Source organism: Netta rufina (genome assembly GCF_964035555.1).
Source record: "Netta rufina genome assembly, chromosome: 3".
In the NCBI taxonomy this organism is placed as follows: domain Eukaryota; kingdom Metazoa; phylum Chordata; class Aves; order Anseriformes; family Anatidae; genus Netta; species Netta rufina.
The window spans coordinates 99553786-99697964 of NC_140125.1; the positions used below are offsets into that span (position 1 = coordinate 99553786).

The 144179-nt window shown below is 38.6% G+C and overlaps 2 protein-coding genes across 4 annotated transcripts; both read right to left on the reverse strand.

The window, feature by feature from the left end:
• Positions 1 to 18839: 18839 nt before the first annotated feature.
• Positions 18840 to 103095, reverse strand: MYOM2 (myomesin 2). Of its 3 annotated transcripts, none has more exons than XM_084284280.1 (37): positions 103077 to 103095; positions 89371 to 89504; positions 88188 to 88307; positions 86422 to 86560; positions 86068 to 86225; positions 85104 to 85196; positions 75565 to 75653; positions 75438 to 75488; positions 74993 to 75157; positions 70632 to 70793; positions 68295 to 68436; positions 66497 to 66696; positions 65290 to 65343; positions 62839 to 62966; positions 59266 to 59449; positions 56259 to 56433; positions 55015 to 55136; positions 52786 to 52973; positions 50150 to 50276; positions 45557 to 45735; positions 45272 to 45386; positions 44530 to 44686; positions 44317 to 44423; positions 42410 to 42454; positions 41790 to 41926; positions 37485 to 37629; positions 37310 to 37369; positions 36011 to 36078; positions 31478 to 31591; positions 30035 to 30122; positions 28456 to 28494; positions 27662 to 27767; positions 24839 to 25002; positions 24474 to 24510; positions 24329 to 24351; positions 23440 to 23495; positions 18840 to 19984 (listed from the first exon to the last, which is right to left on the reverse strand). In XM_084284280.1, the coding sequence occupies exons 2-37, from the start codon at positions 89475 to 89477 to the stop codon at positions 19673 to 19675; spliced, it is 4356 nt and encodes a 1451-aa protein (XP_084140406.1). In that variant the 5' UTR covers positions 89478 to 89504; positions 103077 to 103095; the 3' UTR covers positions 18840 to 19672. The 3 variants fall into 3 exon arrangements, with proteins under 3 accessions (XP_084140406.1, XP_084140404.1, XP_084140405.1); XM_084284278.1 differs by lacking the exon at positions 103077 to 103095 and adding an exon at positions 97285 to 97365; XM_084284279.1 differs by lacking the exon at positions 103077 to 103095 and adding an exon at positions 92016 to 92095.
• Positions 103096 to 133652: 30557 nt separating this feature from the next.
• Positions 133653 to 135440, reverse strand: KBTBD11 (kelch repeat and BTB domain containing 11; the record flags this gene model as incomplete). Its single annotated transcript, XM_084283780.1, has 1 exon — positions 133653 to 135440. One exon carries the CDS (start codon positions 135438 to 135440, stop codon positions 133653 to 133655), a length of 1788 nt encoding a protein of 595 aa, XP_084139906.1.
• Between the last annotated feature and the right edge of the window lie 8739 nt (positions 135441 to 144179).

Below are 144179 nucleotides of genomic sequence, written 5' to 3' on the forward strand. Positions count from 1 at the left end.
TTTGCATGGTAGTTTTGTCCATAATTTCCATTTTGTAATTTCTGAAATACTCCACTTTGTGTGTATTATTACTAAGGGAAATATTGCAATGCTGAACTTGGTCAAGAAGTGTGATTTCGATGGAAATGTATTGGTCTGTGTTAGCTCTGGATCTGGCTCTAGATTTTTTCAAAGCAGCATCAGAATTAATTCACAATCAACTGCCTAGCTACTACTGTGCCATCTGAAAATATCTGTGAAGGTTTTGTAGTACACTAAGCTAGTGAAGGTCTGATTAGTGTCTTAAGTTATTTCACAAATGAGATTAATTTTTAAAGTCTGTATGTAGCCTCATGACAAAATGTAAACAGAGGTAAAACTGGACAAGCTTTAATTCTGCTGCTGTTCCTAGCTTTGGTTGTCTTTATTCCCACCAGTAAATCACTTAATTTTTGGTGCCCTATTTCCCCATCTCCAAATTAAAGATGATAAAACATATCTTGTACACTTGGAAGGAAACATGCAATTGACTCCTTATTTATTCTATAGCCAGGCCAATATTTCACCATATGGAGGTTACGTGGCAGAGAGAATCTGTAAATCTCCTGTCTACTCCACTGAAAGCCTGGAGTCTCAGGTAAGCATTATTTTGCCCTTGTATTATTTCACAGCTAGAACATAGCACCATGCTAAGATGCTGCAAGAAAAAACTCTCCTGCTGACCACCCTGATCATCTCCTGTCTTAAACTCCATCCTCCCCTCTTTGTCCCAAGAGCCAAATTACCTGCCTCCATGCTCCGTTAAATGCCCTTCCTAGTGGGGAAAAAGCAGGCATTGAGGGGAGGGAAGACACTCAAACAAAACAGGTCCTGGTTCACCTGTTAGTGCTTCTTGCTTCTTTGTCTTCATTGGCTTTCTTCCTGATAGCTATTAATTAAGAGGCACATCTGAGTTCAAACATTTGTTTCTAAAAAAAAAAAAAAAAAAAAAAAAAAAGCTTAGATGTTGAAAGAATAGATGGAGAGAGAAAAAAAAACAAAAAAAAAAAAAACGGTGTGGATGGAAAACCAAATGGAAAAAGCTAGTTCATGAACTGCTGAGAAGAAAGCTCTGCATGATTAGTTATTTGCTTAGAAAGAAAGAAAAAAAAAAAAAAAGTGTTTTGATATATCCCTACAAACTGAGACTAACATGAGGCACAATATTCAACAAATCAAAGATATTTAAAATGCAATTTACACTAAGGTCAAAAACAAAAACAAAAAAGGAGATAATTAATGATGAGATAATTACACTTAACAGAGTTCTGTTTATGGCTTTGAGACAGAAGAGATCCACAAATGTCAAGCATTTGCCATCTTTCTGAAATCAAAAGAGTAAGTAAAGCCCCTCACATGCTTCTCCTAAAACCTAAAGCAGTGCTTGTTACATCTGTGTATTTTTACCACAGAGAATGTATTCTCAGGGAAATTTCCAACTTCACCCTCTCTTATATAAATTCTATTAATTACAACACAAGTGCATGCAAGCTTATGCTTAGCTCTTCATAACCCATTGTGTACTGACAACAACAACAACAACAACAACAAAACTTTTTTCTTGCCAATAAAAAAACACATACAGTTCTGTGTGGTGATCCAGTAACATAATTTGCTTCAGTACTGTTGAAATACTAGGCCTTTAAATGTGTACAGAAAGGCAAAGGGATGGATTTTGATCCTCATATTCATGCTGACTCCTGCCCCAGACTGTTGGGAGTTGCGCTGAAGCTGACTGCTGGTATCTAAGGTACAACTTATTGAAAGGTGAGTCAGAGCCAGATTTACAGTTTAATTTCCATGCAACCATTTTAAGAAAGGATAAACAAGTTCACATAAGTATCAGAAGGTCTCAGAGCTCATCAGGCACTTTTAAATGTTAGCCGGGAGACTGAAGCAAACCAGAGGGCTGTGGTCAAGCAGACAGATTCAGAGAAAATGTTACACCTGAGTGGGCCTGCTAATACTGCAGGAGCTTAAAGCATTAGAGATGAAAAGAAATGCAGTTTGAAATAGCTGTGATTGGTAACAGAAATCAGGCAACTTCAATTAGACTTGCCCCAAGGAGATGTCTGAAGCTGCAATATGAGTACAAATTGCATTGCATTCAGAAAATACAGAAACTGTCTCTTTCAGAACCACAGAATCTACTTTGAACAGACAATAGGCCTTCTAGAATATAAGACGGAACAAATTAAAACTGTCAACATCACAGCAACTGTTTTAAATCGCTAATTTAGCATAACCCTAAAGCAGAATAGAAATTAGATGTTCTGATAATGGTCAGAAGAGTAAAGGCAGTGATCAGCAGTCTGCCCCAGCAAACAGCAGTTCTAATATGTGGAGCCCTTCTAAAAAGTGTTGGCTTCTCCCTCCCACACAACCCCCCCAAAAAAAAGAGCTTTAGAAAATTTTAGTTTGTGAAATAATCTCCAACAGAATAATTATCCAAGGAAAGGAAGTCATTGCCAATGATTACTCATCATATGAGTGATTTTTCTCTAGTTGTCTAAATAATCAGTCATGGTTATTGTGAAAACTTCAGATAATATTTAAAAAAAATGTCATGGAATCAATATCTTTGTTCTATTGCAATATGTAATCGGTAAAAGCATGAAAAGTCTATTAGCATCTGCCACTGCTGCCTTCCTTGTGTTGTTGTTTGGTTTAAATAAAAAATAAAGTTTGTGTATATAAGTAAATTCAAGAAAATTAAGCTCTTGCTCTTAGCATGCTTTTTCAAATTTAACAAACTGACAATTTGACAAATTCATTAAATAGATTTTTTTAAATGTAGCTCCCCAAACATGCCCCATTCACACAGCAACATCAACAAATTATAAGGACCCATGTGAATTCAGGTATCAAAGTGCTAGGCAGTGCCGTGCCTAACCTTTGGGCACCTTGATACAGGACAGCTAGATCCACAAAAAGTAAATAAATAAATAAATAAATAAGTAAATCTTCACCATTTACATTTGCTAAATACCTAGTGCAGAGCATTAAAATTACAGCTGTGATGTGGCTGAGATGCCCCTGGAACTAGTTTTATCTGTCTGGATCTGCCTCTTCCTCCTGCATCCTGAGCTAGTGTTTGCAGGGAGGTGAACCTTGGTCTTTGACCTACAAAGCATGTACAGGCCTCTCCTCCTACAAAAATCGGTACTCTGAAAGAAAGCAGTTATTTCTTCTTTCTTTTTTGGGGAGTGAGTTGGCGAAGAAACAGTCTAGGAAGTTTCCAGGCTGCAAATCACAAATGGAAGTCCAGTGCTGCCTGGTCATGATGAGGTGCTAATTCAACACAAACCTACTGTTCTGGACATCCCTCTAGGCTGCTTTCTGCATGGTATGTTTGTTTGTTTGTTTGTTTGTTTTGTTTTGTTTGTTTGTTTGCTTTGTAGGCTGAACATTATCTCTAGGGAGTGGCAGTTCACCAAACCCAACTAATTTTACAGCTGTGACTAAAACTGGATGGATGTTCTTGCACAGATGAACAGTGGCTGTTCCCTGCTAGGTCTGTCCTACTTTCACATGATTCAGCTGTTACCTCCAAACTTCTGTTTGTTGGCATCCCTGGCTGCAGATGTTGCTCCCTGTTCTTCAACTAGATTAATTTCTGTTAGTTTGTCTGTAACAATTATCAGCAGGTGATAAAACCTGAAATTAAGATCTTGAAATAAATTCAGAAAACTGAAAAATATACTAGGCTCTGACCAAAAGCCCCTGCAATATAATAGATAACACTTATCACCAAAAAGCAGGCAGCAGAGCAGGCAGGCAGGCAGCTTTAACATGCATTAATGTGATCACACTGTGAAAACTATAGAGAAGATGCTGTTACATTTTGTCAATAACATCACTTTTCAGTTACTGTCTCTTACACAGATTAATAGCCTTTTGATACTACTAAAAGCATTTCCTTGGATCTAGGCTTTACAATTAAAGCAAAATTAGTGTCCATGCTATTATGATAAAATAGGACGTAAAACAGAAACCTGTGCAAATCAAGGGAAAGTAGATTGCCTTAGCTTTTACCCTGTGCTCAAGATGATTTACAGCATTTTACTGAATTAAATGAGGGCAGCAGCGATGGAAAGATTATTCAGAGTGCAGCAATCCTCTAGTGGGGCAGAAAAAAACATAGCAGCTCCCATGTTGCCTTCAACTCTATGGGAAGGGAAGGGAAGGGAAGGGAAGGGAAAAGCATCCTTGCAGGGATTCAACACTGTGCTGGCATTGCACAGCTGCCATAATGGCCATTCAGGACCACTCACAGCAGCAGTTTGAGTATTGTAACTTATGCCACCAGTCTGGTCTGATACACAGCTGGCCCAGGATCATGGTAATGGTATCCAAAGTAATTTACTGCATCTGTGCATCTCCCCCAAGTTACGTGGTGTGCCTCATGGCTGCAGTGAAGAATCTGGATCATTAACTTTAGAGTCATTTAACTTATGCTTGCATTATGAGTGCTGCCTAATGGCATCCTACACTTCGATCCGCTCCTAGGTTGCCATGACAAACTAAAAGTCTTGATGCAGTGAGAAGTTAGTAAATCAGATGAATTCCATGAGAATTTAGGCGATAGAAGCTCTGCCTCCAACATCTTACCAGATAATCATTTCCATGGCCACTTGACAGTGGCAACAGTTATGACTTCTGTGTACTGCTTCATTAACATTTCCAGGACTCAGCAGTCTGCAGAGATGCTGCCACCCTGATTCATGAACACTGCAGCAGTGCATAGAGACTACACATGGCCAAATATTCATTAACTTGTACTTATGCACTCATGTGCACGGCCTCCTTTTCAGCATAATCAGGAAACTTTATTGTGTCTTTTTGGCATCATGAGAGTGTTTCAACTAGTATTCTAAAATGAAATCAGCTCCTCTTCCTCATCTTTGCCTTCACCCGTAATCTAAAGTGACATTTGTTTCATAAAGTGTAGGTAGTCATTTTAAATATTAGCAAACTGTTTATTTTACCAAAGAATGGGAGGTAAGATGGTTGAATTATGCTCCTTTTAATGAGCCCATCAGGTACTAGGTATCTCCTAGACCTTAATTTTCCCCTCTACACTGTAAATACTAAAGGTCTTTAACTCCTGCTTTAATGTGAATTGGGTTCAGACTAACCTTTTTACAGAAAGAATCATAGAAGTTATTTATTTTAAAAGTGTGAAAAATAAGGGCTTGCATTTTTCTTTTAAGGAGCAGAGACAGTTATGTTAATAAGCATAAACATATAAAATTTGCTTTAGATGAGAACAAGAAAATGTTGCAACATTGAAAAGGGCAGAACATTTCATTGGATAAAGATGCTCATTTATGACTTTATGGCTAAAGATAACAGTCTGTCATTAAAGCTGTACATCATATTATTTTATATTGCAGTGAGTAGGCTGCAACATAAATATGATCAAGAAGACTTTTTGCACATTGTTTTACCTGGAAATCAAATCCATCCATAAGTTAAGCTTTGGGTTTAGGTTTTAAGCAGGTTCTTTTCTGATAAGTCTTGATCCTCACACAACTTTAATTTCAGGTGAAGGTAAAATTAATTTCATTGTGTTTATATATCATTAGCTATCAGCCAAATGCCTTCAAGTTCATGGTGATGTTGTAAACCAGGAATGCTCACAGCCCACAGCCTGTGGGGCTACACATGGCTCGTTAGAACAACTCATTTGGTGTACCACTGTTTCCAGCATCCATCTCTCATCAGGCAGTTCAATTGCCGACAAAGAGTGGTTTAAGTCTAATAAATTGATTAGCTTGTTGTCATGTCATGAAGAAAGGATTACAAGTAAAATGGTGATGAGGAGCAGGTTGCTTTGTAACAAATGCATTTTATGTAGTCTGAGGAGAGCTTTCCCCACCTCATGTGACCTCCGAGGAAAGAGGCTCCATAACAGCCAGTTCTGCAACATGCTCTGGTGGCACCAGTCCTCTCCTGGATCCTTGATGCTTTTGCTTAGGGGAGGACACTCAATGTGGTTAGAACAGACAGAATGAAACAAATTCTCCTGGGAGTTGAAAAATTCATTTTTTTTTTTTTCTGAAGATTACATAGTCTTCTATTTGCTGCCTTCTCATTTTTCTAACATTTTCTAGTTCATGTTCTCAAGCTTTTCTGCACCACAACAAGGTTAAAATTCATACCTATATTTCAAATTAAAACTCAGATTATCATAGCAGCTTGGGACCTGGAGTCTAAATTATGAGGCGGTACAGTAGAAATTGCACCCGTTGACAACACTGCATCTCATTGATTGGTCTGGTTTATATTTGTACAGCTTCTAGCACCATTCAGGTGTGAACTTTCCAAGAAATGTGAATATTATAATAAAAATAATGAACTTATATTTTTAGTATGATTTTTGAACAGTTTTTTAATCTGCCCTGTATCACGAACACCACTTGAAAGGTAAATCATTAGGCTACTGAAATGCAAAATGATTTAATAAGACACACTATTGTAAACTCTCTCTTACTCTCATCAGCCTTTTTCATTATCAGGGGAGCACAATATCAAATTAGTTTAACTTCTTGACTCACAAGAGAACACAAAGAGCTCACAAATTAAGATTCTCCTGCAAGAATGTTTTAGTGCCAGGATTAAATGTGAACAACCAGTTGATTGATTAGCAGAATTAGCACGGGTGAGTGAAGTCCTTGGGGGCCAAACCTTCCCTGTGCCCGAGAACATGTCACTTTGTATGACCCCATTTATTTTAATAATATGGCAAGCCTGTGACTCAGAATTTTAGCCTGAAGATATATGAGGAGTTGCACCCAACTCATGATTGTTAATGATCCCCATCTCTTGATGCAAATACAGCTGTATCTCATTATATATCTTTGACATAGAAAAGCTTCACTTCTCCTCCCCTGTAGGGGAAATCTCTCACAGGAACATCAAGTCAAACTTCCCTTTTCGGTTACTTCTCACTGCTATTGAGTTGTATATCTTTCATGATGACGGTGTCACTGATTCTTTTGTTCAGTACTTGTCCCTAAATCCACGAGCTGAAGAAAAGAATTAGGATTTCACTTAATACCTTAAGATCATCTGGGACTACCGCAATTGCTGTATAGATTTTTAAGGCAGGAAGAAAATAACTGCCTGGAAAAAAAAAAAGGGGGGGGGGAGGGGGACAAACAAACAAACAAAAAACCTTAAATTGACAGGAAATTATTAAATAACTTGTGATTTAACTAACGTGGAGCTATTCAGAGAGACCCTCTGTCTCCATTGCTATTAAAATCTATGCCCCATATGTTGACTGATCCTCACTGTTGAAAGTGAGCAACTTTCTCCAATGTGAATTCTGCTAGCTGCAAGTAGAGTTATTTCCTCCTAATATCTGATTTTGAATGTTTATCAGTCATACTGCAAGCAAAAGAATGAGGACTGGACTTTAGTACTGCTAATTTTCACAAAGCACTTTTTTCACATGCTTCTGTGAATGTGAGAAGCTTTCATGAATACGAATGTGCTTTTTCATCATACAAGACACAGAATCATCTATTTGTTTCCAGAGTTATGTTCAGTGGCTCCTGTGAAGAACATAGAAAATGGAGAGGGAAGAATACCTTTGGAGAAAAGTCCAGCAAGGACTCCTAATGCAGTCTTCTGTGTCAGGGCACTGGAGGAGGAGGAATGAATACAGGACAATTTTTTTTTCTTTTAATTTCTTCTTTATTTTGTAACAGCTGGTACCATCTATGAAATATCTACCAGGTTGTTTACAATTGTGTTGTCAGAATATCCTACATTCCCACTTGTTAATCTTACTCCAGCTCACAACTTCAATTTTTCAAGAAATCTTGCTTGCCCACTTTCATGAGATTTCTTATGCTTGAAGCATACTACCTTTTCTCTGTTATCCTGTCCACTTAATTTTGGTTTTCTCTGACAATTTTAAGCATTTCACTTTAAAATATTCTTTCAGTAAATGATAGCTAGGAAGTTCCCATTTTGGCTTGAATACAAATGTTGCAGCAGTTGTTGTCAAGCCTCTCAAATATGATTCATACTGCAGAAGAGTTAACACACTCAATCAAATCCTTGGGAAAAAGGAAAAAAAAAAAAAAAGTGATACTCATGCCCCACCATCTGGGATTAGCCACCAAAATAAAATAAAAAGGAAAATTAGACTTACTGAAGGAGCTTCCAATTTCTCTTCCAAATTAGGTTTAGGTTCATCATTGTGGCAGTTTATTATTATTCAGGAAAATAAAGAAATCTAACAGGTGCTTAAAAATCAGAAGTTTGCTGATAAAATATATAAAATATATAAAATCCTGCAAATGCAATGCAGCAACTATACCTTGAAAACAAAGTGCTTCTACAGATAAGAAAAATATATGCTAGGTTCTTGGCAGTTGTTTTGTACCATGCCATAAGAGCAAGAGAAACATTACATACAAGAGAGTCATAACATTAATGCTATGGTCACAATGCATCACTGGAGCTGGGTACAGAGAACCTGGAACACACCAGTGAAACTAGCAGCCACTGTATCTCTTATTATGTTTTCTCTTAAAGGTATTGTCTTTATAAAACCAAAGCAGAAAGCTGTATGCAGCTTGACAGATGAAATCACTGCAGAGAAAATAGATGTTCAATTCCTTCTCTGCCCTATCTGAGACCATCCTATTGCCAGTCAACCAGAAAAGAACATTTAATCAGGTTGTGTAGCCCAGACATGAACTTTCTTTTGTTGGTAGTTCTGTTGTTAGTATTTGGACAGCTGATGAGAAGAAGAAACTCCTCAAAATAAACAATTCCCTATCAGCATTTCCTTAGGAAGAAGAGAACATCCCATTGCAAACACCATGATATAGCCACGAGTATATCCATTATCAATCTCCTCAGCTTGTAAGCTTGTTTGTTTCATTTCTTTTTTTCTTCCCTGCATACTCTGGCTGGTTTTATTGCAAGTCTTGCTATAGGACCTCAGAGTTAGTTCCTTTCCTTATCAGTGGCTTGTGGTCTGACATGGTCTTCTCCAGTCACAGCAGCATCTTTCTGCCAGGCTCTCACCATTCTCACATCTCTCTTCTTATAAGACTTTTACTGCTTAGATCTTTCAATTCACCTAAATTTCAGACTTCTTACCCCACTCACCCACTGTACTCTGCACCCCTAGAAGCTGCCACTGGTGATAGTACTGGGGAGTCAACAGCAGTTTTTATCAAATGTACTAATTTCAGATACACAGAGATCTCTATGATCTCAGGCTCTGCAGAGAAATACATGTCACCCAGTCCCTGCTTCTGTGCTGGATAAGCTCCAGTCCTTGCTGCTTTTGCACCTTCCTATCCATCTGCTTTCTGCTCCACAATTGCCTCTTCCACACACATATCTCAGCCTGATTGCCCTTCCCTTCACTGCAGCCTCCCTCCCCTCTAGTTAGCATTCCCCATCATGGTTTCAAAGCTCTCCTCTCTCCCTGAAGCTGCCCCATTCCCTCATTCTATCAGTCATTTGCCTTGCCATGGGCCCTCTTCCCCTCTCCTCCCTGAGCTCAAGCCAGTGCCAGCCTTCCCACAGCCATCTCCCTTCTTCTGCCCCTCACTGGCAGCAGCCAGCTCCCTTTTCCACCCTGCCTGAATCCCACGGGAAAGCAGGAGGAAGAAAGAGCTGCTCCTCACTGTAGCATCCAGTTAGAGTTGCCTCCAGCATCCCAGAGGAGTCATCTCAGGGAAAGGGCAAGCTGCCTGTCAGCTGGAGCCTGACCTGTGCACACAGAGCCATCACATACTTTTACCTCTAGAAAATCTCTACACATGTGCTAATTACAATTTACTAGCATGGCCAAATTTAGCCAGGTTTTCAGGAGGACAGCAAGAGGCACATTTCTCCTGCAAACCCTCTTTCCCACTTCTCTCTATTCAATTACCTCAAGCCAGATTTCAAGATCATGTCCAAATGTCTAGGAGGTAGAAAATAAAGAGTTTTGAGGGCTTTAATTTTCATAACATGGGTAATGAACAATTTGCAGACATAATTTTGTAGATTTTTTATAATATGTAACATATATGCATGTATGTGTATAAGTAATAAACTTAACATAATTCCTCTTGAATTCTGTCACAGAAACAGCTGATAACAGCTACATTTACAAATATATATACATATATATACATACATATATATATATATGCCTAAAATAAAATAATGGTAAAATAAAAACAACTTGAGGCAGAGACTTGTCATAAAGAACTACAAAACAAACAAACAAACAAACAACAACAACAAAAAAACATAATAGTGAGTCACACATAAAAGCAAATGTAAACAGAATTTTTAAAAAAGAATCACTTGAGAGATTTCTTACATGCCATCTTCAGTTCATGGGAATGTTGATTTCAAAGAGAAATAGATATGATTCAGTTTATTCACATAAGTAAACCAGAGAAAAAGAAATGTTCTCTTGCACAGTGTTGCTACTTAAAATCACTTCAAAAAGTGTTAGGATTGTTAAACTTGGCTTTTAGAGTGCATTTTCTTGCACTGCAGATAGGATTGGGCTGGCAGTGTTTAAACGATGAGTAACAATACTATTATCAGTTAGTACAAAGTCTGAACATACTGTATGCTTTTGTGTTTGTGTGCTTCCACATGTTTTCTAGCTGACTGTCCTTAATAAAATCATATCTTTAGTGGGAAATAAAAAATAAAATTTGCATGAAAGTGCTTTAAGAAGGAATGCATTTTAAATTAACAAAGTGAAAGAACTCACAATAAAAATATCAGGGTTTGGGGGATTTTTTAATTTGCCTTTGCATATATTGTCATAACACCATTGATCATTGTGCACGAATACTTTAAAAAACAGATTTGTCTTTTTTTTTTTTTTTTTTTTTTTTTTGCTTTTCTCTCAGTTCAAGCAATGAATATAGACCAAGTAACTGATATCCTGATTGTCTGTGGTTTTACTGAATTCTAGTTTCTTTGGCACAAACCCAGTGTTGCACTACTTCAGTTGCAAACACTGCAGAGATCTGTTTTTCTGTTGATCCAAAATACTTGAGTGGATTGGGAATGTTCAAAGAATAAGAATGCTACTAGTAGTCTTAGCTTTTGCAGATTTTCTAAAAACACTATAAAACTCATATTTCAAGCATATTTCATAGGACAGACTTGGAATTTATTCAATGCTGTTTTAGACTTAGTTTTCATTTCCAGTATTTTTTTGATTAGGACTTTGAAATTAAAATATTCAGCATGTGAATTTTCTGTTTGACAGCTGTTTATACACAATAGCATGCCCTGAATGTTAATAGCACAGAGATGTTTAGGACATGAATGCAGCCACTCCCTCTACTACCCCATATTTCCATCTCCTTAAATAATCAAGGAGAAGGGCAAGAGTTCTGTGCATTAAATATTGTATATATTGTAAATATATATATATATATTGTATATATATTTTGCATATAGCACAATAATTGGGGAATTATTCCAGGGGAAGAAAAAAAAAAAAAAAAAAAAACAGAAAATGAGAAAAGAAGTTAGTTTTCAGTCCACAGCAGACCAGTAATTTTGTTTTCCTGAGTAGCAGTAAATAAATTGAATAGTCAACTGAAGCTTGGCAATGTATTGTAAAAGCTTTCAAAGCTTAGGTGTTGCTAGCATGATGTAGGCAAATTCAAGTTAAACATGTAAGAGGAATCAAATCCCTCCCACAAGTACCCAATTTTTTAATTGTCAGTGAAGCCATGTAGTCTTTCTATTCCTTGTTTTCCCTTTTTTCAGTTATCTGGACACAGCGAGCGTAAAGGGAATAAACACAAAACAACGCCCTTGTGCCAGGGTTTTTTGCTGCCCTTAATCATTTTGATACACTATGCTGAAAAAAAAAAAAAAAAAAAAAAGAAAAAAAAAAAAAGACTCCTAGTATAAAGTAATTCCAAAGAAGGTGTTGAGAGCAAATGTTCTTCCCACTGTCAGCACTTACCGACTCTACTACATCTCTGAATAGATCATGAGGAACTGAGAGCCTTCAGGAAATGTCTAGAAAAGTAAAGGAGAAGCTAACATTTTTTTCTACATTTTGCACATTCGTATCAGGCATTCGTGAAGCTTAGGAATATGTAAGAAGCCATAATGTAAGAAGCAGACCATCAGGATATAAGATCGTCTGAAAGAAGAAAGATGAATATGAATAAACTGCCAATCCTATAATGCCTGTGGAGTATCTGTAATTACAGCCTGAGGCCTCAGGAGTAGACTTGGGAGCACAGTTGCTACAAAGTCATTGGCCCATGGCATTTTCAATTAAAGCCTGTCAGGCCCAAAGGGACTGTGCTCAGATGGAAGAGGAATTGCTAGCTGTGCTCCTCAGAATGGAACTGTCCTATCAGTTCACATTTTGGCACAGGATGGACGTGAGTGCCAACCGCAACCCACCAGGAAACACCATGGAGGAGAGGCAGCTGAGCTCTCAAACTGATTTAAATTATGTTTCTGAGCCTTTAGTCCTGTGAGGTAAGGAGAAGGTACTGACAATAGAAATCTTGGTTAATTAAATGGGCTCCAGTGCAGGTGACTTGATGTTACAGGACACCAAGGTCTGCAAGATACACTCTCTGATGTGCGATGGGACACTTGAGGTAGTCACAACAGGATGGAGCACACACTTCAGACAATTCAGCCTGAAAGGAGTAAGACCCATGGGAATTTACCCACCTGAAACAATTAAAAGGGGAGCTGTGCATGTAAAACAGGATTGTATTTAAAGAGAACACAAAAGCAGGTTTAAAACCTGATGGCAACCTAAAAAGGCTCCACATGTCATGCTTGGAGAATGAAGGCCTGTCTGAGGGAACCTGGGAGACTGTTTACCAGCCATAAATGCCAACCAGACAGGAGCAGCTCAGGTAAGCACCAAGATAAGGAGAAATGTCTCTTGAGAGCCCAGCCTGCTCCTGAAAGGTCAGAACATAACCTTTAGCAACAAAAGCTGCTACCAGTGTTCACTGAATGTAAGTTGGAGGTCTATCCAAATTATACAAAAATTAGGAATCTTTTAGGATCTAGGCCTGCAAAGTGCTGCGTACAGCATTACAGAGGAGTTCAGGTACTAATATGCCAATTTATCATAACCTTTTTTTTCCCTCCGGTTATGCCAAAATTAGTGTACAACAACCAGTAGATGATGATAAAAATACATCATGAACAGGAAAGGTTCAGCATCCAGAAATGCTGGGTTCAGGGCAGTACAGAAACACAAAGGCGACTGAACCAAACATTTCATTAAGGTGGGCTTTCTTGCTGAAAGTGGTTGAGAACATCAGGCCACATTGGCTCAATTACATACTTACTAACAGGACACTAAGACTCGATGCTATCACCCAGAATTTTAATACAGCTGCTGGTACTTGGACACTTCAGTTAGAAACTATGCCAGTAAATTAACCAGTACTAAGACATCAGCACTGAGCTTATTTAACTAGTACTGCTATTTGTTCAGACTGACCTTAGCAAAGTTTTGGACTTAGGGTGGGTAAGGACTATCCCTGTTGGGCAGTTCTGATGAAGTCAGACTTTGAGGAGGATGCTAGAAGAAGTTAATGTGCACAGGAGTTGGCCTAAGAACTAGATAATCAGCTTGGCGCTGTTTTATTTACTGAATCAGATGCTGCCATTAAAGCAGTATCAGAAGACAGCAGACTGAATTAGAGAGGAATGCAGGTCATATACAGTAACCATGAAGTCCAGAGAGTAAGAGTTTAAAAGAAAGATAACGGGAAACTAACTAGAGACAAACACAAGACAAGAGCACACCAGGTCAAAGCCAGGACCAGGAGGATTCAGAGCTTTGGCCAGTTGCTTAGCTGCCTTCGGCACAGGGAAAGAAGTTTGGCACATGAGCCCCATGGAATCATGCTTCTCCAGCCAGAGGATGTGCCTGGCCAGCTTGACAGAGAAACTGTGCGAGGCACATCTTACGGGCTTAGCAGAAGGGCTCTAATTGACCATGAAGGGCTGACAGCCTCTGCTGATTGAGGTGTTGCTACAGAGTGATGGCACTGAGAGGAACAAGGGCAGAAACAAGTCCCACACTAACAGCACAGTCACTCTGAACCTGGGTCAAAGACTCACATATTTAAAAGAATAGAAGGCCTGACACAATGTCTTGATAAAGGCCAAATCATGAGAGCTGACTATGAATTGGGACCGAGTGGCAGCTGGAAGTCTGCAAAGACTTGCCCAGAGATTTCAAAATAACATGAAAATCAGAGAAGGGAGCAAAGACTGCAAGATACAAGAGTCCTCTGGAGGAAGCCAGCCTGTAAACACATGGCAAAAATTCCAGCTATTATGAAGCATCTCTGTAAATAGATTTTTCGACTAAAGAGCCAATTCAATTAGAGAAATATGGTGCAGAATTTATCACACCTAAATTCAAACATCAGCCATGTAGATGTCTCCCATCCAAGCTGGTTATAGTAATCTCCCTTTGCAGCCAGTGGAAATAATAGACATGATTCATCTCAATTATTTGAGACACCTACTTTAGAATGGCATGACTTGTGCCCTACTAGTACTTGTTTCTCTCCATTTTCTAAGAAGGGAGTTTCAGTGATTAGCTCAGATGGAGACATCTGCATGTGGCCTCATAACTCCCAGCCAGGGAGTCGTCTTGTGTTTTACCTCCCATTAAGCACCATGCAGGAGGCTGATTGCCATTTTCATATATGGAAGTCATTTTTTCCCAGACAGCAAAAGTGGCACACGACTATGTGGGGTTCTTTTTCACACATTATCTTGCAATCAGGAGGGCTAGCTTTGGGTTGATTTATGATTGTTGGACTGGCTTTTAAGTGCATTTCATTCAAAATGGTCCATCAGAAGTCACTAAGTCAGCAGACTAAAATTTTGATCATCATTTTTACCATGACTTAACGTGTTAAAGAGCTACATTGGCCCTGTGTTTAACAGAAGCTGTAGCTCTTTCCATCTGCCTCTCTTCTACATGCTGAGTGCACCACCGTCATCGGATAGACAATGGCTTCCCACAGAGGCTCTTGGCTGGGTGGAGAGCAAATTCCCTGTTGGGGGACACTGGTGCTAGGTGAAATCTGCATGGGACAACCCCGCTGGATAGTTTAGGATACCATGGGAAATGTTTCAGTTGCATCTATTAACCATATTACTACTGACTGCAGTGGGCTGTCTAAATGTCTTTTTTCTACCAGGTGTTCAGATGTACGATATTAATGGAAGATAGGAGCAACAATAACAGAAAGTGAAGTTACATTAACTTAAAAAATTAGACAAGTTTATTACAATTTAACAGGCCTTTAATGCACCCACACAAAGTTCAAATGTTCGTAAAGGAAATGAGGTGAGGTCAAGTGCACTATTTTTAAAATGTAACAATCTGATAAACCTTGAGCTAATATCCAAGGACAAAGCCAGTACTGAGTTACTGCACATTCCAATGAGGGATGAAATATTATTATGGAAGGCTACTAGTAGTTTCTTACAGGTCCTAACATCACTGAATCTTGCAGTGGCAGTGCTAGGCGCCAGATCCTGCACTGTCTGCTCCCAGTTCTCCTGTTAATTTCAAACGGAATCATCCCTCTATAAAGACTGAATAAAATTGTAGGGCAAGGGTCTCACAATATTAGAAACAGGGGAGGGTGTTTTGTCCAAGAGGTTTACCTTTAGAGCTTGAATTCATATCTCCCCATGTCAATACAGTTGATATGCTATAGTTTTCACATCTTAAGAAGAAACTTGCTGTAATACTGCAATATCTTGCATTTTACAAAGGTGTGCCTACCCTCTTAATGTGTATCATGTGCAGATTAAGAGGGAGCATTATTGCTTGCAGAATCACCTGCTATTTCCAGGAAACAGTCATTTGCTGGACCTGTCCTTGTCACTGGCATAAGTGTAATGCTTTTAATAATCTCCCATTCCCTAAGTAATGTGTTTGCATCAAAAAAGATGGATATGCTATAGCTGGCAGAATTTTTTAAGACCTGTTCATTTTTATCTTGTTCTTCTGGTGCCATCTAGAGGTTTGATTCTCATTTCTACTAAACTGAAAAAAAAGTGCTTTATTATATTTCAAAAGTTTCCTTTAGAAACTGTGTGTGCGTTAACAGCACTTAGGGTGCTATTATCATTGAACCTCTGTCTCCATACAAGAGCAGATTAATGTAGTATGCATAAGTTTTTGAACTGTGGGATGCAAGTGAACATTATGGGCTGGGGAAAGATTTACACTGGAGGCAAATACTGTCATATTAAAAAAAAAAAACAAAACTTTTTTCTCATAAAAAGTACCTGTAAATTGGCCTTGGGAGGAATTTTCACAGAACTTGTTTTCAAGCAAATAAACAGTAACATATCAAAGCTGATTCAAAGGAAGCAGGTGCTTAGAGAAAAGGCAGCCTTGCCAGCCTTGTAGAAGAATGCCAACATGACAGACACAGCCATGGCTTTGGGCCCATCAAGACAACTGGCTGACATCTTATCTGCCTCCCGTGACAAGCCTGCGATGCTCCACGCTAGCACTGCCTAGAAGAATGCAACATGAAACTCAGACAACACAAAACTCACCAGTGTGACAGAAAATCATTCTAACAGAAGCATTTCTTCTTAAGGGTAACAAATAGCTATTTCACTGTAATGGGCCCCTGAATTTGTAAAAATAACAGGATAGATTCACACTGAGTAAAAATGAGATCTCCACTGGCCTAGGTGAGGGTAGGCTCATTGACATCAGACCCTTCCCAGCAAATTTTACTTGCTTCTCTTCCCATTTCAAAGTTTTTATTAACTAAACTAATGCTGACACCAAGTCTGTGATGGGTGTGCGTAAATGCTAACGCTAAATTACTAGAGCATCCTCTTTGTCCCTCGTATATCCATCTGGTTGTATAGCTCCACTGGGCATCTAGATGCACAGTCACTCTGAAAAGATAGTCCTTTTTTTAACAGAGTTAACCTGATTAATTTCCTAGCACCGATAACAAGGTTTTTAAATGTGTACAAGAAAATCAAAGCTACACTGAACACTGGAAAATGTTGCACAGTTTATAAGTCCTTAGCCTTTTGAATACACTGTTCCTGTGAATGATAATTCCTGTACTTCAGCAGAGGATTAAGTGTCATAATAAATTATTTCTTTTTGCCTGAAGGGAAATAAGTGAGGCTTGCTTAACTAGGAAGGCCAGCTAAAGGTATAACTGAGATGAGGCTAACCTTGTCTCCTGTGTCCAAGGATACCTCTGAAAATCTGCCATAACATGCAATAATTTGATAGTCTCAGCTAAAATTAACCTGTGTACTGTAGAAGGAGATAAAAATAATATTAAATTCTTGCTGATACTCACTTTGTATGCTACGGAGACTGACTCTGATGCTTTGTGAGCCTGCCACAGAAAGATTTTGAAAACCTTAAAGGCCTTAACTACTAAATTAGACTAGAAAAGAAAACGAATTTGAAATTATTTTATTGGAATATTTGCTGAAGTTCTTATGAGAGCAGATTCATACAAAAAATATTTTCTTGTTTTGATAGATATTTGGAAGATAAATCATCATTTTGCTTCGTGTTCTAAGATCTCTTAATTAAAATACCTTTCAGTAATGCCATGCTCTTGAGTGTTTAACCCTGTCAGATACTTGTCCGAATAAATGCTGGTCAAGTGGAAGGTGTCCCTGGCCATGGCAGGGGAGTTGGAATTAGATGATCTTTAAGGTCCTTTCCAACCCAAACCATGATTGTGCAACTGGACATGTTGGTTCCATAAGGACAGTGGTTTTTGTTTTTTTCACCGAAAATAGACATATATCAATGTTTAATGTAATTCCTGTTTACCTAGTTATACAAAGTGAAAAAGGATGAATAAGTGGGAGAAGCAGCACTTCCAAATACAGTGAAGAGTGGGGATTCAAGCACCACCCTTGATGGTCAGAGAGAGAAGTTCAAATCCCCATGGATTGAGACAAGGTGGCAGGAGAATGACTAAATGTTCCTCTTGTGTCTTCCATATGAGTGCTCCAACCTACTAGCTCTGACAGTTTGAAAATTGGCTTCTCATTTCCTCTGCTGTTCAATCTGCTTCAACAATAAAATATATTTGAATCAAGTGAAGTATTTCTTTGCCAGACAAAAAATTGAATTTCTATGTCACTCAGATGAGAAAAAAAGTGGGGGAAAAAAATAATCCCTGAAGTTAAATTTACTATGGAATTGTTTGTGGGTTTTTTGTTTTGTTTTGGTTTGGTTTGGTTTTAGTTTTCAGCTTGTCTGCTGGAGTAAACAAACAAAAATTAAACAAACAAACCCGAGACAATTATTTCCATATTTTCAGACCTAAGCTCTGGCATTCAGGCATGACCCCAAACAAAATTTACAGACCTGATATTTGCACCAAACACTTTCGTCCAGGCTCTCCAGTGCCACTGGGGAATTTGCTGGAAGCTGTTTAGCAAATTACAAAGGTACATCTAAGCAGATAAACACACTTGTACTTAATAGAGAACCTGTTCTAAAAACAAAAAACAGTGTTGTAGTCATCTGCTGTGTATGAAAGATATGCGAGCAATCTCACTGAAGCCCATTCTATTTGAAGATTTCATGAAGAGCACATATTTAAAGCTTTGCCTAGCAGAACATTACTCCACCAATGGAAGAGTTTTGTTCATTTTGTATAGAGGAGAATCAAAGACATGATTATCCTAAGTGACTGAGTTGTATACATGTCTTTTGACAATTTGATCTTGCATCTTGACCTGTATTGTAAAGAGTGAAATTAATATTGTAAGTGCCACCCAGTGACTGTGATTAACCATAATTTGCATTCTTTATTGAAAGTCGATTGTCTGCATGCTATCAGCTGTGAAATTGTGCAATAAGCAATAATTAAACAATGAAAGAGTAAACAAAACTAGTTAGGTATGATTTGGAGCAATGAGTAGCAAAGGTGACTTCTGAAGTTTTATTAGCACAATGCAAGAAAAACAAAATACAAACATGTAACCTATGCTTCAAGGCATAAACAGTGAACATCTGTAAAACTCTATTAAACTCCACTAAAGATAAATTCACACTATAAAATAACAATATCATTACTAAATAGGGACTATCCACTAAACTTACGTAATCAGAGACTTCAAAGCCAAGGGGACTGTGTGTGAGGCAAAGCAGGAATCATTTCTGAACATGTGTCTAACTGCAGTTCACTATATTTATTGATGGGATATTTGTTCTCAATGTTTTCAAGAGAGTGCTGGATTGTTTTTCTCTCTCTTTTTTTTTGGGGGGGGGGTGGTTTGTTTACTTTTCAGACAAGTAGGGGCTGGGGGAGTGGAAATGGAGTTTTACTGCAGGTTTATGCAACTTATATGCACATGGAAGCTTCTGGCAGGCATTTGGCTTTTTGTTACTTGCTAGTCCCACCCTATTATATGTATTTATAATAAGATCATTGCACATTGCACACCCCTGTAGCACAACTACCTCCCTAAAGCAAAACTCCTAAAAGCTGTTTGCCTTTGGAGAATACCAATTAGTTATGTGTGGGAATACCTCAGCTACAGCTCGTGTATACTATTTTGGTTGTCAAATGTAGTTATGCGCATTATTTATTGGATTTTGTCTTGCCCTCAGGTTCTAAGAACTACCTTCTGATGGTGGTATTGGTCTAGGTTTTGCAAGCTGGCCGGGTTTAACTTCAGGCACTTTTTCACCATGTCTGTACACACTTACAGTGACATCCACTGTTTCCCCACCATATTTGTTCTTGACATGAATGCTAAATTTGCCTGAGTCTTCTGAGGTCACTCCCTTGATTGTTAAACTGGCATATTTTCCTTGTTCCAGTGAAACCACATAGTGCTCATTAAGTTCAAGGGCCTTGTCATTCTTGAACCAAACCACTTCTGGGTCAGGGTTTCCAAACACAGTACAGGTCAGATTCAGAGTCTGAGGGAGGAAAAAAAAAATAGAAAGAAAGAAAGGAAAGAAATATTATTAAGGATTTGGCATATTTGATTAACAGTATTCTCAGTATTGCTTTCAGGCACTTCTTATTCCTAGTTAATTAAAGACAGTTATCATGCTCCTGGGGACTGAAAAGTAGAGTTCCTAGTTTGTTTGTTTATTTTTTCTTTCTTTCTTTCAGTCTTTCTACCATCTTACCAGTGATTGTGAAGCAGTAATAGCCCCAGGGTAACAGAGCCTGAAGATGGTAAGTTGGACTGTCAATGCAGTCCTGCCTGCAGGAAACTCCTGGCAACCCATTAGTTTGACATGATGTTCAGGCAATGATAGGTTTAAAAACATCCTTGAGGGTTCCTTGTACACACCAAGGAGAACTGAGCAAATCTTTTTTGACCTAGGCCTCCTGAGGTTATTTCTTGAGATGATAAAAAAAAAATAAATCACTTAAATAGTAGTACATAACATGAATCATTGGTCGTTGATTCCAAATGCTGCTGACTCCTAAAATGGAAATATTTTATGAAGACTAAATAATTCATAAAGGTTGTAAAAGTGTTGCATGCATGTACAGTGTATTAATAGAATAGCTGGAAAGACCTAGTAGGTCATCCTGGCAGTTCACGTATTTTCCAAGGACTGAACAAAGACTGAAGAAGCCTACAAAATTCTGATGATCATTCTTCCGAATTTATACGGAGTTACTGCTAATCTTACTTTTATCACTGTATCTATATGTATATAAATCTTATGTATTTAGGTAAAATGATGATGCAAGAGGTTTAATGATCATTTGAGAACGTGCGTTGATAACTATCTGCTTTGTTCACTTTTGCTTGAATCTCGTTCCGCCCAAAACTCTGGCCTATGTAATTTAAATCAGCATGATAATTTCTCATATGTGTTAAAAAATAAATATAAAAAAATGTACCAGAATGCTTCTTTATATTCCCTCCCTTCAGTATTACCCTTCAGGTTCCACAGAATTCTAATCTAGAGGGAGGAGAGAAAGCCCATCTGTGCTCACATGTGCATGTTTCTGTGCATTATTTTTCTTGAATTCTTATTTATGATATAACTCAGTGGGGAAAAAGAAAAAAAAAAAGGCAGAAATTTTAAGTGATCAAAAGTACTATACATTCCCAAGTAGAAGCAATTCTGCATACTATTTGCCTCCAAACTCAGAGAGGACCATTGAGGGAAGATTTACATGCTCTGGGTGCAACCTGGTGACAACCTAAGTGTGCGAGTACCCCTTATATGAAGGGGTACATGATCCTACCCTTCATGTAGGATCTAAAGCTAACTAATGACTATGGGAACTAGCTCTTCTATAAAATATTTAAAGGAGTAATGATGCAAAGATGAAAATAAAATGTTGGGAAATCAAACTAAATCTGATGGCAAACAGCAAGTTTAAATCTTACTGTCCTTTCTGTAACTCAGGCAGCATTTCACAACTATTGCCTTCAAAAGTGACCTCATTTAAGAACAATTAATAATTAATTCATTAATCAAGTCTTAATATGTTAATATTAAAAGCTTGCCAGAGACCAGATATTTTCCACAGTCCTTTTAAATCATTTGGGCCTGTTCTAATTTACTAAATTATAGATGTGACCTAAAATCATTTATACCCTCTTAAGAAGCACCGGTAAAGCTTTGTCTTGTGTTCATACATTTGCACAGAAAGACCATTCCATTGTATGGGGAAACTTCTCTATTCTGTGTGTGTGCATGCATGCATGCACGTGTGCTACTACTTCTCTCTTGTACTTACATGAATCTTGCATGGTAGCTGTTCATATTTAATTTAGAGATGATTTTAAATTTTCACTTCCTTCTGAACCATTTTGTTTTGCTTGATTTCAGGAATCAGAGGTTTTCCCTTCATTCACTCAGTTATTTAATCCTCACATGGTTAGGCCTCCTTTGAACCCTTCTACTTCTGGAAACTTGCTATGTGGCTTTCCCTTGATTTCAGGTCATGCTTTTTAGGGCATGATTTTGTATGAAGAAACTGCAGCTAGCATGTACATGCAGTTGGGGTGGGATGTCATTGCCAGGTTTTTTCCTGTCTGTTTGAAGATGTTGGTCATGAAGTGGCTTATACCTAACCTCCTAACAGATTAGCTTTCTTACTGTGAAGTGCTTTTGTCTACTACAGTAAGAAGGCACCTCATGTGAATACTCAATAGAGACAAAGAAAGGAATGGGCCAAGAAGGAAATCATGTCAGTTTTGTCCAAAGCTGGGTAGCTTTCAGTATCCAGTGCAAGGCTCACTGGAGCCTCCAACCACTTTCTCTGGCATAAGGACAATTTCCACATAGAACAACACAGCCGTAGCCTCTGAAGATGCACATCACACAAGAGACATAAACACCCTGATCAATATGTTCTCGATAGCCGGCAGATGGTATGAGTCACATTGGCTCACAAGCTAAACTACTACCATCAGTTAGAATAAAACTCCATCTAGCTCTTTTAGAAGTCAAAAGCAACTACTTAAGAAAGCATAGAAAAATGAGAATGAATACTGTGATCCTGCTCCCTTCCTACTTTCCACAATTTGGTGGAAACTAGTTATAAGCGTGAGCTGTATTGAGACAAATGTGTTTAATAGCCCTTGCTAGACTTCTCTTCATGACATTGCCTGTTTTCTTTTTGGACCCAAAGCTATTTTGGCCTAAGGTACTAAGGAAAAAATTAATTATGAAACACTTGAAAAACTACTTCCCTTCGATTGCAGTGACCATTTAATTAGGCACACCCTAGTTCTTGTGCCATGAGAAGTGCTGGATAATCATTTCCAAGTACCTCCTCTGCACCATGCACAATGCTGCAGATTTTTGTCCTTTCCCCCCGTTCTCTTGTAATTATACATTGAAGTGGGACTATCTGCCAACATTTATACAGAGGAAAGAGTTTAATCCATTGGGCCAGGTAGGTTCTTTACCCTGCTTTGCTCTTACCACAAAGACTCTATGACTGGCCTGCTGGAGAATGGGACCTAGGTTTTCTTCGTTTTACATTGGGTCTCAGACAGTGGCTGTCTCCTCCTCCAGGTTCTACTGCAGGGATGGAGTGGGCCCTTGAACTGTTCTGATCAGTACACAGAGCTGAAATCCAGCCCAGACTGGAGTATTCAGTTAACTCAGAGTCTCTACACAATCATCACAAAAGACCAGCACCAGGAGGCTGACCTTGCCTGCCTGAGAACTGAACCAGGCTGTGCCTCCCCTGACGGTATAGACAGTTTATGGTGCACATTCTCACTTATGACTTGCATGTTCCTCAATCAAATAACCACCATTAGGTTGTTTAAATTCTCCTCCTTTTTCTCTCAGTTTCTGCAAAATCATCTGAATCCCTCCCCTTTCCACCATTAAAGCAAATATCTCATCAGTCAACTTGGCTAATTGACGAAAACAGTCCTTACCTTCCCATCCATTATAGTAACAACATCAGGCAAGCCACCAATGACTTTACCACGATCTAGGAGTTAAAGAAAAAATATGTGGATTATGTGACCTTTACAACTCAAAATTACTTATTTCTTCATAATTTTATAACTTGGTGACCTATCAATTACAGCTTTAGTTTGGGCTTATCTTAAGAACCAAAAAAACACCTGTAATGCTTGATTAATGAAATGTAAAATAATACAATTTTTGCAATATTTTGTGTTATTTCCTATTAATGTATTTTATAATCCTCTCAGATTTTTAGCAAAGGTTGTGCTATGGAGTTCTAAACTGATACACTTTACATCCTTGAAGATGCTTCTAAGCTTGACAGCTGGAGCTTTGAGCACCAAAACAAAGAGGATGCTTTTGGCAACTTGGTGGTATCTAAGATTAGAAAAAAGTCTATTTTGCCACTTTGTTTCTGAGTAGAAACATCTTTTCATTATCACGGAACTTGATATCAATGTACAGAATTCATGCAGCCCCTAACAGTAACAAGCTTCCCCACTTTGTCTCTCCATTGTACTCCACATTCATTAGCATGTTATTTTTTGCTCAGTAGGTAGATCCCAATATATTATTTGCTTTCAGAGTCAACACCTCCTTGTGTGACACCCAGAAACTCACACCTCACCTAAACTCTGCAGACAAAAACAGACAGAGGAGCATTGCAAAATGCGTAAAATGCACATCAAGTGCAAACCCATAAATGATTACTATTATTGCACTATTCCTCAGTAACAGGAGGTTTCTGCAACTTCAGAACTCTGAAAGCTATGCCAACTTATAATGATAGATGCCTTAAAGAGAATACCAGACTAGATTGCAGAACATCTTTGATAAAATGTAAAATAAACTTACTCTTCTCAGCAAAAGCAGCTGCCCTGAAATTGTTGAGGAGAGGAAGAGACATACATAACGTTATTAATAACATTATTAATAAATAATTTTTCAGTAAATTAAGATTGTTGCTATAGCATTAAAATGCAAAAATTGTAGCACTTACTTGAGTCTCTGGAATTCTGCATAAGCATCATCAAAAGCTGTAACAAAACAGTTGAGAGAGTTACTGTACATGATCACTTGCATATGGGGCTCAGTATAAACATTTAAACACATACCCATACTAAAGCTGTTTTAAAAACATTGTTATACAGTACCAAAATGGAAAACCAAACCTCTGGAACCCAACGGTGCTAGTGGTAAAAACAGATAAGAGACTAAAATGATTATACCAGTTACGCAACTAAATTGCATCTGGTTTTGACCAAAAGTTTTCAATTTTTACTGCATTCCTCTGTTTACTCCTGATTAATTCTATTTAATCCATGAAGTGGATTTAATCCAAAGATTATGGTCTTATATTTATACCTTGCCCAGACAGATCAAGTGTTCGTTTGAAGGATTCCTTGTCACCGAAGATTTCAAAGGTATAGTTCCCTTTATCCTTTTCAGTGGGTTCAGTTATCTGCAGCCAGGCAATATTCTCTCCACCTCCAATCTTCATCTTTTCACCAGAAGAAATCTTAGATTCCCTTGAATGAATAGAAATGGGTTTGAACATTATTTTCATGTATATTCTCTGTAGGAGACCATCTATGAAAAATTTCAAAGGATAACACACTATTTCTAAATTACAAATAAAATGCAACTAATGAGAGCAATTTCATAGGAGATTCTTTTCTTTCTAGCATGGGTATGAAATAGAACAGGAACAAAAAATCTTTACCTTCCATTAACTTCAAAAACTAATTAAGAAATCCACGGAAGACTTGCATATAATTTATTAGTCTCACATCAAGTCAAAATATACCTTTGTTTGTTTGTTCATTTGTTGTTAAGAACAAGGAAAGCAGCAAATGTTCTAACTGCAGATAATTAATAAATATGTCTTTAAAAAAAAAAACACCACCACTACCAAAAAAAAAAAAAAAAACAAAACAAAAAACACATAGTAACATTCAATTAACTTATCATTACTTCCTAAATTAAGAATATAAGAAATGCTCTGTTGATTCAGATTAGTGGTTCTTCTGGTCTGTCCTGAATAATGGAAATAGATGAAGCTATTTAGGGAGAGCATGCAAACCAAGCTATTTTGAATGGTTTGCAAAGAAGTTTCTTCTTTCCCTCATAAACTAAACAATTTTTTCTCTAGTATCTTCCTCCCAAGCATCTTTAGGTATATATTTATATTATAAATATGTACAAATGAGCATATATATATATATACATATGTTTGAGATGAAAGTAAGCAGTTGCTTCTTTTTGATGAGTTAATTTATTTGCATAGACAGGGCTGATGTGGCTTCATAGCTTGTTTGATGAGGAAAAGGAATTTTTACTATTTCCCTTAATGTAAGAGAACTACATTGAGTTCAATGTACCAGAATAGATAGATAGATAGATAGATAGATAGATAGATAGATAGATAGATAGATAGATGCAAACTGCTATTTATTACAAAATACTACATTCCCCACCATGCCATGAGTGGATAATGCATACTGGCTTTAGGATTTACATTTCCTGCAAAGCAGGATAGTGGACAATTCAAAGTTAGCTGTAAATTTGTATGGTGTGTTTTGGGATATGCAGACAACACTACAAATAAATAAATAAATAAATAAATAAAGGAATGATATAACCTTTCTTTTCTCCAGGAGTAATTCTTTAAAATTCCATTTGAAAAAGCGAGAAGGTTTGGTGAGTCTGGAGGATGCTGGTTGGTTGGTTGGTTTCAGTCTTTGTTTTTGTTTTATTTTTTAATAACAACTCTAGCTTCTAATCATAGCATTTAATGAAATAATTGAAATGTTATTTTATTTGTTCAAAATTTGTGTTTAATGATCTTCATGATGATGACATGTAAGGTTTACCATAAAATCTGGAATATTAGTATGTGGGGGAGGGAGAGAGACAGCAAATACAAATACGTATGCTGATTGTTTCCCTATTTGCCATGGAACATTCTATAGTTTTGCATTGCTAGGAAGTGGAAGGTGGAATCACCTTTAAAACTAAGCAGATACGGTAGAAGGCAAAGGCAAAAAGATATTTTTCTTCACCTTTTCTTCATACAAGTATCACATTTACTGAAAGAAAGAGCAGAACCTGCTGAATACAAAACTTGAATTATGAGTACAGCTGAGTACCCTTGTGGAAGTCTGCTTGAGCTCCCTGAACCTGATGATCACTGACACGTTTCTTACATTCCTAATTGACTAAGACAATGTGCAGCCAAACCAGCCTCTTCCTGTCCTGGTCAGAACACTTCACTGTGTGTCATCTTTGGAGGTCATCAAGGAATGTGAAAGTTGAAAAAACTTGAAGAGTTTTAAAATCATTCAAAGCCCTACCTGCAGTTTCAAAAAAATGAAGGCCTAACATAGCAAAGTATTTGAACATACTTTAAATACTTTAATACTTTAAATACTGAACTGTAAATACACAGATATATAAAGAGTACCTCCAAAGGTAACAGAATGTTACCTTTGTTACCTTAATGTAACAGAAGATATTGGAAAAGTATCTGGAAATTTCTAACTCATTTCTAGTTACAGAAATGATTCTCAGCTCTGAGGGCTATTCTCACAATATTCGGTACTTCTTGCCCCTCCTCCCTGTGTCACTGGATATATTTTCAAAGAAAATGAATAGAATTAAAATATTTGGGGTTATGTAAGACTATATATTGAAAATTGTTGTGTTGTTTGCTGTTTCCTTTTTTTTTTGGGGGGGGGGGGGAGGGGGTTGTTGTTTGGTTTTGGATTTGCTTTCTTGGTACAGGCTGGTGAGAGCAGATGTTTGGTATTCACCTACTCCTGGAGGAGAAATTTCATTCATTTATAGAAAAGGGCAACTCTGAGCAGAAAACTATGCTCCAATATTTTACTATCTTTGAACCAACTAGATACAATGGAAGACAAACAGTCTGGAGTTGAATAAGAAATTGAAATACTGTTTATTCTTCTTTTCTGGACATTAAAACCAGGTATTGGACAAGTCTATTAATATTTCTTTTACCATATGTACTATGTGAAAAGGGAACATAAGATGCTGGAAAGAAATTCACTAAAGCGTTCCACTTCCTAAACGAATGCCACAGCATAGTATATAGTAAATCTTTAAGACTATATTTTTCTCAAATAAATCTGAATGTACACATGAACTTGAAAAAATATTCTCACCTACCTATGAGACCAGCTGATTTTCATTTCTTCATTGTAGTACTTCAAGAAACACTGAAGCCTTATTCCTTCTTCAGTGCAGAGTATCTTCAGTGGAGAAGCTGTCTTACCTACATAAAATAGAATACATGCAAATCAAACAGGATAATGGAATAAACAGAAAACAGTCAAATGGACTGTTTACAACACCAGGACAAAGGGAAATTCAAGATCTGATCCACTGTTCTTGAGTACAACAAAAAGACAGTGATTCATGCTTCTCAAAGATCTGCTGATTTATATCAGGTAAAAGTTTAGCATGAGTTTATGGTTTTGTTATCATATACAAGCATTATGACTGCTTTGTGAAGTAATAAGCTACTTATGTAATTGCCATGAAATAATAGTATTGTGATTTTATTTGCATAAAAATTTTATTCTTGTACATCCCCCGTTCTTTCACTGGAATTATTCCCAGTTTCTTACTGAAAATAGGATCAGAATCTAGTTCTCTCTGTATCATAAGGCTCATTTACTAATGGGAAGTATGAAGAAAATGACTGCTATATCATCGTCACAGTATCTAAACCAAATAAGCCAGGTGGAACAATTCTTTGTTCCCTTTTAATAGTGTCAATTAGCAAGGTTGAATGCCTGTTCAGAACCTTAATAATGTGCCCATAAAGATATAAGCATCATGACTCCCATAGATTTTCCACTTACAATAAAAATTGTCTGCCTCAGGCTCAGCTGACTTTAATATAAAAATAAATAAATAAATAAAAAATGACATGAAAATCCAAGAGAGACTTTACTTACCACTGACTCTGCTCAATGCCAGAATTATATCATCATACACTGAGGAGAAAAAAAAATAAAAAGAAAGCATACAATCAAAATTCAATCAGAATATAGCTTTGTTATGTTTAGTTTAATTAAAATGATATAGGAAATCTTCACATCCTTAGGCAAAGAAAACCATTAAAATTGCAACAGGTGTACAGGACAAATTGGAGACTGTCTGCATACATTAAATGAATTCTGTGCTGTGTTAATGAGTATCTCCACTGTATGCGGAGTCAGATATGCTGTCATTTTTTTCTCTTTGTATCCTTCATGCCAGAAACAACAGAAGGTCATAAAAGCTTGATAGTTCACATATGAAGAAGAGTTCAGGAGAAAGAAAAATTACTGCATTTCTGGAGAAAACAGTTTTCACCTGCTCCCTGTAAGATGGCATTTGGCAAATGTAAACTTCTCGGCAGCAGGAAAAAAACAGGTATCATATCAAGCTTTTGAAAGATGATGGAGCTGTTGGGTTTGTGGAAGGGGAGAACCTCAGTCAAAAGGGCAGAAGACTAGAGCACTTTCTGTAGCACAAGTAACAAGCACACAAGTGACATTCAGTGTCACTGCGTAGAATGAAAAAGGCAGAGAACATCTGGTAACACATAAAACCTTGTGTAGATGCCTATCATCAGTGCATTTTCAACCAAATCCTCTTACCTTTGTTTGCATTTATTTTCATTTGAATTACAATGAACACTGAGCTCAAACTAACTTGCCTCATAGAATATGCAGTTTCAAGAGCACAGTTCTTACTAAACTTCTCTGTTTATCAGGGTCAAATCAAACATTTAGGGGATCCACTGGTTGGTTTAATACTGTAGTTCCTGTGGTTTTGCTGGTTAACATTTGCAAAGCCTCCTGGTTCCACAAGTTAGACATGGTGTTTTATCAAAACAGGCATTTCATTGTCTACATTTCCAGCACAGGCTAGTTTTTCTGTAACTGCAGAAGTAGGAAGGGACCCCAGTCATAAGATGGAGAACTACAGTATCTTCTGTTCATTCCAGTGATCAAGATAAATGTTACTTGAAAATCCTACTCTGATGAGTTGCAAATTCAGTTGTGTATGATTTTTATTTCTCTACATTTACAAGTGGGTCTGTTCTTTCACACATTCAAAATTACAGCTTTACTATTTTACAATTGAAATAACAGTCACTGAGACTCCCACTTCAACATATTTGGTACTTCGAAGGTCCTGGTGCTGTTAGTTTTTTTGTAGACATTAAAACTTACCAAAGCTTACAGAGGGAAAGAGCTCTTTACAAAAATACATAAATAAATAAATAAATAAATAATCCCACATAAAGGGGAGTGTCTGATTAAAACTTACTTCTTGCCTGTGAAGGTATTAAAGAGTAACCATTACAAAGCCCAATGTCACCCCTACTAAACTGGTCATCTGCAGATCAGGCCCCTATAACATATGAAAAGACCTGATAAAGGACCCCAAATATGCTTTCTGACTTGCCATTTGCAAAGATAGATCTTGAACACCTCTTCAGAGAATGTACAGAGAATTACTTCAATGTAGTAAATGTAATGTTACCTTTTCCTGATAATTCAAGAGTAGATACATCATGACCTCTATCATCTGATAGTGTTGCCTTATAAACACCTTCATCTTTGCGAGACAACTACAAGGAAAGCACAGGATGTTTATTGAACAAGAATATATTTGCTTAACCATTGCACACATTCACAAGTTAAATAATACACATTGTACTGTGTTCTGGATAAATAATCTTTCTAAACTATAAATGGCTTGTATATGCTTTTTTATGAAGCTATAGTTGGTCCTTAAGACTAAAATATAATCTGATTTCAGTTAAATTGTCTCGAGAAACTTTTTTTTTCCTTTCTCTCTTTTCTCTTGTTCCATAGAGACAAATAGGATTGATTCTGGTCGCTAGAAATTATAAGTAGCTTAGTAAGATGTAATAGAGGGTAACTTCAACTCACCCAAATTTTAGAAATGCAATTTTTCTTCAACTGAAACTATTACTTTTTGGAGTCATTATGTGTAGAGCATGACAATTGATCTATATCCTTTAACTGTCCAAGTATCAACTAAGTGGCTTTCATTCAAGCAGCAGCTGTAGTCAGATTATATGTACGCTAAGTAAATAATGCATTGAGGGCTTACACTCTAAAATCTATCACAGTGATACTGCTTTAAAGGCAGTAGTTTCTGTTTGGGTGATCTTATTTTATTTTATTTAAAAACATGAAGGGAAATATCTAAATACTTACATTCAGGTTAGAGGTTGTTTAATTTAATCTTAGGTTTATACAAGCCCACAAACAAGTAAATAATGGAAAAAGTGTCATATATTTAAATGATAAGTAATGACAGCAATTCAAGACAAGTTGAAACTACTCTCCCCCAGAAAAGTCTACTCAAGAAAAATGAAGTGACTAGAAATTCAGTAGCCTATTGCAAGTGAAACGAAGTGAGTAAATAATAAGAATATGAAGACAATAATTGAATTAAATAAACTAATTAAATGGAATGCATATTATTCTGAAAGCAGAAAGACTTGATCAAGGGGAGGTTTGGGCACTTGAGAAAGAAAGTAACTTTTCAAGGTAAAGCTTCAGACACAAGTTAGGCTATTTTGTTTACATAAACATAAACCTTAAGAAGCGATATACCTCAAACCTATTTATTTTAGTAAATAACACTGAGGCAACTGTCAAATATGAGGTGCTTGAACAAATTGAAAAACTGAGAAGAAGTTTTCTTATTTTCAATAAGAAAAAAAAAGAGTTCAACAAAGGATGCTGAAGCAACTTAAGCATAACCTGGCTGAGCTAATAACAAAAACATATACTCTTTTTCTAGCAGTAACAACTCACTAGCTAACTGAAAGGTAGCAAATACACCTTTTCTTTAAAATGGTTCGTAGAAATCATGATAGCTGTTTTAGTGATCTGCCTGGCAAATCTCTAACACATCACTGTCATTTCTAATCAGAAGGTGATACTGTACCCTGGGAATACTTAGGTGACATTCTCCCTTCTGCAGATCAGGCATCTCATCGACATCAATCCCAGAACCATCCTTATACCACTTGAAAACAGTCTCCTTCTTTGTGTTTGCAACCTGTACAATAAAAAATGCACATAAGCATGGCTTTATCTTGATGAAATACATTGTAGTGTATGTAGTTACATACACTTTCAGCATACATACTGTTACATACATACATACATAGTTACATACTACTTTCAGCATAAGAAGCCTTTTATATATATATATATATATATATATATAATGTACATCAAATAGCTAAGCAGAAAAAAACAATTCCGATTCAGCAAATTCTTAGTATTTGCAGCACTGAACTGGTCAGAAGTAGGCAGCTCAGCGCTTAAGAGCACTGTCAAATCCTTAAAGGCAATCCTGTCTACATCCTTCCTTAAAGGATTTTGCATCCTTGTTATAAGGTTGTAGTTTGTCTAGAGATACCTGTGAGAAGTATCTTTGAAATTACAGATGCTGAACTCTCTTTTATCGTTTTATGTTTGCCATGTGTCTCCAGAGACCTGCAACACATTCTAGGCCCTATCTTGGAGAACATTCAGCCAATTTGCAGATTCATCCTGGCTACCTAAGCAATGCCTTTCAGGGCCAAACCACAAAAAGCAACTGAAATTACTATTCTGAAAGCATTTTACTTCCCTTCAAAAAGACTTCAGAATTGTGAGCTGCACTAGAAATTCTTTTTTTACATTACACTGTATCCTACAGGAAATACGAAGACTTGAGGAATCCTACAAATTGAAGTCTCTTTCAATACAAAGGAGCTTTAAAAAGTGTTTCAGATACAGAGAAGGTTCTTAAAAGACCAAATTTTGCTGTAATAGTAGCAGCTAGTCTGAGCAATGCATAAATAAACTACAGCTATACCTCAAGTATTGCTATAATTTTGAAATATAAATTGTCTAATAGTGACACTTAAAATATTGCTGGATGAATGGTCTCGAAGGGTTTTATTTTTCTTCCTTTCAGAAGCACTATGGTTTGTTTGACATCACTAACCTTATACCCTTCCAGAAATCACAGAAATACAATCGTATTTCTGTGTCTATCCTGAATCCCCATCAACATGGCTTTGGTAGAAGGAAAGAGCTGGCAAGATGTTTAATCCCCAGGCAGTCGCTTAAAAAAAAAAAATCCTTAAAGAACTGAACAAATGGATATTGGGCAGCCCAGAGGTTAATTTATTTCTGAGTTCTGCAATAGTTTTCAAGTGGATTGCTAGGAGGGAAATACATGCACCAATTTCTAACCCTTTCACATTAGAGGAGTCTTATTCTATAGATGAACAGCTCTATGAAAGCTCTCTGTCGAGATGACCAGACAAATAGGAGGAATTTCCCCACCACCACCACCACCTTTCTCCTGTACTGATTCCTGGAAGCTCTCTAAATCCTGTTCACATTAATCATATATATTGCTGTTTAATAACTAGCGTGGTTGCTATGTATCTCTGACAGAGTATTTGGGATCACAACCTGGCCCAAAGCAATGTCTCGCCTGAAAAAAAAAAAAAAAAAAAAAAGAGCAGCATTTTACATTTACCAGTAACTACAAAGCGGCTGTTCCTACAGTCATATGACATGAGTGGCAATTTTATTTGAACAAAGCCTGAAGGAACAAGCCTTTAATGCTTTTCAACAATTTTTCATCAAAGACTGTTAGCACTCAATCTGACAATAAATAGACTGAGATTCAGACACATGCAGTTTGCAGCGCCGAAGTTATTTCATGTTGACATTTACTATGAAAAGTTACCTTTTTTACTGTTTAACTGCACACCAAAAATCTTGCTTTTAACAAATACAGTACAAATAAAGGTCAAGGTGATGCAAGAGTGGGTAGCTTCTGAATGTTCTGAAATTTAGAACTACTTGAAGAAAAATGATGGTAGATGCTGGCATGTAAAGAAAAATAAACATGCAATGAAAAGAAAACACCAGCAAATTGTTATTGAGATGGAAAAATATGTCCCCCTCTCATTGAGGGTCTAAAAAGTTCATCAATACAGTTCATCAACTTCAGCTATTATGGAATTAATGATTAAGTCAAACAAAAGTCAATCAGGTCAAATCCCATAGAATGGAAGTGGTACCTGAATGCTACATTTTGTGTTCTGTTACATAGCACAATCTTTGTTCATTATTATTGACAGCACAGGAAGGATGTGGACCTATTAGAACAAGTCCAGAGGAGGGCCACAGGAGGCTGGAGCACCTCTCCTGTGAGGACAGGCTGGAAGAGTTGGAGTTGTTCAGCCTGGAAAAGAGAAGGCTCTGGGAATGGCCTTCCAGTACCTAAAGGTGACTAAAGGTAAAGCTGGGGAGGGACTCTTTGTAAGGGAGTGTAGCAATAGGACACAGAGTAATGTCTTTAAACAAAAAGAGGGTAGATTTAGATTAGATAAAAGGAAAATAATTTTTTTACTGTGAGGGTGGTGAAGCACTGGAACAGGTTGCCCAGATAAGCTGTGGATGTCCCATCCCTGGAGGTGTTCAAGGCCAGGTTAGGTGGGGCTTTGAGCAACATGGTCTGGTGGGAGGTGTCCCTGCCCATGGCATGGGGGTTGGAAGTAGATGACCTTTAAGGTCCCTTCCAGTGCAAACCATTGTATGTAGAACCATACCTTATATATTTGACATGTTTTTTATATGTAGAACCATATGATTACTGTTATAAATCTGGATCACACCATCAGTTATGTCTTATACAAGCTACCAGTTCTTAAAGTCTTCTATTTCATGCCATAGTCTTTGAGAAATTCCTGTTCAAAAGTCCTCTCTTGCATGTCACATCACATCCTTCACATTATCCCAGGCTCTTTCAAGAGATAAGGACACCCACAAAAATTATTTTTACACAAGGGCACTACAAAGAGGTTAGAAGAGACCCGGATCTAAGCAAGCCCAGTCTTCTCTACAAGAAGCCAACTAAGCAGCGTGAATATGAGCCACTCTGAAGGAAATGATATGGCCTAGGAAGGCAACAATTGCTCCTTGGATAATTTTATTACTGAAGATACAGCCCAGGTCAGCCACACCTCTGACTGGAATGTCAAGTACCTGAAATTAGTCAGACAAATCCAGGTGTTATTGTTCAACTTCTTCCTATGTATAAATACCAGTTAAATGGCCATAAACAACAATGGCCTGAATGTAACAGCCAGTCACACACTAACAATAACGAACATTATAAGGTCAAAGGCATAGTTAAAAGGATGAATTTGCAGACTGCCCACATCCTATATTGTATTTACACAAAATGTTCTGACCAAACAAATGAAAAGTACACTGGTAAAAAGCATATAATCAGCCTTTCACAATTTCTGCGGTATAAATAGGCTCTACTGTCAAAGAGAAGAGGATAATTTCAGATTAATTTGTAGAGAATTAACACTAGTATAACTGGTTCAGCAACACTTAATTAATGAAAGGATAAGCAGAGTTCATGCCTGAGGCAAATGCACTATGAGATTATAAAATGCAGCAACTACGCAGCTCAGTATCAGCAAAGGTACCATGTTAGCTAATGAGTCTTGAGCACTAAAATGGGGGCACGCAGAATGGCAGCTTCACCCCCTAGGTCAGTTCTGCTGGGAATAAATTGAGGTTAAAGGCCTCCTAATTAGTGAGCAGAGGGAAAAAAAAAAAAAAAAAAAGGAAGAAAAAAGTGCATGTATATTACTCATATTACTCATAATGAATGATTCAAGTTAATCTAATTAAAAGTCAAAAACTTATTCAAAAGAATGAAGAAAATGAATACAGTTAAGTCTGTACAATAGGAAAAGGCAATGAAGAAGAGTTCAATGCTTGTTAAATTCAATTAACTTTGTTACTGAGACCTCTAATTAGTCATTCTAGAAAAGAGCAACAAAAATGAAAATATATCAGTTCAGAATGGCATATAAAGACCTTAATAGCAGAATTTACTCTATGCACATATGCATTAGTTATGATTCCAAAGTCATTAGCTAAATATAATAAAAATCCTGTTCTATAACTTCAATTCTAAAAACTTTTATTGCATGTTTGGTTACAGTTGATTAAATAATGGACAATTTGTTAGAGGAAGCTCCAAATCAGAAAACTGTAGGGAAAGAGTTTGAACTGTGGCTACTTGTTGAGGAAGGAAGAAGGACCACTTAGGGCTGATTATCTTATTTAAATAATTTTTATGACTCACAGTTATTATAAAAGATTAGATTATCTACATATTTCCAAAAATTGTTTTTCCTTTTTTAATTTTTAAGACTACTCCTGTTCTAAATTAAGGATTTAATCTTGCTTTTTGTTTGTTTGTTTGTTTAAATGAGAACTACTGCTGAAGAACAAGTCAGGAAGTTTGATTTAAAATTCTTCCAAATAAAAATATTTCAGTAGGAATTTTTCCATTGTAAAAACATCAAAATCTTTCCACATATTTTCCTACCTCAGCTACTAAGCAACACATTCTAAAAATATTTTAAGTATATTTCCTCACCTTGCAAGCAAGTAGAACTTCACATTCTTCTGTAACTTCCCAATACAAAAACTCTGAGAAGTGAGGACCTAAGAAAGAAAATAGCCTTAAAGCATATGTTATAAAATGAAGGAAAGGATAACAGAGTTATCCTTTGTGAAAGAAACAAACAGGCTAATAATTACATTCTCACATCCCTACACCAGAATTATCAGAGAGCACTCCTGAACTACCCATGAACAAGAAGGAAAATCGTGCAGTAAGTATTAATTGTATTAACACAGGTGTCTAAAGTATAGATTAGAAACCTGAGGCACTTATCTGTTAGTTTGTAGGGTAAATCATGTAGTATTCCAAAATGTAAAACAGTGAGAAAAACAAGTATGTTTATTAAATAAGTTTATGCCCAATTTCTAAGCAAGCATAGGAAAGAAATAGAATAGTTACAAACAATATGATGTGTTTAATGCATGTGGAACTTAAGAATAAAATACTGTATTCAAATGCTCACCAAATTACAATTTCAAAGCAAAAAACCCATGCCTGACAGTTTTTGTCCAAATTAATTGAAGTTAAAAATATATATTAATCATTCCAGCAGAACAGGAAATATCCCTCTTCCCTATTTATGTTCCGAAGTCAATTATGCATGTCCTTCAGTAAATTTACTGATATACATACTCTTTGAAGTTATTGTGGTTACTCATATCAGTAAATTTTTGAGTATGTTTTAATGTCTGGAGGATCAGATTGCAATACCCACAGATGGGAGGTAGCAAACTCCTAGACTTTCACTTAAATCATTGATTGTGAGTATATATACAGTATAATTTCTTCCCTAAATCTATTTTTATCTTAGACTATAAAACAAATGTATGTACATTTAGTACCTAAAATTTTGCCTGGACAGAAACCACAGGCTCAAGATTTTAATCTTCCTTTACTGACGTTTTGCTGTCAGTTCTTCTGTCAATTATAATGAATGGACAACTTGTTTGTTTAAAACTAAACATGCTGAAGTGTTTTGCTGGTTTGAAGCCCACAGTAAGCATACTTCTCATGAATATTCAGCAAATATAACCTCTTGTAAGGATTCCCACTTTATTTCTCTACTTAATTAAAGTTCTGTCAAAATTTGCAAGTATTATACAACAATGTTAGAAAATAATATCCACATCCAGCAAGGGTTCAATACCCCCTCCAACTGCATGATATACTTATCTTCTAATGAAGTCAATGGAAGTTAGAAGCACTTAGTATTCACCAGGAATGCATTGTGCACTGCAAAATGGGCCAAAAATCACTAATCTGTTCTCTTACCTTGCTTCCTGAGAAATTCCTTTCGTTGGAGCTCAGATTCAGCCAATACTGCCTTAAATGCTAAATTTCAGAAGAGGTAAACAAAAGATCAGTTAGTCACAAAAGTAGTCAAGAAATAATTGAAGTTTATTTCTTCACCTGTCTCACTGAAATTTTCCATGTTTAATGAACTTACCATCTCCAATGAGAACCAATGAAGACTGGTTCTTGGCCTTTCCATCTTGAATCTGTACTGTGTAGGTACCTTCATTGTCAATTGTAAATCGGTCCATCACCATTTCTATAATACCATTTGGACGGTCGCAATTTATTTTATGCCTCTGAAATAAATAAGCAATAACTTTAGTATAGTGTTAATTACTTATGAATCACTATCAAAGTATGCATATTTTGGATCCCCCAACTCCACACTTGATCTTTTTCATGTTTTCATTCTTTTTAATCATAAACTATAGGAAGAGGGCTGTGATTTCCTTTGCTATTGTACAACAAGGTCCCAGAGGTGGCAGTAAGTGTGCATTTGGAATACTCAAATCATCATAATACAGGTGTTTTAGATTTAAAAATAATAGTTTATTGTACTATGCACGTCGGAAGAAGAGGTTCCACATCCAGCCTTTAGTTGCAGTACAGCTTCCAGCTCAACAAAGGGTTTTGCTAGTCTGAAACACTGTTCCTAGCAGAGTATAAAGACAGCTGCAAGTGTTAAGTTTGTAGACACAGATCTTCAAACATGTACCTTGTAAATAAATCCATCATAACAAATTCAAACCATCATAACTACTAAATACCTCTAAGACATAAGTGGCAGCTTGATACAGGATTTTTTTCCTCACTAAAAAAAATATATTTAGGAAGGATATAATGATTTGCTCATCTTCTACTACCTATTATTTTTGGGGAACACTAAAGTGTAAGACCATGACAGAGAACAGTAACTTGTGGCTTCCCCATTCAAACCCAACAGAGATTCTGGGAACTAAGAAGATTAACAAAGTCCAACAAAAGAGAATTAAGATTCTGTCAAAAAATCTAGCTACCTACTAAAGTCCTTGGAGAATACCCAAAATACCAAATATTGACTTGACTTCTAAAATAAATATGCTTTTCACTGTGTGTGTCCTTTTTGTGTTTGCTTTCTAATAATTATTCCAGAAAGATAAATTATAAGCAGGAACCTTCAAGAAAATAGAAAATTATAAGCAAATATTGGACAATAAGTGCAAAATGTGTTTAGAATTTGCAGGTACTATTTTAGATACAACCACATTATCCTAAATAATATCTCTTTCATTCAGTTAGTAAACTATGAGGACCATGTGTCCCACTAACAGTGACATTGTTTGAATCTCAACTAAAAAATTCCTGAAGTAAAGCAAAAAATAATTACACAAGTTACTTGGTCAATGTGTTTGGGTAACTAAACAGCTAAGGATGTTACATGACAACCGTTCCATTCATGAGGGGACAAAAGTATCACTTTTAAGTGATGCAGTAAGTTATTATAGAGCCTGTAGTTGTTATAAGGAGACAGGAGGCCTTATAAACAGAATATTTTTATTAACCTTCTTCTTGGAGTACAAAACCTGAAACAGATAAAGCCACGAGCTTTATCTGTGTGTTTAGGAAAGAATAAGAAAAAGGAAAGGAAAAAAAAAAGGGGGGGCGGGGGGAGATGGGGTAAGAATAACACTTGTTGAACTCTCTGGGACCAATTCCTTAAGTGGAAGGAACTTTAAGTACTTGTCTAAAATTAGAAAGAATGACCCCACATATATTTCTTCACCTTTGAGGGACGCCTCCCAGCCAGCTTCAAGAACAGATTCACTGTTATATGGACAGCAAGCCTGGTAGAATAGCTCCCACACAGATGCAGGACTTTATGCAATGTATACTCACTTAACGTTCAGTACACCAAAACTACCAACTGGGGAAAACCTGCAAAAGTAGTCAACTGAAGGACAGTTATAAGGGTAGGGAAATCTGCCACACTTGCAGCTACCTGAGGTGCCTATCTAAGAATAGCATTGACATATTCAAGGTTGTTAGCATTCATTACTGGTGCTTTCAAATGTACCAACAGTACAAGTGTAAATTAGGGTATGAATTTGTAAAGTTCTGTCAAGTTTATAATAATGTCAACAACAACAACAACAAAAAAATGCATCCAATGCACGTTATAAACTGTATGATAAAACAGAATACCTGAAAAAGAAAGAGTCAAAAGTACCGAGGAGAAGACAGAACTGAAAACATGAAAAATATTGTAAATGCTGTAAATAAATGAAAATATAAAGCCATGGTTCAATGTAACAGAGAAAAAAAAATACATAGGCACTAAAAATGAGACATAAATCCTTTAATGAAATGTTTTTTCATTCCCCTTCATCTTAAAACTAAAAGATCATTAAAAGAACATGTATTATGGAATTGTGAAATGACAAAATATATCTTAAAATGGATGAAGACAGTAGGACCAGATGACCTTGACCCTGTTTTGAATTGAATAGCGGTGGTGCCTGCCCTCTCCTAGAAAATCAGAATAAGGAATACTGAGGCTTTGGGAATGAAAAGACTTCAGTGCAATTCATATGGAAATAACGGGCACCTGAAATTCAGAAAGGTGTTAGGAAGACATGGCAATCAATTAGAAAAGAAGGAAATGTGTAAGCTTCAGAAATTATTTATTCTCTTGTATAGGAATTTGTGAAAAGCGAACAGTTCCAAAAAATTAATATAACCAAAAATAAGTATAATTACTTATATAAGAGATTATATATATGAGTGGAGAAGATAGGCCAGGTAGATTTAAAAGAGAGGGTATAGTTGCGGCAAATTGTCAAACAGCACAAATTCAAATTCTCACTTTTAATTTCTTGCCCACAGAAGTCAAGGACAACACTTGCATTAATTTAATGAGTTCTCAGAGAGAAGGTTAAATTGAGATTTTCCAGAAGCAGAACAAGAAAAGCAAGGTGTATGTTTCAATCTGATTCTTTAACACACTTCCTAAAACGTTTGTATTTCTTGCTTTTGAGTAAAGAAAAATCATTAAAATATTAAAATTACAGCTGAGTAAGTGGGGTTCAGTTCATTCCATTCTCAGATTATTTCAAAATATTACAGAAACTGTTCCCTTTGTAGCACCTAGAAGGAAACATTTATCACTTTAGTCAGTGTCAAGAAACAGGCTACTATTCACCAGCATAATGGTCTATTGAACATGTTCAGTGACTGTAGTCCAGTCTCCAAGTAGGTTTTAGAGTGTAATTAGGCTTCTAACTATTGCCATTATGCAGCAAGATGAAGTTCAATGATTTTATTGGCACCATAAATACCAGGCTTTTATGTGACTTTCCACAAAAATATCATCAATCTCCAAAAGTAAATGTCACCTGTGGGTTACTAATTAAAGAGGTGAAATAATGCAGATCCACTTCAAGGCACTCTCTCTCTCTGATGTCAACACTTTCAAAACATATGTGAACTAAAAATAGCTTATTCTGTTCCACCGAGACTGCCAAGACAGAATATTGCAATTTCAATACATCCTAGTCACTAATATTCAGGCTTTCAGTGCTACAGTTTATTACTTCTTAAATTAAGAAATGCAGAGAAGAGAAGTATTTTGCTGAGGAACACTTCCTCTTCCACCTGTCAATATGTAATTAAAGGAAATGCTCCTTGCTTTTCTATGGTGTAAGAATGCTGACAAGCTTCTCCAGCCAAAAACAGGCTTTGCAACCTCAGGAATAAACTGAAACTTTCAAACAGCTGCACTGTAGGTGGATTCCTCACAGGAAAAGATATTTCTAGTACTGTACTTTATGCCCTTTATATGAACCTTACTCCAGCTTGGCAAGGATATGCCCTTGCTTTCTTCTCAACCCAGTCTTTTAGTGTCCCTTAGCATGAATGGTCTTGCTAGACCACAAGAATACAAGAAGATGCATTCCATCTGTTCTTTCGTTTTCATGTAGCCATTCAGTGCCTATTTACTGTCAAGGCCAAAATTAAAAATAATAATAAAAATAAAGGCAACCGACACCATGTAAAACTTTTGTATCCATGATTATTGTTGCATTGTCAAGTGCCTCGCACATTATATATAGAACTACTAGCAGTGGCCTCAGAGTGCCTCAGGGAACAGCATCTTGCTGTTTTGCAGTCAAAATCTGTACTTGAAGCAAGCAGCTTTTCTGACTTGAATTCTTCTCCTAAAGTATTTCAATGCTACTTTTAATCAGATGCATTTATTAAGGGTCTCTTTGACTGTTGGTCATCTAGAATAAGATCACTCTGCAACATGAATTCTACATTGTGAAAAAGATTAGGGCTAAAGATTGACACTGCTTTCAAGTATTATCAGACTCATACTAAGTAATTTTAAGCAGCTATAAAAATAGAAAAAAAAAACAACTCAGTGCATAAACTGTTATTAAGCAAATTCACAAATATATAATACTCAATATGCACTTACATCACTATTTTCAACTTCTTTATCATTAATAACAAATCTGAAGGTAGAATCTGGTGATAAACTCTCAGCTTGAATCCAGAAACGAACTTCACCTTTCTCAAGAACCTCATAAGCTAATTCTGATTTCAGAGGTATTGCTGCAGGGGAAAAAAAAAAAGAAAAAAAAAAAAGTCAATAATGCATGAACCCTTCTTAGGAAAGGGACAATTGTAGTAAAACATTAGTACCTCCCCATTATTTTTGGAATGCTAAATATGGAGTAAAGTTTATGCAGGGAAAATACATTTAATGTTCATTTTTAAATTACGTTCTCAAAGAAAGAACAGGGTTTATAATTTATTGTTTGCACAATATTTAAGGAATCTGCTAGTAGCAGACTATAACATTGTCAAAGTAAAGTTAAACTCTGAAAGACTTATAAGTAATGACAATATTTATTCAATGCAAACTAAATGCAAACTTTCCATTCTTCTAAATGAATGGAACGACAAGGAAAGCAAGTTATTCCATGAGAAATAAAGCTTCCATTGTCTCAGGAAGAACCTTTTGGGAACTCTAGTCATAACCACATAATTATATTTCTTCTAGAAATATAGAATAAATTCAGATTTTCAACTTACTTGGATTTTTTATTTCATTGCTTATTGCCATCAAACGTTCCAACTCTGAAATTAAGAAAAACATGCGTGTTTTCATTTATTCTGAAAAAATAGTCGGAATACGAATATCAAAGAAGGTAGATAAGAACTTACATCACTATTTTCAACTTATATAATTAATCTCCTTATGTCTTATATGTGAAATACTCAACTTTCTTTAGAAGACAATGTCTTAAAAATAAGATTTAAGAAATGTAATTTCTGATGCATGGATTTAGTGAATGTTCCTATTTCAAGCATACTCTCTTATGTGAGAAAATCTAAACTGGGGATGAAACCTATTTTAAACTTCCCGTGGGACTGAAACTAAGGATGGGAGACAATAGATTCTAACCAGTGCATAAGGTTCTTTTATATGCTGACCTCCTTTCTGACAAAGTACCTGAAAATCTTGTTTTACTGTGGCAGGAAACAACATTGAGTGCAGATTTGTCTGAAAAAGGTGCAGAAAGTTCTACTTAATACATTAAATCCTCATGAAGGCTGTGTGAGTCTAGAAATCATATTCTTAGGTTTTCATACTAACCCTATTTATCATATTCATTGCTAGTATAGATCTGGAATATGAACATCACTGTCAATTCCATATTTCCAGATAATGTAAAGACTGATAGAAATTAGCATTTGTGACATAGTTGAGGATTTAGCAAAATTACAGGAGAATTCATAGCATTTAAAGAAGTTGGCTGTGATATAATGGTTTTCAGCGCTAAGACAAAAACTGACACTCATTCAGGGACAAAGTACAAATACAAGTGTAATTTTGAGTGACAGATATGACCAGAGAAGACATGCTAAAAGTGGGTCATGAAACATCTTATCTTGAATAGAAAAACCTGGAAATATAAACTGAAGGCAACAAGGCCTATAAATGGTTATTGGAGTGATACTTCAAAACTAAACCAAAGGGAAGTTCTCATAATCAAATGCAGGCCTGATCATCAATAGCAAAAACATTAATCAAAAATATTGCAAGTTTACCTTCCCTAGCCAAAGCAGATATTGGTAATTCTAAGAATATACACAAATGGTCCATGTCCTGGAGAACTATTCTTTTGGTAGCTGCACAATAGTTTATTCTCAACACGTACTTTGAATGGGATTGATGCATTTTACACTGTGACAGAAGTCCTGTCTACTGTCAGACTTGCACACAGTCTCATTGCTTCTTCTTGAACGTCAGAAAGAATGTAAGTGGAAGGATAATCATGCTTAGTTTGGGAACTGGGCATAACAACTACAGCCTGTGAACTGGGAAAGCAACAGTCATTTTTGTGAAAAAACAGCAAAGTTCTCCCCTTCACCTTCCATCTCAGTACCCCTCCTTGGTAAACCAAAGTCAGACTGAAGCAAATTCATTGTAACTCCAGTGATATAGAGTAGGTTTATTATATCATATGTAAAGCCTCAAATTCTGCTTCTGTCATATTAGATAAGACTCCTTGTTAGGCTGCTCATGAAGAACCAATTATAAGGTGTAAAAGGCTAGAAAGTCAAAGCACAGCATAAGTGACACACAAGATGAAGAGGTTCACAAAACAATGAAAAAAGAAACATTTTCTAGTGAAAGTGAAACAGATCTTTGCAAACAGCATGCTGTTCGCATGTGCTGGGACTATAGTCCCAGCATAAAGAAAACAAATCTAATTGGATTTTTTTTTTTATTGCCTTAACTTATCCCAATTTTCATTATTGTGATAATCAGAAAAATAACTAATCACATGAAGTCAGTTAAGTTGTCTTTTGTTTTTCCCTTATGCACAGGAGAGAATGTATGATTTGATTGTTTGGACAATTCTTTCTTGGACAATTTTCAGTTCAGTCAAGGCGATAAAATGAAGAATCATTTGAGATAGTAAGAACCTTACCTTCATCATCCATAACAAAGCTGGATGAAACTCCATCAGTATCACTAACTGAGATAGAATAAGTTCCCAAGTCTGATTTATCGGGATTCTTGAAGTACAGCTTAGAACTAAAATAATCAATAATGAAGGATATAATTAGTGGGTTTTCTCAGGTTATTGAGATTTTTAACAGTACAGGCTTCTGGTACTTTGATACAAACTTGCATGACTTACTGATCTCCTTCTGTTTCAATCTTATATTTATCAGAATCTTCAATCTCCTCATATGATTTACCCCATGCAAAATGAGATGCGTCTGTAGCTTCTTTGCACTCAAAAGCCAGGTAAATATTACCCTCATCATCCACACCTGAAAAGATTTCTTTCGTTCCTGCAAAATGGGAATCAAATCAAATGTCAAAGGTACATTTCTTTTTAGGGTTGTAATTCAGAAATGATGAAAGCCTATGCAGATTCTGTCCTTCTCCACTAATGTATACTGTTTTACTTGCATATATAGAAGAATGTTTGTCATATTCTGATTCAGCATCACATTCTACCAACATTCTTACTCTGCAAACACACAAAAAAAACCATGCTAAAATATTAAAAGCTTATTGAGAAACAAAGCTATAAAATGAAACTGAATATGAGAATATGTAAACAAAATAATTTTATTATCAGTCTTGAAGTTTAAATAGACATGTAATGTTATCCTTCTTTTCATCCAGAGCAAATAGCACCTCTGTTTATGAAAAGAAAAACTAAAATAACTAATTATCAAAATATTTCCTGCAGTAAATAAAACAAGGCTTGGCAGTATCTCTGTACCCACAGAAGTTTTTCAAGTTTTAAGGCTAAGAGCTCCTGAACTCTCAAACTACTTATCTGCACTAAAATATCAAATCAGATTTATCAAATCCACCTCTAAGTATTTCAGTATTTTAGAAGTAGAGGAGATAAAACAGTTCATTACCTGGCTTTGCCTCAACAAGCACTGGTTCAGATACCTCAGACGACTTGCCTACCCCAGCATCATTCACTGCACGAACTTTGAACACATAGGTATGACCCTCATGTAAATCTGTGACCTTGAACAGGATAAAGATGTTGGTCAATATAATAAAACAGTCTAAACTCTTTTGTTTAACTATATGAAGATGTTAGCAGAAGCGTATATACATATATATCTTTGTTGTACTGAACCATGTGTTCTTAAAACTCAGTTTTGAATTAACACTAACTACAATGTAAATGTTACCTTAAAATAGCGCTGTGCAGTAGGTTTTTCATTAGCAGTGATCCAGTCCTCTTTATCTACTTCCTTATAGTCCACTAAATACCCAGTAATGGGGCTTTTGCCTTCATACACAGGAGCTTTCCACAGAAGAACCAGTGATGTGTTTCTCACTTCACAAACTGTGAGATCATAGGCAGGGCCTAAAATATTTCAAATATTGGAATTTCACTTCAATATAATAAACATTTAAAAAGTAGAGATGGAAATATACAATTTTAGTTTTGTTTTTACTATGTTTGCTTTCAAATATCTCCTCCCATAGAATAAACTTTGTATATGTGATATTGAGGCACACAGTAATACCTGCTTTATACGATGAGTGACATTAGTATTTGAAAAAATGCATTCTTAGCTGGATCTCAGTAACTCCATTCTAAGGCAAAGTAATTCATCTGGAAAATCCATGAAGTTTAAAACTTTCCAACAAGGAACAGAGGTTTCTTGTGTATTATTTAATTATCTAGTCCCGAATCAAAGTTGCTTCACTGAGCTTAGACTCAGGTTCATAATTTAGCATCAGGATTTTTTTTTTCTTGGTATACAGGAAACATGATCCTTCATAGTGGTCCAGAACCCACCAGTACAGTGGACTTGGGATCAGACTTTATGTGCCCTGGCAGAAAAGCATTTTTAATTGTGAGCTGAATAATGTTAGCCAAGAAGAACTTTTGAAAAGAGTATCTGCTAGGAGACTTATTTACATCAAAAGCATTATGATGCTGTAGGAACAAGTGAGCATTCTTACTTTTGAAGCTATCAATTAATGTTCTCACTACGATATTTTTCTCTCTTCCCTTAACTGTTTTACTGTTTTGGTTCCATTCAGTTTAACCTGAAGTATTAAAGTATTACTTTTTTTTTTTTTTTTTTTTTTTTTTTTACCACAGTCTTGTTATTTATTTATAGCTGTAGGCTATAAAGGCATAATCATATCCATTTACTACCATACTGACATCACCTGTGACACAATACTGCTATTCAGCTGAAGACTGTAGATGGGAGCTTGCCTGCTGGTAATTTAAATTTAGAGTGAGGAAAGATGAAAGTACCTGAGACTTAAGGATATGCCGGTGTTGTCAGTTAGGCCTAAATAAAGATAATACTTTTCCGTAGTAAATGTCTCATCATGTAAAACAAAGTAGAAAAACTTTACAAATAAACATGATTGCAATTGCAGCTTATATGATGTTAATTTGTGAGGAATTAACATGAGATTTCTAAAGGTAGAAATGCAGCACATTACAGCAAAAACAGCAGGAGTTTCTCCATAGTGGATAAACACATTTCAAAAAAAAAAACAAACAAACAAACGTATGAGTACCTGCTGCAGGTCTTATGAGGTTAAACGTTAGATTTCTCATGGAAAGACTGCAATTTTCAGGGAACCTAAAGTCTTCTCTCAGGGCTCTGGGAAAATCCCAACCTAAATGTCTGTATAGCCAAAGATACTTAAATTTCCACTAGCAGATGCATCTGCTAGAAATCTAGACAGCAGAAGAAAAAGTGTAATGAAGTATGTTCTATTCTGAGGAGTCTGAAACCACAGATGTTCCTTTTTTTTTTTTTTTTTTTTTTTTTAAAGTCATGTAAAATAATTCGTTAGATATCATCGCTAGCTCACAGAGGCTCACAGATACACCTAAGACTAAAGTTCTGTAGAATGATGAAATAATAATGGGCTCTGGGCAAGGAATCCATCACTCACACTGGAAGTCTTGCAAGGAGTTTTGGTCATTCGAAGGAAGCCTCTCTTCCATATCAAAATGTGGAAGAATATTTTGTTGACACTGGGAGTATATTGCAGTCACATTACATTAGTCTTCGATATCTTTAGTCAGCCAGGGAAAAGGATCAGCCTCTTTCTTCCAGTCTTAAATCTCAAATATTTCTTTTTGCTGTTGCTAAGCCACTGTTTAAAAAAGGCTTGGGAAATATTTTAACAGGTTTGGATTTGGGGAGACAAGAGGGTTGTTTCCTTGTGGTGTGTTTTAAGCAGGAAGGATGCAATACTCTGCTCAGCTGTTTCATAATGAGAACAATGTAATCAGCTAAGGAGCACAAAGGTCAGATTGTTCATTATGAAAATGAAAATTTCATTCTCTTCATTTTCTAAAAGTACCTTTTATTTTACTTCTTTATATATCATTTAAAATGAAGGATGAAGGATAATCTTCATTGGTTTACACTAGGCAATTTCACTGACATTTTCAAAACACTATAAATCACAGATCCTTTGTTTAAGGAAAATAATTGTTCCTCTGATGATGTATTTATACTAAATATTACAGAATGATAAGAAAATGTAATTAACACAATGAGAGTTAAAGTCAAAAGATTAAACATTTTGTTATTGACAGCTTTGTCATATCATTAAATCCAGAAGGTAAGATTTACAAACCCAGAGAAGAATTTAGTTAGAAAACATGGAGAACAACTCTCTGACATGTGGTTTTGCAGAAAAGAATCTGGATATTAAAAAGAAGTAAACCCTAAACTTAGTATAACAGTGCAATATTTTTTTAAAAGACAAATAGGAATTTATAAACAGGAAGTCATTTTAGCATGTGTGGAATTACTCTTTCTCTGCTAATTTATCTGTATAGCCAAATTATTATAATTGATAAATCTTTATCTGAAATAAGGTCTCCAGTTTGTGTGCTGCCATTCAAGAAAGACATGAACCAACACATTTATTAGAGATGGGGAATACATTACCCTTTGGGAAACACTGCACAAACTGTTTTTTGTTAACTGAAGGGGAAAACTGGGGGTCTGATAAAGTTTTAAACACAGGAAGTCTGTTGCAAAAAGGAAAGGCACAGTATCTTCTTCACATCCTCCATGGACTGGATGAGGAATAAAAAGGATTAAATTGCAAGAAGAAAGATTCAGGAATATCAGAAAAACTTTTGAATTGTAAGCACAGTAAGGTTAGAAATAGATCCTGCCCAGAGAACCTGGACTTCCTTCGTGGGTGGAAGTCTTTAAGGATGGATTAAGCGAGCCTCTGTCAACAGCTAGATAAGTATAGCTGATCCTGCATGGGGGCAAGGAGTCAAACTGGATGACATCTGAGGCTCTTCCGTAGTAAATGATTCTATTATCTCACTGAATTATTTCTTGTTTCTGGTTCTAGGCAAGAAATACATTTTACATATAATAGAAAGGGAAAATGAAATTTTCTCACCTCCTTAAGCTAATTATGCCTTTTTGAAATAACTAAAAATTCTAGTAGTTTTACTAAAATAATTTGAGGCATTTGTTTCTGTTTTATAGAGAAAAAAACTGCATGAACATTTAGGCATGAAGCAGATGTGTGTAGGTGTCAGACAGATCCTGACTACTTAAACGGGTATTAGAATGGATCCTTAATTGTATTCTGTACCTCAGTGTCATAAATAGGATACATTTTAACAACACAGCTGTGTTTTGCAGCATTTTGGGGAAAAGAAGGTAGAAATACGTAAAAGCAGTAGGTGCCTGTGTTTCATTATGGGCATATATCACTATATATATTGTGACATCCTTTTTTTTGGGAAATCAGTACCAGACATCAGAACTAGTTTCAGCAAAAGTGATGTTCAGCACTAGTGAGAGTGTTATGAAATAAGCATAGTGGCCCCCAAAAACCCTTTCACAGATTATTAACATAACTCAAGCACTACTGAGGGAAATCAATTCCCTAGATGTCTAAAATTTAGGAACAAATGTATATGCTCATGAAATACCTAAAGATCAACTTTTTATCTGCTAGTGGTCTTGAATTCACAATATTTCCTTTTTTTGTTGTTGTTGTTTGGTTTTTTTGTTTTAAGGAGTTAGCATTGCAATTACCAGATTTGAGCTATATCTGTACTGTTAAACTACAAGCAACCTACACACAGTTTTGAGTACCAGCACAGAATTGTTCCTACTATGCAGTTGTTAGCACATTTGTTCTAACACTTAGCTAATAACAATCTGTCAGGTAACACCTGGGTACAATCTGAGGTAATCACATAAATAAGGGAGCACAGTAGCTGAGGCTGTGAGAATTTCGTTGTAAGTTGTGAGGTATGTTGTGCTACTTGCCTATAGGCCATGAAATAGGCCCCTGCTGTGTCTTATTTATGAACAAAAACATAGTTTTGGGGTATGAAGCTCCTGAAATAGTCTTAATATACTGAAGTTATTGTCCTGGGTATAACACAAAAACAAAATATGTTGTACTGGTGAAGAGGGTAAGATGGACCTTATAGGTCTGGGGATAAAAACCTGACAGAAATTAAAACACACAATAAAGGCTGAAGACTTTCTGTTCTGATATGGGCAGTGAAAGAAGGTGATGCTCAGCAAGCTAAGTAAGGGTCACCCACTTCTCAGAACATCTAATGTCATCAGTGGAGATATGGAGGCAGCTTTTAACAGGAGATCTTAGAAGCAGTGGTAAATTCAACAGGTAAGTATGGCAAGAATGAACCAAAAGACATCCAGCAGTTTGGCTGGAGCATTACAATGTCCGTGTTTTAAGGTCTTTATATTAAATTTAAATCCATGAGAAACTAATTAACTTACCAGGTTCTGGCATAGTCCAAGCTTTACACTTAAAATGCTCACTAGGGTCTGAAGGTTGACCTATTCCAACTATATTTGCAGCAGCAATTTTGAATTCATAGAAGGCATCTTCTGTCAAATCTTCTACCTTTTTGGAGAAAACAAATTGATATTATCAAAAGCTATGTTTTACTGTGTTTAAATAAATGAAACACTTAAACATTTTGCCATTGTGTAATTCATTATCGGGATTTACTGCTGTGCTTGGAGTACTGACAGGCTCTAATCTAGAGAGTTTTACTCTTAAACCAAACATGCTATAGCAGTCTAGGCTGTACTTCCATATTTCTGCCCCATCATCCTAAGAACAGCACTCAATGTGTGGGCATGAGAGGTTGTAAAAGATTAGAACAAAGGTCCAGGGAGACCCACAATGGCCAGCTGCAGGTAATTAGGGAAGAGTGTTCTAAGATGAAATACCTTCTTTCACTACTTATGAATGATTGTTCATAAGCCATTCACTTCAGGAAGAGTTCAAATGGTGTTTTGGTCTATAGAGGTTATAGTGGACTGACCAGGAAAGAGAGGAAAACAGGAAACTAAAGGAAAAGCCAATCCATTTAGTTCAGCAGTGTGCTGGTATAACAATGGGAGTCTCTCTTGCCATTTTTTTTCAGGCTTATGTGTCTTTTTCTTTACATTACCTCCCATTACAAGATGAGGAAGTAGGTATGGAATCCATGTTATGCCTCTGCCAACGTCCCTAGTAAATGAACCTGGACTTTCCCAATGAGTCTATCACCACATCACCATCTCAGATTTTGAGGTCAAGCTATGCAAGCTATAAGGCATGAGATTTTTGCCACCCTGAGCACCTCCTTCCTTTACCAGACCACAATAAGCAAGTCCTCTCCGATTCAGTCCTCTGGGTAATTTTCCCAGAGTTTTACTTAATCATATATCTCAAGAGAAAGATGCATCTGTGGTCAGTACATCTAGTAGTAGTGAAACTGGACTGGTTTAAATTTTCATGAATAAATAAACTATGTCTGTATTCTCAGGGAAAATAAAAGAGAAAGGATTTTAGTGTGATATTTTTTATGGGAACAAACATATGATGGAATAGTTATGTGAGGCAAGACCAAAGCAAACAAAATAAGCTAGGAAAAGCCAGGCAGTGATACAATTTAGATAGAATTTCCTGACAATAGAGAGCTATATAGTATAAATTACAAGAGACAACAACAACTCAGCTTGTAAATATGGTTTTGAAAACCCAGATTATTACAGAAAGAATGTCTGTGGGTTCCCATAGAATTATTTAATCAGAGAAGGTTACACTTTAGTGATTTCCTGGTGCTGTACTGTGTATCTGAGGGTTTTCTCTGCTTGCAGTATCATAAATATGCTGTGCTACTAAAAACTATCTTCCTTTTATTTCCCTTCAGTATTTCAGATTCCAGTCCATCAAAATAATGTATGAAGATGCACCTTCAGGCACAAATACAGCTACTAGCAGGACTGAGATTTACATATCATATTAATTAAACTCTGAATGGTTTCCCTTAATTTACATTACTCATTTGTTTACAAATGCATTAAACAGTGAAAATATTTGGAAAGCATTGCGTAGCATTGCCCTTTTGAGCCTATCCTATCCATCCTTTTTTTGTTTCTCACGATCCATGCTCCATCTGCTATGTCAGAGATGCTAGTTATAAACTCAGTCAAAAGCACTCATACACCTGAGTATTGCCTATTGCCTTCTATGCATGAAATATTCCTCCTGAGCTCACCTGAAGCATTTTCTACTTTAGCATCAAATTTCTGCTAAAGACCTGCTTCTGCCCTGGCATTTATGGAAAAGTTAATGGCTTGCAAAGATAATTTTAAGAAGCATTTTTTGGAAAAAAATAATAAAATCTGATTGTTTAACTTAACAAGCATCATATTATCATATTGATAATCAGTATCATATTGATATTAATTACTTGCTATATCCTATCTTATTAATCTTTCTTCTTGCAGGTTAACATCGGAAATTTCCTCTGTTAAAAAACATTCGGCACATAAGAGCTACCAGAAATAATTTATTTCAAAACTAAAATTATTGATCTAGTACTCTGGAAAGGAGGATAGTAGACATAACGGTAAGTTTATCAATATACACTCTTTCCATTTGCAAGCAAAAGTTGAGAGAAAGAGCAGAGCCCATTACATTCCAGCCCATCTCCATTTCATTTTCACATCTCTAGTTCTACAGACAACATCTAGTTCTACAGACAACATGGTAATCTGTCCTGATAAATTTTTCTTCCATCTTTTCTCTGCAAATTATTCATTAATGAATACAGTTAATTAAGCATTCCATAGCTTATCTTGTCCTTTGTAAGAAATGTGCTTCACAACTATTTCTTCAACAGTTTCCTCATCTAGATGGAAATACTGGTCTTTGAATTTCATAGCAACAGATGTCACAGATTTATGATATCTCCAGCCCAGTTTTTACGCTTTTTGCACTCCAAAATACACTGTGGGAGGGCCTGTTTGTATTGCAGTAAATAAACTTTAAATAATTTATCTGTAAGAAAGCAGAACTCTGCCAAAAGTGAAGGAATAGCACAAGTCCAGAAAGTTAAGGATTAAAAAGTACCAACCGTATAAATTGTCCGGGTAATAAGGGAAGAATTGACTTCATGCCAGTTTTGATGGTTAGCTTCCCGTTTATCCATATAATAACCAAGGATTGGGGAACCTCCACTGTACTTCGGTGCTTTCCAGCCAAGGGTCATTGAATGACCATCACAGTTCAGAAGCGTAATACCATGAGGATATGATGGGCAAGCTATAAGGAAATAAGCATCCTGAGAGTTAGGACAGTCTAAAACACTGCAGTGTAGTTGTAAAGTTGCTAACAAACATTAATTTTGTCTCCAGGCATAAATGTGGAAGCTCCTGTATGAAACATCTGCCTAATGTGCTGTCCTCTCAGGAGACAATAAGAAGGAACTAGTGAAGACCTTTGGTACTGGAAATGGTAATGCCAGCAAAAGCGTCTCCAGACCAAATTTTATGCTGGAAGATTGAAATGGCTCAGAAGACATCTTCCTGCTAAGAAGCAAATAAACTAATCAAATTTTGGAATACATTAAGAATTAATCAATAAAAAATGCCTATGAGTTTAAATGAAGTCATATGACTGTCTATGGCCTTCATGTTTTTTCCCTCCTGTCCCCGTATTACAAGCCTACTATAGACTAAGAGTTCTATCTGCCTTTTAAGGAATAGAAAATATTTAGGCTTTCATTGGCTTAACCTATCTTAGACAGAAAAGACATTTTTTTCTTGAGTCTACTCCTACCTGTAGCAGAAGCATAAATTCCATGTAGGCAGCTTCCTATGAAGAGAAGTTATTCCTGAGCTGGTTTTTAGACCTATTGAACTCGCAAACACCCTTTCTAGCAAACACCATTTTGTATTTGCCATCTGTGTATGACAGTTTGCCAGAAGACATGCCTTTCTTGCCCTGTTGTGCTACAGTCAGTACAACCTAAGGTCCTGCACTTAAAGCTCATCTGATCTTTTCAGTTAAATTGCCAGTATAACTTGAGACAATGTGACTTTCCTCATAAAGAATATAAAGGGTATGTTAATAAAGACCTTAACACAGACCCTGGTCCTGTAGCTGTACTAGGGATCAGCATGAGAACAGATAGTAATCAGCAGAAATAATCTTTTTGTTCTTCTTTTTTCAAATGTGGTGACTCTCAGAGGCCATACAACATGGCCTTTGCAATTACTAGCACTTCTTTGCAACTAAGAAGGAACACAGCAAAGTCCATAAACATCCTTAAAACAATACTGCAGAAAGATTCTTTCCATGCAAATGTAAGTCACTTATAAATAGTTGTGCTAAATTCCTGTTAAGGCTACTGAAACAGATTAAAGCCATTCACATCCCATAAGTGTTTATAAGATCCATGTGCTTTGTGTTTGGTGACATACCCCATGCAACTCTCATTTTCAAAACACACAGTGACAAATCAAAAGGTGTGAATGCATTTATGACTGAGTGACAGACATAAAAGTGTTTGTGTCCCACCTACCCATATGAGACACACTTCGTCCTAAAAAAAATTGAAGAGTAGGTTTGTCAGTAACATCTCAATCGGAGTTATTAAGGCACTCTCTAAGAGCTCTTCTGAATTATAAAACTTTTAGAGGTATTTCTGACAAGGATGCTTGTTGGTTATCTTCTCTAAGATATGGAGGCTATTCAGAGGGTGTGTTGTTCCACGTTAAGTTATTCAGTAAAAAACTGAAACTGCAGAAATGAAAATTGGACAATAGAAGCCCAGATCTGTGTTCTAAGTATTTTTCAGCCTTTCCCTCAGAACATATCATTCCCACTGAAGGTAGAATAGTGGATTGTTCATACACTGAAATTTTGTTTGCAGGGTACAAGTGCAGGTAGACTGTTCTCTGATCTAGAGCAGCCCAATGCAATTTTCTGTTTGGTCCAGCCACACAGTAATAAAGTCTCCTAAAACTCTTCCAAATGGAGCAAATTCCATACTAAATTGATTTTCACCACTCCAAGTCACCCAGAATCTACTGTCTTAATCAAGTTTATTTCTTACAGCTGAGGAGCCAAAGGCAGCCTGAGCATTAGAGTGAATCTGACCCAATACTTCTAATAGACTTTATGAATAGCTTTTTTTTTTTTTTACATCATCTTTTCTTTGTGGAACAGTTACATGCCAGAGCATAAACTTCACTGAGGAGATGTGCTCCAAGGCTGCAAAATAAGACCAAAGGTGCTCGTTGCTGAAAATAGGTCACTCATCAAAGAAACATGAGACTGAGTTGCATAGAATCATACTTACTGAGGGCTGCCTGTACTTTTATAGCCTCTGACTCCTGTGAGTTTTCACTGAATCCTACAGCATTCACAGCTTTCACACGGAAGATGTACTGTTCACCAGTTTCTAAACCATGAACAACAAACCTGGGTTAAAAACAAAAAAAGAAATGCATCGCATATTAACATGGTTCTGATAAGATATAGTCTGCTATAACATGAGATCTTGGCAACAATAAGCTCGACTTCATGAATGCTTCAGAAAGGAAATTTTTTCCAGCAGGAAAACTGTAATACAATTATATGAGTTAGTGCAATATAATTGGATGGGGCACTGGAACAAAATTCATAGAACTCATATTAAATGGATAGTGCTGATCTACTGGGTAGCATCATGTAAACTATAGTACATTTCATCTGAACTTTGGCTTGACAAACTCCAATCTATTCTTTTTTCACTTTCTTTTCATATCAACTACCCAAAATAGCTTTCAGTTATATTCTGAGGTTCTGGGCGATTACTGTCACATTGGAATAGTCAGAACTATCCTATTGTAGGATGTGTTTACCTATGAATAAATTAAATGTTTTTTCTTATTTTTATGCTGTCCCAATCCCTTTGGCCAAGGACTTTTCTGCTTCTCATGCTGCCCTGCCAGCGAGGGGGCTGAGGGTGCACAAGGAGCTTGGAGGGGAAACAGCCAGGACTGCTGGCCAAGGCTTACCAAAGGGATGTCTCACACCATGTAGCATCATGGTGAGCAATAAAAGCTGGGAGTGTTGGCCAGAGAGGCTGCCATTGCTTTGGGACAGGCTGGACATTGGTCAGCAGGTGCTGAGCAACTGCATTATTCATCACTTGCTTTGCACGTTCTATTATTATTATTATCATCATCATTATAATTTCTCTTCCTTTTCTGTCCCATTAAACTTTATGTATCCCAACCCACGAGCTTTTATTTTTTTTTTCCTCGTGATTCTCTCCCCCATCCCACACAGGGGGGGAAGATGTTTAGCTGTCTGCTGGGTTAAACCACAGCAGTCCCCTCTCCTTCTCTCATGCTTTCTCAAGTGCATCAGGTTTGTCCACCCCAGGGGGAAGTCTGCCCAGCAATCTGAAAAGTCTAGCTCCAAAAAACTGCAGACTATTTTTCATCACATTCATTCAACATCCACCTCCCATCATAACACCATTGCTTAACACATAAACTGGATTAAAATTAACTACAGTTTTCAAACCTCCCCAAAATACAGAAGTATTGTCAATACCTGTTATATTTAATAGGTTTATGGTTACTAGGTTCCCAGTGATTTGATCCCACCACAGAATAGTCAATATAGTAGCCATACAAATCCTCTTCATGTTTTGGTTTATCCCATTGAACTACAACTGATGTTTTGGTATTCCTTGTGGCTACTACCCGACCAGGTGCAGATGGGACAACTAAGAAAAAGAGAAAGACATGTACTGTTATGGAACACATCAAAATAAAAATAAGTATATACAATGCTGTATACTGTTACTATGCTTAACCACTTTAACTATGATTTATCCTACCATGTCAACATTTCTACATTAATTATATTCTAGTGTATTTGTTTTGCTAAGTCACTTGTCTGGATACTTCTGTATGAGTGCTTATAAATGTATTTATTTTCCATTTGTTTACTTACAGTAAACTTAGTCTAAGCTGCTAGGCTTCCTACAAGTCTGATTTTATACAGATTTTTTTGAAGCGTGAATTATAAGGGAACATATTTTCAAATATCAGTGTGGATAAAGGCATACAGGTATGAAAATGCTCTCTAAATATTCTTTCTCAAATATGAAGTTTATATATAGTTCCTGTAGCACTACTGCATCAGTAAAAATGCACTTAAACTGTAAAGGTACAAATATCATGAGAGTTAGGAAATACCACCTGTCAGTCAACTAATGATGATGGCAATTCAGAAAAGGCCAACTTTTCAGGACAACTTTAAGTGTATGTTTGAATGCTAAGTGGTTAGCTAAAGTTAGCAAGATGCATTTCACAGAAGCATTGGAATGTTGGTTAGAAGGGATCTTAGGGGGTCATCTAGCCCACCCTGTCACCAGGTGAAACTATCACCAGCACTAAGCCAGATAAGTCATGGCTTTGTCTGAGTCTCACAAACTTACGACAATGGAGATTTCACAGCTTTCCTGCATAACCTGTTCCAGCACTGCGCTATTGCACCTTTTTCACCAGGAAAGTACTTTCAAACCTTAATCTTCTAAACTACAGTTTATGGCTGTTGCCTTGTATTTCATCATCTGGCACTGCTGAGATCAGTGTGGTACCACCATCTTTTTAAGTGACCACTCTAAACAAACCCAGCTACCTTGACCTCTCTGCAGGTCACAACCTCTGGGACCCTGGCCATCTTGGTTGCTATCCATTGGAACTCTTAGTTTTTCAGTCCCAAAAGAATACTTACATAATATTATAATGTATAAATACACAGTACAGCAGTAAGGCTGTAATATCAAGTGGGAAGTGGGTTCAGCTTGAGATAAAGGTACCTACGTTTAGGAGTTTATGTGTGTCTACAAGCACATGTTCTTAAGCAGGCATTATAGTCAAAGTTCTAGGGCTTAATTCAGTTACTTAAATTCATTTACTACCATTTTAGAGCATCTGAGCCTTCTTCATGGAGTTGGCAATATGACTCAGGAGATACTGAACACCTGCACCCCTCTGAAATGGCAGACTGAAACCATTTCAAAAGATGTCTGCTTGGGCAATTAAACTGAGCCTCAGATCAGTGGTTGGCAGAGCGCTTGAAAGGATTAATCTCACCCTGATGTAAATACCCCGTAGCTGGTCAGCCAATTTATCCTCCAGGCTCCACTCACCACAGTGAAAGGAGAGACATCCCAAGCACCTGAAGATGCCTACATGGAGATACTTAAATCCGGATGTCAATCTCAAATCACATCCACTTTTACCACTCAAGTCAATTGTCTAGTACTAAGTGTCATTTTGGATGGCCTAGCATAACCTTTCTGCCCTCTATTTTCTTCTCAAAAGAGAGAGCCACCCATAACTCATGTGTTATGTTTGGCAGCCCCATGAAGTTGTCTCAGCTACCCTCAGGAATGTCAAATGGCACTGTGTGCCAGCTACTAAATGAAGCCATGTGTGTCTGATGCATTTTAGCTCAGGTGGTTGACTCCATCTCTGAAAGTACTCCTACAGTTTCTCTTTAAAATACAACCTTCTCTTTCTGCTTTCAAGTATGACTACTATTTATTCAAAATGTTTTTTTGTGTTAACCCCTAAGAGATAGTCTATTTTCTGTACTAAGTTAAATAAATACAGTATTTTTCTTCCCTACCTTGGGGAATGTTGAACAGTTTAAATAATTTATACGCATTAATGAAACATCAAATCAAGAATACATAAAAGCAAAACATAATTTTGTTTCATTTTGCATAGTTACAGATCAAAAGCTAAAGGCAATGTGCTACATTTTTTTTTTAATTATGATAAATATTAAGAAGTTTACATCTAGCAATATTTAGTGCACTATGGGTATATCAGATACTGTATTCATTTCTTACATTTCTAGCAAGTGCACTAAGACACGCTCTGAAGATGATAGATGTCAATATGTGGGGCTGTTGTCTGTGACCTTTGCTAAATTGCAAAAGTACACCAAATATTTGAGATACACATTGAATAATCACTCCCTACATTTTCATTTGCATACTTGAATGTGGCCCTGAAATAAACACTTCATTTTCATTTAGAATTTTACCACTGAATATGAAGATGTATCTTCCCCCATCACTGAAATCTACTCATCTGCATGCCACAGGAATTCTGCACCAACAGTAACTTTCAACTTAGAATACTAAGGAAGAAAGGAAAGGCTACCTTAACTAGCTAAAAGTGTGGGGAATTAGGTACTATATAATTACCTGAGCCAGACAATACAATTACGTAAGTTAGCAATTAACACATATTATCTTATTTTTTGACATGTCATATTAGTAGAGCACTCTGAGGAATGACTAACTAAAATTAATTTAACTTTTTAACAATTACTGATCTTAGAATGGAGACTTATGATCATTATGAAAATTTTTGAATGTTTCTAAAATTTAACATCTTGGTATTTTTGAAATTCAAAATGAATTTGATTACTATTATTGTAATTATACTAATCTAATTATAATGAGAGTTGTCTATTTACATTTTGTACAATATCAATTGTATTTAATATTAATGCCTTATGATTAATGCCTTACCAACAGTATCTTGTGGTTGAATAGGTTCTGTGATTTCAGATGGATCACTGATGCCATGCTTGTTTGCTGACACAACTCGAAAGACATATGGTTTTCCTTCTGCAAGGTCAAACACTGCATAGCGAGGAGATTTTACAGCAACCTGTGCATTGACTCTTTGCCAGCTTCCACTGCCAACCATGGACTACAGAAGAAAAAAAAAAAAAAAAAAAAAAAAGCTGAAAATCACTTCTGGGAACTGTCAAAAAGTGAACATATTGCTATATTGCATACTGTCATGAATTTACTCATGAGCTAAAGGAGAAGGATCATTCTCAAATGCCTCACTTTAGCATATGCAAATTTTCATAGCTCATGCATTCAAATTCTCTACAATAAAGGTCTGAGGGCTTCACTGTCTCCCTGTTTGCCTAGACTTTGGTATATGTATTCTTGTACATATAGCTAACCTTCAGCTAGGACCATGACTGTTACCCATGACTGGTTCCAAGAGTTACTCTCATGTCCTGCAAAATTTACTTGAACACTCAAAGATTCAGTATAAAGCAAGTCCTAATCCAGATTTAGCAAAAAGGTAGGGAGGGGCATGTTACATGTACTTTACTCACTGACATATCTTTATGTACTCTGTTATGTAAAATTGTGTCTCTAAAGCATTCATCAAATGAAATAATTACTTTTGAATATTCTCTGTTGTACTGCTTTTGGTATAGTAGCTGAGCTAATTGGCATCATAACTGTACATAGAAGAGAGCCAGCAAATCAGCACTCTGGGAAAATTATGTTGTCCATTAGATCCCCTGGATAATCTGTTGGCCCAAAACAAAAATTAGTCATGGTGTATTTCAGAGATTTTAGTAAAACTCAAGTGCCCACTAAATAGCTTAAATAAAATTACCTTCTGACACAGAAAGGTGCATAAAAATTAAATTTTCATAAGTTTTGGAACAGAGAGTCCATGAACAAAGTCTGATAGACTGTAAACTTCTTACAGAAGGAGCAATGTTTCATGGCACCTGTGAAACTACCCTGTATATAATGAGGCCTACTATAGATAAATAATGAAAAGGTAAACAGCTGGAGCCCATATATCAAGATCTTTTCCATAGATACTGAACTCACCTACTGTTCTCAATAGCAAAAAGGAAATGTAACTTTCATTTTCTTCATTAAACAGAAGATGGAATATATGAAAACATCATTTTGCCATATATTTTACTTTCTAGTATAAAAAACATTAATTTTTGCATTTCAGTTTCACAGAGACATGAATCAATATCACATTTTACTCTGTAGTTTGATTTGATTTATCTGTTAAAGAATGCTTTAAAGTAACATTGCTATTCAGCATGGAGAACTCAGTTTCAATTTATGTTTCTTGAGGCCTTTAAAAACTCTTTTTGTTCCTCAACACTGAGACTTCTTTATTTGAAATATATTAATTAGAAATCATGATTTCCTAAATTAACAAATGACTGTGAAAAGCAAAAAATAATAAAAAAAATAAAAAAAATAAAACAACCCAAAAAAAATTCACCTATGAACTGATCGGGCTATTCATATATATAAGCTATTTATATGTCAAAGGATTTTAGAGTCAGGTATTAATTAGTATAATGAACCTTTTTTTCCTAATAATAGCCTTTTACTCCTCATTCTCAGTTTCCCTCAGTAAGTTTGGCATTTAATTAAGATTCATTTGTTCCTCATTGCCACTTCAGTACAGTGTTTCTGAAGCTATATAAAGCTATTCCTGTAAAACATGCAGATACATAAATTTTCTAATTCATACATAGACTGAAATTCAGCTACATGTAAGTATCCTCAGTAGACATTTACATCTGAGCTTTTCATTTTGATGAAATCTGATTCTGAAAACAAGTAGGTATTTTCAGGCCACATTTCATCCAACAGTAGTCTTCTAACACAGGATACCTGAATCATTACAGAAAGTTCCAGTTTCTGTTTCATCTCGGTAGGAAAGTGTAGGTAACTAGCTCAGATGTACAATTCTAAATTATAGGCAGATAAAGTTAGAATAAATCTTGTACTTGCTGTCAGATTGTGATTGAAAGCATGCTCCTGATGAAGGGCATGTTACTTTTATTGTCTTTTTTTTTTTTTTTTTCTAGAGTCAGTGACCAAAACTTCCCTTTTGGTTGATGTATAAATACAAGACAAAGAGCTGGTTCAAAATGCTTAATTTAGTTGGCATGAAATTTATAGATAAGAGCAGATGTATACAAGTAGGAATAAATACAAAGAAACAATGATATGATATTGTGTGGCATAGAGAGAAAATAAGATACTTATTTAAATGGAATAATTTCTTACCATTAGTTTTCCTGAATATGAAAGACAGAGTGGGAGAAATCATAAATGTGCCTAGTGGAAAATCTAACTGGTGAGTGGACTTCACTTTACCCTTAATATTTCAACACCCAGCAGGTAATGGATGCTGAATACAGTAGAGATAGGATATGAGGGGTTTTGGAATTGGGGATTTTGATGTGACTGAGAAGAAAAAGGCAAGATGGTGAGCTGCAAAAAGTGGGGTGATGTGCACAAAATGGTTAGCTAAGAAATGAACTTCAAAGGAATGTGTTGAACAGTTGTGAGAAGAAAAAAAAAGTGTAGTAAGGATCTGCTGACACAATATTCAACATGGAAACTGAATGTGTGGCAGTTTTATGGACGGTTTCACTGTCCATGGATCATTAAGAGAGGGCATATGCTAGATTCATCATTCATAAAAACTAAGTATAGCTTGGCATGTAAGAGTTTTAGAGGTCAGGTATGAGGCCCATTTTACTTACTGAAGTGATGGGCAAACTTTGGAGCAAGGCGGAAAGATTACGACCTCTGGCTGCAATTCAACATATTTAATTTACGCACCTGGCACAGGGACAGATTTATCTAAATCTTAGTAGCCTAGATGGGAGAAGAACAAGCCTCTCCTACTGTCATCATCCAAGTTCCCTATCAAGTCTAGGGGATGAAGAAGGCTGCCAGGAAGACTACCGGGGAGCAGTGAACCTGAGACAGACATCTGCCTCTCTACTAGCCTTTTAGGGAATAAACTGGAAATATCAGGTTATAGCACAGGGTGCAGTAAGCCTGCAAAAAGAACACTGAGAATCAAGCTATGAGTCACTGCTTATTCCTTGCTCTACTGCAGGACTACCATAACATTCCTTGTAATACAGGTAAACAGCAAACTGGAAGTCTTGCCTGTAGGGATGTGAAATCAAAGACTTTTTATTTATTTATTTATTTATTTATTTTCCATTAAACTGCTACCTTACACACATAGTTTGCTCTCATTTTAGCCAGCAGCAAGCAAATTGCACAGGGGTATCCTTTTCCCTGGACCTTGAATTTCAATATTCATTAAATCATGTAATATGACATTTGATTGTCCATGCCTATCTAACATCTCATTACCAGATCCTGTGAGACCTCAGAAAGTGTTAGTTTTATTGCTCATTCTGCAGTTCTAAAAATGAGTTGAATATAATTGCATGTGGCAATGAAACCCCTCATAGCTGAATGCCTTTGTGCAGTACAATGTACCTTCTCAATGAAGTACGTCAATGGCTCCCTGCCACGGGGAACAGGTGGATCCCAGCTGAGTACAACATATGTTTTGCTGATTTCTGAAGCATGTACATTGGTGGGAGGGCCTGGAATCTGAATATCGCCTGGAAGAGTAATAAATGTAGCGAGTGTTAAACAGCAGATTAACCTCAGGGTCAGCTTTTACGCTACAGCCCACTCTGCAGCACAGTGCTCAGCTAGGACATCATCCATGCAGTCCACTTGCTCACTTCAGCTCCATTTTGAGGAATGAAGTATCAGCATTAAAAGTTAGTTATTTACTTTTTCAGTTAAAGTTAAATATGCCCCTGAAAAGCTGTGCATTTGTCACACATTTTTTCCTTTGATCACGTTTGAATTACTTTTATCTGCTGGGTAGAAAGCCTTGGAAAAAAACTCTCCACTATATGCAAATAAGATATATTTTTTGATCAAAGACAGAATTCCAATGTGGCATTACAAAAACTTAGGCTAGAAGATACCTGCAAGGGAAGTACAGTAAGGAGAAGAACAGCAGAAAAGGAAACAGAACCTATTAACAATATAATGTGATGTGATTATATGATAATATAATGTAGACAGCTAGCACAGTCTAAAGCACTTCTAAAAAACATGGATAGGAGGCAGACAAATGTCACCAGCCCTTTGGTGACTCCACCAATTGGAGTGGCCTAATCAACCTCCCCCCACTCCTTACTTGCCCTACAGTGCTACCAACAAGGTGAGGCAGGACCTGCATGCCAGTCTGGAGGCAGTCAGCACGGCTGTTCATATCCACAGTCACCCACAGAAGCATGAGAAGAAGCCAGTTTCCCTACCAGTGGGATTACAATGGTGTAAAGCAGCACTACATAGGAATGGCTCGGGACAGTGAGAAACAGCTTCAGGTAGAGCTACACAGCTCTGAAGAAGCTTATTCTTGGTAATAGTTCAGAAATAGCAATTCAGCAGATACCTTCAATTTTTTGTTTGTTTGTTTGTTTACAATGGAGAAAGCAAAAAGTTTCATTCTTTTAAGGCAAATTTTGTCACTTCCTCATGTTAATAGGGAGCTTATGTCCTCTAAATGGTCAGAATTTGACATCAAAAAAGACAAAAAGGATTCTACAAATAATCTCTAAATGATGGAAGCAATGTTTTAACATTTTATAAACATCTCATTATTGAAAAACTTGAAGCGAACATAGTTTCTAATGATATGACATGATAGTACAGCCCACTTGCTCAGAATGAAATGTCACCTGGCACTAAAAAGGAAATACATTTCTGATCTATGAGATCACTTTTTCAAAAGTGGTATCCAATCTTGTGGATGAAAATAATGATCTATACAAGCAATAGTATGTGGAGATTCATATTCTTCTATTAAATATGAATAAATAAAACATGAATCCCAATGTCACTATTTATACTCACACCAGATTGGCTGTTTAACCTCCTGATCATTCTCAGGCAATCCTGAGAAGAGGAACATACCCTTTGAAGCCAGACAAGTTAGACAAACTTGTTCTGAGCCTATGTTGTGATTCTGATACTATAACATCCCTAACAGTTAATTAGGATACCATAATCAAAATGGAGAAATTTCATCTGTCCCACCCATGCACTGGAGAAACTATTTAACAACTAATTCACCATTCAATTGCACCTGTTCTCCGGTGGATTTTCCTATATTATGTTATTATTGGAGTTACAGCTTTATAAGCTTACTTTGTTGAAGACAGTATAAATACATATTTTGTTAATATACTATGCCATTATAGTTAACATTTTTGACAGGTTAAGTGAAAAGAAAATCATTATGCAACCCAAAAAAAAAAAAATCATCACATATAGAAACAAAGATGGAAGATATTCGGGCTTTACTCAAAATTTGGAAATGATCTTTCCAGTTCTTCTGAGGAAAAACAATGTTTAATCTATAGCCTTAACAACCTCTCTATTCAGGGAGAGAGATATTAATTAAAGAATTGGGATAGATTTGCATAAGGTGTTTTTGTGTTGTTTTGTTTTGTTGTGGTGTGGTGTGTGTGTGTGAGAGAGAGAGAGAGAAAGCAGAAACAACTTGCTCAGATCACCAAATTCAGTGTAAAGAAAAACTATATTTAGCTCCCAGAAGGCTAGTTGAAAAGAAAATTTGGGTGATCAGATATGTTCAGCTGTTCAAACTGAGCCTAGCACTGGCCAAAGCTAAAAGGTGAGGAGACTGTCAGAACATAATGAAACTAATATGGTACTGTCTATCCTTTCAGACCTTTATCTTCCACTTGTGTTCTCTCAGGCTTGCAAGCCAAAATATCTGACTATATATGTTACTATAAAGAGTTTACTCAGTAGGAGGATGTCTTTTAAAGCTATGTTTCAAAATAAATTGCTGAAATCCTGGGATACAAGCAAATGGACTGAAATAATAGAAATACAACATACCTTCAAGGTCATCTTTACTGATTACAATCTTTCTACCTTCATCCACATGAATAGCTGTTAAGCAAAGCATTCAGTTAGTTTCTTGAACCAGATTACTATATTTACAATTTTTTTTCAAATTACTGTTCATCATCTATCAAAAACCCTGTATGCCTCTATTTCTATAAAACTGCTTTAAATCTTTCCACAGATGCAATCAGCTCAGAGTCATACATTGCTTCTTTAACTTCCATAGGAAAACCAAACAAGACAGTACTATTTAAAGATGTGCTAAAAAGTAAGGATCACAGCCACAATAGATTTATTCAATTGTCTGGCAGATCGGCAAACAATTGTATATTGTATATTGACTTTTGCCATAGGCATTGGCCATAAAGCCAATGGAAACAGCATATTCAGCTCAGGTTTTACAAGTAACATTGGGGCAGTCTTCATAATGTGTTTAATTACCTTTTGTATAAAAGCAACACACAAAACAGAAAGTGCACAAGTATACAGTATATGGAATAAAAGTACTCCCCAGAGCAAGACAGCTTACTGCACTCATGGAGGAGCTCTCACAAGGCTCCTTTGCAGACTGCAGTGGCCTTTAGCACAAGACCTCAGAAGGAGTTTGTTTATTAGATTGACTTTTTCCATCTGCCAGAAAAGTTACAATACCAGATACCCCCAACCTGTAGCAGGGGAGCTTTGTGCCACTAATGGCACTTAACTGAGGAGAAAGAAAATAAATAAATAAATAAATAAAGATGCAGATAATGCAGATAAGTGCAACCATCTGTAGGATGGTGATTTTTTTTTTCTAAGATAGACATTTCAATTACTTTTTCGAATGTTTCTGCCAGCAAACATAGAAGTTTATGGGACCTTAGTGCCTGTCTCACATTGCAAATGTTACAAGCTTCCAGGGCATACTGAAAGCTTGAAAACATTGTTCCTTGTAGTAATTTATATTGTTTGTATTTAAAGCTAAGTAAAAACAGCTATAACTGAGATGGAATCTCCAGGTCCTGAAAGATTGTCCATGAGGACCTTGCCATTCCAGCTATACACCCTCCACCCCACCCCGCACCCTCCCATTGAAATTAGTGAGATATTCATTGAAAGGAAGAAATAAGCACTGCTGCTTAGGTTAACTAAGCAAATAGAATCTGAAAAAAATGTAAGATCACGTATTCATCATCTGTTCCAGCCTCACAGAACCTACTTTGTGTTCTTTCCAGGTCAACAGGGTCAAGAGCTGCAACCGGTTCAGAGACTCGAGAAGGCCTGCTAATGCCAGCGTTGTTCACTGCTCTCACACGGAATATGTAGGACCGTCCCTCGTAAAGACCAGTCACAGGGTACTTGCAGATTTTTACAGGAGCATCGTTGCACTGGACCCAGTTTTCCAAGCCTACTTCACATCTTGGAGTAGCAGAAGACAGCTTTTATCAGTGTCATCCCACAATAAAAATACGCCATCCTACATATTCTGTGATGAGTCAGCATCACAGAAACCACCCTCATTAAGTTGAAGGACTAAACTATGTCACTCATCAATGAAACACTCTTTATACACTCTTTCCTCTGATCAGACAACCAATTCTCACCTTGTTCATATTTATTCATAATACAGTTGCAAAGGTTATTTTTCATGCATGTTTTTTTTTTGTCCTTGTCAACTCTCTCTGCCTTCCTTCCACTTAGTTCTCCAACTTGTCATATGACAAAAGTTATTCACTTTTATTTTTAATATGCATCTCTCCAGAAGATGCTGAAATTGGAGCTTTCATCTATTTTTTTCCATCTCTTTCATGTCATATTTTTAAGGAAGCATCGTGCCTTTTCCTCTGACAATGGTTCGACCACCGAGTCATCATGAAGCACAATGATGTCCTCATACTGACTCCTTTGTGTGTACACATATGTTTTGTCTCCTATTACTGTAAACTTTCATGGAGAAGACTGCCTTTTGCCCTAACAGTACTGGGAAAAATAGGGTTGTGATCAAAGGCTACTTGGTGCTGCAGCAATCCAAGTAAAATGTCAAAAGAACAGCTGGCTAGATTATATACAAAATAGGTGAAATTCTCCTGTGATCTATGCACTGCACAAATTGGATATAACTGGTAGAGTCCCTAGGGCTTAAGTTAATTTCCTCATGCTGACTGCTATTCATAAACCAACATTTTCCAGCAATTCCCAGACAGTTGTCTCTGAACTAGACCAAATTACGGGGTAGCAAATAGCAATGAGCTACAAATGTTGCTTTTGAGTGCAGAGCATTATACACTGTGAAATCACTTCAGTAATGTTTTTGCTGACTGTCAGTTTCAAATACTAAAGATCAGCTGTTCTGCTCTGGCTGCAAGGGGCAAGCCTACACTTCAGTGGAAGAGATGCAAAACAACACTTGGGACCCTGATCCTGGGCTGCCTGCACTGAGCTGAAACCCTAGCAAAGTGCAAAGCAGACTAGAAGAGGGAGAGAACTGCCATTCTGATTTAAACTACCAGCTCCCAAAAGCCTGTGCCTTGAGCCCCTGCTATACCACAGTTATGGATGAAAGAAAAATATAATTATATAATAAATCCTAGATTCCAGTGTTTACAGTATACAGATTAAAGAGACTAAATCTAATTCAAGATATCTATGGATTCTGGCTTCTATAGATTAAATGATGCCAGGGCTCATTCTCTGACTTGGCCACATCCATAGTATTGAACATTTTAATGGTCTGATAAAGTATGGCTGCTTGCAAATGATTACTGGAAATGGCCCCTGGTCCTTACTAACTCCCAGACTGTACTCGGAATTGCCTGAGAAAGAACTAGATTACTAGAACTAAAAGTGTGCCAGAAAACAGTACAGTTATTTAACAAAGCAGGCAACCAACAGCGCCTGGGGTCTGTAAAAATATAGCTAAAGAACCTAAGTGGTCAAGGACATATGATGGAATTTTTGTAGTTACGTATATGCATGCTTTGGGTAATAAAATTAAATAAATACCAATGTTTACATACTTGTCAACAAAATATCCAATGACTGGGCTCTGGGAGGTCGTATTTGGTGGCTTCCAGGTAACAATAACATAGTCTCTGTTAGCATCATGGCACTTCACATCCATCGGTGCCCCGGGTGCTCCCGCAATCAACGCATCAGCATCTGGATTACAAATAAAAATAAATCAGTTTTGACTGTGACTCCTCTGAAATCTACAACAAAGACTAAATGGAATATTTTCAGTTCGCTCCACTAGCCTTTTACGTGAATGGGAGCCCAAAGATTTCATTATACACTAATTCACTGCACTAATGAATCGGACTCATGTATATCTCTCCACATGGTTAAAAGTTTTCAGGGATATTTTTAAGGTATGGAAACAGTTTAAGCATTAAGCCCCCATTACTTCTCACAGAAATTAAAAGCCCTACTGCCCCACATGTTTTTGATCTTTCCCACTGAAAGCTGTAACTCAGTGGGTTACTGACCAGACCAAGGTACTCAGTAACAGCTATGTAGCTGAGGAAAATAAATCTCTTAGGAAATGAAAAGTTTTCAAACTCCTGGTACATTTCTAAGGCTACTTTTTATTTAAAGTCTTAGAAGTAATGAATGTACTTTCATTAAGATACTTTTTTGTGGTTTCATTTCTGAGGTATTGATTGATATAGACCCATGACTCCTAGTGGAGTCTCCTAACAGGTTCTCTCCCTTCAAAAAATGTTTTCTATAATACAAAAACATACTGTATAAAGGGCAAATTTATCCTTGTATGGATTTTTTTTTTCTGAAATAAAGCAAAAGCTGCAAGTTTAATTTGAACCTTAATTTGATGTTTTCCCAGATTTTCCTAAAATATCAGCAAAGAACCACTGTGACCCTATAACAATCTACCTCCTGCAAGGCTACCCCAGACTTTGCTGTTCTTTATGCACATTTCTTGCAGGTAAATTTGAGGTATCTCAGAGGAGGAAACCTAAGGACTGGGAAAATCATTTGCCATAATGCAAAGACAATCAGTTTTGAGGTGGCCTGTAATCCCTTAAAATATTTATTTTCTATGGTCCTGACTCTACACATTACAATGACTTTGTAGCATCAGATCACAACCTACATTAAAAAAAGATGAGAGAAAGACCAACAGAGGACGCTACAGACTCTGGAGGACATAGCTCAAGTCCTGGGTTCTGTGCATGTGAATGCATTAGACAAAGTACAAAATGGACCATAGAGATACCTAAAATTGACCCACCAGTATGCAATAATCTTCTAGGAAAGTTAGTATACATTAGTGAGCATTTTTCACTTGAGTAGTTCATTTCCTTGAAGGTAATTGGGAACTAGAAATCTTTAGCAAATTGTTTCCAGTGAGATCAGGGTGGCTTGCTTAGGATATATTGCAAAGCTGATGAAGCCCATGTGCGAGTCCTGTGAGGAAGATGTATCTTAACCATTCAAAAAAACATTCATTGCTCCATGCAAACTGTCTGGAAAACTCTTCTGCAAGACAAGCATTTTACAATACATTTCCAAAAACATCCCAGATCTCTGTAGGTTTAAAATTAGTACAGCTCTAATGGCTTCAGTGGGGTTGCTCCAGCTTGCCACTGCTGAACATGTTGTCCAATGTATTTAAGAGAGTGAAAGCATTGCTCAGCTAGAGTTATTTTCATCCTTCAATAAAAGAACTTAAAAGAAAAACCAAGTTTTGCCCGGAGGTACACGTGGGAGCTCATTCTCCCTTCACTGAGAGTTGTACATGCAAATGCAAGGGCAAATTATGACCTTTATTCTATTTTAATACATTTATCTTCCTTTCAGCTATGTCTCTTGTGAAAACTGTATTTCTTCAATGAGCTAATTTCTTACTTTGCTTCTTTTCTCTGATTATTGAGCTGACTGTGATTGGTACATTGGTGGGAATATTTCTGTTTCTTCGTCCTGTGCCTTCTCCTAAGGCCCAGTGGCACAGAGTGTGAGAATGCCCAGCAAGACTCATTCCCACCTGGCAATCTCTATAAATAAATAAAACAGTGAGTAATGGTGCCATGTGAAGATGTTTAGTCCCTATCAGGAAAGGAGAAAAACAAAGGAACAGGTGCTTTCTTCATAAGAATGATTTACCTGGTTCCCCAGGAAGGAAAATAACCTCAGAAATATGTTCTTATGAAGCTACCCACTCATGTAAAGTGACTATGCTGTTTCTAGCACAGACTACAGTATACATCTAACGACTATGGAATACCACAATGCCAACTTTCTTTTCTGCTTCATTCCTTACATGTGACTTTTTAATAAAATAGCTCTTTCTACTGCTCTTTTTTTAATTTCTCACAAGAAAGGAATGAAAACCTTACCTCTGACAAACAGGTATGCACTGCATTCATTCACTCCACCTTTTGTAATCATACGCAGGGTGTATAAACCTTCATCATCCTTGTTCAGATGAGTAAAGGACAGAGCTGCCTGGCCTTCTCCAAAATACAGCTTTGTCCACTTGGAGTCCTTTATCAGCACATCTGAAACAGAAGACCCATCAGACACATCACCACGCTGGCCAGAACTGCATATATCCTAGTGCAGCTGTGCTAATCAGAGGTACCCACTACACCAGCTTTATGGTAGCTTTATTCAGAGTGACAGCGCTTTGATACTATGAAAACCCAAGCCGGGTCTCTCTAAACTCATTGCCTCAGTGAATTTTAGAGAATATGAAGTCTCAGAATACCCTGTGTAATGCCAACAGCAGAATTTCCATCACTGTCACTTTGCATATGCTGACAGAGAAAAATATTATCCACATTTTGAAACAATTATGTGAAAATCTGTCATACCTTGTAATGAATGCAGGGTGGAACTTCATTTCATTATTAATAAGTTTTGCTACCTGTTCAGGTCAAATGTCAGATTACTCAATTTATTTCTCAAGTTTAAGAGACGAGATTTCAGTTTAATCTGGACCGCTATAAATATAGACTAAATTTAAATCCTCAAGGCATGCCTGTTGAGCAGTGAATGAAATTAAATTTGAATTTCTCACAGGTGAGAGGTGGTGACCCATGATTAATGCAAATTAATCTGATTGCCTAGTGAAACCTGAGCAAAAGAATGAGCAGGATATTTTATGCTAGCCAAGGGACTTTCTTCATATCACCTTTTTAATAATTGATTGGATTATTTTTAATTCTTAACTCCCTGAGACCTATTGCATACTAATTTATTCTAATTGATACAGCAGAATTATATTTAAAGAAGCTGAATACCTATAAATGTTTATTACTCTATTGCTTAAATATACTTTGGAACAGGCTCTTGAATGATTGTAAAGGAATCAGGTTTCTCAGCTACCAGCTGAATTGCATAAGAAGGTATAAAAAATGAAACACGTTCAGACACTACTAAAACTTACAGTAGTAAATTACATGATCACCTAAGCATACAGGTGTTTAGTGAAAAGAGTACAAAGTAAATTCAGTCACATTTGTTCACAGGAGATCCTTTATCATGAGATCCTTGTATGTCCCCTTTCTGTCATGTCACAATGGTACTGACACTTTGTGGAGAGAGACATGAAGTACTTTAGATGAAATCAGAAAATGTCTCCACCTAGAAACTTTAACTAAGTGTGATTTCTGTGGAAAATCCTGAAGAAAAAATAAAGTTGAACAACCAGTACCTTTGAATAGCAGGTCACTTATTTAGGTTCCAAGCTTGAGTGGAATCATAGACACTCTAAATTGAATATATAGAAATGGCAGAAAAACCTGTCATATTGTCTATCAATGCCAGAATCATCCATTCCCACTGTTTATGTGCACCTTAAACCAGAAACTATGGAGGCAGTTATGTTTTCTAAGAGCAGAAAAACTTCTTTCCTTCACACAAGGTCAAAGAAGCACCAAAACCCTCAAGTAAGAGGACTATTTGTTAATGCAGTCTGGATGGATGACAAGAGAAGCCAAGAAGTAAAGATATTCACAAGTTTTAATAGGGCAGGTATTTATGTACTTGTGATCACAATAATTTTACAATATGAGGGCGTCACTGTTGTGATCAAATCCCCAGTCTACTCACATGCTGTGCTCTGTCATTCCTATCAGAACTTACCAAGGAACTAACCTGGAAGAGACTAACACTCAGAGTCAGTGTGACTCAACCTTCACTTGCTGACTTCAGTACATGAGATATTTTTTCTAAAACATTGTTCTGCTGAAGAACATTCTGCTGAAAAATCAGATATAGAGTGGGGAATTACTATAAATTGAAGTTTCTCTTTATCATGTATTTTGGTCTGCTGAAATATACACTCAATTCTGCACTCTGTGAATTTTTCCTCTGAATTATTTATTTATTTATTTATAAATTCTAGATTACAGTATAAATAACTGCAGAATGCTGGTGTGTATAGCTTTATAATGTTTATATTACACTAGAGATCAATAACAGAAAGCTCCAGTTACCAGCTGAACTCACATCAAGATTGAATATATATCCCTTAACTATTATTTTGATTTAGTTCTTTCAGTATCTTAAACTGTTATAAGTGGGCCATGAATTGTAGACATCATACTCATGTTTGTCAAATCCCAAAACACTTTAGAGGATTTGATTCAGTTGACTTATATGCCCCTAGGAGTCTAGTAGACAACCTCAATAAGCTTCACTCATGTGAAGCTTATTAATACTGGATAAACACATATTTCTCTTGTGTATAATTACTAAAATTACAGATCTATACAGATCTATGCCAGGGCTTTAGTTGTTATTATTTGATTAATAAAAACTGAAAAATCTTAGGAAAAATGCAGATTGTCTTAATACAAGAGTAGAATTAAATATTACCTCTCCAAAGGGAAAAAAAAAAAAAAAAAGAACATTGAAAGCACATAATGCTGAACAAATTATTAACCTTCTCGTCATTTATATTTATGCATTGCCTACAGCTCTCAAGAGACTCAATACAGGTAATTGTAGCACACAGCAAAGGTTCATAGCTCAAGAATTCCTGCTGTATTTGGAAACAAGTTCTGCCAGTTGATACATCTTCAAAATATTGTGATCCATGTAGGATCACAAGGAAAGACAATCTTAAGCTTGTTCATATCATCGTATTTCCCTGTAATGTAAATAGAATAATGGGATGAAAGTCTATCTGACTCACTAGCAAAACCCCATTGCCTTCAAAGAGACCGTGTTTTTATCTCAGGTTTTCATTTGGAATGTAACCCTATGGCAAATAAGGGGAAAAATAGAGCATAACTTTGTTATATATCAGGAAGGAATTATCTTGGCATCATAATTAATCTGAACGGATAAATTGTTGTTCAACTACCCATAGTGCAAGAACATTTCATAGTGGATGAAAATTTGAACAACATGGTGCAACACTTGAAAATTAGTAGCTCCTCATGGCTGTAGTTCCCAAAACAAAAGTTCAGAGACTTGGCACCTTGAGAATCTGGGCCCAGTAGGAGACAAAGTTAAAGTACCATTGAAAATAATGGCTCTCCTCAGAGTCTATTGATAGCAACTTACAAACCCCTGTACACTTCAGTGGGAAGAGAATCTGGGTTCAAGGATGAGCCTTGTATTTTAAGTTATTCACCAAACAAAACAGCCATTTTTATTATTTCATATTTTCACTGAATATCAAATTTATGTAAAATAATGATGTGCATGAAACAAAAGGTATAACTATCAGCAATAAAATAGTCTCTTTTTTGATTTTCCTAATCTCAATTTTTCTTCACTTCCTTATCAATGTTATTAACATTTCTTTGTTTATGCACCACATTTTGTTAGCTATAGAATTTTACCACCTTGTCTATGACCAGTCCAAATACCAGCACTGGGAGTCTGCTGTTCCCATATGTGGTTCCTTTGGGGAAAGGTTTCAAGGTTTCAGCATTCACTTGAATCCTCAGAATATGTACTTTAGGATCCTACACTGAAACTGTAGTTGGTGAAAAGTTGTAAGCTGAATATCTATGATAGCCTAATGTCTGCTAAAATTTAAGTAGGTGTTTTTTTGTTTCTAGTTTTTTATTTTTTTTTTCGGGGGGGTGGGGGGGGTGAGGGTGGAGAACTAATACTACTCATACAGGGTTAGTATACTATTAACCAAACACTGCAATGTGCTTCAGGGATGCTTTTTTTTTTTTTCAGTACTTCCATTAAAGACTTCTTTACTTAGCATAGCATCATTTTTCACTGACAAAAGAGACAAAGGCCTACAAACGTGGTACTTACACAGCAGAGCAAAAGCCTGTATTTCAGGCCTGATTCCTCTAAGTATTTCTGAACTATAAATTAAATATGTGTTAACGTAAAATTCACAATAGTGGAGCAAGATGGAAGAAGAGAACCACGCCTACACCTCAGTGCTTCAAACATTAATTTACTGCTTTGTAAGTACCCTCCAGTTCAGTGGTCACAGCATTCAATTATAGATTATGCTCAAACCTAGGAATTGACTTTGGTTCTCCACCTACTCAGTAAATGTTCTAACCACTGCGTTATTAGTTAATATGAGATTACCTCCTTTGCTGTAAATGTGGACCAAGTAATGTAATTTAAGGAGAGATCAAGCCTGTAAATTCTAACTAGAGATATTTATCTGCTCTATTCTGAAATTAGTTCTGAGAATCTCATGTTCCAAGCCTGGTCAGTGTTTTCTCCGGCATTTTCCAGATAGCTTCTATTCAATGTACTAACTTACCATCTCTATACCACTCAGCACGGGGCCGTAGTCTTTTCAGCTCTGGGGTGACCAACACAGAACACTTAAGGGTCAGTGTTTCACCTTCAGTTGCAAAGGTGACTCCAAATTTCTCCAAAAACTGGACGTCAAAGTGTGTGAAGCAAACATCATACGACAGGGGCACTATGCATGAGAAAATGAAAACATTCTTAAGTAACTTTTTGATATCACAAGCTGATTACTGTTAAATCTGAAGAGGAGATGAACTCTCTAGTATACTATACGCTGATCTAGAGATGCAAATGGGAAAGAAAAAGACGGCTCAGATTGCTACTGAGTGCTTAGAGAACAAAATCAGAAGAAACAAATTATATTTTATCTTCTCATCTGTAAAACATTATTCTGGCTTTCATTAACAATAAGGGTATACAAACTATCAAAGCAAAAAAATATATTTGCTTACAGTGGAAGGGCATTATCCCAGCTGGGTGAGGCTCTTCACCCTCTCGGAACCCTGTAAAATACAGACAATAAAGGTTCATTGACGAGAACATATTTATTTCTTATTTTAATCATGAAGTAGGACTTACTTCGTACAACTACAGCACAATTAGTTGATGCCTGCCCATGGACATTTGTTGCAACTGCAGAATAAGTAGCAGAATCATCAAAATCGGCTCTGAAAAGGGAAAATCAGAAAATAAATGACTATGCAAATACAAATACTCCTAATGATCAATATTATAAACCAAGCTGTGTCAGCCCTTGGTAAAGTGTATAAAACTCTTTGCTTATATCACACTGTACAAGAAGTTGATGAAAGACAATCAGAAAGCTGGTACTGGTTTTGCTATAATTTTATCACAGATTAGTGTGCAGGCTGCATTAACTTAAGCAAACTAGAAACGACCTTTAGAGAATGATCAAAAGGAGATAGCTGGAATATGACAGTCTGGCTCTTTCCTTTCTCTGTGTAACCTTCTTAATCTGTCTTGCTCTTTTGCTACATATTTTAAGAAAGAGACATGGAAGAAAAAGACGTGATGCTTGCAGAAAATTTGTCCCTCTGTGGCTAGCCCTAGCAGGTAGATACTGGCATTTTTTGCCTCTCTTATACTTCTTTTTAGGCAATACAAGCGTAATGCTGGAAAAACTATGGAATATGACCTAAATTCTTTATGGGCACAAAAATTTTGGTTTGATTTATTTTTAGTGAGAAAATATATTTATTATGTAAGGACAATAAAATAACATAAAATAAAATAACATAAAATAAAATAACATAACATAAAATAACATAAAATAACATAAAATAACATAAAATAACATAAAATAACATAAAATAACATAAAATAAAAAAGTTAATTCACGTAACGTAAGGCCCAGTAATGGAATGTCTTATTTACTCTATCTTTTCTTGAAGGATAATTTATGTCAGCAGATATATGGCTAGTTAAGATACGAGTCCATACCTTGGTGTCCCAATTCTTTACTTATTTAAAATTGGTTCAGTCAGGAAGTCGGGAGAAGTATTACATCCATGAATGTGACATAAAATTGAGGTAAAGGAAAGGAAACTAATTCCTTATGTCCTTATATTTTTGGTGCAATTACATGAAACTACAGTTAAATAAACTTATGTGCTGTGTCTAATAAATATAAATATAACTCCCTATTGGCTAGAAACATTAAAAATACTTCAGACTGTTCTAAATACAGATTTAGGTAGAGTGATATAGATTTAGGTAGAGTGATATAAAATACAGATTTAAGTAGAGTGATATAGACCCCTTCCCCACCCCCCCAAAAAAAAAAAAAAAAAAAAGAAAGAAAGAACTTAGTCTGGAGGAAAAAAATAATTGTGAAAAAGTTGGAATATTTCATTTTGATATTTCACAATGAACATTTCAATTCAAAAAAAAAATCAGAATTTACTTCTCCTTTATTTTCAGAAACATACTAAACACTCTAATATGAAATACTCCAATATTTTTGCTTTAAATAAACTAAGTGTTGTGTCTGGCCCTATTTGATACCTTTTCTTGAACTCTTTTTCTTTAGCCAAGTACTCAAAACTATGTCTGTGTCAAACAAGGTTATTGAATTTTTTTCTATTTCTTGGAATTTCTATTAGGTCTAGCCATCAGTTAATCAGAATGCTGAAATACATACAATTAAATCCTGCTTCTGTGTAGTTCCAGTGCATTTAATAAAGACACTCTCAGGAATTTCTGTTGATGTCTGCATATACTTAGTTTCCTCTAAAAAGAAGAAATTTGTATCTTCGTGGTAACTGCCAGATGAAAGGGATGAAATTATGGTTGTACTTGTCTTCTGAGAGGTCATGTATCTCAGGTGCGAAAGAAGAAAGAATATTAGATGTAAATTGTATAACAGGATGCCAATTTGGGCCATGTAGCACTTGTGACAGTCACATCAGACACCTGTTTTTCAGCTCTTGCATATATTCTGGACAGTGTCATATCACAAAAATGATACTACCTGTACTGTGATGCCTAAAACACAACTTGATAAAAGCTCTCTTAAATTGAGTTATCTCCCTAAACATACAGGAGTAACAGCTCCTCCTAGAGGTAAATCTCCGGCCACAATTTTCACAAAATAAAGCAGCAAAATACCAAGTCTATCATACAATTAATTATAAAAGCCAGAGAACTCTTAAGATTAACCCACTTAACCAGAAAGCCTGGTGTAGAATATGAAGCCTGTGAGTGCTCCACTACAGTCTATATAGGCAAAGTCTGAAAAACACTATAGAAAAACTGCAATACTAAGCTAAGTACTATTCAACATCTTGGGGTTTTCAGGAAGGATTTTAAAAATGACAATACCTGTTCACAAATCTACATAAAGCTTAACTAATTTCTGGACTTGCTTGAAAACTGTTGGAGTTGGTAACACTAACTTAAAGACAAGAACAGTTTTTTTCCTATCCCAGTTTCGCATTATTGTTTGTGCTATAATATGCCAAAAGCAAGGTAAAACAGTTGTACAGGATTTTTTCCTAAGTCATGTTGCAATGTCTCTATATTGAAATTTATATAATTCATACACTTTTCATAGCCAAATACAGTGCCTTGCTATAATGAAACAAGCTAACATCAAATGTGGCATCTCAAAATTGTTTTTAAAGAGGCATTACAGAATTGACTGTAGTGGAACAATAAGGTTCTCTGTAGTTACTCGGCACTACATCCCTACTTTAAAGGAGGTATATATAGTATATATTACATACTATACTGTGTATATAATAAAATATATATTAAACAGTGTTAGGGATTGTCCCCTGAAATTTTATTTTGATTACTCTGGTGCTGATGTGCTAGAACAGCTCTAGGCATGCTCTGGTGTGTGACAGCTCCCCAAAAAGATTCCTGGGCACAGCTCAGGAGACAGCAAGAGTCATTTCCCAGAAAACATTCTGGATGTAGCTGCCCTGTCCTGAAAGATAAGATGAGCAGCATGGATATAGTGCATCCCATGCCAGGGGGCCACTGTGTCAGAGGATGTTTTTAGGTTACCATGGCAGGCAAAGTCTAGGACAGCAATTCCTAGTCACTGGAGGGAGGTATAGCATACACTGCATGCCCCCAGATGCATGTCCTATAAAGGATTCCTGTCCTCCTGCCCACTGTCCAGCCCATTCACCAACCTACCTGGAGACTATGGAGGTGCACAAGGTCTTCCTCCAGCCTAGGTGCCCAGGTTTCTCCTGGAGAAGCCATACCCTCCAGGAGCACAGTGCACAGTTTCCTTCAGCAGCATGTGTGCTGGGGGAGCCAGGCTGTGGGTGCAGTGTTGTGTACATCCCTGGCTGTACACAAGTTTGGCAGCTTACAGCCCCCAAACTATATGTGAGTGGTGGATGACTGCCCAACCATTGCCGTACTGGGCTGCTTCCTTACATAAACAAAGCATTACTTCAGGCTGCTCTGCTGCATCAAATACAACTTAATTGCTCTTTAACATTTTGTTGTTACAGAGCATTGGCACAAGGATAAAATAACAGTGTGTCCGAACTGAGGTTAATCCTGATTAACTATCACTTTAAAATAGTTATCTTTTGCTCTCAGTGTTGGCTTAATTTTCTAGCAAAACAGCAGCTAAAACAGTCAATAGGAAATAATTGCCTTAAGAATTACACAGGATTCGGGATCTGAAACATGATTTATTATTTAGCACCAGATGGCATAAAAATAACCCAGAAACTCTAGAAGCATATTCTGAAAAAATGTGAGGCCACAGTCTGCTTGACCACTCAAAACATCAGAAACGTAGAGGTGTAAGAATTGCAAAGCTCTCTCCCTAAAATGAGGAAGCAAAATGCCAAATATCTGATTAACTTTTCAAATGGATATATAGCTGTACTACTCTCAGTCCCCTCCCCATAGTCTTGCCCTCTCATAAGGAACAGCAAAATGCCTCTCATGATTTCCCTGATTGTGAGTGTCTCCAAAGTAGAGGAAACAAAAAATAATCATTAAAGTCTCCAGACAGGAGATTCACAAAAGGATTTTTTTTAGCCCAACCAGCTCAATGCCTGAAAGCAACTATTTGACAGAGGTTGTCTGGATTTGTGATGGAATAAGAATTAATTTTATCAGAGGGTACAAAAGAAAAAAGAAATTACTGATCTACTGACTGACCACGTGTTTTTGTTTTTTTTTTTAACAACATTTTTGGTTTATGATGAAAAACAAGGTCCTTATAGTTATTACGAACATAAAAATATCTCCTAAGTCCAGGCACTTTCTTCTACTTAAGAGTTCCTAACAATTCTACCTATTTTCTGGAGGTCACTGCTTTGAAAGCATTTTATAGTTCCTTCCTATGATCTCTAGCCTAGCTCACCAGGGGATAAATCAAATCATCTTAGACAGCCTAATACTCAGTGGTCTGCCTTCAAACCTGGTATTGGAAATGTATGGTATTAGTGGGTAAGAGCTACACAGCACATTGGTTTAATACACACTCTGAAAAAAAAAATTTGAACAGGACGACAAGTTACTTCAAGTCCTATTTTTTTTTTTGTGCCAGATAATACTTCGATTGAGGATTATCCTAGTAACTGTTTGCTTCCCTTTATGCTGAAAATAGATAAATAAAGTTTCCTAACAGCATGACAAAGTCCATTGAGTCAAGACAACTTAGAAATCATATTTGAAGTACCCAGGAGGAAAGGTGTGGTGTCTCCAACTGTTATTCTTGCATCTTGATGGAGAACGTGTTTTCCAACCTTTACAAAGGTCAGATAAAATATGCATAGAGTACATTTAGATAGCATGAAGTGTGAGGGCAGAGCTGTATCTGTCCCAAGGTACTAATACTTTTTGTGAAAATTAAATTGCCCTGAATCCACATGAGGTTCTGAAGTGCTAATGTTTGTGCGGGGAATATTCCCCAGGCAGATACATCTGTTTAAAATGCATGTATTCATCCATCTGCCTTGTGTAGATTTAAACACAGGAGTTAAGAGTGAAATAACATTTTTCCTGAATTAGAACACAATTTGGTGCATGTCAAGAACAGGAAGCACAACGTAGTAAATTACACAGAGTTAAAATTGCCTCCTTTGAATTCAAATGACAAAATTTTCAGTGTTATGTTTAAATGACACCAAAATGTGGAAATACTCTGCTGGAACACCATCTCATAGACTAATTCTCCAGTCAGACTGAACCTGACTTGTTCTTTTTGTTTAGTTGGCTTTTTTTTTTTTATTGAATAGGGGAGCTCTGTTTTGGGGCTGCATCTTCCTCAAGCCCATCTCAGTGGCTCCCAGTTATTGCAGATGATAGGGGACAGTGACTGATAAGCCAGAACATCATAGACCTTTTAATGTGGGGGATGTTGTCTGTGTTTCAACAAGGAAAGAAGAGAAGCACACCATACATGCTGACTATGCACACACTGGCACTGCATATCTGCAAAGCCCTGGGACCTGCAGTTTATCACCACACAATCAACCCTACACAGCTCCCCGGCTTTGCCTCCTGAACTGGAGGACTGCCTTTGCCGCAGTGCCTGCACACCATCCTGCTTCAACCCACAGCAGGAGAAAGGGCAGCCCTCACTCTCTGTATTTCCATTTTAAATCATTTTTAGCCTTTTGTTCCTAATCAAACTAAAATAGCACTGTACTGACTGTATTGTGTCATTTGTTAAATTACAATAGTTAGAAAAGAAGGCTCATTCCATTTTAAGCTTTTTTTTTTTTTTTTTTTTTTTAAAGCAATGCTGACAGTGCTTAGGAGCTGAGCGCCTGATTAGGGGGCTAGCTCTGCCTTCTGGCAGCAGGTATTACACTGCACTCTGCTGGCTTTGCCATACATTTTTGCTGATGCAGCCACAAACCCTTTCTTGCCGCAATTAGAACATTTAAGCAATGACTTACTGAAACAGGAAAGGGAGAGGGCCCTAATAAAAGATAAAACACTGCCAATCTTTGAGCCTCATACAAGTGGCAGTGTGCAGCCACATCTCACTGACAGAACTCTGGAAAAATCAAGCTTCCTTCTCTGCTTATTCTACCATCCAACTCCCACCAGCTCACCTGCCTGCTCATTGCAGGGAGTCAGGAACAACTGGAGCATACTGCTGCCCCCTCTATGCCCCAGTCAACATATCAGGAAACATAATATACCCCTTCATAGTTGCATAAAGCCTAATGATTCAGTTAAGGAACAACTTAACTGTCATACCAGTGAAAGAACTTGCCTATGCATCATAGAAAAACAAACAAGCAAACAAACAGAAACAAACAAACAAACCCATGGCTAAAGAAGTAGCACCAACTAAGAAGTTCAGCATGTTAGGATTTCAAGTACTGCGATATACACTAACATATAAAACATTTTTCAGCCATGCTATAGAGAAACAAGGCATACTCGACTACCTCCAATACAGCAATCTTTTCTTGGATTATGTGCCTATTTCTAGTTTAAATTAGGTGGGATAAAGAAAACGTATTGACCAAACCCACACATTTTCAAGCATGTATCAATCACTTCAGCTACCAGTAGCTTTCCCTGAGAGAATTCCTTTTAGTCTCCTCCAAATCACCTATCAGAAGTGAGATGAAAGATGAAATGAACCACTACCTCAGTGCAGGCTTCTATAACTGTGAGATGTGCAAAAATTGTAATAAAAGCTTCAAATCCTCTTCTTTTTTACTGCACAATGGAGATCTTGAGCCCAGGCTCCCAGATGAGGGAGCCTAAAAGGAGCAAGAGAGTGGCACTATACAATATTGATAGCACTGAATTAATGCAGAAAATGTGGTAAATTGAGCACAAAGCATCATAAAAATATGAGACAGTGAAACGAAAATGATCTGGTTACTGTATAGGCTTATGGGCCCTGGAAGACAGCAAACGGGATGGATGAAATTGTGTCCAGTTACTACTTTAAGATGACAAAATGACGTTCTAGTTTTGGTGCCTCAAGAATTTTTCCACTGGGATCAAGGAATACTCATAGGAATAAATATCACACTTGCATCAGAAGGAAAAGTTCACTCCCTAAGCTTCACTGAAGCACTAAAAAGGTAGCCAAGAAATTCCAAGGCCGTTCTGAGTGGCTGTGGATCAGATGACATGCAGCTCAGCACTTTGGTATGAACAGCTGAGAAGAGCACAGAAGTGGATAGGTAGAAAACCCTAACTGTTCTACTTCTAGGAAAAAAATAATACTTCAAATATGCATGCATAGAGATATTTATGGAGGATCCAGAGTTAATTGATACACGTTTATCCTTAAAACATTAATAATATATATGTATTAAGCAAATACATATCATTTCATTGCCTAATACTAATACCACTGATACTAGTAATGTAAAACACTATCAAACCATTCTTCCATGTCCTGCAAGCTGATTTTACGTCTTTTGAGAAGCACAATACAGTTGATGGTCAAATTTTGAAATAAAATAGGTTAGTAAAAAAGATCTATATTCAAGCTTATATTTTTGTTTGTTTGTTTTAATTTAATAAACTGTATAAATCTATGGTAAATTTATCATAGCTCTGGGTCTATAATTCTCCAATGTCCAATTCTCCAAGTGGAGGAGGGAGACCTGTCAGAGAGAAGCAACTATCAGGCAAAAAGACCACACTACCAGATAGAATGAAAGAGAAACACAGCAACAGTATCTGAAGAGGCCAGCTTGGTTGAACATAAGGGACCATGTACGAATACATACAGACCTGCACCTAGTAAACAGTGGATGATGGTAAGTGTATGTGGGAACCAGAGTGGGTGCCAATAAATGACTCTAAGGTATGTCTGAATAATCCCAAAGCCGATTGTGAATGGCATCTACATGACTGATAACCAGCAAAAGAAAGAAAAAAGCTCCAAGATGTTATAAGACAATAGCACCCTTCAGCCTGATGATTACTGATGCTCAGAAAGCACCATCCACACTAATCCTCATTTCTTCAAAAAGCCATTTACTCTCAGAATGTCACAAAAGGGAACTATGTTATGTATCAAGCACCAAGACTCACCAAGCAGCCACTTTAGAACACTAACCAAGGAAGATAAACACAAGAACAATCATTGATTGGCAAGAAATAACCTAAATTTCATCCATCTCCTCAGTCACTCACATCCATACGTCATTTTCCTTTTTCCCTGCTGCAAGGAAGAAGAGTATTACAAAAGTAATGCTAGTGGGATAAAAACAGCTGTGTTGAGATATCTCACAGATACAAAGAGCAGTCAGCAAGTTACTCATGTCCTGGAAGTTGAAGACTTTGAGGTACCTGTAAGTACTCATAAGTACTCAGTACTTATCTCAGAGGTACCTGTAAGTACTACTAGTCTCTGAGAAGTATCCCTTAGGAAGCAATAACAGAGTGTTTCTGGCTGAGAACTTCTGTACAGGAATACGCTTCTCCCATCCTGAGCTATGGAAAGGTGAATCACAGAACCAGAATTGTAGGGGTTGGAAGGGACCTCAAGAGATCATTGGGTCCAACCCCCCTGCCAAAGTGGGTTCCCTACAGCAGGCTGCCCAGGTAGGCGTCCAGACGGGCCTCAAATACCTCCAGAGAAGGAGACTCCACAACCTCTATGGGCAGCCTGTTCCAGTGTAATGCTAGCAAATGGGATGCTAGTCAAGACGGACTTCATTTCAGGATAACAAAGCCATGTAGTGCTTCCCAAAAGCAGACAGAATGCTACTCTTTCTTTTCTGTACTAATGCTACAGGGTTGTGCTCAGGGCTGCTTCCACTACTGACACGTGAAGACAAGGTAGAAGAGGAATGTTTGGCTAGACAAGTGTTAGCCACAAAGATTCTAGCTATGTGAATACAGCTGATACTCATGTTCTGGAGAAACTAAAAACATCTTTTTTGTGCATCTCTTCTCTAGATGTTAATTTTTCTTTTTGAATACCACTGTTATGTCCTCATTTTAATTTGGATGTTTATAGTTTATTTTTTTAAATCTAGTCATAGGTAACAAGTGATATTTCAGTGTTTAAGAAAATCTAGTATTAGTTTTAGGAAGCTGGCATTTTCTATACTGCAACACAGGTATTTTCTATACTGCAAGATTAATATAATTGTGAAAAATAAAATTAATTAAATGATATATTTTCTTTTCTTTAACTAAAAACTTCGTTAATTTTTGGAGAAAAAACAAATCTAGATCAAAAGGAAACTGAACCTACCATATAATAAAACAAAAATTGATGATTGGGTATCTTTGCCATGAACAGCTAAATTTCTGATTACCTTAAATAGTTTCATCATGACAAGATCATAAAATATACAGACAACTTTCCACTTTGAAAAAGAAAATAAAATTCTAATGAAAAAGGAACTACTTATGTCAGCTACTTACCTCTATCTTACTGTCTTCTTGTATATTGCTGGAGCTAAATAATAGAAACACCTAATTTTTCATTTTCATTTCATTTTCCTGATCTAATATCCACCTACTTAGTGAACCTTCTATAGCTTAAGTGTGAGAACAACAGAGAAGTGTGTTGAATTTAACAACTCTCTTGCAGCATTTGTATGGTTGTTTTATTGTATTTGATATAAAATATTTTGTGTAGAGTACAAAAACCTGTTGAATTCATCAGAATAACCTACCTATTTATATGCAACACGTGTACTCCATATTTGCTTTCAACTCTGTACTTTGCTGGATCACTTGCAGGTGTAATCAATTCCTCATTTTTATACCTGACAATCAAGAAAAAAAAATGAACTAATAAGCAGCTTCTATTCACTGTAATAATTCAGTTGATTTTTACTCAGAGGTATAATTTATTACCATCTGAGTTACATATTTATAAATTTTCTCTACCTGTGTACTTTCCAGTATGTATGGATAGATATACATTGGGCCATGAAAGTGAAGGAGAGTCACCACTGCAGTGGAAAGAGATATGCACCCAAACCAGAAAAGCTGGTAGTAGAGAGAAGGCAGGACGTGACTTTGAACTTTCCAGTCCACTAGCCATGACATAAGATGGGAAATAAACTTTGATCACAATAAAGCACTTCAGCTCAAAAAAGGAAACAGCAACAGAATAGTGCCTCAGGTTAGTTATTCACAGTCTGCTCTGTGGACATCCCATATATATATAGGATGGTGCTTACACAGCTTCAGGGCTATTACGTGACTTTCCACCTCAACAGGGGCTGAGACAAAGTGAACACACAAACAGTCTGTGAAAACAATTGTCTATGACAGCAATGGTGCTGTGCAAGTTTACCCAGGCTTAGCAAGTAGCCTGTGAGCTTTGTGTATTGGGATTTTTGCTACTTCATTTTCAGGAAAATGAATGTCCAAAAAGACTGGAATGCCTTCCACAGTCTGCTTTCTGAAATACTCAGCTCTGCTTCTCATAGTGCACAGGGTCATTCATCAAGCTTTCCTCCCACTCCTTCCACTGTGGTATCGAGTGCTACAATCCAGCACATATATGAGGATTAAAAAGGGGTTTTAACATAGCCATTATGTATGCAACACTTATCAGTTATGCCATAGCTTCCAAATGGAAAAAGATTAACAACATTTTTAGAGGCCTGGATAAGGCCAGTCTCTTACCATTGTACAACAGGGGTAGGAAATCCTTGTACAGTGAAGCAAAGACTCACAGACATCTTCTCCCAGACAGTGTGAGACCTCAGGCGCACTAGGATTTCAGGAGCTCGACTTATTTTTTCCTCAACAGCATGTCTTTCCATAGCCATATTTTCTTCTACCTATTAAAAAAGGCAAAACAACAAAAGCATATGTAGAAAGGAAGCATTTAGCACCAGACTCAAAGGGGATAGAAGATTTAATTTTAAATCCACAAGATTAAAAGATGCTAAATCCCTAACAATATTTGAAACACAGTCATTTTAGTATATCTTATAATTGTGCTCGCATAGGAACAAAAAAACCTGAGTACTGTACCATCCTTTGTATAGCAAGTCTATCCAGTTGTTCCCTAGCACGGTGCCTGGCTGTGTGAATCTCTTTTTCCAAAGCTGACAACTCACTGGCAAACCGGATCCTTTTCTCTTCACTAGCATGAGACTTTTGTTCATGAGTCCTGTAGAACATGAAAAAATATCAGATAAGAGTAATCAACATGAAGCTTTAAGATTATCACTCATACACATTAGGCAGCTGAGGGTTCTGAAACAATATCATCAGAATATAAAATCTAGTTTAGGAATTATTCTTGGAGTCTATCTGCCTATCCTAATCAGCATATCAGATAAACATGAATTTTCCTTCACAGTCTTCCCCCCCGTGTATATGGTGCCATAGCCCCATAGCTCTTGGAAACTAGCATGGTCACACTGACTTGGCACCCCATAGTCTTTGTCCTTTGGTAATCGAGATCAAGAACCTAGTTGGCTTCCTTCTGGCCCCTAACTTTCCTCCCCATGTAACAAGGCAGTGGAGTGAAGGCATGTTATGTGCCTATGTCACACTGTGATATGTGTTGGGCCTTGGTTTTGATATGCCTTTGGCTCTAGCACATGGGAAACACTGCTAGCTCCATGGGCTGCATCAGTTGACCTCACCTGAAAGATACAGACTAAGGAGTTAGCAAAAGCTGTCCTGGGACAGGAGTGAATGGAAAGTGATGCAAAAACTGGTAGGCCAAGACAACCTTTTGAGCAATCTCTGGGTTGTAAAAGGCTTCGTGAGCCACTTCAGGAAACTGTGAGGAAGCAATGACTATAGATTTTTCTGAATTCTTATAAAAAGTTACTCAACATTTTTAGGAGGAACTAGCTCAGGCTCCTTCATTCTGGATGACTCTATAAGCAACCTATGGTACTCTGCCTTGGCAACAGCAAGAAAGTAAGGAGCTGACTACCAGAAATTTCTAATACGACTGTCATTATAGACTCTTAAATTATAACCCGACATGTAGCAAAGCAAATGAGAAGACTTACATGAACTTCAGCGATCAAGCTGTGATTTCTCTGGCATTTTTTTAAGTATTTATTTTTGCCATTTCAATGTACTTTGAACACCAGCCTTATTCTGCCATGTATAATTTTATATTGATAAAATTTAAGACAATTTTAAAAATAATATATTATGCGAATGAGTTTGATTTTCCTGGAACATTCCACTTCCAGGGTATATCCTTCAAAACAGTCAAAGTACTAGAACCCTATGTATCTGTATGATTCCCTTGACATATTTTCTATAAAGATGGTAGAATTTATTCTTGCAACACATATTCTCTGTCTTTGTTAAAGTCACTGTAAAGCATGGCAGAGCAGAAACAGTCAAATTCACTAACTCTAATATTGCTGTCAGCACATTTACTCTAAGACTTCATATCAAGTCTGTAATTGAGACATGGTGATAAGTCCTCTTGGTATTATGGAAAGAACTCAATGTTTAAATTGACCCAATCCAGAAATGCAGTAATAGTGTAGTAGATCTGTTTGAAAATGTTTGGGATCCTAGGCAGATACTAATTTCTTTTGGTATTAAAGCTGTTTTCAAGGGTCACGCTGGGGATTAGAGGGAACAACTCTGGGCTGAAATATAAGACTGAAAGTGACACTCAGTCATTTAGTATTCCAGCCAAAATAGATTAGTGAAGAACAGTGACAGAGAAGACTCCAGTCTTGCCGACTTTGAAAAGAGCCCTGGCAAAAGAGAGATCCTAAATGGGACCAGAACCACTACACAGGTCAAAGCTTTACCTTTTCCTGGATTCTTGCATTGTTTCATGAGCCAAGGTGCGTGCCCTCCTGGCACAGAGTCTACATGTTGTTTTTCCCAAGCCAGATGATTCATAATAAGCAGCCTGTCTAGAAGCAGCCCTTCAAATATAAAAGACACTGTTATAACCCAGCAAATCTGGTAAAACATGAACTCACTAAAGTCAAAGAAATTATTTTAAATGAGCTGAATTCCATGACTGAGCACTGTTCAGTAAGAATGCTAGTTTATGCTAGTGCCTTAGTAGCTCTGATTCTCACTTGTCCTTCAGAGGCCTAATGCCTATCATTTGTCGTTGGGGATCGTTAGGCATTTTACTTCATTCAGTTCCATTAAATTTATACTTAGTCTCCAATCTTTCAAGTGCTATTCACCGTACAGTGAATCATGAGGGACCAGGTCATCTAAGAAACAAGGCAGAATCCTTATAATAGTCTATTTCTAAATATTCCTGCCTCTCTACACTTCATATAACCTTCCTCAAACTCCCTTCTTTCAGAAGGGAATCTGGACAAGCTGTACAGTTAGCTAGGCATCTTAATTACTGAGGAGGGAGCACAGTGATTTTTAAGCAACCAAGATTCAATATTCCAGGCTTCAAGATAAAAAAGAACCTGTATCTTGTTACTAAAACTCTGAGATTTCACATAACAGGAATTGAAAATGTTTTGTTGTTTTGTTTTGGAGGGGAAAAAGGAGAGAGAAAAAAAAAAAAAAAAAGCCACCATAATTAGAAATAGCTAAATTCAGGAGTAGGAATAGCCAAATTTAGGAGAAGGAATATCCTCATGCCATATGGAATAAGGGGTATTGTGCTGCTATGATTTCCAATTAATTTCATGGCAATTTTTCTTAAGTCAGATTGAGCTTCAATCAGAGCCTAAAAAAAGGAAATTCCAAGTTGGAGGTAGTAAACAGAATGGATTCTCAGATCCATCTCAGATCCAAGGATCTGTGTAGATTAGTTGCTGCATAGCTAGAAAGTCTAGCTGTGCTGGTAGAAGAATACTGATAAGTAGCATCCCTGTGGAAGGACTTGGAAGGCTACCATTCTGAGTATGCCACAAACTGGGGAGAGGAGGATGTAAATATCTTGATTCTAAGAACTATTTATCCAAAATAGAAGCATCTCTATGCTACATATGTGAAATACACAGTACTCACTTTCTTGCTGCATATTCCTCAAGTACATATCTTGTCTGAATATTGCGATAGGACTGATCAAAGTGTTTGTGCCTTCTCTGGTAAAATGGCACTGCTAGTGATGACATGCTTCAGTTCGTTACAATCAGCAGTTCCTGCAGGGAAATCACATTTAGCCATAAGTTTCAGACATTTAGGTTTGATATTTTCACATACATACATATACGTGTGTACAGGAACAAATGTATAAAATTTCATCACTTTGTGACAAATAGAGACACCAATTATATATATGCACATCTCAGACTGTATCTTATTAGCCACACAGTAAGTCAAGGAATTACAGATGATAGAGCTAGAAGGTAAATTGTTGGATCATTTTTCCCTTCATGTTGTCATTTAACACCTCTTTAGAAGTTTCCAGGGACAGAAATTTGACAGTTTGAGGGGTATTTTCTAGATATTTCATCTCTCTGCTCTTCAAACGTTTTGCTTTGTCCTTGCTGCAATTTGCACTCACTGTTTCTAGTCCAGTTCACCATGACAACACAAAATAGGCTATATCCACTCACTTTTGTAGCAGCCTGTTGAAGGTTTGAAGATTTTTTTTAACATCTTTCAGCTTTCTTATTTAAACTAAACAAAGCTAGGTTTTTCAATTGTTTCTCATGATTTTTCTAGACCTCCAATCATTCTGGTTGTCCTCATTCATAATTTCTCCCACTGTCAGAGAGAAGCAAATTCCCTACTACAGTGTTAGAAGGCAGAGGTGTCCACATCCCTTTACACTCATTAGGAATATGATGATAACTTTTCACAAAAATTGGGAATGCTACCAGCCATGTCCTGAGTAGATGCCAGCTTGTGTAACTACGATCTGCTTCCGTCAGTCCTGTTTGCATAATCATTTGGATATGGGGCCACTTGGCCTAAATGGCTGTGAGTGACTCCAATAGGCAAATGAACAGCCAACACTTTCCCCAAGAGATGGCTGCACTTTGGTGACAACAGAAGCGATTTCCATTCATAAAGTCTATAAAGCAGCTTGCACCAAATCCTAAAGTTTTTAGTTAGGCAGATTCACAAAACATCTGATTTCTTCCTGAAACATGAGGGAAATGCCCCAGCTGTTATGTGGGTTTTTGCCAGGCAACTCTGCTGGGGCACAGACAGAGGGGAGCCTGGGACCCACCTCAAAAGTAAAGCACCACTAGTTCACCCAAAGGACACATTAAGAGGGTTCCAAGGCCCAGGGGCAGTAATGGACCTGATTGACCCTGCTTAGCCCTCCCAAGGCCTTCTCCATGGCCCTGGATGTCAGCGCCCAGGCCTCAGCCCCTGCCCCGGTTCCCCACAGCACTTCCCTGCCTGGCCATGTGCCCTGCTGAGAGGAACTGGCCTGAGTGAAAGCCTCAGAACCACACAAAATGTCTGCATTTGTCATAAAAAGCCCCAGAAGTAGGCGGCTTTATGACATATAAAATGAAAGCTCAATAGAATTTGAACAGAAATCCTATAAACTCATTGTAATACAATGTGAACCCCCCTTAATCAATTTCAAAGGTTCTGATACTGACCAATTCAAATCTGTGTTCTATTTCCTATTGTATACCTGGATAGATACACATGCTTTAGGGAGAAAAATGAGTAGTACACAGTTTAAAACTAGAGGAATAACTATTTCAGGAAAACATGTTTCTGGTAAAATGAGATCTAATTCAAAATTAAAGAAACTCAGTCACCACTTGATTGTCAACTTTCAAATTTCAAGCATTTTTTTGTTTGTTTTATTTATCTTTTTACTACATAAAAAGTACATGCAATCAATTTAGTTCAGTAAAATACTGCTGCAAATAGTATTTTAAATGTTTATTACTTATGCTGAAAGCAGTGATATTTTCTGTCAGGTAACAGAAATTATCTCAGGTTTTGAAAAATCATTTGCAAAATCTCCATCTAAGAATATGAAAGCAAATATAAAATTGTTAGAAATCATGGATATCATCAATAATTTTGCATTTAAAATTAATGTGACTTTTAAATATTTCTCCTAATTGTACTACTAGCCAGACTGTACATGCAGGAGTAATCATTTTGCACATTTTGTTGCAGCAATTTATTCTTGAAAAATGAATGCTAGATTTCTTATATATTGTATCATGCTTTTAGGAAGAAGCACATAAGATGATTCATTGAAAAACTGTGATTATAAGTTTAGTAAATCCCTCCTTTTTATGTGTTTATTTGGCAATTTTGCCTGAACCCTTCAAAATCACGCCCTAATTAATTAAAAGCAAACAAACACGCTTTTAAGTCTAAGAAATTGAAAGTTAAAATATGGTAAATTATCTGCAAATACCCTATTTCCAGCATATACAATTATAAATTCCAGCTGTGTCTGATAGTTTGTTTCAGGTGTTATAGCTGAATATTCTACCTGAGTCTCATGCCCCCATGTCATGACATTCTCACACCAGCTAGTCTTACTTTTCCAAGAAAAATCTCTCTGCAGGTATATTCAGGTATATTTAGGAGGTATAGTTAATTGCAGAAACATCTTAGGGAAAAAAAAAAAAAAAAAAAAAAAAAGCCATAAGATTTGGAGGTGAGGTTTTATAATTTACCACCTGACAGCTGCACCTTCTTCACAGCCTATAGTTAGTTACCTTTTCAATCCTTTTTAAAGAGATATGAGAGCTTCAAGTCACGAGTGCAGGAATGAGAACTTTAGGCAAATTACCAGGCAATGCAAGGCAAAAATAAAGCAGGTTGACAACATTAGAAAAAGGCATTAAAGAAATATATTACCACATTTCTAGAGAAATAAGAAAGTTAACATCATCCAAATTAGTATATCATGGTTCAATACCTTGCAGAGGTGTGCAATGCTGAGCTGACATGATCCTATTTAACTCCTTATATGAGCAACACATTTTCTTGGCTACGTAAACGGTTACACAGACACAGCTCTGACTTCTCCTAATTTTGGTATCTATACATGACATGATGCCTGCAGAGATCTAATACTTATTTTCTTCCTGCAGTCTAACTGTGTGACTATTGTGTACATTACTTTTGACTTTCCCCTAAGTTTGTATGTTAACCAGACAGTTAATGGTATAATGTTCCTTCTGTTCTATTTTTAATAAGCCCTTTCACTTAAATGAAGGTGCAAATGGCAAACCCATGGATTCAGCTGACTCAGCTGTTAAGAGCTACTCATGTTTACGTGTGGCCCAGTTAAACAATTCTATGAATTTATCAAGATGCAATTTATGCGTTGCCGTGTATATAACTGCCCCTAAGATCTGATGTATAAAGGTTGCAGAGTAATGCCTGTGTCTGGATGGATCACAGTCTGGGTTATTTTCATTTCTGATAAAATATCTTAGCCATTTACAGTTCAGCCTCTTCCACTGAATGTAAAACTTACATTTTAACTAGTGTATCTTCTTCTATTAATCAGCACCCACGGTTTCTTAAAATTTGGGTTCAGATGTTCCTCGCATTTACCCAAACAGCTATAGAATAGAAACAGGCATAGCCCTTTGCTCCCAGCCTCCATGCAAGCAATTAACTGAGCTTGTTAGCAGCCAGACTCATTTTGCCTTCTGTTAACACAGAGGGGAGCTGCCTGGCAACAGTTCCAAATGTAATAATCAACAGTTAATTACAATGATGCTTGCAGAGTATGTATTTAATACTTAACAGAGCTGCAACAATGAGTATTGGAAAAGAAAAATCACAGACCCACTGTAAAAACAGCTTTAGCAGAGTCTACGAATACCATAGGGTATCTTGAGTTTGGGATAAGAGAAGTGTCTATTGTCTTCCTAGGAACAAGATGTTGACTGGTTTTCCAGTTTTCTGTTAATATACATTTATGTGAGATGTTTGAAACATATCACAATATTTATTCAACTTGTCAGTAACAGAGTTAGGTAACAGGATATGCAGATGACAGCTTAGCCCCACCTAAGTTACTGACTTAGGTAAATCAAGATTTTATTACTGGCAGTGGCTGGAGACATACTTATGCTGGCATGTCAATTGGTGGAACTGACCCAATAGCAAGATGGAGGCAATGCTCTATAGAGGCATCAGGGGAAAAGAAAAAAATCAATTTCCCATTGAGAAATTAAAAATTCCATAAAAACATTACAGAAAAGATCATAATCAGAAGAAAGACAATTTAATTGTTTGAATAATTCTAATGAATTAAAAAGCAAATATCAAGTTTTGGTCACCAAGTTCTACTAGTATGTGACTGCAAGAGTGAACTGAAATATATGGTCTGTGTGTCACAAAAAAAAAAAAAAAAAAAAAAAACACCTTTGAATCTATCCATGCAGATCCTATTAACTTCCCTGGATTTTTATTTCAATAAAAAAGATCTAGAGTTACAGGCCAAGGATTTTTTAGGATGTTCCTCACAAGTTTAGTTTCTCACCTTCAGTCTTTTGGTGGAACATAGCACAGTTGTACTCCAACATTTTTATTTTTAATTCCTATATATTTCTGTGATTGTAAATGGTGATCCTGACATCAGCAGGACCTAAACTGCACTAATCTGTGTGCTGTATAAACCACTCAGAGGACTATTAAATGCAAACAAAAATATTAGGCCAACTAAAATGCCCTTAAAGATTAATGATATAAAACACAATTTTAGTGAATTAGAAATTCACTAAAAAATTCACTAAAGAAATTCACTAAATTTAGTGAATTTTTAGTGAATTAGACTAGTTTACACAAATATATGTTTCTTCACGTTTAGTAGCATGTATATGACAATTTATGTGCATGAATAAAAGTGTAAAACTTACGAGTAGAGGGCAGAGTTCCCAGGCCAGGATATGCATAGTTTCAAGACATAGTAATACTAACCTGAATAGAAAGCAATAATCTAGGACCATGTGACAGGGGGCCACATTCTTGAGCTGGAAGCCAAGGGTCTGATATAGAGACATTGTTAGTTTGATAAGTGAGTTAATTTAAGATTTAAAGGACAGGCAGTAAATTCTAGCATGATCATTCACCTAGCCTCAGAGAGCAGGCACACCACCAAGTAAATTGATGGATGGGATTGACAAATGCCATGGGAAAGAGAACATGGTTGTGTTCACCATAGATAGAAAACTTGCATTCGTACACTCAGGAGGCTCCTGTCATGAGGGATGCACTATACAGCATGTACTTTCTCTGCCTGACCTGCCAACGTTATACCATGCAACTTGCACTTTCTTTGCTGATCTCTGTCCTTGTCCATCTGCAAGTGCCAAAAATGTTTCTCAGGTTCTGCCCTCACGTAGCCTATCTTCCTCATTCTGGCTGAAAGATCAGTACATCCTGCTCCTAAATGCATATCCTCATTCTTGAGCTTCCTCTGCATCTCATCTTTCTTAAATGTCTTTGAACTTTTGCACTGAATCAAGAGTTTGTCCTGATTTTCCCCATGACATAGGAGCTGGTCCTTCTACCTGCCTGTGGTTCTGCTTGCTGTTCTCCACATCACTCAAAGTTTTTTTGGAAGCTCTGTTTTTTCAACTTATATGCCCATCATACATTAAAGTCCATGATATTTATGTGATAAAATATATTTAATTCCATACTACCTATATGTCACAACGGAAGATTAAAAAATAAAAATAAAATAAAAAACACCTCCCAGTCATCAGTTGCTTCTAATGACCTTTTTTAAAGAATTATCACTCTACCTCAGAAAACATATGGTCCTTTCCAGATGGTTATATCAATCCTGTAGGAATTACAACAGATACATAAGAACATTTTCCCCCAGGAAATTCACTTTGGTGGAAATCTTGTAAAGCCTGCATGAATCATTATGTGGCTCCTAGACACTGCAGTCTAAAACAGAATAGTATGTAAAGAGTCTGGTAACATCTTCCTCATTTCAGTAATAAACTTCTAAAATGCTAATATTTCTGTTCAGTCTTTTATCTCTGTATGTGTGTTTCTAGATCTTATACAGGAAATTAAGCACTGTGTATGAAAAAGAATGAAATAAAAAGAAAAATATCTACTGTCATTTCCAAACACTTGTCTTTCACATTGAAGTTATTTTTTTTCTCCATAATAAAAATTCAGGGGTTTTTTGTTTTTTTCTTTTTTTCTTTTTTTTGACGACAGAATACAAATGCTTTTGAAATTAAAAAAGCATATGGAATTTCCAATGCTTAAACCATATGGAATTCCAGACATTAGTCATCAAGTTCTGAGACTCCTTGTCTTTTCTTTCCTTGTCTTATCTTTATCTACATCATTGCATCATATTTTACTGATCACACCTCCTTTGTCTGGGAATAGTGTTAGCCTAAAAACTGGTTTTAAACAAAAATCTTGTGGACAACAGCAACAGGTTCAAGTCATCTCCAGAACTACACATTACTTGCCTCATTAAACCTAAAAAAAGAATTCTCTCACTGATTTCTAGACAACTGAATGTCCAACAAAGCAACACTTTCACATCACATCTATTTTTTGTTAATAAATTAATATGTTTTGAATAAGCAAACATTTAACAACTCACAAAATAAACCTGCTTGCAAAGACATAGAGGTATATTACAGGTATATATAGCACATATACGATTACTTAGAACGTGAACCTTGACCTTGTAATAGTCTCTGAATGGTTTGTTTCACCTTCTAAGTTAGTGTGGAAATGATTTGGCATATATGGTGCATGCTGATGGTCACAACTGTAACCACTGATGGAGTTAACCCCCAGCTATTCTCTGCAGCATGTAGATAGGAGGCAGAGACAAGGCTCTGTCCCCCTGCGTACCCTTCCCTCCAGTGAAGTCACTGCGGTGCAGAGGAGTACCAGTTCTTGCATGCTTGTTAGTCTAAAAAAAATACATAATTTTGGCTTTTCCACAACTCTCACAATGGAAGGGAGTTGAGATCCCATCCTCATCATCTAATCAACATATAACCTAGAGAGAACGACCATTTAAAGAGAACCATCCATTTAACCCACTTATGTAGGTACTTTCTTATCAATTCGTAATATTATTTCACTGGGAATTAAATGAGGCTGAATTTGACCTGACATTTTGCCATCCTAACACTCCAAATACAAGAGTTGCAACAAGTTCCAATAAAGTTTTAAGATTTCCCTTCACTTGGCTAGTGTACTACATGGACAGCAAGGAGTATGAGACAGTGAGATGGTGAAAGTCAGTCACTTCCCATCATCCCAAGCTTTATTATCTCTCATTATGATATTTTCATTGGCTTGCAGGTATTATCAACCCACAGGCAAAGATTCAAGAGCATGAACAGGACTCTATCAGTGGTATTTAGCTGGAATCTTCATGTGGCACAGAACACATCACGTAGCCTAAAGCAATACAGACACCAGAAAAGTGTCTTCTGAAGATGTATTGAAAAGTAGGATAGACAAAAAGAACTTTCTGTCCCAGCTACATTCTGTTCTTCAGCACACCAAATAGTTTTGCCAGCTACTATAAAATGTATTCTATGCTTAATTATTTGTGCACAGACTTCACAAATATCATGCTTTATCTCTTCATACAGCATAAACCCACAAAAAAAAAAAAAAAAAAAAAAAAAAAAAAGTGGCACTGTCAATATACATGCAACTGTGAAAGCACATTGGCCAATAGAACTGGAGATTGGTATAACGTAGTTCTGTAAAAGCAGAAAAAAGAAAAAAAAAAAAAGAAAAGAAAAAAAGAGGAAATGTAATATGCAATAAAATCAAACTGACCATGCACAAAATAAAACACTTTCCTTTTTGTTTGTCTTTTCATCAATTAATCTGTATCCCTCTTAATGCTGATTCTCCCCAAGGAAGGGGAATAATAATTCATTTTGCACAGAAAAGCACCCAACACTTTCCCCATAATCCCCACTTGTTCTGAACAAGCTAGATGAAGAAGGGACTTACCAAGGATATAGAAATATTGCAAAGCAGAGAGGAAGACCAGCCTTTCCCGGCTTAGCAAACTCTGGCTGAGGAAAATAAAAATAATTCCCCTGTCTGAAGGCTACTGCCCCTTCACTCCCATTTAAGGGCAGATGCAATGCTATATTTAGCACTAACCAAGTGATTCTCCCAAAACTGAAGTCAGCCTAATAGGCAATAAGGGTATGATATAAGAGTGGAAGAAAAGCCCTATCCCATATGCAGTTTTGAGCTGTATTTTTATAAAAGATAGACCTTACTTCTAAATAAAGCAGTTTCATTAAAAGTGGGGTTTCTTTTCCCAGCAACACCAAGCACATGGAAATCTGTTTAATGTGAGGAAACAGTTTAAACATTTTGTTTAGAAATGGTTGAATTTTTAAAATAATTAGTAACTTAGAAGACCTGTGAGGAGCCATAAACTCCAGAATCGTATTAGAGATATGAGATTCCCTTGGTGCCTCAGGCTGTAAAATGAGCCTCCCTGTTGCCTCCTTAAGAACTCCCTGGATTTTGAAGAACAGGGCTGCAATATGTTAAAACATAGCAAATATATAAAAAGCCTATTAACATGGGCTTAAAGAAAGCCCAATTGCTACTCACTGTTTCCATCTCCATAATGTCACCAGTCAACCCAAGAGTTTTCTCTGCTTCTTGTGGGTAAAATAGGAGAAATTAATAATCAGAGGCATATACAAGCAGAGAAAAAAAACATACCCAAAGCTCACAATTCTGAGAGATTGATGGTCCCTGATTACTACCAACTAAAATGGAGGTTCAATGCCTGTAGGGTTCGTAGATTTACATCTGGCAGCTTCAAGGCAGAAGCATGGATGCTATCATCACACAGCACCATGGTGGTGCTCAGACACATCCAGAAGAGGTAGAGGAGCAGCATTGCTCTGCAGAGCTGGTGAGCATGGGCTCAGTGGTGGTGCCCTGCTCAGGTGGTGAGCAACCCTGTAGGGTTTTGTCTGGTGACATGACTGCATATAGAATGAGGGAAGGGAAGGGAAGGGAAGGGAAGGGAAGGGAAGGGAAGGGAAGGGAAGGGAAGGGAAGGGAAGGGAAGGGAAGGGAAGGGAAGGGAAGGGAAGGGAAGGGAAGGGAAGGGAAGGGAAGGGAAGGGAAGGGAAGGGAAGGGAAGGGAAGGGAAGGGAAGGGAAGGGAAGGGAAGGGAAGGGAAGGGAAGGGAAGGGAAGGGAAGGGAACTCTGACAAGTCTTTGTGACAAACATAAAGAAACAATCACATCCTCTTATTATGTATGGAAATAAGGATAACATGTCTGGGAATATATGGCACATGTAATCACACCTCATGACTGGGCTCATAATGACATAAATAGTAAGTCAGCAACATCTAATAAGTAAGCAATTAATTAATGTCCAAAATATTGAAAACAACAAGATCCATTTTCAATTCACATATACAAGAAGGGGATCAAGACCAAAGTCACTAAGTGGCAATTAAGATCTTTCAGTGCTTGCTATAAGAAACTTTAGTACATGAACAGTGCACTTCTAGGTCACACTTTTTTTCTAATGCATACATGTCAGGGAAGCAGAAAAGGATGTGGAAAAACCTTTAACCAGCTGATTCTAATCACATCTACAATATTCATCCGAGGTGCTTAAATAGGTCTGGTTAAGGATTTTTCCTACTTTCTTATCATCAGAGACTACCATTTGCTTGACACAGACTTTTGCCTTCCTCCCATCGATCTTAAATTATAACTCAGTCTGACAGAATTAGAACTGCAGAGACAGACGCAGTGGAATGAGTGCATATGCACTGAGCATAGATGTTACTTCAGAAGCAGCTGTCAAAGTGATTAGTGTGTAATAAACCAGAGCAAACCTACTTCACTTACACAGCTCCCTCTCTCCCATTTTCCTTTGGGAAGGAAGAGGTTGGTTTGCAGGAAAACTTTAAAGTTCTCATTACACTCCCTGTTTTAATTTCTTGTTCTATATTTATTATCTATACAGAAACAGAGGAATGTACAGCCTGCTCTGTCTGCCTTTGCACTTGAGCTCTCTTCTATTTTAAGTTGTTTCCTCAGGGTGTGGTTGGATGTCAAAAATGAGAAAGTGCAACCTAAGGGCTGTGGGGAACAGGCCAGGGGCAGGACCCAGTCATGCAGGGGTGCTGGCCCCAGGTTGTCTCCAGGTAAGTCAGAAAAATGAATTATCCTTTTCATTATAGACATTCACAAAACAGGAAGGGGAAGGGGAAAATGCAATATTGTATTATTTAGTGGAAATGAAATTTAGGTGGCAAAACACCTACCATTCAAAAATTATTCAGTATTTTAATCATAAAACAATTTACATTACGTCCTCACACAGGCTTCCTCCCTGATGCTGAAGGCATTTTCCCTGATCCCCGCACTTCCCAAACAGAAATTCTTTCCCAAGAGGTACTTTTTTAAAGCCAAGATTAAGCAGGGTATCAAAAGGATTATTCAAGCACTTAAAACTGAGCATGTGCTAAAATCTTTTAGTGAATGTGGTCTTTTGGAATTACCCCTCAACCTTATACCAATCCCTTGATGTGGGATGTTTAAATGTATACAAGCTTAAGTAATGGTTTAGCTATTCCCATTAAGGGGGAGTCCAAGACCTGAAATGGAGTTTAGGGAAAAAAAAAAAAAAAAAAAAAAAAGCAGCATTAGCTTTGTAGCTACTAGGGGAAACATCAAAACAGCATTGAAATGAAATGTAATGGTATTAAAAAATGTATGTTTGTTGCCTTCAAGGGTGCCTTAATGGTGGCCTTGTGCTTTTGCCTTTCTCCATTTCCAAGAAAATGTTATTCATCTTTGTAAGGCAGCTTCTGAAGTCTGGCTTTGTTAATATTTTAGCTCTTGATTTCTTCAAATGCTTTTAGTATATTTATAGTTTCATATGAACTAAGAGCTTGGAAACTAGAAATGAAATTCCTCATTTCAGCAGCAGTCCTAATTATTTACAAAGCCCTGTGGTGAGGTTTTTAAAGCCACGTCATAAGAATAGATCTTGTACATTAGCAATCGTTTCTTGGATTTTTCTTCACAGTTACCCAGGTCTTAGCATCTCCCTTGGCATTATGAATGAAAGACAAAACAACAGATAAAAATCCAGCCATATAAAAAAGAAATCAGGCTCTTTCCTCAGTTACCACCTTCAGTCAGAAGCTCAAAATTATCCAGTATGAGGTCCAAGTATATGGCAAATATAATGTTCACTATTCAAAAGGGCAGAATATATGCAGTATCCTAAAATTGTCTTGTGAATCTAAATGATTTAATTCACAAAATGTTGGGGGTCGATGCTCTTGTTTATCAAGGTTAGCTAACAAGAGAGCAGTAACAGCTGCACATGACTGCTGACAGCCCTGTAAATGTGTTCCTACAGCTGAGCACAGATACCCAGGGGAAAACACACCTGACTGCCTCTCACAGGTGGGCAGAGGACAACCCCATCCCAGCTCCTAAGAAGCTTGCATAATTCTTTCTCTACCTCCTTCCTTCTGCTTCTTTTCATTTTTCTTGATGCAATTCCTTTTCCTTTAGTAGAGCCTTTTTGTTTTTTGATGAGTGCCCAACTCACAAGTATTTTAAGGCTGGCTACATGCAGCTGCACGCTGCTGAAAGCTCAAACTAACCCTCCCAGAAACGAGGACAGGCTGTGTCAAGATGAGTCCATGGGAGAGTGAGGATGTTAGGAGAAGAAGGAGGGGACACTTGCAACCAAGGGAAGGCTGTGCAGCTCCTAGGAGAGAGGACAGCAACAACTGCAAAAAGCACTTGCTAGAGGCAGTTTTAAGCAGCCAGATGAGGATTTTCTATAGGCAATTCTACAGAGCTAGGCTGACCGCATGCAGAACATCAGACACTGCCAGTATGATCCCTCAAACAAATGCTAAAATACCTGAATATACAAAATGTTGCATTATTTTCTCCCTGCAAAATAAGATAAAGTGAGCCTCTCGACAAGTATCCTTATTTATACTTAAGGCAAGCATGCCCATGAGTTGCAGTGAGTCAACCTTTTGAAAGATATTTAAGCTGTAATGTGTCACTCTGCTGTCCAAGGACCTACTCTGGAGCACATCAGAGTCAGCGGTAAGGTTTTACTGACTCAGGAAAGCTCTGAATCATATCCTTCTTGATTTAATGCCTCTATAAAGAGTTGACAGAGGGTTAGGTCAAACACAAACTGAAAATATAGGGTTGCCTCATGCAGCAAAATGTTTCAACTTCTTATTTTGTGAGTTACTGGAATTGGCAACAAAAATATATTTTCCACTGCTTTGGACAGCATGAAATACTTGAAAGCTGGTAACGGGCTGACAGGAATATTTTAACCAAAATCAGGGTTTCACACAGTCGGATTGCTTACCTAAATACGTTTTGCAAAATTTTAGGGTAAGCTGAGCAAGTTAGTCTCTTGCCAGTGACTTGAAGTTACTTCAGAAATTCCAATTTATTTATTTATTTATTCACATCTTTTGGAAAGTTTATGATAAAGCTTAATGAAAACAGCAGCACTGACTACAATTTGCTGACTGCGGTTAGGTAGACAAGCTAACTAACCGTGGGAGACCCCACTAGCAGTATGTAAGCAGCTCTTTCTCCATTTACCATTACAACCTATTTTTCAACCAGGTACAGAGATAAGATAGTGATTATGTCTTACCCTGGTACCTTTATTCTAGTATCACACAACACCTAGTGAAATGTTCTCCAGGTATCTGCTGTAGCAACCCCAACCTTTATCAACTAATACGAGTGTCCTCCACCCACCTGATACACCTGCCTGGACCCAGGGCCTGTTGAGTCCATCCTAGAGTTTGCCAGCAAATGACACATGCACATCCCACACACACTCATTTTGGGGAAGATAAAGATACTTGGCACCAGGCACACAGGCTGTCACCCACAGCCCTGCCCCCAGGCACCCAGTTGTTTCCCCCAGTAGCTGGTTTGGGGACACACACCATTTGTAGCCTAGTGGGTGGAGGTTAAATACCCCCACTGGTTCCAGTCACTGGCTCTGGGGCCTTGCTGGCTCCAGCAGCTGGCACCAAATTCACTCACACTGGTCCCCCCAGTAGCTGGGGGTCACTCACACACACAGGATGGAGAGTGAGGTTGCACAGAGAGACATTTTAAAAGGGGTATAAAGAAAATAGGACAGACAGCCATGATAAGGCACAGGGCACAGTCAGACAAGCGTGCTTATACACAACAGGCCCCTTTAACACCTGTATCTGTCTCTTTCCTCTTTTGTTGCCCCCCCATTCCCTTCCCCCTAAACACTCCTTCATCAGTTTGCACAGTTCTACCAGATCCTACCCTCCCATCCAGCACTCAGGATCCCCCCACAATTCCCCGTATTTCCCCAGTTTACAATCTTATCAGTTGCAAATCCAGGTTAGCCTTTCTGGGACAGCCCATTAGTCAGTGTGACTGGCAAGTTTTGTTTCTTCTCACAGTCTCCATCACTGTTTGTCAGGTCTGTGTCTCTATGTTTGTTTATTGACCACCTTTTCTCATCATCCTGATTTTAGGAGCTCCTCCATCAGATCGTGTTGCTGGAATAAATGTTCTCCACCCCACTACCCTTCTCTAAGGAGTGCCACAAACCAGGTTTGTTACTGGTCAATGACTTTGTCATTGTTAGTCAGACAGGTTTTTTGTCTCTGCTTGGCCCTCCTCTTTTCCTCCTCATCCCATTTGACAAGGTCACATCACCTTACTGAGAAAAAACATCTTCCCATTCCACATACCTTCACGCAGATAACATGGAAATTATCTGCTCCTGCTTCACAGGGAAAATGGGAGAAGGAACCAAGTACGTAACAGATCACACGGCAGGTCACCTGCATGACGAGTCCAATGTGAGAGCACGTGTGAACACATCTAATGGTATCGCGTTCAGGCATATCCTGCTATTTAGAGTTACTGAACTTTGTGTGACATGTCCATCAGTTAGTGTCACCGAAAGCATGTAGCTATGCAGTGTGTGGCCTCTGCCACACATGATACACTATCTGACTTACATATGCATGTAAATGCCTTCTAGAGCTGTAAGCCTTCAGTATATGCCTGGCAGCAGGTAATTCTCATTAGAAAACATGATGTTATTTGGTTCCAGGACTAAATTGCTCACATGCACAGCTGCTTAAAGGAATGATACAGTGGAAATCTGAACAGGATTTCACTGTAAACAGGCAAGAACTATTGGAAATGCAGCCTGGGAACAATTTTATTTAGGAATGATAGCAGCTGTACCCTGTAATTCCCGTTCTTTGCTACTGCTGGAATTCTCTGAAGGAATTTGTAAGTTATATGAGTTCTGGAAGTTATAAATGAAAGGATTGAGTTCAACACAAATAGGTACAACAATAAGTACTCTGAGATTGTTGGTCCAAGTAAGGCTCCCAATTTACATTATTTTTAAAGAGAGAATTTGGCATTTTTAGTGACAACAAGGGAAGAAGCCCCTGCTTTGAAGAAGTGCCAATGAGTCTCATTGATCCTTCTCCAACCACCCTGCAGTTTCATCTCTGGGTCTTCAAGAGCAGTGCTGCAGTCCTGCTAGTGCTTCAAACTAAGATACATTTGGCTTACCAGCTCTCACCATTACTATTACCACTCCTCAGTCATTACACAGCTAAAAGTGTTCCTGATGGGAGGTTTTGCTGAATTCTTTGCCCATGCCATTTAGTTGTTAATTTACTCTTCTCACACTCTAGCATTCAGTTGTCAATAAATCAGTCACCCAGTGTAGTTGACACCAGCATCCTTCATCCTCAAGTTAAAGAATTATTTGACTTCAAAGAGTGTTTTTACCCAAGTAAAGGTAAGTCAGTTTTCCCACACTAACACTCCTCACTTTCAAATGCAATTTATACAAGTTATTCATATTTTATTATGTTTAGTTTTCTCCATAGGTCATCTAAACAATGTCTTGTTTTGTGTCCTAGGCTTGCTGAGTATTCTTCTGCAACTATATTTTTATTACAAGGCAATATTTACATTGCTGACTAAAGAACTTTTACAGATAGATGTATATATATGTTGGCTCCTACCTTACTGATATCTGAATCAAATCATTTGTGCATTATTGTAGACTTCAGATATACAAATAGCTTAATAGTATTACAGAGATGGCAGTATATTTTATTCTCCACAGGCAGCATAAAACCTATTTTGTTCTTGAATTTCTATTGCAATAAGGCAGCATTAGGTACCACTCTGGATTCTACTGTAAAGTATCTAAATAATAGGTAAGCAGATTCTGTGATCTGCAAGACCAAAAAGGGCCTTCTTCCAGCTTAATAAATATCTTGAGGCCCTGATCACACCAGAGCTGCAGAGAATGTAAAGCTTTGAATGCTCAGGACAGCTGTTCTCCTTCCCTGCCTCAGTGGCCTGCCTGGTTATGCTTGTACCTGATCCAATCCACTGGCAGCGTTCCCCAAGTGACATAAATACTACAGCAGAGGAGGAGAGGAAAATATCTCAAGCTGAGTGCAGTCGTCAAGATGTCTGGGCATTTACAAGAAGACAACAACAACAGCAACATCATAACATGGCAGCAACCACTGGGATTGCTTAGGACACCTCAGGGAGTGACAGATACTTGCCTTCTCCCTGAGAAAGGGACACAAATTAGCTGTTCAGTTTCCACTGCATGGGAACTCTTCAGTGGAAAGATAAAGTTTGAGACCAGAAGAATCATCATGGCCATCTTATTTATACCTCACGGTCTATTCAGTTATGTTTGCTACTTTGGTACAGTGACATCATGAAATTAATAAAATGGGCTGAAGCACATTTTCTATAAAAGGAAATCTGTCTTCATTTGGATATGTACAGAGATTAATTCTTCCCTGTTCCTTGTACATTGCTCCAACATTTAATCACACTTGCTGTCAAAAAGTTGTACTTTTTTTCTTGAATTGGAATTTTACCTAGTATTGCCTTCCATCCAGTAGTATTTGTTGGCTTCTCAGTTAATTTTTTTTGAAGGAAAAAAATAAAACAAAAAACAGTATTTTTTTTCCTGTGAAGGTCCTCATGCACCTATACTAGGGCCACTTATTAGGGTTTGGGAATGCCTCAATAATAGAAAGTATTCACCAAAGTGTTTACAGAATAAAACCCACTCTATTAGCACTGGTGAGGCCACACCTGAAGTACTGTTTCCTGTTCTGGACCCCCCAAGTACAAGACAGACATGGACATACTGGAAAGAGTCCAACACAGGGCCACAGAGATGATCAAGAGATTGGAACACCTCTCCTATGAGGAAAGGCTGAGAGAGCTGGGACTTTTTAGCCTAGAGAAGAGGAGGCTCAGTGAGGATCTCATCAATATATATAAATATCTGAAGGGAGGATACAATGAAGACAGAGCCGGGCTCTCTTCAGTAGTGCCCAGCACTACGACAAGAGGCAATGGGCAGAAACTGGAACACAGGAGGTTCCATCTGGACATCAGGCAACACTTCTGTGCTGTGCAGGTGATGGAGCACTGGCACAGGTTGCCCAGAGAGGTTGTGGTGTTATTAAAGATCTTCATTAAAGATCTTCAAAAGCCACCTGGACATGGTCCTTGGCAACCTGCTCTGGATGTCCCTGCTTAAGCAGGGCTTTTAGTTGAGCCAGATGACCTGCAGGGGTTCCTTCCAGCCTCAATCATTCTGTGATTCTGTGAAATAGAGAATATAGGGATAGAGGCAGATAAAGGAGTACCAGACACAGCAGCTAGGTATTTTCTGAGGGTGTGAACACCACTTCACCTTCCCACTGCAACTGCTGGACAGAATATCTGTTTCTGACTATGATGCTGGTGCAGCTCACTAGCACACAGTAGTCAGGTATTCTGTGAAATGTTAGAAAGGACTGAAGAAGAAGAAAAAGGTTTGCTTTAGGATGTTTATAATTGTCATTTTCCAGACAAGGGAGGAAATAGAGTGATTGATTAGACAATATTAGAAGTAGGCAATGAAATAACAAAAAAGTTTGCATTATATGTTGACCTTTGGAAAATCAATTGGAGATGAGGGAGAGACATAGGTCATGATAAACTTTAAGCAATGGAAAAAAATAGTTTGCAGTAGCACATTAAAAGAAAAAAAAAAAATCTGAAGAAAGAAGAAACTTGTAGAAAGAGGAACCATGTCAAAAGTACACCTTAGGGTTATGATCTTTTCAGAAGCTTTCTGGGGGATACTAACTGAGCAAGACTGCATTGCATTCCTGTACTGCGATACAAAAGCCCAAACTTGAACTTTAGCTGTGTGCATACAGAAAGACAGTATACTGTGCTTTGTAGATATTTGTTTCCTGTGTGAGAGTAAATGTGTAAAGAGTGTAACAATGACTGTGACAGCTTCTGGCTGAAAGTCTGGCTGACAGCTTGGAAGGTCATTTCTTCAGAGGAGTCATGAAAGGAGCCAACAAACAAAGGTATGTGGAAGGGAAAGTAAGAACTGTCTTCTGGACTTCATGAGTTTAAATGGGCAACAAGTGAGGCCAGGGTTTTTGTGGATCTCTGATCTACTGTGTTTTAAACTCACACACAATACATCTGGTACAGAAATAATGCCTCCATTCCTGTTTTTTAAAAAATATGGCACTGAAAAGGGAGCAAATCACTGCACATATATGTCCTTTCTAACAGAAAGGACATGTGCAGTGTCACACCTTTTCCAATGGAAGTATGGCAGAAATTTCCTAGTGTGTCGCATGCCCTGGAAAATAATTATGCATAATGCGAAACACATGGAGATAGTCCATTAAAGCCCCAGTAATATAGAGCAGCTGCTTCAATATTTGGACTTCTGCCTCACAGTATGCCTTGCTCATTATCACTTTTTGCTGTTCCCCCCACACACCCCCAACTCCCTCCCTCCTTAATAATCTTCAATAAGCAAGAGAAAAAGGAGGTCTTCTGTTATTGATGCCAGACAAGGAGATGAGAGGATGACCAGGAAAATGCTACTGTCTTTCACCACTCACCAAGACACAGAATCATCAGGGTTACATAGGGCTTACCAGCATAACTGGTTGTGCCATCCCTCAATCTACAGGCAGTCACATGTCCTGTTGAGGGACCTCAGTGACACCTGGAACACAGTGGGCTGATGCTGGTCCTGAAAATAGCCCTCTACATCCAGCCCTCCTGAACACATAGCTGCAGAGGTACCATGATCCTCTCAAGGATCCCTTAACCTGCAATTGGAAAAAAGAGGAAGAACAATTTTCTGGCAAGCAGCACAACACATCTGTTTGCCTTGGTCTTTGAATTCTTCCTAAGTACCTGCTATTTGCTACAGTCAGAGAGAGGAAAGTAGATGTACCTCTGAATTTTGGTCATTCTTAAGATAACATTTGTAAAATATGCACCGAGGAATCTTAAAGAGGAAAACATCAAAGAATTGGTTTGTATTCCAGAAGCTAATGAATATTTTTGGTGAATGTAATCTGTTGAAAGAAATGACTAGGAAACAACAACTAAGTAAGGAGGTAAGACAAATCAGAGTGCACATAAAAGATATCAGAAGAGGAGCCAAGTACAATGACGTCTTTCTAGGTAGATACATTACAGTTAAAGATCAACACCAAAGATCAACAACTCCCTCCAGGAAAGAATTTTAATAGTAACTGTCTTATATAAGGTGTTTACATTTCATAATATTCAGAATCATCTCAGATTTCTTTAAACACTCAAGGTAGTTTCATGACTTGATAATCTTTCCCTCCACTTACAAGACTACCGATTAATATTTCATTTGCCAACCTTGGATTAATTGTTATGTACATTATTAAAGTTTGCATACATAAACATTTCCAGTGAAATGCCATGAAGATGATTAAGGAATTGACAAATGAGGAGAGGCTGAGGGAGCTGGGACTGTTCAGCCTGCAGAAAAGAAATCTCAGGAGGATCATATGAATATGTATAAATACCTGAAGGGAAGGTGTAAAGAAGATGGAGCCAGGCTCTTTTCGGTGGTGTCTGGTGATAGAACAAGAGGCAATGAACACAAACTGAAATGAATGACAGCCTGTTTATACACAAAGAAAAGTTTATTTCCGGTAGGGGTGGTCCAGAGATCCTTTCCCACCTCAACCATTCTGTCATTTATGATTATCTGCCAGGAAATGTGGCTCCCTGGGGCAGCCAGGCAGGGCCTGGCACCAAGCCCCATCTCCATGGCAGCTGGGGGCACCAGTGCAGCTCCAGCTCTGGGCACTGGGCAACTCCCTGGGACAGAGACAGGCCAAGGCTGGGTCAGCCAGGACGTGGGCCCACTCAAGGACCTGGCTTGGGAAATTTCAGATTTTTTTTTCTGTTGCAAAACATCTGTACCGAATTGACTTACCTTTACCTCCAGGGATATGGAATTATTAGAAAAGGCTTCTCAGGTCCAAGGAAATGTTTCAGGCCATGCTGAAGATATATTTCCATTGTTTATAAATCCCTGGGTTATACTCTTCACTGGCTCCCCTTTCATGCTGGGAAAGCACAAGACGGCAGATTAGTCCTGGATGTAGGGCCCCATCTGCATTGCCTAGCTGGAGGATGAGGTGAGAAACCAGGCACATACCAGCCAGGTGGCTGGTTGCGTAGCTGCTCCCAACAGCCTTGTAGCTGTTACTGCTACTGGCTCACCAGGCCTGAGCTCAAGGTCGGAATGACGGAAGCAGAAGACCTTTATGCAAAGGTATCTTCTGAGACAGCCGAGCTGTCTCCTCTCTGAGCTGTGAGAGGAGAAATCTATGGCACTTGGCCACGAGTCTCAAGACTTAGCACCCTGCCATGCATCTACCCCTCAGCCCCATGCTGTTTGGGCGCATCTCTGTCTCCTCTGCTGCCACTCCTCCTCTTTGACATTAACTGTTGCATGGAATTAAAAAGAGACTAAATGTCCCTTCTCCAAATGGCTGTTTTTGACACCATGCCCAGCTTCTCTAAAATTTGAATATTCACACAGCAATCAAATAAGAGAGAGAATACAAAGATTAAGGCCAGGACTTGAGCCTCCACTTGGGCATTTGAAGGAATTCTATTTATCATGAGTATCAGTACTGTCTCAATTTGAATACTTTTTCTGAAACTTAGAAATTACCCTATAGTGAAAAAAATATTTTCTGTTTAGTCTAAGAATGGAATATATCTGCAGTACAAAGGCTGTCTCTCAAGTAAGATCTATTCCCTGAAAACATTATCATCATTCACCTCTGTCAGCCCTTCACGCCTTTCCTCGGGAGCTGAACTAGGACAATTTTTGGACAGTGTAATAGCTCTTATGGGACCATTCCAGCTGCTGTAACTCCAGCACTGTGTTTCAGATCATTTATTCTGAAAGTCATTTTTTCCAGGATCATTTATTTCAGAAACTTTTTTAGCCCTTACAAACTGAGAAACACAGAATGTGAGAGAGAGAGAGAGAGAGAGAGAACTTCACGCCAATGAGCATAGGATTTGCACAAAGTTCTGGCCCAATCTCTACATGACTCCTGAGACAGTGTAAAATGACAGTCTATCAAAAGAGAGAAATGTAAGTATTCTGCAAAAGGGATGTCTGGTGTAGAAGGAGAAAAGGAAAAAAAAAAAAAAAAAAAAAAGCTAAAAAGAGGCTGAAAACTGATGGATAAATGGATATGGTGTCAATAAGAAAAAAGGATATGTCATCGGTCAATCACTCTTACACACACACACACACTCACATGTTTCTCCTTTATATAAGGAGACGTTTCTCCTTTCTCTTTTATAAGCAGTAAACTGAAGAGTCAGATTTTTAATGCATGGAAAGACTTCCAGACACTAAATCACTTGTCCTTTTTTTCCCCCCACTAAATTAGAAAAAAAATGCACAAAGGAAAAAGTGAAGAGAATAGCAAGATCATGGTTCAACAGTCAAAGTTTAAAAAAAGGTTTCTTTCCCAACAATGCTCTTTTTATTTAAGTCAGACACTCATTTGTCTTGCAATATCTCTTCCTTAGGGATTTCATGCAGTGTGTTTAAATAACCCTGCTATACAGTTTAATGAAAATAATCAAACCACCATTTGCAAAATAACTTTTTGTGAAATCACCCTGTTAAACAAATTCAGGAATACTCAGTCTCCACCCTTGTGATTCTCTCTGAATGTATAAAAAGCACAGAAACTCTTCAGAAATTGCTTTCAGCAGGGTTTATTTTAAATTGAAAGACTGGGAGCCACAGACACTTACAGACACTCTCTTGAAAATAGCTAGTTCTGTAAAATACATTTGCCAGAGAAAACAACTTTATCCTCACCAGATAGTTTAGCTATTTCCTTCTTTCTTTTCCTTTCTATTTTTTTTTTTTAAGCAATTTTTTATACAGCTAGGGCCATATGTTCTGTCTAGCTATCTATCTTACTCCCTCGGGTTACACTGAGCTAAAGTGCAATAGAAACCCAAATTTGGCTATCTGAACTCATTTGACAGATGTACTAGAAAAAAAAAAAAAAAAAAAAAAAAAAGTCATTTGTAAAAGTAACTTTGCAATAGTCCTAAAACCTTTTCCATTTCTCAAGACACTTTATTTTCTTTTCCTAATGTACAATTAATGGTTCATAACAGTGCCTACAGTGCTATCTGAACGTGGTTACTGTCTTAGCAATCAGGCATATAAGCAGTTCTCTCAAGATAAAATACAGGTTTAAAATGTTTGGCTCCGACAGACCTTTTAATAGTGCTGGAATGCCTCCTATTTTCAAGGTTACCCAATAAGCCTCTTAGTGTATGGATTACTTTACAGAGTAATACTGACATCCTGGAATCGTTTACCAAGGATTGTGGAGTACTCAGTGAAATATTGCAGCCATTCCTTTAAAACAACCAAAGAAATACAGGAGTACAGAATGAATGGACATTTTTATTTGTTTCATTTTGGTTGTTTTTTGTTGTTTTGTTTTTGTAGGATTGAGATGTGCTTCCACTATGTCATGAAAATGCTTTGGCACAGAATGCAAAATAACGTCTATAGAAAGAGAGGCAGAAACCAAATGACAAAACATCAGCAGGAGATGAATGAACAGAGTGATTTTGCTTGCGATTATTAAGCTCCGTAAGGATCTTCATATCAGCTCCTTTAATGTTTTCTGTTTCCCAAAGCAACAGAAATAAAGTCGGTTTTGGTGCTGCTCAGTGCAAGCTGATGCCCACTAGATGGTGCCGTAAGGCAAGAAGAACTGAGCTCGCACCGTCGGGTCCACACTGAGCAGCTGAATTTCCAGAGAAATAAGGCAAAAAGCAGTTTGAAATAGCAGAACTGCAAACCGAGCTCGAGCTGAGTTGGGAACTCGATTCAGAAGGGGACTAACACCTACAAAAACCAAAGTCCTTAAAAAAAAAAAAAAAAAAAAAAAAAAAAAAGTTTTCTGTATTTTGCCAACAAAATACAGAAAAGTTTATATATCTGTTTCTGACCACATAGGACTAAGGTTTTACACTCCCACATGGAGGGACATCAACAAAATTACACAATACAAGGAGTATCATGTAATTCCTACCTGTTGGTCCTGACAACAGCAATGCCAGCATTCCTTGGGAAAATGTGTTCCCCACAAGCAATAGTCCTTGGAGGCCTTTCAGCTACGGGCACCTAGCCTCTTGCAGAAATGCGTCAGCTTCCCTGCCTAGCCTTTTCTTCATAGATCAACTCCTGTGGAAAATGTTGATCTTGACATAAAACAAGAGAAGGGGACAAGAAGCAAAAATGCACAGCCAGTGCCATTACCACTGATCCAGGACATTATTTGGATTCATATTCACTTTAGCCCACAACTGTTGTTCATTTAGTCCATTCACAGGTGATCCCAGGTGGTGATTTGCCACCTTGCTAGTTCCTTTCCCTACAACGTGAAAATAGCCTACTACTACTATAAAGGTAATCCCTACCTGAACTCAATACCATGGGCTACCTTTTCTGCCAGTGCAGAAAGGCACTTCACAAAAGCAATTCATCCCCTTTGGACATAAATGTTGAAAACTGGTTGGTCTAGGGCAAGTAGTTCAGACTCAGATATCAAAGTTGCAGAGGTCTTACAGGTGGGCAAAAGGGCCCTTGTACCTACTTCTCAGAGGAGACACACTTCCTTAACTTTTTATTTAAAAGCACATGCAGTAGCCTTTTTTCTAATTGAAATCACATGGTTTTCTCTCCTCAGGTTCAGCAGATTTGCAAGCCAACTTTACAACAGTCTATCTGAAAACATCTGATTCTCTTTTGTGAGTCTCCCACTGAAGTGACAGAATTTCAGCTTTTAACTTAAACTTTTAAGCCTAGGGTTACAAAGTCAGAAAGTGTTAACTGCAAAAACTTCAAAGGTTTTTTTTTGGGGGGGAAATTAGGAAAATGTGGGGTGGGGGATTATTAACACAGTAAACCTCATACAGGAGTGAACATAAACCTTGACCCTTAAGCTAATTTTTCAAGTAAAAGGTTTTCACATGATGATTTGACAATACCATAAACTGCCCCACACAAAATTTTGTATGTTCTATTGTCTGTTTCTGTTCTGATGAAAAATCAAGCTTCTGACATTAAGCAGCTTGTGAGAAAATGCATTTTTCATATCAGATCTGCACAGCAACATGTGTGGTAGGGGCCACCAGCCATTTTAGGTGAAGACAACCTGGGCAGGCCAGACATCTTCTACTTGCTTGTGCCAAAATGAACAGCAGCCAGACCAAGGCTGGCTGAGTTTCTATCCTGTTTACGTCTGTCTGGACCAGACCCTGGAGAGTCAGCCTTCCCCAAGAGCAACTTCTGAAGGCAGAAATCAGTGGCTACTTGTGAAGCAAACAGGAGATTCCCAGGCATGGTAACTCAGTCATCAGTACTCTTACAATGTTAGAGTGCTCCTTGGCACCCATTTGGACTAGGACACATTACTTTCCCAAACAGTTCCTGAGTACAAGTGGTTTTCAGCATGAGCAAGGAAGCATTGCCCATGCAGGTTTGGATGTGGTCCTCATTTTCTGGTAGCGCAGAGAGTTTTATAGTGCAGACGTGGCCATGCTATTTTAGGGAACAGCCATAACAGACATAACCCTGTTTATTTTATTTGTGTGTGTGTATACAGCTAGTGAGTATATATATATATATATATATATATATATATATATATATGTATGTATATACGGTAAGCCCAGACACTGGTGGATTTAAAAAATGTAGCACTTGCTGAGAATGAAAAACCTGTAAGCAATATTAGTATTTCAAGTGAGGCTAGGATAAGAGAGACGCACCTCAGAAGTAGTACAATGATCAAGTAGCCTGTGCACATTTAGGCAAGGTCACCAATAAACTTGGAAGCCTGTAAGCAAGGGAGAAACATATTCAGTAACAGAACTGACAAAATTAATATGAAGGAATGGAATAATTACAGTGCAAATTCAGGATGCAACAGGAGCAAAGAAACCAAAACAGACCAGACTTTCCTCTTTTCTATGTCCATACAGGTTGGTACAGGAGAAGGAATATGAGGTCCGGATATCACTGAGTATTTGTGGTGTTTAAAATTGGAAAGTTCACCTGAATAGGCATGCATGGAAAGAGGCAGTAGTTTCTGATGACACTAAGTCTTCCTCAGAGCTGTGTAGGGCACCTCCAGGCTGAAGAACATTTTCTGTTTTCTTTACAGTTCTTTCAAACCAGGATCCCACCTCCTATCCAGTAATTTAAGGAAGTGGGAAGGAAAACTATTACTTCATCCCATGTATTTTTCAGCTTTTCTTTGCTGCCTCCTACACGTCATCTGCCACTACTTTAATCTGCCCACTCTCCCATTTTCATCCATCTCTTTCAGAGATCTCTGTCAGGAAGATTTTCCTTCATAACCTGCATGCCTAGCTTTGCTGAGGTCACTTTGCCACATGCCTGCAACTGTTTCTTCTCCCCACAGCATCTTCAGACATTATTTTCACTAACCATTTAATCAATTAATTATTTCCCATGTTTGCATTATTAACTCCCTTAGGAGTTTTTGGTTTTCCAAGTAACTTTTTCTTTTTTCCTTGATTATAACATGTCTAGCTTTCTCCAAATCTCAGCATGAGAATTAACTGTGAAAGGGTGAGCCACTTGGACAATGCTCTCCAGATAATTAGAAGCACATATCGTTAGGAATATGGCTTCTTTGTTCAAGTTACCCAGGAACTACTCTGCAGACTTGTGTGGCCTGAAGTTACTTCAAAAACTTACAACATGATGAGTTAGTGGATCCAAAACACCTTTTAGCCACTGAGATTAATAGTAACGAACTAATAAAGAAATGAGGATGTTATGCACCCTTAGGTATCCTGATAGGATACTTCAGCATACTTTCCACGGTATCCAGCCTGAGTCTTTTTAGCTGCAGAGTAAGCAGAAATAAATCTGATTTCTTTTTGCACCTCCAAATGAAACAATGAGAACAACTGATATTTATCTTCTTCAATAGTAACCTTGTACATAATGGAAAACTTTTCGTCTTCCTGACTAAAAGTTTCATTTTCTAGACTAAACATACCCTGTGCTCTGAAACTTCCCTCATTTCTTAATCCTCTTACTCATTTTTCTGCCCTCTAGATTCTCTCTGGTGGGTCCACATTTCCAGCTAATGACAATGCCTGAAAGTAGGTGCAGTATTTCAGCTGGCCTCACCCCTGCCAAGCAGAGGAGTTAAATTAATCTCCATTTTACAAATAATGCTGCTGTTCAGATTTTTCTTATGGCATTTCACATTCAATTTCTCATCTGCAAGAGCAGCATTTTGTGCCATTCGTTACTTTTGCTTAAGCTTTGAGGGAAATATCTCGCTTTGTCTCTGCTTAGGGACAGTCCACAGGCTTTCAGATCTGATTTCAGACTTCTTGCTTTTTACAATATCTTTTCACTGCACGATTCCATCTCCAGAAAAGAAGATCAGAAAGAAAATGCATTCTGTTACATTCTCTGTGATAAAACAGCTGTGAAGAGCAGACTCCTCCTTGCTGTCATGAAGCTCATTTTTATTGCCAGCAACGACATATGGAAAAAAGCCACAGACACCCTCTGTGTGGATGATGCAGAAGGTAAAATCTGAAAAGGAAACAGGAGGAAACTGGTATGCTTGTTACTACAAGACAGGGACAAATATGAGACAGACCAAATGGTTAAAACAGGCAGACATAAGGTGTCCAGGACCTTGTCCAGAAAGTTGACATGAAACATTATATTACATCAACAACTTAAAAAATATAAACCCTACATTGCCTAAACAGTCTGGGAATGGGATGCAAGAAAAATGTCCCTTCGTTATGTCCAGGAGATTAACATTGTTCTGGTGAACTCCAGGAAGAAAACTCAGAGTCTGAAGATCTTCAGGGGAATAGTATAATCAGATCAGCAGCCTGAGCTCATGCTGTGGAATATTTGTTTTTGTAAGTCTCAGAGCATATGAGTTATTTGCTGCTCACCTGGAACTTCATGTACAAGGCAAGCTCAGATGTATCTCCCCAAAAACTGCATAACTTCAGTCATAACCTGGGACAGCAAAAGCAACATCTGCATCTACCAACATATTCACATCATTTTTCTTAATATCCTAGATTTGCTGCTCCCTGGTTAAGAGACTTTATGTCCTCTCTTGGTACACCTTGGAATACTTACATTTACTTTATGTTCTTTGTGCTCCCTCCTCTTGACAGAATTGCAGTCAGCTTGACCAAATCTATCCTGCAATTTCCTACATGTTTTCAAAGCCATTCTGAAAGAGATGAAAGGTAAAGCCAAGGCATTTTATTTAGCCCTAACCTGTTAAAGCAAAGTCCTCCAGAAAAGATGAAATTCAAGTATATTTACTGATCACGAAAGGAGATTTTCTCCCTGGAGTATTTATCTTTCAGTGTTTGTTTGCAAACATGACACCAATGTGTCCCTGGCAGAACCACAGAATGGTTAAGGATGCAGGGAAACTCTGGAGGTCATCTGGTCCAACCCCCCTGGCTCAGGAAGGGACACCTAGAGCATATGCTTAGTTTCCACAAAAAATAACCCCAATGAACCCCTGGGTGAAAGCTGATCCCCTTACTTTAAAAATATATATATAAATAATTATTTGCACTTTCCATTGACTCAGCTGGGTACAGCATTTCACCAATATGACTATTTTAGTACTCCTAAGCATAAGCACAATAGCTTGCAGATACAAAGGTTATTCTAGTCAAGGTTTAATGATATTTTATACCTATTTAGGAAGAAAAATCATTCTTGTATATGTTACTATTCAGTACTCTTTAAAGTTATTAAAGCTATTCAAACGCAGGAAAAAAAATAAAAAGATGATGTGACAGAACAATAACCCCTTTGAGGACTTGGATATGGTTTTAAGAAGTCCATGTATTTTATGTAAGTTGCAACGACCCCTTTGAACAGCAGAGGACTTTTGGTTACCCTAATTTGTCCCTTGAATGTTATCCAGCGAGAAGAACAGTGGGAACAGTGAGGAAACTCAGCTTCAAGGGCGAGCAAAGAGAAAGGCCCTTTTGTGCAACTGCCCAGGCAGAACTCCACACACTCACTTTCACACACAGACAAAAGGGGGACATGAACACTTATCTCTTCTGTTTTTTCTATTTTTTTCCAAGGTCTGCAGCACAAAATCCCTCGCAGGCAAGTTGTCAGCAAAGAGGAAGCATTTTGTATACAGAGGCCCAGCCTGAAAGATTAGCAATATCATTTACCACAAAACTGACACAGCAAGAGAAAGTGCTGTGAAAGGACTCAGTAGAGGAGAGGGCTGAGATCTGTGTGAACAAATAATAAGTACAGCTGCTTCTATAATGCTTGTGCTGAGCTCCCAATGATGTGCTCGATTCGCCACACTGCTGAGCCCATATGAGATGTCAGAGGAACTCCACGGTAGCCAGTGGAGAAGCTGGGGTGAATTAAAACTGAAGTAAAACTAGCATAGCAAAGTTAAATATAAGTCTAATCCTCCTCTCCTGCATGCGCATCATGCTGCATTGGTTCCTTTTGACTTCACTTGTTAAGCAAGACAGATGCACAGCAGCAACCGGGCTCTTTAATGGGAGGAATGCAAGTGCCAGGAGATCAGAGACAGCAAGAGACATCCCTGCCTGCAGTGCTGATGGCCCACAGCCAGGCAAGGGAAGATGGTTTTCATCCCTGACCCCAGGATACTCATGCCTTTTGCATTAAAACTGTGCTGCATAAACCACTGAACAACACCGAGAGCAGGGACCAGAAGTCTGGACCTGTCTGTAGCAGGATGCAACATCAAGCACCTTCTCGTGTCGCCTCTCTCTTGTCCTGAATCTCTCAGCATAATGGTGCTGTCCTGAAGAGGGGTGAGACTGCCTTCAGCCTGCAGGTTTGAGGTGAATACAGAAGGTGCTAGGACTGGTCTCAGTGATGAAACTGCTAAAGAAGGGCATGGAGCACAACTGCCACCGATTTTAAAAGAACAGAGCCAGTCTCGCATTTGCAAATAGTGATTTTAGGCAGCTAACACAAGGGGTGAAACCCCACTGTCAATCCCAGTAAGCTGGAGCACTTCTCTTCCAAAGAGAGACAGGATTTCAGAAAAACCCACATTTCATGTTCATCGGAAGATACTGCCTGCTCTGTAGCACACCTGTCATTGTGGATCTAATTCATCAGTGCCCTGAGAACCTAAATGCCCCCTTGAGCACCATCAAAAACCTAACAACACTATTGCACAGATCTAAATGTACATGATCACCATGTGCCATCCAAGTCCACCAAATACTCCTGTCACACTTGTAAGGTCTCATTTACCCAGAACCTACTTTTTGGATCACGTTTTGCACAAAATGCAGAGAGGGAGCCTTGTGGGTCAGAGATAAGTGGTCAGAGCTGTAATATAAGTGAGGGAATAACAGTTTCATCCCTTTTCTCTACATGGGGAAATGAGAACTCCTATCATCACAAGGCCTTTGTATAGACAGCAGTCCCAGAGGTTTTCTAGATGACTGTCTCACTCTTTTCTCTGCAAGTGGCAGCATATGGCTTTGGATAATGAACTATCCGATAGGCCGTAACAGGGATATAACTATATATAGCCTAGTTTGGAGAGTAGTCACTGGGAGAAAAGGGACATGCATTCCTGTCAAATGCTCAGCGACTCCTTCAGGATTTCTTAAAAATAATCTGGAGTATTGACACTTCCAAGCTTTTTGGTGCCTTAAGCTGTAATATTTTGCCCATACCTGCTTTCCCAGTTAGCTCTACCATGAAGCTTCCCTGAGTGAAACGCAGCTTTTCCTGGCAGAAAACATTCTCTTCTTAATTATAGCACTGAACTTTTCCCCAGACTGGAATTGATAACACAAGCAGAACGACCTTCTGCCAGTTTAATTTACTCCATCCACAGCAGGCCATTCCTGCAATCAGCTGTCTCCAGTTTGAAGACCACAGAGCTCCTGAGATCCCACAGCACATCCGCCATCCATCTAAGTGAAGCACCAGCCCACCCAAGGTAAAACCCAACCTTCACACCCCTCAGCAACACGTATAGGTAGCATCAGAGTTCTTCCAGGAAGGACACCACCATCATCCTGCAAATAGGATGTTGGCATGACCAGAACCATAACAAGGACCATGAGTACCACTTTTGTCAACCACCCAAACAAGCTCCCACAGCCAACATCTCCACCACCACAACCTATCTCCTCTTCCCTCAGCACTCCCTGCCCTCTGCTGCTGCCACAGGAGCTGCTGGGAGCAGCACCCCAAAGCACTCAGAAGAAGCCATAAGGAACAAGAGGGACACAAGAGCAGGCTGCAGCTCCTGCCCTGGCTCATGGCAGGCTGATGGAGAGATTGCCCTGGTGGCAGCAGAGCCTGTGGCCACAGAGCGGTGTCTGGTAATTCACTTCAGCTCTGGATTTAAGTACTTTGGATAGACTGGAGGCATACACAGTACAGGTTTGACACCCTCCTCCCGAACAACTTCCACCTGCCACCAGTGCTTCTGAATTTAGAATAAGCTTGAAACAGGTCACACATCTCTGTTTTGCCAGGGGATCCAAATAAATATATGTATATATACCTCAGATATTTGAAATGGTTAAAAATAAAACATTAGTGAAACCATCCATAAAGGTGCCACACATTCAGTTTCCACCTTGAATGTTGTGCCAGCAGGTCCCTACCACACATTTGTTTTCTTCTCACAACTGTTCAGCACATTTCTTTGAAGTTCAGTTCTTAGCCATTTTGTGCCTACTTTTGTAGTCCACCACCTTGCCTTTTCTTTCTCAGTCCCTTCAAAATCCCCACTTCCAAAGTCCTTCATATCCCATCACAAGAAATTTTTGCAAGCATTTCAATTGTTCCTCCTCATCCCGATCTGAAGCCACAAAATACAAATGGTGCATCTTCTGATGCAGCAAGTGATTTTAGGGAAGTGCAATAAGCAACGGCAAATATGTGACCCAGGGGAGGCATCTGAGCAGGAGCTGAGCACCGCTCCCAGACACTCTCCAAAGCTTTCATCTGTCACTCTCTAGCCTCTGCTTTGTTTGTGCTAGGAGTTAGGTAGCAGAGTAGCAGTTAGCCGTGCTGGTAAAGGAAACTGAAGGCTGGGTGTAGGAACAGGCCTTCTGTCTGAGCACATTTCTTATCTTCCCTCAATGCTTATGCTGCAGTCATGTCTCATCTACCGTGACAGATCATTATCCCTCCTGCATGTGCAGCACTCCTGCACTGACAGTGTCACTTCACTATTTGTCATTAAACCCACGGGTTCATATGTTTATGCATGTCTCAGCTGTCTTTTGCTTTACTAGTGCTCGCTCCATTTAGATTTATATGCCAACTACTAGTAGTAAGGCAATAGTTTTGTTCCTTCCATAATGAGTAATTTACTTCTGGAAGAACTTGATTTTTTTAACAGTCATAGGAATATGCATCAACAGACTCAAAATAGTATTTCTTTGTCACAGGATACTTCTGAATATATATGTTTTTTGTTTTTGTTTTTGTTTTATTTTTTCTCATAGATATTTGCACTGGTCAGACACACAAGCTAAATTAAACTGTTGCAACCAGCACTTCAAATTCTGCCTCCCATGTGTCTTCTTGAGATGGGTTAGGAAGTGCAGTCCCAGCAGTCTCTTGGAGTTCTTTGTGCTAGATATCAAACCACACTATCATCCTCATAATTCAACCAGTAATTGTAACCACGGGATATTTTATTTTAAAATATGTTGGAGTATGTGTAGTCACAGTCACCTAGGAGATGCTGAGCGAGTAGGAGTTTAGCCACAGAGAGTTTTGACAAGTTGTGTTTTGCAGGGTGAATCAAATAATCCTGTCTTTAGTTGGGAAGTTGTCCATGTGACTACGGTAAAATAAAACATTACAAATTATTTCTTCTGAAAATGTGGTAGCTTACAACTGTGCTAACATCTGGCACTTTATAAATAGTAGCAAGAGGAGCTGGGTAGAAGGAGAAAAGGGAAGAACTGTGTAAAGTGAGAAGCAACACAGTCTGAGGAAATTGATGAGATCCCTGTTACCTAACAACAGGCATAGATGTGAAATCTATGGCTCTTGTGTGTAACAGTGTGAGCTATTGCCATCAGTGCTGTGCCCATAAAAACACAAGCGAATACAAGAGAAATAAAAGTGTCTTTTATGTATAGTGTATATATAGATGAGAGAGAGAGAGAGAGAAAGAGAAACAAGCAGGCATCCTTTAAAGAAAACTATAAACTTTAAAAGGTCATGTGAAAAGCGTCCTGCTTTTCCAAACAGAATAAAAATGTGGTGAAAACCAGAACCTTTGGGCTTAGCTCTGTTTGTCAACACAAACACTGCCCTGCAGACAAATCTCTGCCTACTGCCCCCTAATTAAAAGAGCTGTCCTGTAGTTTTCTGAGATCAAAGAGAGAAACAAAGGGAAAGAAAACTACATGGGGAGAGAGGAAACAATAGTGTCTCTGTTTCCTTTATGAAATTTACTGGGAGAACCACAGTTTTACTACAGAACCACAGGCCTTTTCTATTTACAAAGTCAAAGCCCAGTGAAAAATTTTGGAAGATCCTTGTGCCAGATGCTGTTTCCAATTACCTGCACTCTGTGTTTTCTTAAATGGAGTTTCTACTGAAACCATAATCAGCCTGAAGTATGTAATGTCCACAATTGCATGCTTGGATCAGCAAGCTCTTTTCCATGTCTCTGGTAGCCCCATCCTGCAGGAAAATACCTTTTTACAGTCAAAAGAATATAGCTAAGCTTAAATATACTTGGCTTTAATTTTTATCTGTGCCATCAGCCCAGGAGAACACTAGAAAGTGGACATAAGGGGAAAAAGGTAATAACGATTCTTTCTACAACCCCTTTTCATGGGTTTTCCCCTCCTCCCAGCCAGCTTGCAATAGTGAACATCACAGGCTACACAGGGCGCTTTAGCACCCAGAAGTAACTGTTACTTGCTGCTTGATAAATTCAGCATCTGCAGAGGATTTCCAGCTTAGAGACCTCAAAGTTTCCAAGTTAGGAAGGAAGGGGAAGCTATATATAGCAGAACTGCAGGAAGCAGCACTGTAGGTTACCAGGTTGTCCCTTGAAAAAGCACCCTGACAACCAGCTTGGATGAGGACAGAGTTGCCTGTGTTGCTGAGGGGAACTGGCCAGGGTTGCCCCATATTTTGTTTTGAAATTTTAAGCCAGAAGTGCTGTGGCAATTACCAGCTGGCCAGCAGAACCAGGAACTGACCATGCAGTGAACTACCCCAACAAAAGCTCTTAAAATCCAGGCATAGGGATAGCTACTGCATTTTAGGTATCCTTACAGCATCAGGTCCTTGCATCTGCACCTGGAAAGACGCTGGCAAAGGTCACCCAGCAAGCAGATTCTTGGGAAGCACAAATTAGCACAGGCCTGCTGACTTTCTGTATTCAGACTTGGAGCCCTTAACAAGATCTATGAAATCTAATAAAAATGCAGACCTTTCCAGGAAATGCATTTGGTTGTTTCTTTCACCCAAATATTAGGGTATTTATTTATTTTTTATTATTATTTATTTTTACTGACAGAATTCTGAATTCTCTACAGTCCATAAAAAGAAGCATTTCAAACCTTCATCAATATTTTACCATTATAGGAGTTCATCTGGAAGAGAATGAAAATGGATGTCCCACCTGTCTGAATTCACATGATGGACTCTAATGAACTGCTCAGTGGTTTTGGCTGTTGCAGTTAAGACAAAGACAATTAGCCCCAAAATGTTAAAAACATAAAGTGTTTTTGCTTTTTTTTGTTGTTGTTGTTGTTGTTGTTTTGTTTTTGTTTTTGTTTTTTTAATAATAAAAAAAAAAGAAGTTAAGATTTGAACATTGGTAACTTTAGTTATATGTAGACTATGAAATATTGAACTTCTCTTTAGAAAAGAGGAAGAGAGAGGAAGAGAGAAGACTGAGAGAAAGAACCTCACTTTCTTTCCGCTTCTCTCCAGACTACATGTCCTCCTACATATACACAAGAGGTGAAGGTAGAGGAATAGGAGCAGTATTACCATTCCCAAACCATCTATTCCCATGTATTAACTCACCTGGTTCCTCCACCACAGCCATCTAAACACGAACAGAGACAGGCATCCCATTGTCTTTTCAGAGCTCAGTGGGGTCCTGGCTTCAGAGACAAAGGATGTTGTAAAAGGTCACAAATAGGGACCAAAGCAGGAACAGTTGCACTCTACTATTTTTATTTTGTTCAGATCCACAGGAAGAACATATTCTGTTCATATGGAGCAAACATAGTAAAAAAAAAAAAGGGGGGGGGGGGGACAATGAAGTAATGTGCTCTGCGGTGGTACCCAATATTCCCATAGTGCTTTACTCAAGCAAAAAATGAATTTATTTCCAACACTTGATGGGATGAATCACCTTTTTCCTCCCCCCACACTTTTCAGGGAAAACTGAAGCTTGAAAAATTTGTCCTCAGCAATAAATGAAAGTTCATGGCAGAACCAGAAATGAAACCCATTGCACATATTTCCTATTGTAAGAGCTATAGAAATAAACTGTAACTCCTTTGCTCAGTCATTGCTCATACAGATTTCTGCCTTTTTTTTCTGCCTTTTTCTTTTTTAGACTGAAGATGTAGGAGTAAAAAAAAAAAAAAAAAAAAAAAAAAAACTTTAATAGGGAACTGTTTCCCAGTTAATCTGTACCTATGATTTCTTCTTGCCAAGAATGCTCCTATCAAGCCTCCTTTCAGTCCTCGCACTCCCTTCCTTCTCCATTGCCATTGGCAATGGCACAACCATGCAGGTAGTCCCTGTACCAACTGTCTGAGCCTATTTGCCTCTTTAGTGGCTTCAGAGAGCTCGTGAACTTCAAATAAATAAATAGAATTGCACATTGCCTCAACCTCTTGACAGTTAAACTGTGTAGGAGAAGCCCTGAGACTGATGAGGAAACCTACAGGATATTCCAGCTGGTTCACACACAGTAGCAACATCAAAAGCAGCCAGTGAAAATACAGATTTTTCATTGCCCCTTCAAAAATAACTTCCTTTAGAACTTCTCTTTTACCACATGTAATCTGAGCTCTTCTTTTGGCTCTCAGGAATCAGAGGCTACCTTGTAATTTGAGTTAGAGGAAGCCTGGAACTGTGCTCTCCCCGGAGATCTGCAAACGAGGAACAACCGAGCTGCTGTTCCTCTCTTGTTCTTGGGAGAGGGAATACACAGCTTCACTCCTTTCAGCTGGCATCAAGCCAGGCAGTCTGGTCAGGAAAGCAGAGGGAGCCAGAAGGGCTTCTGTTCCCTGTGCCCTTCCAGTCATGGCTTACAAAAGGGAGTATCGGGTGAGCAACCTCTGCTCCTTCCTGCCCACGATACCTCTTTCTAGACTGGGATAAAAGCATGTTCTAGGCATATATACTGATAACTACACTGATACATGCCTACACACTGACAGCCTGCTTGAGAAGCTGAACCCAACAATGCCAGCACACAGGTTGAGCTGAATGTCAGGCTGTGCTCCCAGGCTTCAGTACATCAAGGCCAGCTGAGTAAGAGACAGCGTAATCTCATCTGGCTTTTCAGCCAGACATTACATATGATAATTAACATGCATAACCATCACACCTGCAAACCAGAGTTGGACATAGCCAAAATCTGCATTAAAATAACACATAGTTAATTGAGGTAGTGCTTAACAAAGAGATATGAAAGAATTCAGGTGCTTCTCTCATTTTTCTCCATTTGTATTTTGACCCTTCATTTTTATTTTAGTAGAGAGTGATAGAGTACTGTGCCTCCAAGGCATGCTATCAAATCACAAAGCATATTTAAGTTGACTGTGAAGTTGGAGTCTTTTTTTTTTTTTTTCCAAAAGATACGCAGGAGCACAGAACTAGAAAAGGAAAAAAATGTTAAAAGAAAGAAGTGAAACCTTTCTAATTAGTCTGTAGAAGTTCCTGCACAGCACTGCTCCCATCCAGGACATCTCTCATGGACATGCATAATTCTGAGAGATTTTCCTAATTGTTTAAATCATATTTTTAGGAAGACTCTCTGCCTGCCTAGAATTTCTTTGTGATCTAAAAAGAGTCAGGCAGCATTGGCAAAAAACTGATTGTCTTATTTCATTTCCTTAAAGTTAATAAACTCTCAATCTCAGCTTTTATTTCTGATTCTAATCAAGATCCAGCATCTTATTTAATTAGAAAAATATGGGAGAGAAGTATGATCCATCGCTGCAGATGACAGATTCACTTACTCCTGGAAAATGGGTAGAAATAACTGCATATTTTTTACCTGTAAACTCTGCAATGATTTTTCACATGTGCAAAGAACTGCGAAGGGAAAAAAAAAAAAATGTGGAGAGAGAGGGGGTAAACTTACTCTGCAATGTACAAACAAGTTGTCAGTAAATTAGGCCCTGACCACTGAGACAACGGTTTCTAGAAGGTGTGGGAATGAACTTAATTCTGCACCAGTTTGTGCTCCTCGGAGACCTCCTGCTTGCTTAATACTTTAATCCTGCAGTTACTTTTTCTCTGCTAAACCAACGGTAACTGCAGTCTGCAGTGAATAAAGAATAGCTGAGCTTAACAAAAGGAGTCAAACTCCTGCCTTAAGTCTGCACTGTGACTAATTTAATTGCTTACAACTCGCTTTCCTTCAGAAGCAAGCAGCTTGGCTTTATTGTACCATTCTGCCCAGGAGCAGGTGGATTAAGCCTTCTCCACCTGAACTGGAAATGTAGAGCTTTAATAAGGGGGAAAAATGCAAGCTAAGGAAGGAAAGTTCTTCCTGAGAAAAAGAAAAGGAGTTTCACTGGCTTCCAATAGGTAATTTTTCCTCAGTCACAGACCCCCATATAGCCTATTGGGATATGCAAGCAGAGACAGAAATGCAAGCAACCTGCAAAAAGAAGGGGGGAAAAAAAGAGGGGAAAAGTAGAGGAAAAAAAAGTGGTGGAAGAAAGAAACATGAAACAGAAAGTAAAAAAAAAAAAAAAAAAAAAAAAAAAAAAAAAAAAAACGCAGAGGAGGGAGGAAGACATCACCTTTAAAGCTCCCCATGTGTGAGCTGCTCCCTTGCTCATGGAGAACCATCATGTGCACCATCAGAGAGCACAGTGATGGAGGGACCAGCAGTTAGGCTGACAGGCATATATCACTTCCTCCCTCCTTTCCGGGGGCTTCTTGTCAGCTCAGCTTTCATCCAGATACTCTTCGCTCTCCATCAGCTCCTTTCTGTTCTTCTTTGCTGCCTGAGTAAGCTGTCAAGCAGGTGTCACTGTTGTGTCATGCCTTGCTCCCTTCCCTCGGCAGCAGAGCTCACTCACCGAGTCGCTCCCGGTGATATTTATGAGGTGCAGATGTTATTCATGCTCATTTCGAAAACAAACCTGCGGGTACTGTCGTATCTGAGTAATAAATGCTGCCTGACCTACTTTTAGCCACTCAGTTATATGCAGGCTGTGACTTCTTTCTCTTCTCTTTACAGGTGCCTGGACAACACAACCCCGCACCAGGACCACAGGTTATTTCTAGGCATGTTCCCAGTAGGAACAGGCACTACTTTTAGTTACCTTTATCCCCACCCAGAGTGTCCATAGGTTGTAAACTCACGTTTGATGATGTTGTTTTGTATGTCTTGATAATTACTTGGTATGTCACAGGACTTCCCAGGTATACGTGTCTCTACCGCTTGCGTAGCCTAGGACCAGAAGCAATTTGTCTTTTCAGCAAGACCACTCTGCCTTCAGGTGAATACAACACTGCACATCTCTGAATGTTTTCATACAAGGGTTTTGTGATTTTTGAAGCATACTTTGTGATTTTTGAAATACAATAGATGGACACAAGTCACGCTAAAAACATGCATCGTACTTGGACACAGATGGTAACAGGGGATGCTCTGCACCCAAATCAGGATGGCTTTGAACCCCAAATTATTTGTGCCACAACTGGTGGTTTCAGTGACTCAGAACTGGAAAATTAATCCTGTGATGTGACACAAGTTGTTGGATCCCACCACATCATTTACCAGTCTGTGAATACAACCAAAGCTAGAGCCCATGAGCTAACCATCCCGAGGAATGCAGGTGCCAAATGTTTAATGAACTGAAGAGTAGTACTTAAGATATAATTTCATTGGCACCACGCTTCCTAATGTCTAGTTCACAGCACACAGAAAAATAAAAAATGACAAGTTAATGAATATATGTTACAATGAAGGTTTAAAACAAACAAACTAACTAACAAACAAAAGACATTTTCAAATTAGTGATTGCCTGAGTCGTAATCTACCAGCAGCTTCTCCTTTACAATATAGGTCCTTAGTAAATTACATCAGACTGAACTCTGGGGCTGAATGAAACAAGTTTTCTGGCAACCTAAAAAAAATAAAAATAAATAAAAATGGTTATAATTCCTGGTTTACCTGGTTTAACCATAGCAAAATTTGGCTGTTATGAAGAAAGTGGAAGAAAGCTGCAATAGGTGGAGCTGGCATGGAGGGGTGGCTAAGGAAATGATGGGAATGACACCAGGTCAAACTCCACCTAGACTCCCTATGAATCTTGGAGTTTTCAAACAGGTTGTATGACTTAATTTCAGCAAGCTATTTGATCAGAAAACATGTAGGAGGCAACATGCTGAATTCAAGTTGTGTTTGTTTCTGCTTTTACTTACACTGCTGTAAATCTGCTCTAGGAAAAACCCTGATGTGTGACACAACACAGGAGAGCACACTGCGAAAACCTACATATAGTGTTCATAAATAAATAATACAGTTTAACATCCTGGCAGGGAAAAAAAAAAAGAACAGAAAAGGAAATAGAAATTAACGGCACTCGAGCTTATGCAAACTTGAACTTAAGAAAGTGCTTTTACCCCAGAATATTTCACATTCGCAATATTCAGGATATGGCAAAATGAAAATAATTTGTTTTGCATAGCCTTAGAAACATTTCCTGAAGTTCTTTCCTTTGTGATAACCCACATAATTGTGTTGGGTTTACGATAAGAACAAATACAATATTGTTTTCTGATCGGATGGATGACAAAGAAACACCAGTTACCCAGAAATCCCTACGGGGGAGCATCAGCTTTTTGTATGGATTTATTTAATTACAGCACAAGTTGGAGTACATAAAAAGCTTTACAGTGACCTTACCTATATATACTTCAAAAATGAACTGTTAATACATCAGTTACACATGTAATTCACCTGAATAGTGAGCAGTGTCTAAAGCATTTGCATTAGTTAATCCGTTTTAAGTGGCAGCATCAGCATTGCTATTTTATAGTTTCACAAATTCATCAAAGGCTTAGCCACTAAGACTTAAAAGCAAAGCACAAGACTCCTGCAAAAAAAAAGTAGCTTATTAAACACTGTGGTTGTTTGAGATGTACTGCAGGTGCGAAATGATAAAGACTAATAATAATGGAAAAGGTAAAAACCCAGGTTGTTTAACAAACAGTTGAAAAAGATTGGTCATGTAGTCATCACTGCCTCAAGTACCACTCTGGTTTCCTTCCCTGCTATTTATTTGTTTCTACTGAATATATAGTAGGTGGTTTTGTCTCCCAAATCTTTTCTCCCTCTCTCTCCCTCTGCCCCACACTCCCATTTCCTCCCACTGAGTAATTTATGGAGCTCAGAGAGCCTCCAAAATGGCCTGCTGCTTCCTCGTACTCATGGGTTTATTCCAGCAGCTCTTAAAACAGCATTCATTAGGCCAAAACAAATGAAAAGTCTGCCATTATATATTCTGAGCGCACCATTTTAGTGAATTTGGGTGTCAATCTCTGCTTTTAGGAGCTGTAACGTAAATTCAGCATAGTCCCATTAATCTACCAAATTACGGAACTATTACAAACTTCCATTAAATTATCTCAGGGTAGGAGTTGAGCCAGAAATATACTTAAATAAAAACACACTTTGCTGCAGTGGTGCTTAGGATCATGCTGGTAACAGCTACACAGAGACGCTCTTGTTCAGCCCAGGGTGAGTCTGAGGTGCCGAATAATGGCAGATACTCACAGAAATAAATCATTAAATGCTTGTTACTACAACTGCTCAATGGTACTACCATTTCCCTTCTTGTGCTTTCTTAGGTTTCCCAAGAGTAATGCCACTGAAAAAAAAAATAAAAGCTCAGAGAAAGATAATTCTAAATCTTCTGGGTTCATTCAAGTAGAAAGCACTACATGTCAGTCGGACACAAAGCAAATCACCCCAGTACCACGGTTAAGCTTTGTGTTAATAAAGGGTATCCCATCTGTGGAGCAGTCAATGGGATGGCTACCACAAAGCAAGAAGAGCAACAGGCCACTCATGAATAGCAAAACTCGGGATACAGCACTGAGAGGCAACCAAACAGCACAGGAGAGTTCCAGCTTTCATATGAATAATTTATTCTTTTATCACTTTAAATTTTACCAGGTACTTATTTACAAAGATTTTTTTATTTTTTTTTTTCGGGATAGAATTTACATCCGCTACTGCACAATTTCGTTCCTTAGTAGGGTATGATTAGCATCCTTCCCATGTTGCTTAACAGTGCCTGTTTTGATCAAATAGGGCCATTCTTTTGCCAATTATTCCTTTGACTTGCTTTCCAAGTGTAAACAGAATTTGTACAAATGGCTTTGCTGCAATTAACATTCTTTTTACAGAACCAGTTAATAGATGGAAATAGTACATTTCCATCTGTTATTAGCATTTGCTAAGGCGGCTTGTCTCTTTATTCAAGCAGGGATTTGGTTTTAGACGCGACGAAAGCCCTAGGAATTTCCACGTCAGGCAGCTCAATGCCTCTTTGCCACAGCATCACCCTGGAGAGGAACCCAAACTACCTGTTTGGTCTGCTGGTACGGGGCATCCAGCTCCTCATTTCAGAATGGCAAACCAAAATACAGACATAATACCCACAGCTCAGGCTGCAGGAGCCTGTGCATGCTTCTGAAGGATTTGTATGCGATTTGTCCCTGGAAAAGAGCTATAGGATGCGGTCCAATATTCTAGTATTGGAAGAATAATGTCATCCTGGTTTGAGATTATGCACACATGAAGTGGGAGGCCTGCATTCCCTCCAGGGAATTCAAGACTAAATCTTTTGGCAGATGACCTTGAAAACAGGAGTGCCCTAGGGAGGAAGAAGCACAAAAAAAAAAAATATTTTCTACATGTCCTGGTAAAGGTAAAGGTAAAGAAGGCGTCTGTGAGATTAATGGAGAACAGCAGAGAGGAATATGTCTCTCCACCTAGTCTCGGACCATTCAGTGAGGATGAAGGGCTGAATTCACCAACCTGGATAATTTCCGAGATTTTTAGCCTCTTAATGCATAATAAAAAAAATGTAAATATTTGCAGATCTGAGATGAACTCCATGAGGTCCTGCACTCCTCTAGAGATGTGGATGAAATCACTGCAGGCTAAGAAAGCAAACGCTGTCTCCGTGTTCCCATGCAAATGCAGTAGCCTTCAGGCAATTACGTAAAACAACTGGTTTAAAAGCAAAACATATGCAAACACAGTTTGAGGGTGGCCTGGCACTTCAGTTTGGACCATACAAGCAAACATATTACAACGGTGGCTCCTGGGTATCACATCACCTCATTTCCAAGGAGTTGAGGCAGCAGCTAAGTAGGTGCGCAGCTGCTCATACACAAGCAGTGGTGGATGCATGGAGAGGAGCGTGCTCGGCACCTCTGCAAGCCAAAGGGACGGATTGCTCAGTTTAAGTTAAACTGGAGAGTTCTGGGATGATAATTTTGGTCTTCAGTGCCTGAAGTCTGCACTAAATTCTGGTTTTAGTACACATGTACTATTTTTTTTGGCTGCGCTGAAGATGCAAGTGGCAGGAAAATAAAAGCAAACAAACTCACAGCAAACCTGCCTCAGGCTTACCAGGAAGGAAACGGAGGCCAGAAAGTAGGAAACGTGGCCACAAACACAGTGCTGCTGTCAGTCCCCAGGCTGTGAGCGTGCAAAGAGGGCGCAGAGGAAACAGCCTCAATGGACAGCTACAGATGGAGGCCAGGCTCCGCTCTCACGCTGCGTAAACAAGCAGAAGTGGGTAGGCACTTGATGCAACCTCTGCTAAAGATGTAACTAGCAAAAATACAAACCACGGCAGGTTTGTAGAATGCTTCATACTGCAAAGATCATTCCCCGAAGTATTTCTTCATGGAATATAGCAAGAAATTTTGGAAGGACACATTTCATTCCTTCCTGAGAGTCTGTGGCATATTTTTGCAGCTCAAATCATGGAGACCTCCCAAAAGTCATTTAGCAGCATTTTCATGCATTAACAGGAATGAAAATGCTTACTTAATGATTAGTTAATAGGAGTGAAAAAGCTGGCTTGCTTCCTCACTATGCTGTAGCATAAAAACTATACTACAAATTATTTTTAACTAGGAAATTTTATTGTACTGTTAGATAAAACTGACATTTCCTTGTGTGTTTCTGGTGACTCCACTAATTCAAAATCTGGCCTAGCGCTTATGCCTTTAAGAACCCATCTAAGTGTTTCACTACCCAGCTTGAAATACTTCCTACAGCTAACATAAAAAATGATGGTGAAGGCAAATACATCATTTTTCTTTCCTTTTCAAGCTACAATGCTGTAATTTCATTGAGTCAATATTTCCAAGGATTCTTGTCTGACAATTAAGTCCATCATTCAGTGAAAAAAAGAAAAAAAAAAAAAAAAAAAACACAAAAAACAATTTCTTTGTGAATGGCTGATGAATATGCCATCTGTGGCATTAAATTCCACTGCACCAACCTGTACTAAGGCCAGGAGAAACATCACACAGCAGGCCTGCAGCTCCCACCTGGGTGATGCCTAAATTAGCTCACTAGGGAATGGGCTCACTTGGCTAAGAACTTTTAGGACCGAATCACTGTTTGCTAAAGGATGGCTAATTGGATCAGCTGTGTTAAAACCTCTGTGCAGGACAGCTATGGAAAAAAAAAAAAAAAAAAAAAAAAAGGAAAAAAGGAAGGGAAGGGGAGAGAAGGGAAGGGGAAGAAAGAAGTATCTATGAGCTTCACTATTGCCCTCTGTGAAGGTGTCTCTTAGGACAGAGCCTGCTGCCTTCCTTTGGAACTAGCAATAACATAGAAGAATGCTAATGTTCTGGTAATGGAAATATCTTAATAAAACATAAAAAGATCTGCTGCTCTTTGATGTAAGGTCCCTATGTCTCTCTAAAATATGCATCTCTACTAGAACTTTGAATATAAACAATTCCCTTCCATAGTCCATGCCAATTCCAGGCGGAATCACTAATAGGAAAAACATTGGTTTTGTTTTTCAGAAAAGGTTTCTCAGTGGTTTACTGTAAAGCTAAAACATTTGCTTTGTCTTCCTATCGATTTGCTTTATATATATAAAGTGTATAAAATAAATGCAAGTGCCCTTTTCAAGATAGTTTGTCTGTGTAGACAGGTTACACTTTTCCAGTTCCGAGTAACGTGACAAAAACGGTACGCTCCGACTTTCCACAGGCAGGAGGAACCCCTCTCGGGCTGTGTCTCATTAGGATGCTGCTCCACAACCAGCGTAATCCTATGACAGCGTGTGCCATCAGCATGTTCTGCAGTCGACAAGGGCTTATCGATTACAGCAATCAATCAGAATAAATAAAGCAGTCTCTCAATCAAAAGACAGGGAGATAACACCATGCCAGTGCACAACAAAATCAACATGTGTAGGACATTCCTGTTTTCCGTGTCCCCCTTTGATGGTCTTGCACCCAGTTGGAAAAGCCTCTTGTCACAGGGTACTGAACACAGAGCGAAACATTTAAGCTGTCTGCAGACGGTTTCAAAGCATTTACATTTGGTTTAGGTTAATTTTCCTCGACCTGCAGTTAATTAAAGAGCAGTTGAAGTACAAAATATTTCCCCCAGCTCTAGTGGTATACATGCTCATGTCAATCTGTTACAGTCCGAACAGCTTTAGTCCACTTTTGTTATAATTTAAAATCTCTGATAAAAAAGTAATAAAACAATGTATTTTTATATAGAAACCATTGCCTTTTTCAAATAAAGAACATATCGACATTTCATCTCTGCTATAACATGCCACATTTTAAAAAGGTAGCTTGCCCCCTTATTTTTTTTATCTTTGTATGTTCACAATATGAACATGTGGCACACATTTGTGTTGCTTAAAACCTTTCAGTCTGGTATCTGTTAAATATCTGTGGTTGAAATTCCTGGGACCACACAGTGCCATGTCTTCCGCAAACAATCTATTGCACCACCAACGAAAGGCTGCGATTGAGACAATCTTCCTGTACTTCCCTAACACAGGAAACAGTTGGTTTAACACAAAAACGAATACAGCTAAGCTATGCTGCCAGCAGTGTTTGTCCCTTGGTATCATCCAGGGGAGGAAAGAAAACAAATGGCAGAAGGCTCCAGCCCCGATTACAACTATGTGCACACACACAGCCAACACTAACATCTTATTATGACACTGTCGTCAGGAATTTTTAGGAATCCAGGTGTACAGAACTTTTCTGACATCAGGAATTGGCACAAATGTAATCCAGAGATTATCCTTTATAGCAGCTTTTCCTTTTGTTTGCTCAGCTTTTCGCGCAAAGCAGAGCAAACGTGAAAGAGTTACATGTACAACCGAGTAACAACCAAGCGGCTCCAGACCAACACCTTGGGAGGGGAGAGGAGGAAAGGGGAGCCCCTTCTCTCTGCAGACATGATGGAGGGGGTCCCCTCTGTGGAAGGGAGTTTATGGGTTCCCCAGAAGCTGCAATCCAGCTCCCTGCTTGGCAGCCCAGAGCCAGGCTGGCCGCCTCACAGTGGGAGAGAGCCCTCCTGGTCCCCTGCTTTCTCCAGCTTCTCCGGCAGGGTAAGCACGAAGGGTAGGAGGACGCCCTTGGCGTCAAAGGGAGCTTTGAGAAGCTCTCCGTCGAAGGTGCCCTTGAGCCCGCCATCCGCCTCCACCTCGCCATCCTGGGCTAAGCAGAAGCGGAGGGTGCCGGTCCGGTTGACGCAGTAGATGGTGTTGCCCAAGGCGGCGCAGCGGAAGGGCTGGACGGGGCCACCACTAGGCCGCAGGCTGGCACACTGGCTCCAGCGTTTGGCCACCGTGTTGTACCGGAAAACTTCCACGCCGCCGCTGGTGCCCCCACCCGGGCCCTGCTCTCCACCGCGGCCGCTGCTGACGTCGAAGCGGTAGATGAAGTTCTTGAAGGCCACCATGTCAGCGGAGCGCCGACGGCTGCTGTTGTAAGGGCACTCCTGCCACTCATCACGCTTGGGGTCGTACTTGAGCAGGCGGTAGAAGAGGGACCCCCCCGAGACGTAGATCTCCCCGTTGCAGGTGGTGGCCTCGTGAGCCACGGCGAAGGCACCCTTGGGCAGAGGCGCCACAGGGCTCCAGCGGTCAGCCCGCGGGTCGTACTTCTCCACGGTGAAGAGGCACTCGCCCCCCACAGCATAGAGGTAGCCGTCCAGAGCCAGCAGCTTGAGCTGTGAGCGGGGCTGCGCCAGCGGGCGCACCTGGCTCCAGGTGTCGGTGAGGGGGTTGTAGCAGAAGACCTTGTCGGAGAGGCGGGCCCGGGGCTCGCTGCCCGCCGGCCCCGCCGCTATGCCCCCCGCCAGGAAGAGGTAGTTGTGGAGGACACACATGGCGCAGCCCTTGGCGTTGGCTTCCTCGGGCAGGCGTGTCAGCACCCTCCACTCGCGGCTGGCCTCATGGTAGCAGTGGATGAGGGAGCCGCTGTCCTCCAGCGACACCACGGAGGAGGGGCTCTGCGGGCGGCTGCTCTCGCGGCTCTGGGGCCGGCTGCCGCCGCCTGGCCGCTCAAAGGCGTCGCTGACCTCGGCCACCAAGAGGCAGCGCCGGCCTGCCTCCAGCCGCCGCTGCAGAATGAGGTCCCTTTCGGCACCGCTGAGGCGGCCGTAGACGCCCGGCTCCCGCAACACCTCCAGGTAGTGGTCGCTCATGAAGCGGTAGGCGGCCTCCCGCAGCTCCGCCAGCCGCTGCTTCTTGGCCAGGCACAGCAGCTGGTAGCAGTTGTCGAGGCGGAGCTGGGCACGCATGGCCTCGGCGGCGCAGTGCAGGGCGCAGGGCATCTGGAGGACGCGGGCGCCGCTCACCACCTCGGCCAGGTTGTCGTGGCGCACCTCGCCCATGCGGGCGGTGTAGACATAGTCAATGAGGAGCCGCAGCGCCCCATAGCTCACCCCCTTCACCCGCAGGATGTCCCGCGAGGCACGGGCGCGGAAATAGTCGCTCTTGGCTGCCAGCACCGACTTGTGAGCCCGGATGCGTTGCCCCGACACCTCGATCACCAGGTCGGGCTCCTCCACCGGCCGCCCTATGGGCTGCGTGCCCGACGGTGTCCCCTGTGTGTTGTTGGCCTCCTCCTCCTCCGACTCGGAGGCCGCGCTGTTGATCTCCCACTGGCTCTCCACCACGCGGCCACCAGTGGAGGCTGGCGATGGGGCCCCACACTCGGTGGTGGCAGCGCTGAAGCACAGGGAGGAGCTGAAGCCGCAAGGAGAGGCCAAGGTAAGCGGTGGGGTGCCGGGCCCGGCCCCGCTCTCCTCCTCCTCCACTGCGCCGCTGCCCTCCATGGAGCCGCCCTCCACCACAGCCAGGCTAGCTGCTCCGGCCCTGCGCGGCACCGCAGGGGACAGCTCTCGGCCACACCACTACGCCCATCACCTGCGGGGAACAGCACAGAGCACTGAGCCTCCGCAGCCCAGCCTGCACCAGCTTCCTTCTCCCCTGTCAGATGCTGTCGGTGAGAGCCTAAACCTCTTCCCGGTGTTGGTATCGCACCTCAACAGCCTGAAAAGCTGTTCTGGTTTTCCTGTTATTATATGAAAATTTTTATGAAGTTTTTACGCGCAGCATCCTTTTGTGACAACCAGTCCCACACTGCGCTGGGCAATGAGAAAGAAATGTCCTTTGAAGTCAGAGAGTTAGGAGTACTATCATAGCTTGTTCACCATGTGCAGCTATTTCAGGGGAAGAGAATGGTTGCAGTCTGTTCTGGAAGGAGATTCCCCATGAGACAAAGTCTCCTTGGCATGAACATCACAGAGGTTTCTTCATCTCACTTCTCCTTATACGCACTCCCACTGTTGAAAAAGAAAGTATAAAAAATCAGTCAGCTTTAAAACATATTCTCAGTTCACTCCAAAGTTCAGGAATGCTAAAGTCATGTTTCCATTAATGGTACATCAATAGTATCCTGAAGTTACCAAAATTATACTAATAGAACTCTAATCATTTACAAAACTTACCAAAGGATTTTTTTTTGTTATGACAAAAGCAATCTGACATGGATGTAGCAGCATATGTAGCTAGAATGACGATGTAAATCAAACTTCACAGGAACTGATTCAAGGTTTAAGATTTCCGCTAATATAAAGCAGAAGAGAGCAAAAATCACAGTAGATAATTCGAACATGAAGGGTTTGCTTTTTTTCTGGGAAAATGTCAAGCTACAGGACACAGCTGTAAGTAGGTTAGTCCCTGTCAGCACAATCACTACTGAGCTTTATCTTCATTTCACAAATGTAGTTTTCAGAACAAAATGCTTTTTGACTTACTTCTTTATAAATTTCCTAGGTGTGGTTTAAGTTTTTATGAATCACATATAAAAAATGGTCCAAATGTACTTATCTTCACATAATGAGGACCTGCAGGTCTGATTCTATTTTTAAGGTCAGTAATTTCCATTACAATCCCTGCTGGCATATTTTTGGAGTACTGAAGGAACACTTCATCCTGTGTAAGATATGGCTTGTGATTTCCTTTCAGTAGAGGTGAGATACTTATCTTCTTAAATTTGTGTTAGAAGAGTCTAACTGCTGGAGCTTTTTTCTTGAAAATATAATTGGTAGATGGAATTGTCCATAAATCCCTGAGATGGACGTAAAATTTAGAAACCCAAACTTGTACAAGCAAACTTCAGTTAAATGAAGTCAGACTTCTCTCATCAGACTTCTCTTAGAGGTTTCTGTTCAGTGCACTTGCCTTGCAAAGGACTTTCTATTATATTTGAGTACATTAAATTAGATGACAAATCAATTTTGAGGTCTGATTTCTGGACATTTGAGCCTTTGAGACCGCAACAAGACCTCAGTACTGTTTGAAAACTCCTTACTAAAGATCAGATTTCACTATCTTTTTATTTCTCATTTAGCTATTTTAAAATTTGGCACTTAGGAACTTTGTAAGAAGTTTTATGAACTTTGGATATAGCCTCAGCAGCAAGTTTCCAAGGTCCAGCCCCTAACTCTATATGTTAGGCTTTACTGGCTTATTTTCTGCAGCTTTATTTGGATGAGCAGAAATGCAGTGCCCTCTGCAAGCGCTTGGTGAGTGCGACAAATTACTTCATTAATAACTTAAAACTGGGCAGCATCCCTCTTGAAGTGATTTTATTTTTCAGTGAGTCTCCACAGTATCGAATTCACTACCTAACCACTTATTTCAGTTTATTATACTGTAGATATTAAGATTAATTTATTTTCTGACCCAGGCCTTCAGCTTTGGTGGAGAGCAGCTACTGTAAGTGACACTTGTGAAATGACAAAGGTCAAATGGAGATGGTTTGAAAATCACCTAGAATATCAAGCTCTGATGTACTGTTATATTTAGAAAATTGCTACCAGTATAACATCAATGTCACATAAGTAAGTACGTGAAACATTTTGTGTCTGCTCTGCTCCTCTAGGGGCTGAGCACCCTGATATTCTGCCTGTACTTTCCTACAGTTCAGGACAGCCTGACCTCCTCAATCGTTAACATTTAAGGGTTGTTAATATGCTTTCTCCCGCTGCTGTCAACGTTATGATCTTTTGTAGATCCAGACAGCTCATTTCTTTGGCCACTTCTCCCAAAAATCTCCTTGGGCTTTACATTCCCCCTCTACAAGAAGGAATGAGTGGCTTTAGGCAGCTTCAAGTTCTCCGTCTACTACTTGATTTTGCAAATGAAACAATAAAGGAGGACTGAAAGAAAATGCTCCCCAAAACAAAGCATGAATAAAAGTGAGAAGGCAAAAATAGTTATCTGTAACACCAGTATTATCTGTGTATGATGAAATGTATTTCCTGCATCATGTCTCCGAGGAAAATCACCAATAATATTATTTGAAGTTTTTAAGAATGGCATCCAGGGAAAGCGAGCTTTTAAACTTTCTCAAGTAATGAAAAGAAAAAGGATGAGGTCCTCCTCAAGCACTGTAATCAACCCTTATCCCATACACAGATATCTGCTGGGCCGAGAACTCTGACCTGCCACTGAAAACACCCACCAGGGTCCTACCAAACACCTGTGTTACCATCCCCTCGAGCAGTCACAGTGAGGAGGGAGGGCTGATAGTACGGCTTGCTAATGGCAGCAGCAGAATTCTGAAGAAAAAAACAAACACCTTCTGTTATATTTACAGCTAAGTACCACGAATATGCTGAAATTCATGCTGAGCATAAAGAGGATTGGAATCGAAGTATCACATGCAATTTAGTCAACAAAGAACTCCACGGGGAAGCCGAAGAGCTGGGAAAGCTAAGGGAGGGTTTGGAGGACTTTGTAAATTACAGACCAATGGCTGCTCTTCTAGTCTCAGCACCTTTGTCTAGCTGCAGGGATTACACAAAGATAAAGCTTAGAAAAACAACGCGCAGAAGCTGTGGAACCTTTCCATTACTGAACAACGCAACCAGTCCTCAGCGAAAAGGTCGTGGATTTATTGTAAAACAGGAAGAAGCTGGAAGGGACAGATGGAAATACAATGAAATCCTTCTTATTTTTCTCCCTATCTACAGCGATCAGAATTGTGTTGCTGACACAGAGCGTTCAATAATTACAGAACCACAGAAGACACTTGGTAACTTGGCTGATTTGAAAAGATCAGAGCTTGTAGTAAGAATGATATAGTTTGGCTTAAAACAAACCTGGCTTTACTACTTCTTCAACACTCACAAACAGGATAAGTGCTGGAATACGAAGCAAGAGTGCATAGCATCCACGGACTGATGTCACCTTTTATACCGGGGACTTTTAAGCCAGAAGCTAAATTGCATGAGCCGGAGCTGTTTTCATTATCATGGGTTTGGTCTGGGGATGACGTCATGTTAATGGCCAGAGGTACTGCCAACAAACACGAACTGCATTTACGGGCTTGGCAGTAACACGCTCGCAATGTCCTGGATGCGTGCCCCCAGCCTCAGATGCTGTGAGACGTTGCCCTAGGAAGAGAACAGATAAGGCGAAGCTTTTTCTGAGAGGAACTGTAAGGAAGACCTGCAGGTAGAGTTTCCTGGCACGGCATTCATTTGGCAGTTCTTCTGATAAAAACCAATTAAATGCTTGTTTTGCATTGTTCCCTCCCTATTTATTTCTTTTTATGAGTGCAGTGCCAATAACTTCTGACCTAAACCCTGTCCTCTAGCAAGACCCACTGGCTCTGGGGAATATGCACACGTGGGAGGAATTGGGTTAGTGCTCTCCAGTTCACAAGTGGAAGCTGCTCTGACTCAGTCTTGGGGTAAATTAAAGCCGTGCTTTCCCTATCGTAAGCAGCTCTAATTTACATTAGCAGGCGTTCCTTCCCGCGAGAGCATAGAACTGACAGAGTGCCACGCTGCTCCACCTTAGTCCAGGAAATGCTTTTGTAAAAACTTGTTCTGCCAAATTTCGCTCCAGTGGAGAATTCCCTCAGGAGAGAGGAGTCATCTGATGGAGACGATTAAGGAGTCCAAAGAGGCAAGATCATCAAAAGAGAGAAACATCCCTTGTATTTATTAAACAAACAAACAAAAAAAGGTAAAGAAGGCTGTTAAAAGTAGAGCTGGCCAGTACTATCATGCAGACTGAAGATACCCATCTCAGTCTGGGAGAAAGCAAAATCTTCTGGAGGGCTGAGTCAAGTGTGAAGAGGCTTGCTTACGTACAAAAACGGTCTGTTGCACTCCTGCTCAGTGAGCAGCTCTGTGAAATTCAGGACAAAAATGCTCTCTTCCTTACTGGAGAAGACATCTGGAAAATAGAGGTGCCAATTCTCTGAAAGCAGCTGCTTGCAGCACCTGAAACCCTGCATCCTGTTATAGATTTAAACTCTAGATCTTGACTAACCTCCTACTTGTTAAGAAAAAAAAAAAGATTGTCTTTCAAAGGCCAACCCCAAGAAAATTGTAGATTTTTTTTTCTTTTCCTTTGTTAAAATTAGCAGTGCTCAAAACTGAGGTTACAACGCACTGCCAGTGCCTACCTGGATGTATCACTGGAGCTGCCTGCCCAGCTTCCTTGTGACCTCGTAAGGTGCTGTGATTTTCTCACACCATGCAGTGGAGGTATGAGTGCTTTTATCTCTTAACTGCAACATTTTCATACCACCAGGATGAAAAACAACCATTTAAGAAGCACAGCTTATGATTACAGACCACACAAGAAACATGTGGGCAGCAGTTCCTCATCAGGAGCTCAGAGGAATAAAAGGATGTGAGCGTATCGGGCAGGGTCGGGGGGAGAGGAAATCGGTCATAATAAAAACGTTATCAAAATCTTGATGGAACAGATATTCTGGCTAGCAAATCAAAACTAAAAATAAACAGAAGTTTTGAAGAGTCATCACAACCAGAGAAAAGGCTTCCTATCAGTGATATCTGCAGAGAATAACACTCGCTAGAAAGGGAAATATCTGTTTGAGTTCCTTCCAGGTTGGACTCTTCAGAAGTAATTCGGAAGGCGCAGTGTCTCTCAGGAGTTCTCACACGGAGAAGGAAACAACACTCCCACAAAAGCAACAGTTTTAGCAAAGGTTAAGTGCAAGCTACCTCTAACATCTCCTGGAAGAAAGAAAACCTAACAAAAACAGAAGGGTTAAAAATGAGGCTTTGAATGACTGCAATACCCATGGGGAAAACTCCAGGGCTGGTGTCTGCCACTAGCACGCTACAGATCAGGAGGTAACAGCATGGCAACACCACACTGACTGCAACAAAACTTCTTTTGTGGAGAATTGCGTGGCCAATGACTGGGTTGAGCTGTAAGTAACACCCAGCGTGGTGCTACAGCTAAAAGGATGAAGGCAGTCCTTGAACTGGGAAGTACGGAGCAACAGTAGGGTAAAGGTTATCTCCTTATCTACAGCATCGGTAGGTTTATGGGGTGTGTGATCATGCATGGCACGTGCATGCATGCATGGATGGATGGACACATGCATGCTGTACATTTTGGAAGCAGTAATGAAAAATCTGGGAGTACCAAATGACTTAAGAGCTATCAAAAAACATTTCAGGGAGAGACTGAAGCTCTGCAGCCAGACAGGGGCTTGCTCTGGCTCCCCACAGCTTACGCCAGACTCCCAAGCAAAAAGGTGATAGGAGCTTCGGCACCAGCTGGCAGCCACGCTTCCGAGCCTTTGGAGAAGGTGGCTTGTGCTAGCAGCTTGGAGAACTGGTAGTGCAAGCCTGAGAAACGCCGTGCAGACACTTCTCCGGGGTTTGGTATGTTTATTTTGTGACTTGATGACTGTGAACAAGTGTAGACACATGAATGGTCTGCAGGCTGATGGCTCGTGGAGAAGGGCCTGAACAAGCCAGGGGGTGGAAGCTTAATCGAAGCAAAATGTTTCCACCACTGGGAAAAATAAATAAATAAAAAAAAAAAAACAAGAGACTACCACAGCATATTGTGAATGCTGAAAGTTTGTGTGGATCAATGGGGAGAGGGAAGAACAAGCTTATGGAAGGGAAATCTGCTGAAGGCGACTGAATACACACTAAACACTACAACCGTATCTATCCAGTTTAGGAGGATACTGAACTGGAAAATGGTCAGAGTATTAATATTCAAAAATAAATTAGTATCCCAGGAGGAAAACCACATTTTTACCCTGCTGCACACTTCTTTTAATACTGGACTGTGGCCCGTGAGGGAGACGGGATGATGGATGTTCGATCCGACCCTTATTCTTATGAGATTCATCTCTGACACAGATGAGGAAGGGAAGACCTAGCTTCTTTATCTCTAGGTGATCTCCAACCAGGAGACTCACTGGAAGGCTCTTTGGGAGGATGAAGTTTGACAGGATCAAACCAGTTGATCTCGCGATCCTTTCCAACTTAAATTCTGGACATTGCCACACACCAGGAGTGCTGGCATCAAGCAAGGCATCAGCTTGTGATGATTAAAGGCCCACCCAGGGTGTTGGTGTGGTTCACTGCCCTAACGTTGATGGCTTCTCATCATTGAACAGTGTTGTGAACAAATAAATAACTGCAAACATTCAAAGTCACTTTGGTAATGATGATATAATAAAGGAGGGGGAGAATATCCATCAAAAAGCCAAGTCAGGTAAAGATTGAAGATTTCTACAAATGCATTTCGTAAAATAAAAGAAGATTCGGGTTTTGGTGGGCATTACAGCAGAACATTTGATCTCAAAGAACCTGCCACATTTTTGCAACACACCTGCTATGTGGTGCTCTTTAATACAGAAAATAGGTCCATATATACGGGCAAAATGAAGTTCCTTGCTTAAGATAAAACTGGATTTTGTTTTTAAGTTCATTACAGAGTGGACTTACAGATTACAGAGCTGAAAGCACCAGAAATCTGTCAAAGTCTGTCACCATTGTGCTTGAGGAAGAAAGAAGTTGAGAAGTAACAGTATACTTCAAAGGAAATCCAACAAAATCCCATTTGTCTGAGACTTATGCCTAGGAAAAGAAAGTAAAAGGAAAACTTCTAGAGAAGGGAATAATAAAACTACTTCTTTTTCCAGACTGAACAGGCTCATTGATTTCTTGGCAAAATATCTAAGTGATGCTTTGAAAAGCAGACAGCCTTCAGACACACAGCGAAAGGCATCCTTCTCATTTCTGGAGAACACACATTGTTTCTTTGCTATTTTTACCCAGGTACTTTTTCCAACTGAAGGCTTACAATCACTCGAGCCACAGCCAAAAATTACAGGCCATCTAGTTAGATTTACCAAATAGTTTCAGATTTCTCTAGACATTATCTCTACGCAGACCTTGGACCAGATTCAAAGATGGAGAGACGTCTTTGTCTCTGCAAAGGGTGACTTAGAGGGCAGTTACAGATGGCAGGAGGCAATGCAGCAGAGATATACCTAGGACAGCCAGATCAGATAGCAAAGAGAGCCCAGCACGACAGCACAGAGCCCAGACTCCCTAATCTGAAAGGAAGCAAGGAAATAGCCTGCAGAGGCTCCCGTCTGCCATCGCAGTGCTGCTGGTAGAATGTGCTGTTGGACCTATAACTGTGAATTTTTAGGTGACTCATGGGAGTCTGACATTTTTCATTTATTGTTTCGCGGAAACCAGGCCAAGGTAGAGGGAGACGGTGCAGGCCTGGGGCCATATTTCCACACAGCACCGATCTGTGGGTGGGATGCACCTCCCAGTTCTCCCACAGAGGCAGAGGCGAATGGATTTAGTGTGTCTGCACTGCGCTGTGTGCTGATCTGTCTGCAGCCAGCTCCCGTGCTGGAATCTGGGGCACACGGACACGTTTGCATGCCGTGTGTAGGCACAGCTGCATGCCCGTTGAGTGGGATCCTCAAGAACCAGCATATGAGAGCTACGGGGGGCTAGCCAGCAGAGAAATAACACAGATTATGGCGATGAAATGTTTGACACGGATGACCAGGAGGTGTTAATTCTTGCTTTAGGTGCCTTAGCCCAGAATCGTCTCCAAAATAAACCTTTAGTGTTTTAAAAGATACCAATACTGGCACTTGCTGCTACTTCCCCTTTCTCTACAGTGAGTAGAGCACCAACCTAGCCCCCGAGGAATCTTGCTGCTGTTCCTTCCTTTCTCTAACAAGCTTAAACCCCCCAAATGCCAACTGGGGGGCTGCCCAAACCATCAGGCTATGGACTATGAGAGGAGGGTTACACTTCTTCAGACTAAAGCTGCAGTACTGTCCACAGAAACAACCAAAATGTTACTGAGGGAGAGAAAAAAGAGCGTGGGGATCTGTTCCCTGATGAATGGGAACTTTCCCTATTTCTTCCCATTGCATCCTGCAGGGCAGGGCTCAGTTAGGCTGCCCGGGGTACAGTCCTTCCCAGCTCCTGCTAGGCTTCAGGCTTTGCTGATCTGGAAGCAGAAACACATGCGAGAGGTACTTCTGCGGCACGACTCTCCTGTCAGAAATACCTGCAAGCTGTCAGCACCGACTCCACCAGGCACTGGGGATGTTTTTAGCAGCAGTGATGTAACTGAGGGCTTAGCAAAGTATGAGGTGACCCCACTTCGTCATCAGAACTGAACAAGTGAAGAATAAAAAGTCCGTGAAATGCATGCTGCTAACGTTACTAGCAGGG

Excerpts from the sequence above, each read along its gene's own strand:
- MYOM2 (XM_084284280.1), bottom strand. The coding sequence starts at position 89,477 with ATGTCATCACTAGCAGTGCCATTTTACCAGAGAAGGCACAAACACTTT. Across the intron at positions 41,927-42,409 it reads CAATGAAATAAAAAATCCAA|CAATACCTCTGAAATCAGAA; the intron begins GTAAGTTGAAAA and ends TTTCCCCTGCAG. Across the intron at positions 25,003-27,661 it reads AAAATCAGCTGGTCTCATAG|GGAATCTAAGATTTCTTCTG; the intron begins GTAGGTGAGAAT and ends TATTCATTCAAG.